The 113,439-nt window shown below is 42.1% G+C and overlaps 1 protein-coding gene across 5 annotated transcripts; it reads right to left on the bottom strand.

The window, feature by feature from the left end:
- Positions 1–6,859: 6,859 nt before the first annotated feature.
- On the bottom strand, positions 6,860–107,318 carry RDX (radixin). 5 transcript variants are annotated; one of them, XM_033949435.1, is made up of 15 exons: positions 107,301–107,318; positions 73,909–73,984; positions 61,198–61,417; positions 57,439–57,522; positions 47,585–47,680; positions 42,698–42,972; positions 40,440–40,523; positions 40,006–40,152; positions 38,197–38,293; positions 29,960–30,123; positions 29,177–29,307; positions 21,524–21,684; positions 21,071–21,163; positions 18,071–18,313; positions 6,860–9,760 (listed from the first exon to the last, which is right to left on the bottom strand). In XM_033949435.1, the coding sequence occupies exons 4-15, from the start codon at positions 57,499–57,501 to the stop codon at positions 9,596–9,598; spliced, it is 1,719 nt and encodes a 572-aa protein (XP_033805326.1). In that variant the 5' UTR covers positions 57,502–57,522; positions 61,198–61,417; positions 73,909–73,984; positions 107,301–107,318; the 3' UTR covers positions 6,860–9,595. The 5 variants fall into 5 exon arrangements, with proteins under 5 accessions (XP_033805326.1, XP_033805324.1, XP_033805325.1 ...); XM_033949433.1 differs by lacking the exon at positions 107,301–107,318 and adding an exon at positions 90,249–90,554; XM_033949434.1 differs by lacking the exon at positions 107,301–107,318 and adding an exon at positions 89,850–90,227.
- Positions 107,319–113,439: the final 6,121 nt, after the last annotated feature.

The following is a 113,439-nucleotide window of genomic DNA, read 5'->3' on the forward strand; positions in this document are numbered from 1 at the left end:
AAAAATATATATATATATGTAGAGTAGTTAAAAGTACAAACACAAATCTGATTGTGAACAATTTGGCATTCTTAAAAGGAAGTATAGTTGACCATTCATTCAGTTAGGAGTGAAATGCCAGACCTGACTGAATCCACTTTTCCAGCTCAGGGTTTGTTTCCTCAGCCTTATATCTATGTATATATCTAGATCCAATAGTTGGTCTTCCACTGGGATATGCAGTCAGTGGCTCTGTTTTCAAATGTCCACTCTAGACCAGCTGCAGTTATGATAACTCACATATCAGAGAGTAGCAGTTGTGTTCATTCTCAATTTTCTAACTAAAGACCTCCAGGACTGTAAACTATTGTATCTGAAAACCTGTTGGCTCCTCTAACTCTCTTTTTGACTGTCGAAGCCAAAGTACATAAATGAATTCCAGGAGTGACCCTGGAGACTATTTCACCAAAGCACTTAAAGTTCCTTTGAACCAAGTCTATTTGCTACCTAGGTTGCATCTTCAGCACTGTGACATAAGAAAAAAAGAACAAAAAAAAAATCTTGCCTGATCAGCTCTATGGGCTATTTCTACATAGTACACGATGGGCAGATAAAAGACCTGCGTGGTCCATCCAATCTGCCCAACAATCTCTCTCTCATTGTCTGAATTAATTATTCATTTTGCTAGCTAAGTTTATTTATTTATTTTAGTATTTATAGTCTAAGTGGGTTACATTCAGATATTCAAGCATATTTCCCTATCTGTCCCGGTGGGCTCACACTCTTCCTAATGTACCTGGGGCAATGGGGGATTAAGTGACTTGCCCAGGGTCACAAAGAGCAGCATGGGATTTGAACCCACAACCTCAGGGTTCTGAGGGTGTAGTTCTAACCACTATGTCATACACTCCCATTCAAGTTCCTTTATAAGATATCCTCCCCCACTCCCGATAAACAAGACCTATACTTGGATGATATGACTGTGATATAAAATATGAATACTTGCTCCTGATCCATTTTGCTATATATAGGACACAGACTGTAGAGGTCTCTCCGGCTTCAGCCACATTGCCCCATTACTGGAGTCACCCTCAAAGCTAACTCCAGCCCATTCCAATCTGTCTTGTCATATACAGGACAAAGACTGTCGAAGTCCATCCAACATCAGCTTCAATTCTACTGCTGAGGCTCCATTTATGCAACCATTCCTGCACATCATGAAACAAAGTTGTAATTGTTGAACTGATGATCTTTTGAGTTTTGTGTTAACACTATCCACAGGGAGGGCATTCCAGACATCTACCACCCTTTCCATAAAAAGTATTTTTTGGCATTATTCTCAAGTCTACTACCCTGCAACTTCTTATGTCTAGTTTTACCACTTTTCCATCTCTGGAAAAGATTTGTAGATTAATACCATTCAAGTATTTAAATGCCTATTATATTTCCTCTAGGGCAGTGTCTCTAGGGCACACTAAACTTAGTGTCCCTCATGTACAAGGGCCCTTCAAACGGGCCTTGAGCCGAGAAGGACCTGCGCTGGAGAGAAGGGCTGGCAGAAAGAAGAGGTGCAAGCGGTGGGAGATTTATTACAGGACGTGCCTCTTCGTGAGAGGCATATCCTGTAGACAGTCATCTGGCATCTCTCTTCCCCAGTGTACCACGGCACACAGTTTACGATACACTGCTCTAAGGTATACATATTGAGGTAGTAAAGCCTCTTATATATCTCAGCACAATCCCAATATCATTTTTGTCACTTTCTGCTGGGCCACTTCAAGTCTTCTCACATCCTTAGCAAGATATGGCCTCCAGAACTAAATACAATATTCTAAGTAGGGCCTCACCAGCAACTTGTACAGGGGCACTAACACCTCTCTTTTTCTGCTGGTGATTCCTCTCTCTGCAGCCCAGCATCCTTTTGGCTAAGGCCACCACTTTATCACATTGTTTCACAGCTTTGAGGTCCTCTGACACTATCACACCATGGTCCCTCTCTCCCAGTTTCTCAACCCCCTAGCATTACAGCTCCTTTGGATTTTTAATTCCCCAAGTGCATCACTCTGTAATTCACATTAAATTTTAACTGCCAAACCTTAGCATTCGCAGATCTCTTTTCATTATAAAGCTGTGGTAGTGATTTCCAGTATGGCAAATGCAGCAAAATTAGGCTTCATCGCATTTGTCACATGGGAATCACTACTGTGGCTTTGTAAAAGAGCCCTATATTTTTTCTGGTTCCTCTCTGCAGTAGAGGAATCTGTTTCTTTTTGATCAGAAAATTTAGTTGGGCTTTAAAATTGGCCTATCAAAATGGGGAGGGAAGAAGTTTTCAAAACTAAATTTGTTCAGGTTACTCATACACTACTCAACAAGCTTCCTGGGAAAAAGGATCATTAGAGTCCTCTGTTATAAAGTTTGGTATAGTATGATTTGTCCTTCCTGTATGCTGCTAGTTTTACAGAGATCTTGTACATATGGTTTTTCCTTCTTGAATCTCCAATATTGCTGTATTCTGTAAGATAACATACTCTTATTAGACAAAATCTGGATCATCTATGCTACTACTAGTTAAGACCGGTCAGTGGTAACTCTCTTGCCTCCCAGGCAGCTTAGATTTTTGCTTGAAATAAGACCATTAATTTTGGTACCCAAGTTGCTACTATTCAAAAATACCTTTGTGTCTTATGTTTCTGGAATTCGTACTAATCAGTTATTTTAAGGTTCCTATTTTTCTTGGCCATCATCAAATGGCACCTTTTTATACATTTGAGCAAGTTCTCTGAGGGTTACATTTCTCATTTTCATTTCCAATACTTCAGCCAACTGTTTTCCCAAACTTTTCTTCAATTGACAACTGTAGTTTGAATTTTACCCAGTGAAACTGGAAGTATTCAGCGGCTAGCTGAGCTAATTCTTCCCTGCCTCTGTGTTGCCAATTATGTACTATTGCTATTTTGCCTTCTAATGTGTTTGAGGACATTGTTTTAACCATTTTCAAAATATATCCAGCTCCATGGTGTTTCAAAGGTGAAGGCCAGGAATGTAGAGATCAGAATTGAGACAGCCAGGTCAGGACCTGCTCAATTCCAACAGTATTTTAGAAAAGGCTCTATCAAAGCAAAGTGTTTGCTAATACCTGCAAGAGTGTGCATATATCTGACACACACAGAGCAGAACCGTACAAGAGATTTTGAGCAGCAGCCAACACACTGAACGCTCAGATAGAGTTCCTATGAGCATTGGAGCAGCGCAGTTTTGTAAAAGGGAGGGTATATGACAATGTGAAAAATCACTGGGTTATACTTTGTTTAAAGCACAGTGATCTACTCACCTGTTTATTTTAATAAAGAAATTTTATATGCAACTGCTTCAATGTTATTTTAGCCTAGAAAAACTCTGCAGTAGCTCCATCCACTTGTTTTACTGCTCAGTCCATGAATCATGTTCCAAATTTCTTTCATGTACTCCTTACGGATACTTTTTTTTACTAATATACTTTAATATACTATACTTAGCCTTTCTGGGTCCACCTGGAATAAGCTGTCATTGGGATAAGATGAGAGGAAGTGTTTGCTCTGTGTTATTTACACGGCCTACTAAAGACACTATTTTTTGCAATGACAAAACTGATTTTCTCAACTATTAAACTACCAAAGATGTCTTTGAATTCTTGAATCTTAAAGTTTTGAATACCCAAAACTGGCTCTGATGCCCAAATCCGGTCCTCGAGATCTACTGGCAGGCCAGGTTTTCTGGCTATCCACAATGAATATGCATGAGAGAGATTTGCCTGCACTGCCTTCTTGGTATGCAAATCTCCCTCATGCATGTTCATTGTGGATAGCCAGAAAACCTGGCCTGCCAGTAGCTCTCGAGGACTGGACGTGGGCAGCCCTGCTTAGTGTATAATATGACTTTTTCTGTTATACCGTTTCATACTGGAGTAACCCACCTTGAAATTTCTTAAACAGGAATATCAAACAGATGCATAATGTAATCTACCTTCCACTTGAAAAGTTATGTCAAAGTGTCTAACTCCTACATCAAATTTAAAAAGGCAGTGAAAAGTAATGACCCTGGTAACAAGGAATAGAAAAATATCAAATACAGTAAAACCTTGGTTTACGAGCATAGAAACATAGAAACATAGAAATAGACGGCAGATAAGGGCCCACGGCCCATCTAGTCTGCCCACCTTAATGTCCCTCCCCTACCTTTGCCCTGTGAATAGATCCCATGTGCCGATCCCATTTGGCCTTAAAATCAGGCACGCTGCTGGCCTCAATCACCTGTAGTGGAAGACTATTCCAGCGATCAACCACTCTTTCAGTGAAAAAGAATTTCCTGGTGTCACCTCGTAGTTTCCCGCCCCTGATTTTCAACGGATGCCCTCTTGTTGTCGTGGGACCCTTGAAAAAGAAGATATCTTCCTCCGCCTCGATGCGGCCCGTAAGATACTTGAACGTCTCGATCATGTCCCCCCTCTCTCTGCGCTCCTCGAGCGAGTATAGCTGTAATTTGTCAAGCCGTTTTTCGTATGGTAGATCCTTGAGTCCCGAGACCATCCGGGTGGCCATTCTTTGCACCGACTCCAGTCTCAGCACATCCTTGCGATAATGCGGCCTCCAGAATTGCACACAGTATTCCAGGTGGGGCCTCACCATGGATCTATACAATGGCATAATGACTTCCGCCTTACGACTGACGAAACCCCTTCGTATGCAGCCCATGATTTGTCTTGCCTTGGACGAAGCCTGCTCCACTTGATTGACAGACTTCATGTCCTCACTGACGATTACCCCCAAGTCTCGTTCTGCTACCGTTTTTGCTAGGATCTCGCCATTAAGGGTATAAGACTTGCATGGATTCTGGCTGCCCAGGTGCATAACTTTGCATTTTTTGGCATTGAAGTTGAGTTGCCATGTCCTAGACCATCGCTCCAGTAGGAGTAGGTCGTGCATCATGTTGTCGGGCACTGAATCTTCGTCTGTTGTGCATTTGCCCACTACATTACTCAGTTTGGCGTCATCGGTGAATAATGTTATTTTACCTCGAAGCCCTTCTGCCAAGTCTCTTATAAAGATGTTGAATAGGATTGGGCCCAAGACTGAGCCCTGTGGTACTCCACTAATCACCTCCGTCATTTCGGAGGGGGTGCCGTTCACCACCACCCTTTGGAGCCTACCTCCAAGCCAGCTCCCAACCCATTTCGTCAATGTGTTACCTAATCCTATAGAACTCATCTTGCTCAGTAACCTGCGGTGTGGTACGCTATCGAATGCTTTGCTAAAGTCCAGGTACACGATGTCCAGGGACTCCCCTATATCCAGCTTTCCCGTTACCCAGTCAAAGAAGCTGATCAGGTTGGATTGGCAGGATCTCCCCTTAGTAAATCCATGTTGTCGGGGATCCCGTAGATTCTCCTCATCCAGGATCTTATCTAATTGGTGTTTGATTAGAGTTTCCATTAGTTTGCTCACTATCGATGTTAGACTCACTGGTCTGTAGTTTGCTGAAAACATGCTTGTAATCCAAAACAGTCATATATCAAAGCAAATTTCCCCATAAGAAATGGAAACTCAGACGATTCGTTCCACAGCCCAAAAACTTTAATACAAAATACTATACGTACTTGTATTGCAAGACCTCGCTCATTTAGAATAGTCACTACATTCCCGCATCATCAGAGAGAGAAGAACCATCAGCTCAGTTGTGATGCGTGTATACTGTATGTACTCGTACTGCAAGACTTTGCTTGTTTAAAACAGTTACTACATTCTTTTAGTGTCAGAGACAGAAGAATCATCGGCTCAGTTGTGATAACGTGACACGTGTATACAGTATGTACTTGTCTTGCAAGACCTTGCTTGTATATCAAGTTAAAATTTAATAAAATGTTTTGCTTGTCTTGCAAACCAAGTTACTTGCAATCCAAGGTTTTACTGTGCCTATCTTCTAGAAACCTTGCTTAATGAGCTTCAGGGATAAAAATTGTTAGATTACCACCAGATCAAGAAAGACTTGTTACATCAAGAATAATATTTCCATGAGAGTTAATCCTCTAAGGCATTCTCTCTCAAACTTTCTCAAGCCGGGGCACACTAAAGGTAGTGGCCACAGCTTAAGGCACCCAGAAGTGCGCGGATGTTGCCGTGATGACATCATGCATATGTGTGACATCACGTTGACATCCGCGCATATGCAGAGGCCCTCCAGATGGGCCCTGAGATGCCAGTAGGGGGTGCCAGCAGGGAAGAGGGCCAGAGAGGAAAGGCACTGGTGCTAGCTGATTGCCTAAAGCAGCGTTTCTCAACTACTTCAAGCTAAGTACCTCCTAAGTCTAACATATCAACTGAGTACCCCAACCACAGACCTCCCTAGGCCCACCCAAGCTCTGCCCCAGATCCCATCCCCTTTACTAATCGTAATGCAAATTTTCCCATTCATTTTTCATATATATACACAGCAGATATAAATTATCTAAACTGACACATTTCAATCACTATATGATTTTATTTTCAATTTTACCTACCAGTGATCCTCTGCAGGCTATTGTAATTAGCTTTAAAGGTGAGACCAGAAGGCCAGGGGGGAAGCCGGAGGACGCTAGAGAGAAGGGGGAAACATGCAGGCCTTCGGCGAATCAGGAAGCAGTGGCACTGTACCGCTTAGGGAAGGCAGCTGGCAGGCACCTCTCTTCCTCCTCAGTGTGCCGCAGCACACTTGGAATCTCAGGAGCCTCAGCACACAGTTTGAGATACACTGCTCTAAGGTTTGCATAAGTGATCAATAAGTAGTTTTTACTTTTCCAAACAGTGTACTGAATTAAAAAAGAAAAACCTCAAAGCATGGATGAAAATGATGATTCTCAAATGAATGAATTGTAATCTTTTATTGTTAACAAATGACATAAAAAATAGTTGCTGTAATTTTATCATCACAAAACATGATAAGTTGGGAAAACACACATGTTAAAAATTACTTTAACAAAATCCTAATTAAGGTCCTCTTTTATGAAGCCGCATTAAGCTTTTTTAGTGCCTCTCTGCGGCAGTATTAGCTCAGATGCTCATAGAAATTCTATGAGCATCAGAACTTTTACTGTTGTAACCAGGGATAAGAAAGCCTAATGTGACTTTATAAAAAGGAGGGGGGGGGATAAATGTTTCCTTAATGTATCTGCACTTATAAGTACTCCCTACTGCTTACAATGGCAGTTACAGACATAACTGCAACTATGAAAATATGCTATAAAATGGTCATTCTGACTTAAGAAAGATAAATTTTACACTTTATAACAAATGGACTAGATCCATCTGAAATCTAATCTCTCTCTATATATGAACAGCAAAAAAAAAAAAAAAAAAAAATTAACGTGTTTTCCAGCACAAAAATACATGTATCAATGCTGGTGGCATCCATTTTAGGAATAGCCTATACTCACACTGGAAGCACAGTATCTCATCTGCTATGGCAAATTGTTCTAACACTGAGGAAAAAGCAATGCTTATGTTTCAATGCCTAAAACCATCTGTTCTCCTGATGTACTGCAAACACAAACAAAATTCCACAGTTTGAGGCCTGCGTACACCAGTATTTTTAAGGCTAACAAGATTAATATTTTAACTAACTTAAATCTTTTCATAAATGTATGACCATGTGTGTCTTTCAAATCAATATAAAATCAAATAGTGTAAGAACTATCAGAAGTAACTTGAATCTACTATGTATGAAAAATAATTAAATGGCAATTTTAATAACAAACAACTTGTATGACTGCATAATACCAAACAGAAGGTAGCTGAACCATCCTCAGAGAAAGTAAGTTTTTTTTTTCCCTTCTAAACAAGGACTATTAAAGAATTAGGAGACATTCAAGGTTAGGTTAATCACAAAAGTCAGTTTGTGAAATTTTTCACACCTTCTAGCTTTTCTTTGTATGAATGGTTCACTGTCCTGTCAATTCAAACTGTAGTTCCTTTTCTTAACTCTTTATTTTAGCCTGTAAGCCACTTGGCTCCTCTTGTTGAGTGAAGCAGTATAGCAAATCTAAATAAAGTTTCTCTTATGTATTATTTGATCCCTAAATTTACTTTGGGTCAATTTCCTTTTCTCAGAGGTTCAAAGAAAAAACTCCACGTACCACACAGCGCTTAAAAAAGATCTGTGCTATAAACCAGTAGAATAGCTTATTGTAGCTTTATATAAAAGGGTCATTTTGGAAATTTGGAAACCAGAAAACCCATTCTTTTGGGGCTAACTATGATCAGAATCTCAATGACCACATCATATCCTTTGCGGTCCACAAGATCAATTGTGTACAAGATCCAGTACCAAAGTGCACAATTCTAAGGAGGCAGATTAAAGAACCTAAAATCTGAAACAAGTATATCATGACTCATTATGTGAGCTTCTAAAATACTGTCATGATTAAAGTGGAGCTTTCTTTCAAACAAACTCAAGAGTTTAACACTATTGATAGAATCACACTGCATTGAACTTCACTGAAAAATGAAGCTACAACCATTCTGTGCGCTAAATTATGGAAACATCTGGCATACACATCATTTATACATTTAACACCCTTCAAACAAAAAAGGCATATCAATAATAATAACAACTATGGATGAGGGTTTATCTATATATATAGGTACACAAAGAGATCTGTACATATCTCTATGCAGATATCTATCTAGAAATCCATACACACATATACATATATCATACTCATTACAATTTAACTCAATAAAAGGCAGTTAGACTGTGTAATATAAAACATGTTAAAGAAAGAAAGTATTAAGTACTCCAATTTCTAAGGTATTGTATCAATGTGTAGTAAAACCTAAGTACTAAGCAGTGTGTCAGGTGTTTGAAAGACCAGTCATCATGTGTACAATATTGAGGTAGCATACTGTCCCCTCCCTGGGACTGATGTTTTCATATGCTCCCTTGCCAGAAAGGTCCAGAATTCAAAAGAACTGAAATAGGTGTGTAACTGTTTCAAATCCTTTCCCACCAATGATATAAACTTCCACATTTCTCCATAAAAGTTTTAAAGTTTACAGATAGTGTTCCACCAATCACAGTGGTGAAACAGCTAGCTGCTAACTAGACCTTTGTGAATAGGTAAGCAAAGAAAACCATCAACAATGACAGGTCACAAAACAAACACCTCTGCTTTAAAGAAACATTTATTTTTTATTTTTGGGGGGGTCAGACTTCTAGATCTGTATCTAAGGCAAAATATTACATCAAAATTCTCTGGAGACAACTTCAGTTTGAAAAAAATATTAATTAAATCCTCCAGTTCTGAGAAATTGTTATTTCCTGTGCATGTGAGCCATAACTATTCATGTCAGTCTAAGACATAATCCAAAACCACATACACAAAAGACCAATATGAGATTGTGAACATGAAACAAGGTTGATATCCCATTGCCTTTTGTAAATCACTTTTTTTTCCATTTTTTTAATTTGTCTTTTCAAATCACCACAGTCAAACTGGTACAAGTGCTTTGGCAAGGTGGGAATGCAAGCCTTTCATTCTGCAAAGGCTTGCTTTTTCTCTGTTGGTGGTTCAGCTTTATGAAGAACATGAAGATGAACAAGCTTCTCACATTGCTTCAAACTCATCAATACGCTGTTTTGTATTGCCTTGTCGGATCTGCCGCAGAGTCTTGTACTTGTCACGGCCTGCTTTCACGTTCTCAGCATGAAGAACATCATTTTGTGTTTTCTTAGATTCATCTCTAGCTTGGGCTAGCTCTGAACTTAGGGCCTGTTGAAAAAAAAAAATACTGTTTAATTCATTTCAATTAGTTATCTAGTCTCTGAAGTACATGTTAACATACACAGCAGTGCATTCTACTTTAGTACTAAAATTCTTTCCCCAGACATTAACTAAAACAAAACAACCAAATATTTTGCTGGTGAGGCCCAGTTCTAAAATTCCACACCAGAGCTTTCACCCAAAATCCATTTAAATCTCAGTCTGCCTGTTTGACATTGTCTCTCCTGAATGTCCCAATACCAACTTAAAGACCTCTATGTCCAGGGACAACAATACCACTGTGTCCTAGTCTCTTTATCTCTTTCCCTTCTCCTCTTTATGCACATTCAAAACAGTGCTAGCACAGACAGTTTTGAGATGACCCTGTGGCTCTATATTTTAACCTTCACTAAGCTTATGTTTTGGGTTCTCTTTTAAAAAGAAAGAGAACTTAGCCTGAGATGTTTAAGAGAGACCTAAAGAACTTCCATTTCAATGATGTATAGAAATTATCTAGTTTGTCTGTCTTAACTAGATTGTAAGTTCTTTCAAGCAGGGATCATCTCTTTCATGTTTTTGGTGTACAGCACTGCGTATGTCTGGTAGCACTACAAAAATGATTAGTAATAGTGAAATTGGATTTGGAAACCTTAATAAAAAACTTACACATCCTATTCCTTCTTAATATGTGTATTTATTCAAATAATCATCTCAAGAGGAGATCATATACCTTTTTTGGCTTATAAATTTGTGAGGGAGATGGGAAAGCCTTTTTTGAACTCAGTCAAGAAATAATTCTTTGTAATAACTAAAGATGTTAGTTCCATCAAAAATGATGTAGAAATGCGCTGAGGTTCAGGTTTGTCCTTTAAAACAGATTCTATTACATCCAACGCTGGGGAATTTTCATATATAGAGAAACAATATCTAATGATACTAGAATTACCTCATCAGGAAGAACTAACTCTTAGATCATCTATAATAATAAAACCCTAGAGCGTGCATGCGCTCTTGAAAATTCATGATTCCTGGCACCGTGAAGTGTGCTTCTGTGGCAGTATTCTATTTGACACCTCACGGCACTTGCAGGGGCTGGAGGCGTGTGCGGTGGCTGAAGGCACGCGACTGTGCTCTCTTCCTGCCCGCGTCCTCGGCGCGTCATCGCCCGCCCTCGCCGCCTGCCCTCACTCACGTGACTGCTCTCTCCCTGCCCGCGTCACCTCCCGCCCTCACTCGCCGCCGCTGCCGCCGCCGATCCTCCTCTTCAGAGTAGCCTGTGATCGTGGCTGGCTTTAAAGAACCTCGCAGGCCGCTCTCCAACCTCAGTAGCACACTCCCTCTGACGCACGGGATCACGTCAGAGGGAACGTGCTACCGAGTTGGAGAGTGGCCTGCTAGGTTCGCTAAAGCCGGCCACCACGATCGCAGGCTGCTTTGAAGAGGAGCAGGCCAGAAGACGCCGGGATGGAGGGAGGGTAAGAAGGGGATCAATACCGGGAGCCAAGGGGAGAGGGAAAGGGAAAGGGGAGGGGTGTACTGGGGGGAGACAGAAGGGGCCATGGATAGGGAGAGGGAAAGGGGGCAGCTTTGGAGGGGAGGTGTGCTGGGGACAGACAGCTTTGCTCTGGGGGGGAAGACAGAAGGGGCCCTGGAGAGACAGGGAGAGGGAAAGGGGGCTGCTTTGGGGGGAGGTGTGATGGGGACAGACAGCTTTGCTCTGGGGGGAAGACAGAAGAGGGCCATGGAGAGACAGTTAGGGAGAGGGAAAGGGGGCTGCTTTGGGGGGGGGAGGTGTGTGCTGGGGGCAGACAGCTTTGCTCGGGGGGGGGAGACAGAAGGATACAGACAGCGGCCAAGGAGAGAGAGAGATAAAGAAACACAGACAGACAGACACATCTATTCTAGCACCCGTTAATGTAACAGGCTTAAAGACTAGTTTATAATAAATACGTTGTATCTTGCAAATAAGATTTCATAAGCTTAAGATGAGGATGTATAAAAAAAAATAAAAATCTATAAATTGAACCAATATTTCCAAAACAGAATTACACATAGATATTAATAATAACTTTATTTTTGTATTCTACAGTACCTTGCAGTTCAGAGCGGTTCACATCAAGAAAAGCTGCGAAATCGCAGCAAAAGTACATCAACATTTTATATAAAAATTATATCATCAAAATAGTTAAACAAATTTATTAAATAAATAAGTTTTTAAAGATTGTTTAAATGTTTATATGAGAGTGAGTTCAAAATCAGAACATTTAAAATCTTGTTCCATTTATCAGCTTGGAAAGATAGTTTTGTCAAGAAATCTTTTAGATATGCATCCTTTCAAAGTTGGAAATGAGAACAGAAGAGTTCTACATGTACGGCGAGCGGTCACTGGTAGAACAAAATGATTTAAAAGATAGGTAGGTGCAAAACCTAGTAATGTTTTATAACAAACAGGCGAATTTGAAAACAATTCTAGCCTCCACCGATAACCAATGCAATTTTTTTATAATACAGTGCGATATGTTCAGACTTTTTCAAACCAAATATTAGACATATAGCTATATTTTGATGGTTTTCTTATAAGATCCCAGATAGATGGTATTACAGTAATCCAAGGTGCTCAAAATCAAAGACTGCATTAATAATCTGAAAGATGCAAAGTCAAAATATGATTTTAGAGTACGTAGTTTCCATAAAATGAAAAAACATTTTTTAACCAAGATATCGGTGTGGACATCAAAGGTTAAATATTGGTCTAAATTGACTCCTAAAATTTTTTGGGTGGTATTAATAGGATAATCCCTCCCATTCAGTTTTAAAGAAGTCTCCTTGATTTTATTGGATGAACTGGCCAAAAAAAACTTGTTTTCTGAGTTTAATTTTAATTTAAAGTCCTTGGCCCATTGTTCTACGAGATCACATAATATTTTGTTTCAAGAGACAGTGAGATAACAGGAACAATGATAGTAATATCATCTGCATAGCTGTACAGTTGTAGTTTCAACTTTGATAGTTCTATTCCCAATGATGCCTATATAGAGATTAAAGAGAAAAGGAGATAGTGGTGTAAAACTAAGTATTGATCAAATTATCTGTAAGATCTTGTTTTGACCAATTACAAGAAAAGATTTCTAAATCTTCAGTGGACTTCATATCTATAATCTGAAATTCAAAATAGTCTCTTAAATTATTGCAATCCCCCCACCTCTTTTTGAGTTTCTGGATAACGGGACAATTTTATAACCATTAGGTAAAATGTCATTAATGATTATATGATTATCTGAAATTACCCAGGTTTCAGTCTGTATTCACAAATGAAGACACGTCCAACATACCGGAACCTGAGCAAGAACGTGCGCTAGTAGGGCTAGTCTCAGTTAGAGTGCTGGTCTTAGACCAGAGGGCCGCTGCGTAAGCGGACTGTTGGGCATGATGGACCACTGGTCTGACTCAGCAGTGGCAATTCTTATGTTCTTATGTAATTCTTCAATGGAAATCAAGCAGAAAAATTAACATCCATGGAAGTGAGCCTTGAAGATGTATGCAGGCAGATAGAAAAACTAAAAACTGTCGAATCCCCGGTTCTGGACGGAATCCATCCAAGGGTTCTGAAGGAATTAAAGGAGGAGATAGCGGAACTACTGCAGCAAATTTGCAATCTATCCCTGAAAACAGGCATGATCCCGGAGGACTGGAAGATAGCCAATGTTACGCCCATCTTTAAAAAGGGATCAAGAGGTGACCCGGGAAACTACAGACCGGCGAGTCTGATCTCGGTTCCGGGGAAAATGGCGGAAGCACTGATAAAAGAAAACATCAATGAACATTTTGAAAGAAACGAACTTCTGATAACCAGCCAACATGGTTTCTGCAAGGGGAGATCATGCCTAACGAACTTATTACACTTCTTCGAAGGAATTAACAAACGGATGGACAAAGGAGACCCCATAGACATCATATATCTAGATTTCCAAAAAGCCTTTGACAAGGTGCCCCATGAACGCCTACTCCGGAAACTGAAGAACCATGGCATGGAAGGAGACATACATAGATTGATCAGAAACTGGTTGGCGGGTAGGAAACAGAGGGTAGGAGTGAAGGGCCACTACTCGGACTGGAGGAGGGTCACGAGTGGGGTCCCGCAGGGCTCGGTGCTCAGGCCACTGCTATTTAATATATTCATAAATGATCTAGAAACAGGGATGAAGTGCGAAATAATAAAATTTGCAGACGACACCAAACTATTTAGTGGAGCTTGGACTAAAGAGGACTGCGAAGAATTGCAAAGGGACTTGAACAAACTAGGGGAATGGGCGACGAGATGGCAGATGAAGTTCAACATTGAGAAATGTAAAGTATTACATGTGGGAAACAGAAACCCAAGGTACAACTATACGATGGGAGGGATGTTATTAAATGAGAGTACCCAAGAAAGGGACTTGGGGGTAATGGTGGACATGACAATGAAACCGACGGCACAGTGCACAGCGGCCGCTAAGAAGGCAAACAGAATGCTAGGCATAATCAAGAAGGGTATTACAACCAGAACGAAAGAAGTTATCCTGCCATTGTATCGGGCGATGGTGCGTCCGCATCTGGAGTACTGCATCCAATATTGGTCACCGTACCTTAAGAAGGACATGGCGTTACTTGAGAGGGTTCAGAGGAGAGCGAAGCGTCTGATAAAGGGGATGGAAAACCTTTCATACGCTGAGAGATTGGAGAAACTGGTCTCTTTTCCCTAGAGAAGAGGAGACTTAGAGGGGATATGATAGAGACTTACAAGATCATGAAGGGCATAGAGAGAGTAGAGAGGGACAGATTCTTCAAACTTTCAAATAATAAAAGAACAAGAGGGCATTCAAAAAAGTTGAAAGGGGACAGATTCAAAACGAATGCTAGGAAGTTCTTCTTTACCCAACGTGTGGTGGACACCTGGAATGCGCTTCCAGAGAGCGTAATAGGGCAGAGTATGGTACTGGGGTTCAAGAAAGGATTGGACAATTTCCTGCTGGAAAAGGGGATAGAGGGGTATAGATAGAGGATTACTGTACAGATCCTAAACCTGTTGGGCCGCCGTGTGAGCGGACTGCTGAGCACGATGGACCTCAGGTCTGACCCAGCAGAGGCATTGATTATGTTCTTAATATATCAAGCTGATCTTCTTCCAGTCAATCTTTTACCAATTGTGCCTTGTTTCTGATAGAGCGTATGTTTAAATATGCACAAGAGGAAGTGTAGTAGTCTGAAGAAATTGGAAACTCTGTAAGGGTCATGTTTTTCAAATAACGTTCCCTTTTGCTAATGATTCTGGGGGAATGATGAGTAGAATTGAGGAATTCTATTGGAAAAGGGCCGGCTTCTGAATAGTCATAGAGAGTACAAAATGGGCGATAAAATCTATCAATTCTAGCGTGTCTGTTAAACAAATATTGAATTGGAATTGGTTCAAAAGCTAGTACATTAAAGGACAATGGGCTAGATTCACTAAGCCCACCTTAACTTTCCGGTCCATGTCCGATCCGTGTCTGGGCTCCCAATTCACAACATGTCCTATACTAATTAGGCTGATCGGAAGAAAGCCCCCAACTGACCATGCGGATCGCAAAAGAGCGATCCTGACACATGCGCAGACCATCTTCTTTGCTTGTAGATGGTCTGCGCATGCGCTTGCCTCAGTAAGTATTTTTTTTTTATCCATTTGCAGTTAGTTGCTCGCCTAGTTCAATAAGCACATATTGCTTGTTGTTAGCGCCTGAAATCCGGAGCCTGCCCTAGCAATTTGTACTAGTGCACTTGAATTTCTGGAAGTAATCACCCCCACAAATGTGGTCAGCTGTTTTCCAAACACGATGTCCAGCAAAAACGAGGCTCTTTACCAAAGTACTCTGCAATTAAAACATGCAGATTCTTACAAGCGGCTCTTGGTGGGAACCAGGAACCAAACGTGCCCCCCCTTTCCCGGCTGCTATTTCCGCTGCTGCTGTCTCCAGCCGCGCTCATCAACCGGCAATGTTACTCCCTATACACGGGAGAAGGCGGTATCCCATGGGTAGTGGTGTCCTCTGTGCTTCGCAGTTGCTTTGGGGGAAGTAGATTTCACGGCTGTAGAGCAGAGAGGCAGCGAGCAGGGCAATATGTGAAGTGATTTCAGGCCTGTAGAACAGTCGGCAAGGACTTGAGCGACTGATCCTCACTAGTCACTTCTTTTGTAATCGGCCAGCCCAGTCGGAGTTCCTTACTTTTTTTTGTGAATCACTGCCTTCCCTACTTTTGGATGTCCCTCCCCTCATTTGCATGCGCCGATCAGATCGAGAAGCAGGTTAGTGAATCCGGGTTGCAAAGGGGTCGCTAAGTGGTTGGGACCTGATCGGTGGGCTTAGTGAATCTAGCCCTAAGTCCTAAAATAAATCAAATATAAAACAAGGAAAGTCAAAAATCCTTTTCTAAGAGAATCCATTTCTAGTTAGAAAGTAACTATATAATGGAGAAAATTAACTAAAAATAGAGATCTTTAAATAAGCAAGAAATTTAAAATACATTAAAATTAAACATGCAATACTTATTCAAATAGGGAATAACTTCCATCTCTTCTCAGTTGCTTCATAAAGGCATGCGCTAAGGTGCATGCCTTTGATGGTGCACCATTAGGCGCTAGACTTTTAAAGGTTGCAGCGCCTGACGTGGTGAAAGGAGGGCGGAGCACACTCCCATGCCCAAGAACAGCTTGCCGCTCAGGTAGCAAATGAAAGATGGTAGTTCTTTCGAAGATTTTTCCCGCTAGACTTTTAAAGGTCCCAGCGCCGATGCAGTGAAAGGAGGGCGGAGCACGGTCCCACGCCCAAGAACAGCTTGCCGCTCAGGTAGCAAATGAGAGATGGCCTTCCAGGTGGTCTATTTACATTCTTATGGATCTTTGGTAAGACATAAATTCTTGGTGTGGATGGATGCGCGGGACACAGAAAAACCTGTTTTTTATGGGTAAGCATTCCTCTTTCACTCGCATCCATGACTATTTCCTTGATCATTTGCTGCAAATGCTCAATTGGATTTTGTGGAAGGAGCCGATATGTAGATCTATCATCCAACTGATGTTCAGCTTCTTGTATATACAACTGTATTAGTTGGACTACAATTGGACAACACTTATCTGCTCTCAAGATGACAGTCTTTATTGTCTCTCAGGTCAATAAATGCTGCATATTGTGATTTAGAGATATTATGTTCTATTTTGTAGTGTTGAGATTCCATCTCTTTAAGATTCTTTAACACTAGTTCTTGAAAGGTTTATATAATAGGATCCATTGTTCCAGGCGGATACCAATGAGAGTGGGGTGCTTTAATTGAGATATCAGCACTGCATGGATTAGACACACACACAAAAAAAAATGCTTCAGTTGACGTTTCCGAATCAGTTGAAACAACGCTATTCTAGCTTTAAAGGCATCAAAACGTACTGTTGGTACAAAATTTAAGCCCAGCTCTAATACATCACATTGATCGTTAGTCAAAGTGATCCCTCCTATAATGTTAAGATTGATCTCTCATTCTCTGGGCTCATGTCTTGTTGTTCTAATCCTATTCTCCGATTGAATCGTCCCCCTTCCTCTTCTCCTCTGATCTAAAAAAGATCTACTCCCATATCAGGTTAAAGTTGAGAGATTGATTTATTGAAGATGTGATATACATGTAATCTTTATTTTTAACTGGTTTTTTTGCTGTAGATTTACCCTGCCCTGATGCAGATAGTGAAACATGCATGTTGGCATTGGGTTCAGCAAATATTTAAGAAGTTAATAGCAAACAGCAATTTAAGATAAGTGCAATATGTAAATTTAAGAAATTAAAAATATAAAAATATAAAAATGATAAAAGTGATTTGATAGATTGAAGCCGATAAAGAAGCTTGAGGCCTAAACGATGATTCTTATTGGGTAATTTTCCCATGAGAAACCCCTTCTGATGGCTGCTAAGTAGTTTGTTATAAAGTAAAAAATAAATCTATCCATGTTACAAGGAATGACTGGATGTATATAGTATTCAGAATTTAATGCATAAGACAAGATAACTGGCGGTGTTTGTTTTGTTGGTTGATTCAGTGCTTCCCCCCAGTATAAATAAACACCCAAATTAAAGGGATTTATAGTATAAACAGCATCTGTTAAGGTAAAATACTTTTGGTGATCTTCACTGAGCATTAATAGCAATGAAGGCCAAAAGAAAGGAGTGGTGTTTTCAATCATATTTATAGTAAAAAAAAACCAAAACAAACATTTCTCTCATATGACATTTCTCTCGATGTCATTAATACAATCTTATTACCTGTAGTTGCTTCTTCACACGTTCATTCTTTTGTGACTCAGTCAGGCGTTCTTCCTCACTTCGATGGTTCAGTACTCCTTCAGAGGACAATTCAGCACTGGCCTCTGCACTGTTTTCATCATGCTCATCATGATCATTGTCTGTTGGAGTAACAACCGATAGTGGGGGAGGGGGAGGAAGTGCAGACATGACAGTTTTCAGTTCTTCTTTGGTCTTTTCCAGGTCTTCCTGGGCTGCGAAGGCCTAAACAGAGGGCAGATTTAACTTTAACATTGTTGCATATGCTATACTGCAAATATCTCAAGTATTTCCCAAAGGCAAAGTATTTATAGTAATACTCTCCAATATACCATCAATCCTTCAATGTGTTACATTAAATAGCATATTTCCAACCCTTCATATTATTTAAAGCAGGATCGTCAAGTACTTCCAACTGGTATTATTTGTACTACTCAGGAGTGCACATTACAGTCATCATAAATCTGTTTTATATTAATTATTTATAATTCAACATTTAAGTCTCCTAACTATTTTATTTCCTTTTAAATTTTAAAGACTTATCTGCTCTTAGAGCTGTCGGGTGGGGACTCTGTCCGACAAGTTTCGCTTAACGACTTTTTCAAGGATGTCCCATAAATACATCCCATTGTCGCATCTCAACATAACAAAAGACTGTTGTAGATATGAAAATCACAGAAGCTGATGGATGCTATGGACTAGGACCAAGAGTCACTGTACTAAACACACAAATAAAATAATCATACTAATGTTACTGTTAACAAGTGTTCTATTAAACACACGAGGAAGATGATATAAATGGATGGTACTGGGATGAACAGCTCTCCCAGAGCTCAGAACTGGCCCTTCCTGCATGTAATGGTTTCTTCAGTACGTTCCATATTTCAGTGTTGGAGAGATTGTGTGCCTGATTAATCCTGCCGTCTACAGAGAACACCTGTTACACAAACAACTTTGCTTTCTCCTTTGACAAGCAGAGCTCTATCGGGCACAAAACTAGGTGCTTCCCAAGCTTATGAAAGCTAAATGAAATCATATCACAAAAATATGTGGGGGTGATAAAATGACCTTTCCATGAATCACCTCCCCCCTCCCCCCAATTCAGTCTGGATTCTCTACAGGATCTGTCAGAAACTCAATATAAACCCCAAAACTCCATCTTGGTATCACAGTCCATAACATAACAGCAATCTTATAGTCAAATAAATTTTATTGAGCTCAACAAAAGCAACAAACAGGAGACAAAACCAAGAACAAGCAAGCTCAGCATTTTAAATAACAGGAACACAACCTCCCAAGAAAATCCTCCCATCCCAACATAACCCTTCCCAAAATAAATAACCCCTCCCCCAAGGGACCTCCTTCCAAGCAATACACGTAACAGCAATCTTATATATCGCTTCAACCTCACAGCTCAGCATGGTTTACAAGAAAGAGAACTGCGCGTACGCAAGGAAATGACAATTCTATATAAAGAATCCAAGAAGAAAAAATGGAAATACAACATTCGTAAAGAGATGAGTTTTTAATAATTTCCTGAAGTTAATGTAAGATTGAGAACTGGAGATCAACTTACCAAAGATCTTATCCCAAAGAGCAGCTTGGTAAGTCAAACTTCGGCTGAAAAATCTTTTAAATCGGCAACCCCTAACCGCAGGAAAAGCAAAAAATCTAATTTCACGAACAAGGCGTCTACCATTACCACTCCCCATACAAAAATAAAATACTCAAATTGTGGTCATCACATCAAATTGTGGTCATCCGTTGATAGACACTTTGCGAAATAACACCAAATCCTGCTAAAAGACACTCAAAACCTATACAGGAACCTTACTACCTACCCTAACCCACCTACAGTACTATGAGATACTGCTGAAATGTTCTCAGCCCAACCAAGAAGAGAATGATGTGAAGCTATGAAACCTACAAGTTATTTCACACTTTTCTTGACTGAGACCCCAAATCTTCTAAGGAGGAAGCATGATGGGAGAGTAGTGGAATCGTATCAGACCCCTCAGGATCCTGCAGCACTAGTGGTTGCCGCAAGACCTCGCTCTGTGGAGGAAACTCCTGTGAGCACTGCTCGGCTGGCTCACAGACTGAGCCAACAATCTTCTGTGCTTTCAATAAACTGCATACCTCAAAGACACAAAATCAGGGTCATAGACCTGACCTGGAACCTCCAAGGCACTCTGTCAGTCTACTATGTCTCCTCTCAGTCGCGGTTTAGAGGCTCTAACTGGGCTTTGTGGCCCAAATCTCAAGCTTTCTACCCTTCCTGATCCTTGGAGTGACCAGAGGGAGCTAAGCCCAGGGCTCACATCTCCCCCCCTCGTATGCCCTACAGCACGCGGAACAAGGACGTTCCTCAGACAATCATCCAGTGTAAACTGGTATGATATGGGCTCCATAACAATAAATTTCCACCAAAATGAGGCAATTGGAAGCAGGAGGGGGCTTTTAAAATAAAATTGGGAAATTTAAGATGGCCGCTGTGGCAGCATTTTGGCGCCCAAAAATGGTCCATAGGAGCAAAACTAAAAATTCAAAATTACTCAAAATAGGATTATTCAGGCGGGGGACCCTTGGGACAACCTCAGAAACCCTTTGTTTTGCCTAGATCAGTGGTTCCAAAACCTGTCCTGGGGGACCCCCAGCCAGTCAGGTTTTCAAGATATTCCTAATGAATATGCATGAGAGAGATTTGCATATAATGGAAGTGACAGGTATGCAAATCTCTCTCATGCATATTCATTAGGGATATCTTGAAAACCTGACTGGCTGGGGGTCCCCCAGGACAGGTTTGGGAACCACTGGCCTAGATCAAACCCACTCTGATTTTCACATACACAGTAATGAGAAGCGGATGCAGGCAGAACACATGGCAGGGCTGTAAGGAATTGTAAACTGTTTGCACAGGAAATGCACTCTTCAAACGACCAGTTCAATGTAATAAAATGACCAGCTAAAGCAGTTTATTACTTTGTGCTGCCATTCTGAAGCTTCTTCTTCCTTTTTTTTCTTGGCCTCCTCAAGCAGTGCAATCTTAGCAGTGAATTCAGCAAGTTCTGCTGCCTAAAAATAGAAAGGGAATTTTAAAAATCAAGCATTAATTTAACGTAATATTAACTACTACCCAGAATACATAGATCAAACTGCTTCTGCAACTCACCTCTTGGGAAAGGGGGGAAAACAGTTCAAATACTCTTAAGACTACAATGTTGCCATAATTAACAAACTATGAAAAACAGTGATACAAATTTTTGCAGTCTCTTAGTGTATCTAGGAACCTAAGGAAGGTTGTGGTAGCCTGTGTGTCATCCTACTGTGACATATGCTAATACACCTAAGTAGCACCTCCCAGAACTGCAGCACTATCAAAATTTAAGCATTTGCAAGAATCCTGTTTTTCTATTTTAAAAAAACCTTCCCTACCAGTTGTTCCTGATTCTTCATCTGGTCAGCTGCTTGTTTTGCCAGGGCCGCTTTTGCTTCCTCTGCAGATCGACGTTCTTTTTCCAAGCGCTCTGCATCCTCCTTTGCTCGCTTTCGCTCTTGATCCAGTTCTAGAGCCCTCCGAGTCTGTTCTTCTAGTTCTGTCCAAGGCACGTTGCAGATACCATTAAACTAATTGTTTTTTATAATTTGCATTTAGTAGAAAAGATTTTAATATCCATAAGCATTTCAACATAATACCAAACTGCCCAAACCAGTAGAATTGAAAAGTTTAAACTGGAGGAAGGCAGGGTAAATGAAAATCTCAATTTGAGATCACTATTAGAAGTTTTGTATGTTACCCACAAGGGCTGAGCTTTGGCAAAAAAACCAACCAATTATGTTATATGGGAAAAAGTCTCAGAAGATAAATAAGGAAATAATCTTCCAAATCCAAAACCTACCACAAAAGCAAAGGAAAAGTGTTACAATATATAAAAGCAAATTTTATATTTAGCTTCACAGTACAAATGTGGTCATTGTGTAAAATGAAAAACACAGTGTTGTGTCCAACTATCACCTTTTAATATGGTCTCAGATCTCACTAAACACAATTTCCACTCCATAGCAACTACTTTGTATGTTTGTGCAAGGATCAAGATACGTAAACTACCATACTCTGAATCAGCAAGAATCACATTCAGCCAGACACCAAAGCACTGGTCAGACCATTTGGATAAAGCAAAGATACTTAACTGTAGTAGATGTTCTCTGATGACAGGTGACATCATCCAAAGAACCCGATATGGACACTGCCAAGTTCACTGTCACTTTAAATCTTTAGGCAGTGCTCATACTGCACACGTGCTGTTGCTTTCCCAACCAACACTGGCTCATGGGACCATCAGTTCAGTGACAAAGCTAAAAAGCCAACTAAGGGAGGTGGGCATGTTGTGAAAATAAATGCTTGCTGTCCTCAGAGAATACCTGCTACAGGTAAGTATCTTTGCTTTTTCCAAGGACAAGCAGACATAATATTCTCACATGTGGGACACCCAATCTGCCTGGATAATATTACATGTGGGACTCCCAAGTTACCAAGATCAAGTGCCTGGAAGAGGTTAAACATTGAATATACAGGAGCCTGGTGAAATCCTATAGGGTAGTACAGAATAGATTTTGCAGAACTGCTTGCCCAAACAGACTGTCTCTTCTGGAGATGTGTTCCAAACAGTAGTGAGAAATAAACATATGGACTGAGGACCATGTATCCGCTTTGCAGATTTCTTCAATAGATGCAGAGCAAAAACTAGGCCACTAAGGTAGCCATAGCCCATACACTGTGGGCTGTCCCATGCCTGAGTATACATAGGATACTTTTTTTTTTATAGCCTATTAAGATCAAAGGCCATCTTTGTGGCTTGATATGGTCCAGGTAGTATGGCAGAGAACGTTTGCAGTCTAAGGTACGAAGGGCTGCTTCTCCAGGATGAAAACCTGGCTTTGGAAAGAACACAAGCAAACCAATGGATTGATTGAGTTTGAATTCTGAAATTACCTTAGGGAGGAATTTTGGATGTGTTCATGATGGAACCTTGTATAAGGAGGATCCGATACAAGGGCTTGAATTTCACTCACCCAGCATGCAGACATAAGGGCTATGAGGAGAACTACCTTTCAAGTAAGATGTTTGTGAGAAAGCAAGATGTAAGTGGTTCAAAGGGAGATTTCATAAGAGTAGAGAGAATAATGTTAAAGATCCCAGATGACAGGAGGAGGTTTGATAAGTGGCTTTATGTGGAATAGGCATTGTATGAAACGGGCTACTAAGGGATGTAGAGAAAGGAGTTTGTTGTTCAGGCAGGAACAAAATCACCAAGATGAACTCTTACCAAATTGGTTTTAGACCAGAATTAGAGAGGTAGAAAAGGTAATCATTGATGGATGCAAGTGGACATGAGACAGGCTCCAGAGAATCCAACACATGCCAGGAAGAAAAATGTATCCACTTGAAGCAATAACAGCACTGAGAGCAAGGTTTCGGAGATGCTTTAATGACAGCAGATACTAAAGCTGAGAAGCAGAAAGCATTTACCTGTTTGGTGAAAGAAACCATGCTGTTAATGCAAACGAGTGGGGGTTGGGATGAAGGAAGGACCCTTCATGCTGTTAGCAATATTGGAAACCATGCAGTTCCCACAATTTGCTAATCAAGAGCTGTAGAAGGTGTGGAAATCAAACCTAGTGTGGCCAAAGGGGTGCTATGAGGATCATGGTGCCCCGATCTTGGCAAAGTTCGAGTAGAATTTTCCCTACAAGAGAGATTGGAGGAAATGAATAGAGGAACTTTGCCCCCAACTGCATTGTGTTGGACACCTTTCTACTTCACTGGGGGGAAGCAAAGAGATCTATGCTTAGCATCCTCCCTTCAAGAGAAAAATGGATGCAAGACTATTGTGCTGAAAGACCATTCCCAAGGCTGAAGAAATCTGCTCAACTTGTCTGCCAACACATTCTGCTTCCCCGCTAAATAAACCACCCTGAGAAGCATCCCATAAGCAATGACCCAATTCCAAATCTGGATTACCTCCATACAAAGATAGTAAGATCCCATACTTCCTTGTTTGTTCAAATAGAACATGGCAACCTGATTATCCGTATGGAAAAGTACTACCCATTGAAGGAAGTGGTCCTGGAATGTCTTGAGAGAATTCTCTATCACTCGTAGCTGAAAAAGATTGATTACGGTGGGGTTGTTCATGTTGAGACCACACTCCCTAAGTGTGGAGACCACCTAGAGGAGATCCCCAGGCTAGCATCGAAGCATCTGTGGTTAGAAGATTTTGGTGGGGAAGGAGCTGGAAGGGAATCGCCGGGTAATATTGTGTTGTACCATACTCCATTGGAAAGAGTGCCATAGATCTGGGGTTACAAACTCAAGAGGGATCCCGTGGCTTGGGCCCATTGTGTTAATAAGGGCCACTGTAGAATTCTGAAGAGGAGTACAAATGGGGTCACATGAATTGTTGATGTCATGTGACCGAGCAGGTGTAATATCTGACAGGTGGAAGGGCACTTGAGGGTGGAGACTGATCGACATACAGTATGTGAATGAGATTGTCAATCCTCTGCTTGGGTAGAAAACCTGACCTTGAATGGTGTTCAAGAGTGCTCCTATGAACTCCAAGGTTTAAGGCTGCTGTAGATGTGACTTTTGGTAGTTGACAGCAAACCCTAGAAATTTGAGGAGATGACTATTGAAGTTATGACATACTGAGCTGCTTGCAATGATGTAGCCTTGATCATCTAAGTAGGGAAACACGTGAAACCCTCCATGAGTGAAGGGTTCCACAACTACTATGAGGCATTTCATGAAGACATGAGGAGCAGAGGCTAGTACGAAGGGCAAGACCTTGTACTGGAAGTGTTAGGGACCAATGCGGAAATGGAGATACTTCCTGTAAGCAGGAAGGATGGATATGCGACTGTAGGCTTCTTTGAGCTCTAGAAAGAAAAGCCAATCTCTTATTCTAGCAGGGATAGAAGGGTTCCCAGAGAGATAATGCAAAACCTCTCCATCAGCAAAAATTTGTTTAAGGCTAAGAAGTCTAAGGCCTCTGGCCTTTTTTGGTATCAAGAAATACTTGGAGTAAAAACCCCGACCCCTCTCTTGCAGAGGAATAGGTTATACTGCATGTAGCTGGAGAAGAGCTGAGAGTTCTTAGTGGAGGGTCTTCTAGAGGGAGTTGAAAAGAGACTTTTAATGAGTGATTTGGAAGCTTTTTGAGTAGATCTAGGCATAGTCCTAAGTAACAACTTGAAGCACCCACTGATCTGTTGTGAGAAACTCCAAAATTGGTGAAAATAGAGCAATCTGCCTCTGACAGGGAGGAAGATGAGGGTAACACTGACAATGCTGTCTAGAAGAGAGAATTGTCAAAAGGATGACTGTTATTTGAACTCAGAATGAGATTGAGACTTGTGTCTTTTGTTATTTTGTACAGGAACGCTGACCAGTAGGCCTAGAGGATAATGAAGATGGCTTACCAAAACAACATTTTGTGTTATAGTAGTAAAAATGTTGAAACCCTCAGCTCAATGTGCATCAGTGGCTAAGAAAGCAAATAGAATGTTAAGAATTATCAGGAAAGTAATGGAAAACAAAGATGAAAATGTTATAATGCCCTTGTATCACTCTATAGTACAGCCGCACCTCGAATACTGTGTGCAGTTCTGGTCGCCATATCTCAAAAAAAGATATAGCAGAATTAGAAAAGATACAGAAAGTTGTGATGAAAATGATACAAGGGATGGGATGACTTCTCTAAGAGGAAAGGCTAAAATGGATAGGGCTCTTCTGCTTGGAGAAGAGAGAGCTCAGGTGTGATATGATAGAGGTCTAAAAAAATACTGAGTGGAATGGAAAGGGTAGATGTGAATAGCTTGATTACTCTTTCCAAAATACTAGGATTAGGGGGCATGCTATGAAGCTACTAAGTAGTAAATTTAAAACAAACCAGAGAAAATATTTCTTCACATAATATGTAATTAAACTCTGGAATTTGTTGCTGGAGAATGTGGTGAAATCAGTTAGCTTAGCAGAGTTTAAAATAATTTGGATAATTTCCTAAAAGAGAAGTCCATAGGCCATTATTGAGATGGCTTGGGGAAAATCCACTGCTTATTCCTAGGATAAGCAGTATAAAATCTGTTTTACTACTTAGGATTTAGCTAGGTACTTGAGACTGGGTTGACCACTGTTGGAAACAGGCTACTGACCTTGAAGGACCTTTGGAATGTCCCAGTATGGCAATTCTTATGTTCTTAGATGGGGCAGAGTATCTTCTAGAAGATGATGAAAGAGGTTCGAGGCTTAGATAAAGCTGACATGGGGGGTCTATGTGTATTTTAATTTTATCAGCCACCTCTTCAATCTCGTCTCCAAATAGATCGCCACCCTTGAAAGGAACATTTGAAAGGCGTTCCTGGACAGACATTTCTAGATCAGAGACTCTTGAGTCAAGATAAATGGCACATAGCAATCGCCACTACTGATGTTCTAGAAGAAACATCAAAGGCATCAAATATGCCTGTAGCTAGGAACTTTCTCACAGTGAACAGGTTCTTGGGTAACTGATGGAATTCTTTAAGTTTGTCCTGAGGCTACTTTGGTAAATTTCAGAAGATTTGGAGGCTATTAGCAGATTTTTGTAATGATTAATAACATTTTCCCATAATTAGATATTTGTTAAATGGGGGTGTGGATGGGTATTATTTTATTTATCTCACAATATGTATGAATTAATTAATAAATTTTAAAGGATTAGGTTAGATTTTCTGAAATAGGTAGGGAGGGACTGGGAGGGGGGGGTTTATTTTATTTATATTGGTCATACATATTAAATGAATTACATATTATTTAGAACATTATAACATATGAATATAAATATGATATGTTGTACTTAAAGTGTTCATGAAGGTAAATCAAGTGTGTATTTATAAGATCATATAAATTTTTCTGATACACTTGTAATATGAAAAAATGAATAAAGAAATTATAAAAAAAAATAAAAAATAGTTTTTCCTGAGGGAGGAATTCCTCATACTCCTAAAGTTGTTGAAGTAAGGATTTTAAATAAATGGAATAGAATTGGTAGTCCATAATTCTGTTTATGAGCATAGATGATTGAAAAACACATGTACCAAAAGAAACTAGAGTATTTGCTTCCCTTTCTGGAGGAACAGAAGCATAAGACAATGACATAGTGACAAAATTTGTTCCTGTCCTCACCCCCACAGATAACTGTGGGAAACCATCCTGCGTCATTCTTTAGTGTCTATCTCAACCTCAGTCCTTCTACACCAGCATTCTTCAATGCAAGGCTTGAGGATCAGTGGCTGTGCCCATTCATATTCTGAATGACACAAAGATGCTTGGATGTATATGTTTTTCGTACCCTTTCCATATTTGGTTTGATAGGTACAACCCCCAAAACAACAAAAGCATGGGACAAAAGTAATCTATACTGCACAACAGGTACAAACAAAAGCATGAAGAAAGTAACCTGTACTGAGCAGCAAGTACCACCTTGGCAACCCTACTGGGCACAGTAGATGAACCATAGGTCTTTATTACTGTCATTCACTATGTTAAAATCACATAGTGGGAACCAAGATGGCCACTTGAAGGGAGCCACAGGTGAGGTGTGCACTCAATAATCCCCTTGCTATGGGGAAGAAATGAAAAAGGAATACACAAAACTTTCCCCTCTGAGTCCCAGGTATCTATGCTGGAGCTATTCACCTACTGGGATGACAACTTGTTGGTCTGTTCCAGGGGCATAGCCATAGGTAGGTCCAGATGGGCAGGAGCCCACCCAGTGGTGATGCACATGGTTAATGTAGCTGGTGAGGATTCTCAGGCCAAACCAGCTGAAGAGTCCTTTCTGGAGTCCTGAGCAGACTCATCCTCCCAATAGTCAGCAATGCATTTCCAGTTTTCCAACAACAATACTCTACTCTCCCTCCTTTGCATGCATTGCATGGAGGATGCCTGTTGAACTGAGCATTTACTGAAGGGGGGGGGGCTGGTGTATGCAGCTAGAAACATACTCCTGACAGCTGGGAAGATGAGTCTGCTCCGAACTCCAGAAAAGGACTGGTGAGGCTTGGGGATCCCCACTAGCCAAAGTATTTATTTTTACTGTTTTGGTGCAGCAGGGTGGAGCAGCTGAACAGAAATGCATGGGCCAGGTCCACCCAATCTACTCAAAAACTGAGGTCTGGCTGTACTTCTGGTCTGTTCCACTCAGTTGATTGAGGTTACAACCCTTAGTAAAGCCAATACAACACCAAAGTTCTGACCAGTGTCAAGCCCCGCCTCCTCATGACTCCTGCAAAAGGGAGCTCTCAGTTGCAGCCACTGTGGAGGAGAAGGTTTCAGCTTCTACTATAATACAAGTGGGAACAACTGTGAGTGCACTTGGCCTGGCTATAGGTAGTCATTTAGATGTTAATTTTGAGAGTTCTGACAATGTTTTGCAAACTTCCAAGTTGAACCTGGAGCCTTTGTTGATTGCTACTCCCCCTTGTTGAACCATGGGCTGTTACCTCAAACTCTTCAGCAGTGTCCTCCTGCTCCTTTAGGTTTCTAATTCAATTGAAGCTGGACTCTGCTGGGCCATAAATTTAACAGCCTTGATTTACAACTGATTTTTTTCCTCAATATCTATCCCAGCTATTGTAGTGATGGTCCTTGACCAGAGGCTACAGTCTACAGTTCCTTTCAGAAATTAGTATGTAGGCACTTAACTCATATTTAACTGGATTTAATGTTGTACAACAGTTGAGACTTCCAATCCTTCCTCCCAAGAGCTGTGAATCCTTAACTCTGTAGAATAGAAACTAGCCTGACAATATCATATGTCTTCCATGTAGCAATGTGTTGCATTGCCACTAAGCCAGTTTCTACTTTTTTTGTTTAAAGACAAAATAAGTTTTTGTGAGATGCTTTAAACAAGCATTTTACTGATGTATTTTTGTGGAAATGTGTTCTGCCACGTAAATCTCATTAAATATATTTCTCATTAAAATCATATTGTCCATGGCATCAGCATAACAAAGCTTCAGTACAACAGCATCTGTTGAGTTTACCTTTCTGAGCCTTCAGTGTCTGCTCTTCAATTTGTCTGAGACGTTCAATCAGTTCATCTTTTTCCCGCTCTATTCTTTCCTTTTCCTTTTCTGCTATTTCCCTTTTCTTTTTCTCATTTTCCAACTGTGCCCTAGGAAAGAGATTTCCCATATACTAAGAATGAATGGATCAAGGGAGGGCGGGTTATTTTATTTATATTTGTCATACATATTAAATGATTTACATATTATCTAAAACATTATAAAAATATGAATATGAATATGATATATTGTACTTAAAGTATTCATGAAGGAAAATCAAGTGTGTGTTTATAAGATTATATGTATTTTTCTGATACACTTGTTGTAATATGAAAAAATGAATAATTAAAAAAAAAAAAAAGAATGAATGGATCAACATTTCAGCAAAAAACATCTGCATAAAAATCCAAAGTCAATGTAATAGACCAGTGATTGTTATTTTTCAAGCAAAAAACAGTTTGTCATGTTCAATATAAAAGCACCAAGACCATTACTGGACAAGTGGTAAACACTCTGTCAATTTCCATCATCCTATCTCCACTCCAATCCCATTCAAGCTGACTCCCTCCCTCCAGTTTTTATCTCCCCCTAACTTTTTTCTGGCGGCTTGTTTATGGCGCCACATTTTGAACAGCTGCTCTGTTTTCTTCTGGCACTATAAAGCATACTGGCCTCAGCTTTGTGAGAATAGACTGATAAGAACGCTAAGTCAGAGCTTTAATAGATCTTTCTAGTAAAGGAGATCTTACAGAAGCTTCATACCTCTCTAGCTGTTTTTGGTGTTTCTCATCTCGGGCCTGTGCCTTCATCTGTTGTACTTCAATTGTGTCGGGTTTTCTTCTCCTCATATAGAGTTCATGGTTTCCCATACATAATGCCAGTATACGCTTATTAATTCTTAGACGAGGTGCATAAAACACAAAATCCTGAACAAAGAAAAATAGAAAATAGTAGCAAAAACTTATTTGTGATTAATAGGAAGTAAATTAGAACAACTACATTTACCACGCCCCCCCCCTTTTTACTAAGCCGCAGTAGAGGTTTCTACCGCAGCCTGCAACACTAAATGTTCATAGAATTCCTATGAGCATCAGAGCAGCTTTGGAGCATTTAATGCTCTGGACTGCAGAAGAAACTTCTACCACAGCTTAGTATAAGACGGCCTTAGTTCGGAAGGGGATTTACTGAGACAAATTCAATGACAACATATTTATATAGAAGCCTAGAGAACTGATGTTGTTTTCAGAAGGACATCACTTATGCTGTGAAATGTTTTTCATACACTGCTGGCTGAAGTTGATTTATTATAATCTACCTTATTTTAAAAGTGAAAAATTAACAGCTTTGCTTCAGAAACTGACTAAGCAGCATAACAAACTTGCAGCACTATTGTTCAATAGTAAAGGGTAAAATGTCATGAACATAAGAACATAAAATTTGCTGCTGCTGGGTCAGACAAGTGGTCCATTGTGCCCAGCAGTCCGCTCACGCGGTGGCCCTTAGGTCAAAGACCAGTGCTCTATTTGGGTCTAGCCTTTACCTGCATATGTTCTGTTCCAGAAGGAACTTCCACCTCCCACCCCCACCACTACCAGATGGATTTTTTAATGCTTTTTCTAATAAAGAAATGGTATTGAATACAGGTGAAATTTTATCAATTTGTAGTAAATCACGGATGTTGGGGATAATTCATTCTAGTTTTTAAGCAACCTGAACTTACAGCACTGTTATAAATATAATCTGTTATCTTCATCTTATCGTAACTTTACGTTGCTATTTATCCCCAACAGGTCCTGTCGGACATTACCTACTAAAATGTACATATTACATTTTCGCTCAGCAAATTGTATTTCTATACTATTGCCTCCTGAGGTCTCTGATCTCTGTATTTTCTCTGAATATCTACTTATTGTATTTCGCTGAATGTCCAGCACTCTTGATTGTAAACCGCCTAGAAGTCGCAAGATTGTGGCGGTATACAAGAATAAAGTTATTATTATTATTATTATTATTATTATCCAACCTTTTCTTGAATCCCTGAAGGGTGCTTTCCCCTATAACAGCCTCTGGAAGAGCATTCCAGATTTCTACCACTCTCTGGGTGAAGAAGAACTTCCTTACATTTGTACGGAATCTATATCTATTCCCCTTTTAACTTTAGCGAGTGCCTCCTGGTTCTCTTCACCTCCAAGAGGGTGAAGAATCTCTCTTTCTCTAAGTCAATTCCCTTCAATATCTTGAATGTTTCGATCATGTCCCCTCTCAGTCTCCTCTTTTCAAGGGAGAAGAGGCCCAGTTTATCTAGCCTCTCATTTTACAGCAACTCCTCCAGTCCCATGGACTTGACATACCACCTTTCTGTCATACAACCAAAGTGGTTTGCATATTCTATGCAGGTCTTTCTCTGTCCCTACTGGATCACAATCTTTTTTTTTTGCACCTGGGGTTAAATGACTTGCCCAAGATCACAAGTAGCTACAGTGGTAACTGAACCCAGTTACAAAGCTTCTCAACCCACTATACTAACCATATTTTGTTAAAGTGTAAGATGACACATTCCCTCCATGAACTTCCCCTTCATCATTTCTTAGGGAGTTGGGGAAGAGGTTGTTTAGCCATCCATCAGTGAAGATCACGCAGGATCTAGTGAGGCCCTTGCTTTTACAATTCAAATCTAAGCCTTCTTTTGAAGTGCCCAATTCCATCTTTCCTGCTGCTGGTTCTATGTGACCCTCCCCCTCCCCACTGTCATCATCTGGACTGAAGGAGGAAAAAGTAAGGCTCTGTGGAGACAGTTCGTGCTGGATTTTTTTTTTTTTTTTTGGGGGGGAAGAAGGAGTTAAGGTGACTCCTCTAGAAGTCCTTTAGGGATCAACTAGAAGATCAGGGATTTTGAAGAAGCCATTATTTTATCTATTTGTAGTTAATTGAGTAAGTATAGTGATATTTGTTCTTACCTTTATTTTCCTCAAGTTCTAATAAACCAATCTAAACCTGGAGACAGACTGGAAGCTTATGACATTAGTATAACAGAGGGTGCAGTCAGAACATTCCAATATACTAGAGTCATATCACACAAGCACTGCTTGTCCCTGAACCAGAGAAAGAAAGTAAAGCAAGATCAGAATAGCAGCTTTTTTTTCCATCCAAATTTATGGACCTCTCAGCCTCCTGGGTAGACCAATGACCATGATCCACCCTGTCTAAACAGTGGGCTCTCCAGCCTCTGAGACACAATCTAATCCAACAGATTCAAAAGAATACCTATCAAGGGGTGGTGTGGAACTGACCACTACTCAAGGTGATGCCAGATCAATGCTAGCAGAGGAGCTGAACCTTAAACCAGCAAGACTAAGCGAACCAGAGAGCTATTAGTGGATCCTTGTCAATGAAACAGCCTCTAGGGTTGCTGCCATGGAACCAAGCAACTACACATAAACCCAAGTTCTTGGAGCTGGGAGACACAAAATCTGGAGCTGGGTCTGAAGCTTGCTCACAAAGAGATCCCAAAAGGGTATCTAATTGTACTTCTAGATACTCAAAACCTGAAACTGGTTCCAAGTGATTCTTAGTTAAAAAAAAAAAAAAAAAGCTAGCCTTCCTGCAGAACCTCAATTGGGTGGAATCAATTCAAGGCATCATCCTCTAGGCCTCTTGTTCCAAAAATAATTGTTGAAGTAAGGATGCACTCTCGTCCCTTCCTTGCAAAGGACCACCACAACCATGACCATTTCCTAGCAAGATCAAAGATTCTCCATCCAGAAAAATAGTAACTTCAAAGTAGTACTGACCCCTTTGAAATACAGATTTGGCCAAATGTCACCTCCCCCCTTCATTCTTGAGGATGTTAAAATAAATTAAATAATGGCCCCAACTACACTCCAATGGCGGCAGCAGTTTCTGGGATCTGGCAAATTACAGGACCGGAGGCAATATGGATTCACTAGAGGTAGGTCTTCTCAGCCAGATCTGATCAATTTCTTTGACTGGGTGACCATAGAATTGGATAGAGGGAGTGCGCTAGATATGGTGTATTTATATTTTAGAAAAGTCTTTGACAGTGTTCCACACAGACATCTAATAAATAAACTGAGTGCCTTTGGCTGGGTCCCAAAGTGACGGGCTGGGTCATGAACTGGTTGAGTGGAAGACAATAGAGGGTAGTGATCAATGAAGATCGCTCTGAGGAAAGGGATATTACCAGTGGTGTGCCTCAAGGTTCTGTTCTTGGGCCTGTTCTTTTTAACCTTTTTATAAATGATAATGCTAAAGGGTTGTCGGATAAGATTTGCCTCTTTGCGGATGGTACCAAAATCTGCAATAGAGTAGACACCCCAAATGGTGTAAATAACATGAAGAAAGACCTAACAAAGCTTGAAGAATGGTCTGAAATTTGACAGCTAAAATTTAATGCTAAGAAATGCAAGGTCATGCATTTGGGCTGCATAAACCGGAAGGAACGTTACAGTTTAGGGGGTGAAGAACTTATGTGCATGACAGAAGAGCGGGTCTTGGGTGTGATTGTATGTTTCCAAGTTTATTCAACAGTTGATATACCGTCCATCAACTAGTACCTAGATGGTTTACAATGCTAAAAAAAAATAAAATTAAAAAAATATTTTATATTATATATTATATATACACACACACGTGTTCAATCGGGTAAGAGAGTCAGACAAACAGAAACAAGCGGATCAAGAGGGAGGCAAGAATAAAATACATAGATATAAAATTTTTTTAAAAAGGTGGTAAGTGGGGAGGGGAAACAATAGTATTAATGCTCCTGTATAAGATTCTGGTGAGACCTTACAATTCTGGAGGCTGCACCTTCAAAAAAATAGAAAAAGAATGGAGTTGGTCCATAGGATGTCTACTAAAATTGTGCATGGTCTTCATCACAAGGCGTATGGGGACAGAATTAAAGATCTCATGGAGGAAAGGCAGGAGAGGGGAGAACTGATAGAGATGTTTAAATACCTACATGGCATAAATGCACATGAGTCGAGTCTCTTTCATTTGAAAGAATGCTCTGGAACGAGAGGGCAAAGGATGAAGTTAAGAGGTGATAGGTTCAGCAGTAATCTAAGGAAATACTTTTTTACACAAAGGGTGGAAGATGCAGGGAACAGTCTCTCTGAAGAGGTGGTGGAGACAGAGACTGTGTCTGAATTCAAGAAAGTGTGGGATAGGCAAATGGGATCTCTTTTTTTTCATATATAAATGTTTATTGAAAAATTTTCCAGATATTGTACAATAACAGCAAAACCACAAGGAACAAATAGTATCAAATACAAGCACAACATAGATAATGCAGTAATAAGATCAATAAAACCAAGCCCCAAAACAAAACCAGTCAACCTCCTCTGGTCTTTCCCTCCCTTCTCATCTCTAACCCAAATTCAAGTTCCCCAACCCAAAATACTCCACAGTCCCCCCCTCCCCATTCACATAGCAGACAACAAAACAACCTATACTAGGAGATCCCCTAAAGTGTGTCCAACAGGGCTTCCAACTTACTCCAAGTGTGGAAGTAAATGATATAGGTGTGGCGCCTCTTGGCCACTGCTATCTCCATCCTCCCCATCGATAACAAGCGGTTTACCCACGTAGTATGAGAGGGAGCCTCTTTATTTTTCCAATGGTTGGCAATAAGGCATTTAGCAGCCGCCAAGCTCCATCTAATAAACTTCGTTTGCCAAGTATGCTCCCTGTTATTATATCTAATCTAATCTAATCTAATCCTTAGGTTTGTATACCTATAAGCCCAGAAGGCAACTCTGAGGAGAAATCACAACACATTCGCCCAGACACGCAGATATAGTGCCAATCACCGCCTTCCAGAAGGATTGAAGGTCCCCGCATTCCCACCAGATATGTAGAAAAAACCCCACATCTCCAACATTGATCAGACACTCCAGGAAACATTCTATGCAGGCGTTCCGGGGTATAATACCACCGTGTGAGAACCTTATAGGTGTTTTCCTGAACCAAAGCACAGGAAGAAGCTTTATATACCTCCCTACAAATTACCTCCCAGTCTTTAGCAGTTAACCGAGATTCTAGGTCCCTCTCCCATTGCTTTTGAAAAGAATAAGTAGCAGGTGAGTATCCCCTCCTATATTGATATAACACCGACAGTGTTATCTGCAATAACAACCACAGATTTTCCAGAGGTTCCTTATCAAGTTGCAATCCGGAACCCCAACCCTGAGCTTACATAAAATGTCGGATTTGAAAATAGGCAAATAGTCACCATCAGGTAAGTCATATTTCTGCTGGAGTGTATGAAATAGAATGAGCCCAAATGTCCCAACTAAGTCTCGAAACACTCGTATCCCCCTTTGAGACCAACGTTGAAAAATCCAATTATCTCGGCCTGCAAGAAATAGAGTTTCAGACTGTATACCAGCCAGGGAGGAAACCAAAGCCCCACCACCCATCTGAGTACGCGCTTGATTCCATATTGGTGCCAAATGTTGCACGATATGCTCTGTATCCATAAGCTCTGTATCCATAAGCGCTGCGACCCAGAAGTCCACAGCTTGTATTTCAAAGACTCCATACCACTGTGGCGCTGTTCTAGCTGTACCCCACTTTTGTGATTCCCTAATTCCCAATCAAGCACCAACTTCAGCTGTGCCGCTTGATAATACCACACCAGATTAGGCAGCCCCCTGCCCACTTCCCTAGGAGCCCACAATAGGGATTGGGAGAGTCGTGGGGATTTACAATGCTAAATAAAAGTACGGATTTCCCTGCCCAGTCTCCGCAATTCCCCCAAAGGAACCGGTATAGGCAATGTCTGAAATAGGAATAGCAACCTAGGAAGTACATTCATTTTAATGATCGCTATCCTGCCCCACCAGGACAGCCACAGTCCATGCCACCGCTGTAAGTCAGCCCTTATACGGCGATAAATAGGCAAATAGTTTTTCTCGTAAATTCTCCTAAGATCCGAGGGAGGCAAATGGGATCTCTTAAAGAGAGGAAGAGATAATGGTTACTGAAAATGGGCAGATTGGATGGGCCATTTGGCATTTATCTGCCATCATGTTTCTATATTGGTTCCTCAGAGTGAGCAGGCCTGCCACACAAGCAGCATCATAAAAGGTCAAACAGGGTTCTGCAAACTCGAGCACATAGTTAAGCTGAACCACTTCCAGGATCCTTTGACAAGAGGAAATGAGGGGCTATTCCTAGTGAAACAAGAGCAGCCCATTTCATATCTGTTCATCACAAGGGGACCTACTGAATCTCACTGGGAGCCTTTGGCATCCCTGGCAGGGTGAGAGCCTGAGCTACCCATTCTTCTTGCCCCCTAAAAGAGCTCCAAGGGATTTAAAAATATCCTCCTTCTTACTGATGTGAAACAGCCCCAGATTCTAGGTCAAATCCTCCCCATAGATGCCCTATAGGACCCCACCCTGTATAGAAGTTGCCGAGACCTAGTTTCCCCAAGTACTTAACCACCTGCTCCAAATCCTTACCAAAGAGCAGATGGCCATGGAAGAGGAGTTTGCTAAGGTATGCTTTAGCAGTGTCATCAACTGAATACAGCAGAGAGAGGGAGAAGCATAGGGAGGTATCAGAAGAGGGGAAATAATGGGCATGGAAAGGAGAATAGGGACAGGGACACAAAGGGAAATGCTGCATGGGAGTAGTACATGGAGAGAGAAGCAATGTCAGACTTGGGAGGGGGTAAACAGACAGAGAAGGAAAATGCTAGTTGTAGGAGAAAACAGGAACACAGGAGATGAGTAATGCAGGACGTAGAGTAGTGATGATAAAAACAGGGATATGGACAAAAGGGAGATGCTAGATGGGGAGGTATAGGGGACTCAGAAAAGGGAAAGATAGGTACACAAAGATGGAAGATGGATAGTGAGCACAGAGAAGAGGAAATGTCAAATGAGCAGGAGACACTGGCAAGTGAGTTAAGAAATGACAGAGGGAAACAGAATCCAGAGCCTGGGACCAACACTGTTGAAAAATAAAATGACCAGACAACAAAAGGTAGAAAAATAATTTTATTTTCTATTTTGTGATTATAATATATGAGAACTGAATTATTTATCCTGCCGGTGCTGGTGTTAAACATGGGTAGGGCCCAGGTCAGAAATTTGGGAGGAGACCTAAAAGCCTATTACTAGGCTGTGCCATCTTTAGCTTCCAGCAGGCTTAGGGCTTTCTTTAGCCAGGGGGCAATTACCCTAATTGCACTCCTTAGCCTAACACCATCCCTGGCATGTGTGATCTTTATATTTTGCCCAGTATAGGAGGAAATGAATCTTTTTATTTCTTTGGTGTTGTACTATATGGAAGATGTGGCTTTTGGTGATTTTGGTTTCATTTATGTTTATCATCTTTGGTCAATTATTATGTATTTGGTATTTGTGTTCTGTGTGTGTGACCAAGGTATTCTGTTAGGATGAACTTTCTATGTAGCATTCAGTTTTCCTGATAGTGGAGGGGATATTGTGAGGGAAGATGGGTTTTGTTGATCCTTTCTCTGTATTTGTAATTTATAAAATGACAGTTGTGCAGCATATTGTTCCTTTAGCATATTGTTCCTTTTTATACTTTAATAAAATGATTTCAATATAAAATAGCTATTCAAGACTTGTACGGATGGGATCAAAGAGTCCACGAGGATGGGGCGGGGACGTGGATAGAGTCCACAGGACTCAGGCGGAGACTGGGACAAATTTTTTCCCCACATCATTCTCTAGTTTTTAGCATTACAGTCATTTGTCTGAACCAGAAGAGAGTCTGGTTGATTTGCCAGTCTCACTATCTTTTTTTTATGTCACAAGGTAAAAGTTCACTGCAAATACAGGAAATAAAGAACAGTAGAACACAGAAGACAAAATGGTAAGAGGTTGAAAATGGAGATGAAGAGAAAGTGGTAGGCAGGAAAAGATAAAGAGGACCAATGACAGAAGTAGATGATACCAGATAACGGGAATTTTGCATCAGAGAGTGATAATTTAATTACTTACAGGAGCCTTTTTGTCAATAGGCTTTATGACAAACTTTTTGTCATTAAATGAAATATTTCTGATTTCACTCCAAGGAAATCCAATCTTGGGTGTCAACCTTAAAAAAACAAAGAAATTTCAATGTTTAAAATGTGTGTGCCTCAAAGATCACAAATTCTTGAATGAGAGAATTCAGTTTTCTTTGCTCCTTTCTGTTGAGTGTACAGTAAACTCTTTGTCGTGGTATACAATCCAGAGCTGAAAAAAACCCCTAGAAAAATCATATAAAACATATAGCAACTTCTCCAGGAAGATATAATACTAAAAAAGAAATTCTCTGCTCTGCTAATACTGGCGAACAATTCCCCAATCTAGTAAACTAGTAAAAAGCTTCTTAACAGAAACTCAAACAGAAAAGAGTGGCAAGTCACTTGCCATATATCACACTAATATTACAGGACTCCAGTTACCTACATAGGAAAAGATATTGAACATAAGGGGGATCCTAGTTTTGAACTTCCTCTCAAGTAGTATATATTATTTAATGCAGAAAATATGAAGAATGCTATGTTGAGGAGACAGATCAGATATTAAAGACCAGGCTCAAATTCATACAGACATCACATAGCAGACCAAGTTGATATCTTTGTGGGAAGGGGATGGGAAGCACTTTTTTAGGATCAGAGCACTGCATCAATGACTATGATCAAGAAACTTAAAAGGGAACTTTAAAACATTTTTAAACATTAAACTAATCAGATACTTTAAAAATAAAGAACTTTAGGATCTGGGCATTCGAATGCATTATGTTTCACTAAGCCCACCGATCATGTCCCGACAACTTAGCGACCCCAACCCGATTCACTAACCTTCCTCCTGAGCATATTCGCACCCGATCTACGCATGCAAATTTAGGCAGGCAGCGATTCACTAAAAAAAAAAAAAGAACACTAACTGGGCTGGCCGATCCAAAACTAAGCAACTGCTGGGGACCAGTCGCTCACATCCCTGCTGACTTTCCTGCCCCTCAGAAGCACTATGCAGATGCCAAACTCTTGACGCTGCAACTGTCCTGCTCTGCCGCCATTCCTCCCCAAAGCGTGGCTGCATTTTGCGTGTTCTGTTCCAGAACACGCCGCAGTGCAGCCCCGCAGTAAACCCGCCACCAATGTCTGTAGGTCTGCAGAGCCTTCAGGCACTTCTCCTTTGCTAACTCCCACTCTTGAGTCTCCCAACTCCAACCTACACATGCAGCAGCCCCCAAAGCAGCCTGCAACATCCTGCAACAACAGAAGCAAGCAGGAGCAGAGACATTTTTCTCCAGCCCCGATTCTCCTGCTTGCCGCCCCGCTCTCTCTGCCCCGACTCTTGCTGGACACCCGCTCCCTGACTCTCCTGCTTGCCGCCCTTTCCTGCAGTGCAAGCCCATGGTTTTAACCCACAGGTTAAAACCACGGGCTCGCGAATAAAAAAGTAAAAAAAAAGGACCTGACTCCGATTGCCCCCATTTGCATGAGGACGCGTCATGAATTGGGCGGCTGGCAACCTTACGGATCGGATCCGTGAGGTTAGTGAATCTAGCCCTAAGTATCTGTATATTTGGCTATGTTCTATGTGACAGCAACAGGTGGGAAAGTACATGTATGTATAATGCTATGCTTTTAAAAGTTGTAGTTTACAAGCTGGTAAGCACAGCCACATGTGCTCCAGATGACATCACCCAATTGTAAAAATATGCTATCCTGCTTGTCTTCTGAGAATAAAATGTCTTGTTAGATAGTATCAAATGTTTTCTACTCATGCCAATGTGAATGCAGAAATAGAACTTACTTATCAGCATGTTCATATATATTAAGACCTAATGCATCAACACCGAGCCATAATTCTGTTCCCTTTTTATTCTTTATTTCAAAATAGTTGACACCATACATTTCCAGATCTTGTGCAATTTTCAAATATTCCATCATAGAATCTTCCCTGTGGAAAACAAAGTGAAGATATCAATAACACTATTTAGTTTTGGGGTTTGTTTTTTTTTTAATGCTCATAGGATTTTGCTTTATTCCATTTTATCTTTGGAGCCATTAAAATTTTACATTATCAAACATTTGAGGCTAATATATTTACAATAACTCTCATATAATTGATTTCAGCCTCATATACCCAGTTTTCAGGAGTCTTGGGAGGTGAGGTGCTGAAAGTAGGTAGAAAACAAAAACTAAGCAAGAAAACAGAAATTTGCATCTGCTGCAGAAATTAAGTACCTTAACATGGCTCTGTGTTCCTCATGCCAGGTTTGTATTCGTTCTTCCCATTGCTCTTTTGTCAGTTTATGTTGTTCCAGTACACTAAGACAGACAGGAATAAAATGAACTCCCACAGAAACTTAGCCATGTCTCATACGAATGCATACTAGAAAATGACTTGGTTATATCGATTGGGACATAAAGAGAATCTAAACTCTTATCTAGAACAGATGCTTTCAGAAGCTGGATTTGAACCCAGGCTTCCCTGGTTCTCAGTCTGCTGCTCTAACCATTTGGAGTATATATTATCCGTACCTAACATGTTTGGGAACTCAACAGTAAACTAAAGGCCATCAGAGCTGAAGCCTGTGGCCATTTGACAACCTACCAAAGATATTGATTGGTAATCATTTTATGGTTGCTAGTAACCTCAGGATTTTTGTTATAGTGCTGCTGAACATCACTGTTCACATGGCGAACATGAGTTAGGGCTGATTGGGAGCCACGTGTTAAAGTACCTGCATACTGCAAATACTACTCAGTTTAATATATTGCATTATTTTGATTTTTTTGGTACATAATTCTTTACAGTGTACATAATACTATCAATACAAGATACTGGGGAAGCAGCTGGTAGACAGTGAAGGAGTCTTTCCCTGCTACATTCAAAGTGCCTCTACGCCCCCCCCCCTTAAAAGATACTTATAGAAGGGATGAACAATGTTCCCTCCCAGCTGCATTAAACATTCAGAGAAATATTCTCTAATGTTCATGGTAAAATCTGAAAGGCGACTATCACGGCCACTATTGTAACGATTTCAAAAAGGCAAATCATTCTTATAAAACTGCGCACAAAAATGAGGTTTGAGAAGGGTCACTAAATTTACATGTGCTGACTGCCGGTGATAGCGATCGGCACATGCGCAGATTACACCCACAAATTTAAAAAAAAGACCCCAAATTGAAGATCGGCAGGAGGGCTGCCGGACTGGAGGTGGGACTTCTCTACAACATTCCTGTAGGTCTCCTCTATGTACCTCTCTGTCCCTCTCAGCTTCTCAAAGTCTGCAACTCTAGCCTCAAGGGAACAGACTTGTTCTTTGAAAGCCAGGAGCTCTTTGCAATGAGCACATATATATAATTTCTCACCAACTGAGAGATAATCATACATGTGACACTGGGTATAAAAGACTGGATAGCTCCCCTTTTGCTACTAGCCTAATGTCTGCATCTTATTATTGAGCTGCTTAATTAAATCCTATTAAGGTACTAGGAATGTTAAGACTAGTTTGTTTCAGGTTTGTGGAGATTGTCCTTGTTAAGATCATCTGGGGAGCTGTGGAGGGTAATTTAAGAGTAGTATAAGAGTAATTTGAGCCTAGGGCAGAGCCAGACAGCAGTTCAGAGGTTGCTGTGAAAACTATCTTTAATGCTGAGCCTCTACAACCTCTCTCTCAGAATCAGGCTTACTGAGGGTTAAGCACTAGGCCAGCATTCTTCCCCTCAAGAGTCACCTGTGGAGTCTGATCTCCAAGAAAGTCCTCAGAGTTCAGATTTGGTACTGGATTAGCTACCGCCACAGTTAGCCCATGTCCTTGCCCCGTCAGACCGGCAGCTAGCGTTCCCTCCCTCCCTCCGAACATGCAAGAGTAACCCTCCCCCTAAGTCTACTGTGATTTCCTGGTGGAAGTCTGACCAGTCACTTTTACCACAGAGAAAGAATGGGCAGGAGTAAGTGGGAGTCACTCCTGCCCTAACGCGCTACTAGACCACCAGAAAATCACAACAGGCCTGGGAGAGGGGTTACTCTTGCTTTTTCGAGAAGGAGGGAACACTAGCTGCCAGTCCAGTGGGGGAGCGGGCACACGCTGACTGCAGCAGCAGAAGTCTGCTGGTTTGCAAGGGGGGCTTGCGGCAGTGGAGGGGGAGACTACCAGGAAGAAGGTTGGAAGGAGACCACAGGGAAGGTAAGGGGAGGAATGGTAGAATATAAACCCTCAGTTTTTATTCAAGTTTACCATTTTTCTCTAAAAAGGGAGGCAAAAATGATCTTGATTTATATTCAAGTCTATATGGTACATGTTTTAGTGGGGAATAATAAGTGCTTCTAACTCCATTAATTTCTTTATACAGTAAAATCTCTCAAGCTACCTCTAATATTTTATATCTTTATTTATCAAATACAAAATCTGGGATTCTTAACAACATTTTTCCCCATAGACTGAGTAAAAGAAAAAAATGCTTCAGCAGTCAAGGTCTTTCCCTTTTTCACTTACCGTTGAGGTAGAAGTCTATCATTAGCTAAATAGCCTGGTTTGTGAACCTCCTTGCTGTTATCTCCATATTTGGCTTGGACAGCATAAGATGCCAATAGCACTGCAGTTTCTGGTGGACAATATATTTCATCATTTAAAATTGCTTCTTTAACTTGCAGGAAGAACAGTCTCTGGGTTATTTCCTGAATTAATTCATCAGACACATCTTCAGGAAAAAATTTAGCTCTAAATTTGAACTGCAAAGGATTTTCTTTTCTGACATCTTGCTGAGTTACCTTAAAATAAACAAAGACAATTCAAATAAGCCCATTACCTACAATTTCCATAAAAACAAAACCCACTGAAACCTATTAGCTATTATACTATTTTTCTTAACCACAATAAAGCAGAAATGGGTACAGCCAAGTTGTTAGAAAGCAGGACTACAAAAAATTGGATATCCAAATAATGATGGAACACTTCAGAATGTGATATCTAGTATTTTAGAAATGTTCATCATGCACAATATGGCAACAATACCAAAAAACAAAATAGAAAGCATACAGCATATCAAACTTAGCACAGCAAACAGATACAAAAACTGCTAATACAGGCTATGCATTGCTTATACAAAATACCCCCCAAACCTCCCTCCCCATCCTGAAGCATATGTGTAACCATACGATGTCCAGAAATGAACCTCAGCAAATTCAAAGCAGTAGTATATCAAAAGTCCAGCATTCATGCTTCCCTCCAAGCAGTATAAACGTCCCAGATCCTATGATATATTTTAATGTATTATGGCCGCACTGTCAGCTTAGACATAAGTTGCAAATAATCTAATTAGATGGAGAGAATCCCAGAATTGGAGGGAAATCATTGCCTCCACTTCATAGCCAGGGTCATATGGGCTGCCGTAAAAATATACGCAGCTAGCTTTTGTTCTGAAGCAGTATAATCTGGCAGTGAGGCATTAAGCAGGCAACAATTATGTGACAAGGAGCAATGTTTGCAAGTGAGGCGTACCACAAATTGGCCCACCATTTGCCAATAGGGTTTAATACAAGGGCAAAACCACCACATATGCATAAAATCCCCTCTATAGCCACAATGCTGCCAACAGAGATCTGTACCCATCCCAGTGAACTGGTGAATTCTAGAAGGAATGTAATGCCAGCAGTAATAAATTTTATAGCCATTTTCCTTCAGAATCAAGGAAACAGACAATTTAAATAAGCATCTATAAATTAAGTGCCATGTGCGTTCTGAATAGGAATAACCCAGTTATTGTCCCTCCTTGTACTCAAGAGACTCTGTCTAAATTCCACATTCCCGCTTCCCCACTCTCACATCACTAACATAGATGTTTAGCAGATTCGAACCTTAGGACACAGAACCAACAGCCCATGCACTCTTTAGAAACTAAAGGGAGTGATCGCATGCTAATTCGTGCCCCTTCTATACTTCGGAAGAAGTTCCTGGACAAACAAGCTACATGAGACCAGCCTCCCTGTTCATTCACTTCATTGGCTAGCTCTTATTTGTTGAAAAGTTTTATGTCTTGGCAAATCTTCTTGTTGGCTTCCGAGTGACATGTGGAAAATAGGACAGAAAAGACATGATCAACCATTGATGCTGGCTTACTCTCGCACTTTCCTTCCCTCAACCCCCCACCAAGGTGCTTTTAATTTTACCTTGCCAGTGCTGCCCGACAGCTATTCAAATAGGCCTGCTCCAGGGCCTTTTATCGGCTGCATCCCACCCTGCTGATGCAACTTCCTGTTTACTCAGGGCGGGATGCGGCTGGCAGAAGGCCCCAGAGCTGGCCTCTTTGAAATCGCTGTCAGGCAACACTAGCAAGGTAAAATTAAAAGCGCCGAGGGGGGATTGAGGGAGAGCGCCAATGACGGACCTGTGGTGGCATGGGGAGGGAGGATGAATGAGTCAGAAGTAATGCATTAACAGGATTAATGTGTTAAAATTGACAAGTGTTAAAATTTTAACACGTTAATCATGCTAAAAATGTGTTAAATATGGAGCCCTCGATTTTAGGTATTTTTGGGAAGGCTCCTAACAGTGCATTGCAGTAATCAAAGTGAGCTGAGATAGTGTTTCTGACTATGAATCTGAAGTTCTCTTCGGATAGTATTCTCTTCAGGGGTATGACTATTTTCAGCTTGTGAAAAGTTTTCCTCAGGGTAGTCTTTCATCTTTAGGGCTGGGTCGAGGAGACCTCCTAGAGATTTTAAGCTTTTTGATAACTTGCTGCACTTCTTTGAGGGAGTAAACAGGCAGATAGACAAGGGCGAACTGGTCGACAATGTATATCTGGATTTTCAGAAGGCGTTTGACAAGGTTCCACATGAATGACTACTTCGGAAAATTACGAGCCATGGAATCGAGGGTGAAATACTCACGTGGATTAAAAACTGGCTGTAGCATAGGAAATAGAGACTGAAGGTAAATGGACAATACTCGGACTGGAAGAGCGTCACCAGCGGGGTGCCGCAGGGCTCGGTGCTTGGACCCGCGCTCTTCAACATCTTCAAAAAACGATCTGGACATAGGTACAGCAAGCGAGGTGATAAAATTTGTGGACGATATGAAGTTATTCAGAGTAGTGAAGACACAGGGGGATTGCAAAGATCTACAACGTGACATAATCAGGCTCGAGGAATGGGCTGCGACATGGCAGATGAGGTTCAACGTGGACAAGTGATGCGTGGTAAAGTGATGCATGTTGGTAACAAAAATCTCATGCACAAATACAGGATGTCCGGGGCGGTACTTGGAGAGACCTCCCAGGAAGGGACTTGGGAGTTCTGATCGACAAGTCGATGAAGCTGTCTGCGCAGTGTGCGGCAGCGGCGAAAAGGGCAAACAGAATGCTAGGAATAATAAAGAAGGGGATCACAAACAGATCGGAGAAGGTTATCATGCCGCTGTACCGGGTCATAGTGCGCCCTCACCTGGAGTACTGCGTCCAGCACTGGTCACCGTACATGAAGAAGGACACAGTACTACTCGAAAGAGTCCAGAAAAGAGCAACTAAGATGGTTAAGGGGTTGGAGGAGCTGCCATACAGCGAAATATAAGAGTGGGCCTCTTCTCCCTCGAACAGAGGAGATTGAGAGGGGACATGATATAAACATTCAAGGTACTGAAGGGGATAGACTTAGTAGATAAGGATAGGTTGTTCACCCTCTCCAAAGTAGGGCACTCTCTAAAGTTGAAAGGGGATAGATTTCGTACAAACATAAGGAAGTTCTCTTCACCCAGAGAGTGAACGGAACGCTCTTCCGGAGTCTGTCATAGGGGAAAAACCCTCCAGGGATTCAAGATAAAGTTAGACAAGTTCCTGCTAAACAAGGACGTACGCTGATAGGGCTAAGTGTCAGTTAGGGCACTGGTCTTTGACCAGAGGGCCGTCGCATGAGCGGGCTGCTAAGCATGATGGACCACTGGTCTGACCCAGCAGCGGCAATTCTTATGTTCTTATGTACTCAGTAACTTCATTGCCAATGACTATACCTTTGGTTGGTTTCCTGACCCCGGCCCCTCCCCCTGGTGTAATTCTGCCTTCTTTTGACCTTGTGTGGCAATGGGAGCAGAAAACTCGTTCTTTCAGATTTACACTGGAAGCCACAACCATTTGGACTCTCCAAAACTTGGCTGGGGACCCACAGTGGATTGAAGACAGCCTTCTGTGTTCTGCTCCATTAGTGCTGCAGCTGTTGCTGGCACTTGATCTCTTAGAAGCAACCACCAACTTCCCTCCTCTGTTTCTACCACCACTCTTAACTATTGTGATTCCATCAACCAACAGACACCGGGGACTTCTTTGTTTTGTTGACTGATGGGATGGAGGTGTCACTAGACAGCAGTCTGAAAGATCAGTACTGTATTTGAACTCTTTCACCCCCACACATATATAAAAGGATGGTGTTTGGACAAATTGTTTGCTCTAACAAAATTCATTAAAACCTCTTCTTTTTTTTTGTTTCTGGTGACTTTAATAGTCACTCACCGTTTCCCAGAGATGATCACATTTGGATTCATATTCATGTATTCAACAAAAGATTAACTACCGTATTTGCCGGCGTATAAGACGACTTTTTAGTACCTTAAAATCATCCCCAAAGTCGGGGGTCGTCTTATACGCCGGGTACAGTTTACATGCCCTTACTTGCGGGGCTGGATGTACTCAGTCGCGCGGCTCTTCTTCTCCCTACCTTCTCTGCTTGCAGCACAGAGCCGAACGGAAGTCTTCCCGACGTCAGCGCTGACGTCGGAGGGGAGGGAGGGCTTAAACAAAGCCCTCCCTCCCTCCGACGTCAGCGCTGACGTCGGGAAGACTTCCGTTCGGCTCTGTGCTGCAGGCATGGCAGGTAAGGAGGAGAGTAGCCTCGCGGTTCGAGGGGCGGCCGCCCCGCCCCGGTTGCAGCACAGCCGGCCAGGTTCCCTTACTTTTTTGGCACTTCCCCGACCGACTGATAACAGCCCGGGTCCGACAATCCTCCCTGCCCTGTAGCCGCGAATCTAAATACCTTCTTACAGCAGCTGTAAGAAGGTAATTTAGATTCGCGGTTAAGGGCAGGGAGGTTTGTCGGACCGGGGCTGTTGTCGGTCGGTCGGGGAAGTGCCACAAAAGTAAGGGAACCTGGCCGGCTGTGCTGCACCCGGGGCGGTAGAGAAGGTGTGCGGAAGAAGGGGTCGTCTTATACGGCGAGTATAACACAAAACTCTATTTTTTAACTGAAAGTTGGGGGGTCGTCTTATACGCCCAGTCGTCCTATACGCCGGCAAATACGGTACTTTCAATGTCTTATGATTATGGATACAGCAGAGAAAAATGATAGGATATACACCAAGCAAGGAATGGTATAGCAGAGAAAATAAATGTGTTACCTTTTTATTTAATTTCAGCCATGTTGAATACCCCTTACTATCCACATACTGAAGGCCAAAGAACCAGACTTCACGTAGTCCCACTGTTTTTACCACCTCCAAAAGAAAAAAAAAACCCAGTTGCTACAAATGAATTTCACAAATACATGTATTATGCATTTTAGAATTTGGTCATCTCTTTCGGGAGATTAAGTTCCCCTTTTCATATATTTAAAGGAAATAAAATGAGGGAACAAAAGGACATTAATGCAGCCACAATTTTTTCCAACTTTCTATATCCCCAATTTCTCTATTCAATTTGTTTAAATATTTTTCCTGTTTATACTGTATATTTTGCCTGCAAACGTGCAAAATAGCGCCAGCCTTTAGCCTCATGAATGACACTCTCAAAAGTTTGGTTTTGAAGGAAATATGCTCCTGTCCTAAAACCAACCTTTACTTTTAAGAAACGATTAAATTTACTCATACCTGTTAATTTCCATTCCTTGTTCCTGCCACACCAGTCCAGACATTCAGATTACATCCCTTCTTGACCAACAGATGGAGGTAGAGAACTGAGTCAAACCAGTGATATCACCAGTGTAGCCTAGTAAAACCAGAAATGACCCTTGTCCCAAAGCAACCACCGCAGAATTCCACTACTGTCAAATGAACTCAACTCCTGAAGTGTAGAGAGGAAGATAATCTCAGGGATCTCACAGCCACAGTCTTCCAGGATGGGCCCTGGACTGGTTTGGCCAGAGAAGTGAGGAATCTACAGGCTTTCAGAAATCTGGAAACAAACAGTGCCACTATTTAGCAGCCACCTCCTCTGAAGTACCAGGCCATAAGCCATAACAGATCCAGATCTTCCATAACTACCACTTCCTTGCTATTACTATCAAAAAGAACGTGTAGATGGCTGCCCTGCACAGGGCTCCAAGATGAATTAAGAAGGAAACACAGAGTGGCTCCCAACAGGTCCACAGCTGAACTAAGGTGCTGATTCCTGCCAGTGGCATGTAGCGACATTTATAGCAGGGGATTCAGTAGATGAGCTAAGTCATGGGTGACCAACCCCAGCCCTCGCCAAGTCATGCCTTCAGGATTTCCACAATGAATATGCAAGAGATCTATCTATATACAATGGAGGCAGAGCACTCAAATAATGTCATACATATTCATTGGAGAAATCCTGAAAGCCCAACTAGATTGAGCTTCTTGAGGTCCGAGGTCACGTCTTGGTCTCTTTCTGTGAGTCACGTTTAATCTAATCTATCTAATCTTCCATTTGTGAGTCGCACAAACCTATACAAGCTCAAGGCAACTGATCAGAGAAGAAGAGGGAAAAGAAAGAGAAAGGGTAAAGGGGGCGAGGAAATATAAAAGGAGGGGCCTAGGTGGCGGGAGATGAGATAGACAGAAGTTAAAACAGTTAGTTGTCAAAGAGGTGAGTCTTCAGGTTTTTCCTGAATGAGGTGTAGTTTGTCTCCTTCCTGATTGCTTCTGGGAGATCAAACCAGGTTTTTACACCCAGATAAATTAGCATGGAGTGGAAGATTTGCTTGTAGTGGAGGTACTTTGTGGATGGCAGGTTTAGTTGAATTCTGTTTAGGATTCTTCTGGATGTTGACCAAGCTGTAGAGAATAGATGGATGAGGGGAGCAGCTGAGTTTCCGTACATTATGTGGTGTAAGATGCATGAGATTTTGAAGTTTATCTGGGATGATATTGGGAGCCAGTGTAGTTGTTTGATGAAGGTTGAGATTGAATCATATTTCTTTAATTTGAAGATTAGTCTGACGGCTGTGTTCAGTATGAGCTGCAATATTTACTACTTCTCCTTTTGACTTCTGTATTGATGTGAAGAAACTAATCAATAACACCTTTTGAACGCTATTCTTCAGATATACAGACTGACAAACCTAAAGTCTTTTTTGTTCAAAGATGCATTTGACTTATAACTCATGACAGCCAGATCCTCGTATCTTCTGCCACAGACATAATTCCCCCTTCCTACTTGTGTTAGCCTTCTACGTCTTCCTATCTTATTTAAAATTGTATTAGTTCATAATGTCCATGTGCACATCTACATTGTCTTTGTTAATGACCAATGTTTGTATATCCCCCATTTTATAATTTTATTATTGTAAAACCGCTTAGAAATCTGATAAGCGGGATATCAAATTATAAATAAAACTTGGAAACATTATATGGTGTAGAACTGCAGATTCCATCAAAAAAATACTATGAGCAATACAGACTTTGTGATATTTTGAGGCTGAAACAGCAAGTTATTGTGGTCAGACAAACAAAAGGCAAAAGCAGAGAGCAGAAGTCACATGATCTCCAGGGTGCATGCAGTAAATATATGGGGCTAATTTTGCCCACAGCTGACAAGATTTAAAAAATGCTGACCACTGGGAGCTGAATATTACCTCCAAAGTTGTTGGGTTTTTGTGGTTTTTGGTTTTTTCCACCTATTTTTCCTGTGGATAAACTGTACATGCAGCGGTTATCTCCAGGCATTCTTTTAACCATAGAAAGGAAGGGAATGGGAGGGAGGAGAATGTCGGACACTATTTAAAACAGGATTTATACTGAGATTTAACATAGTTCCACATAGTCAACTGATAAATAAACTGAGTACCCTCAAAATGGGTCCAAAGGAACAGACTGGATTAGAAACTAGTTAAGTGAAAGAAGAGAGAGTAGTGATAAAATGGAGTTCACTCTGAGGAAAAGGATGTTATCAGTGGTTTGCTACAGAGATTGGTCATTGGACTGGCTCTTTTTAACATCTTTGTAAGTGATATTGTGGAAGGTCTGTCTTGAAAGGTTTGTCTCTTCGTAGATAGTTACCACCAAATTCTGTAGTAGGGTAAATTCTCCAGAGTGTGGACAGCATGAGGATCAGAAGTTCTGCCCAACATCCAATCAAATTAAAACAAAACAAAAAAAAGAAAGCCTTTAAGATTCACTAAAGGCTCAGAATCCCAACAGCATGATGCACTCCAGTGCTCCAAGCCAGGAAGATGCTACAGCCATCCAGCGCAAACCTGGCATGATATAGGGGTAGGAAAATATGAGGGGTCTATCCCTGTCAATTTTAAGTAAAACTGAGGGGTTTTGAAGCAGATGGAAGCTTAAAAAAAAATCATTTAAAATCCGGGATGGCTGCAGCCACCAAAATCATGCCAAATTTCAAAAATTGCAGGGAAAGGGGTTTTAGAGGTGGACCTTAGCTCTGGCTGCAGAAATCTTTAAATTTAACTTTTGAGGAACCCCCCCCCCCTCCCATAGGCTATAATAGCTTTACTCACTGTGCATGTGCCTGCCTGCTTCAGCTTAGGAATGCAGCAGGAACAATTGGAGAAGAACTCTGCCTCACAGATTTGACGGACGAATTTGGTATTTAAGCTGCCAGTTGAACTGAGGTTGGACTGAGCCTCAACCTACAAAAAAAACCTCACGCCAAAGGGGAAGAGGACCACGCAGCTAGTCTATTAAGGCCGGCCAAGCCGGGAAGGAGCCAACAGCCTGTGCTCAAGTTCCTGATAAATTAGGGATGCAAGCAGCTAAGCGAGCGCAAAAAATGCAAAAACAGGCTGGCTAGCTAGGTGTCCCTGAGGGCTGATCCTGCTAGCTGCAGACTTCTGCAGTGCAAGTCTGCATCGTCTCACAGGCAGAGGTCTCAATAAATGGGAACCTCTGGGCACCGAGCCTTCAACCAAACACTTAGAAAAAAATACCTGAAAATAATAAAATCGCAGAACAGAGCAGAAACACTTCTGAGCAACTTGCTTGCAGAAAAAAAACTGAGGGGGCAGGAGCAGCTCTCTAGGAAGGAGGTGAGTTCAAAAGATGATTGACAACATTCTGAAAGCAACTTGCAGGTTCAGCTGCATAACCCCAGCATTCAGAACCACTAGACACATTGAACTAGAAAAGGAAATTTAACACTGCTAGCATAGTTGCAAAGTTCAAAGTCCTTTTCACCCATGGAGTCTGCATCGGTTTTCAAAGTGAAAGTACATGTATGCTCATTCAAAACTGCTTAGGAAAAAGTACCTGCAGATACAAGCACTACCTTTTCTGCAATTGTTTTCCAATTAAAACACATGTAGTTTTGATAATGCAGAAACTACATGCACGCTTACCCTCCCCCCAGGACAACCTCTGCTCATTTACCCAGGTAAGGAAAAATTATGTTCTTACCTGTTAATTTTCTTTCCCTTAGACGCAGCAGATGAATCCAGAGACCAATGGGATAGCTCACATCTACCAGCAGGCGGAGATAGAGAAACTGATTAACAGGTGGTCCTATTGGCTGGCACTCCTCCTGTCTCATCAGTATAGCTCCTTGCCCAAGCACATTTAACCATCAATAGGCATAGCATGTAAAAAACTTATTTCCCAGAACAAATCGCAAAAGGCAACGATACAGAATACAACCATCAACAACAACCAAGCACGAAAGTCGCACATGAAAAAACCGACAACCAAATACCAGAAAGGGTGGGGCTCTGGATTCATCTGCTGCGTCTAAGGGGAAGAAAATTAACAGGTAAGAACATAATTTTTCCTTCCCTAGCAACAGCAGCAGATGAATCCAGAGACCAATGGGATGTAACAAAGCAATCCTCAATCTGGGTGGGAAGCAAACGCCGCCTCCGCAACAACCGAAGCACCAAAACACCCATATCGCATGTGCCCGCACATCCATGCAGAAACGCGGAGAGAAGGCAATCTCGGAAGACGAATTAGCCGCGAGACAAATCTCCTCCAAGGAAAAAACCTCTGGGCCGAGCCCAAGAAGTAGCCATCGCTCCAGCGGAATGGTCATGAAGTTCAATTGCCACCCGCTTCCCTGCCAGCAGGCAAGCATAAAGAATGTCCTCCTGGACCCATTGAGCGAGGTAGGCATCGGATGCCGCCATACGCATGAGGCGTCCCTTGAAGAATACAAAAAGGAGATATAAACAACTAAAAGTTGTTAGAAACTGAGCTCGCGGAGAACGCTACATACGTATCAAAAAATGCAGTGAATAAAAGCACTGCTCCCAATTTCTCCTCCCAGGAAGAAGGAAGGAAAAGCGAGCATGACGTAAAAGAAAGGATGACACCCCCCTAGAAAGAAATAGTGGTACCACCCGAACTGATACCCTATATGACGGAAATCAGAAATAGGAATCCCCGTTGAACAAGGCCTGCAACATAGCAACTGCAGAGCTGAAGCCATGGCCACAAGGAACCCCATGTTCAACGGCACAGCTCTTTAGAGTCCCAAAAGACAAGGCTAAAATGAAGCCTTCGGTAAACTTAGAAGAAGTACGTGAAGATTGTACTCCAAACCGGGCTTTCTAAGAGGCGCATGAATATACCGCACTCTGTTTAGGAACTGAACTACAGGAAGCTGAGAAGTCAGCGAAGAGCCATATACCTAGCCCTTGTAACAAGCCAAGAATGGCACCAGAAGCTGAAGGGAATTGAACGCTAAGCCCTCGGCAATATACTTGTGCCAAAAAGGAACTCTGGAGTGGTTCAAACGTGAAGAAGCACCCAAGAAAGGAAAACCCTCCAAAAGGAAGCAGAAGCCACAGGAGAAGATGTCCGTAGCACCTGGATAAGAGAAGAAACAACCTTCTTCGCATAACCCGTACACGTCAGCCAAGATTATCCAAAAAAAACTAGGTCGTAATACTAAAGTAGTACAAATATCCATGTGGATCGGATCCTAGGCGGGCAAAGCCGGAGACGCCAGGAAACTTCTTAGTCCAGCTGTCGAAAGACTCATCAAATCCGCATAGGAAGGAAGGCGCCGTCAATCCAGGGATTCTACACACACTGTGCCCGGAAGGCGAGCTCGAGATGGCAAATCCAAGCCATCATCAGCCAGCGGAAAACACTGAAAAAGAGAAGGCAGAGGCGAGAAAGGAGCCATGCAGCAACCCCCTCTAACTCCCACTCCCTGGGCCCGCCGAAGAAGCTAGGAAGAGTAGAATTGAGAGACGGGGCCATGAGGTCCATGTCAAGGAGATCTCGCTTTCCTAAAAGGAGCTAGAACGCCTGAGCCACAAATCACAATACCCAGGATGCAGAAGATTATACTAGTACTAAAATGCACACTTTCAAGAGCGTACACAGCGCTGTACACAGTAACATCCAAGAAATGGGCCATGCTCAGATTCCGCGGAGAGAAAGTCTATCCACACTCTTATCCTCATCCAAAAAAGGATCTGCCAACAGAAGACGAAGACGAGAGTCCACCCAGTGAAGCAGACCAACTTCACCTGCCAACTGAGTACAACACCTACTGCCCAAGCTGTAGAGAAAGACCCCCATCCTAATACTGACCAAAAGGACCCTCAGCGGCAATCCGGAAGAATGATCTGAAGCTCCAGAAAGGTAGCCTGACCCTGCTCAAGAGTAGAAGAATGAACAGGTACTGAGTCGCCTCCGAAGACCAGACTCCTGGAGCTGAGGATGGAAGCCACCAAGCCCCCCAACCCGACAGCCCTGGATGGTCGTTGGTCATGAGCTAGACTAGCAAAGATCGAGGCATACCGTGAAAAGAGAACCGCGCTGAGCCATCAAATCATACAGTCAAAACAAAATGTGCAGGGGTAACTCTTGCACAATGAAGGTTACTATTGAGTGACTAAAGAAATCGGTAGCACAAAAAGTATGTGGTGACTTTACTTTTTGTGCTATCAAATCATACAGAGCAATGCACGAGGAGCATACCAAATAATTGGAGCCCTGAGATACCGGGAACCACCGGAACAAAAGTGACTGCTGAAGCATAAGAAGGGGAAAGCAAGCCGAAGGTCCCAGTGGAGTCAGCAATATGGATCCCAGAAACCGTACAGAATCCTATACTCTTGGTCATGGTAAGCGAAGAAGAGTACCAATCTGAGACCGAGACCCCATGCCTAAGTCTCCGGAAAGAAACACATGTCTCTCCTATATGAAGAAAAACATTACCCCAATATACCAATAAATAGTACAGGAGAAAAGAGCGCTGTGCAAATTCGAAGATGCACGTGTAAAGAACCAAGGAAAAGATACCACCCTTTTCTCGTCAGTCAAATGGCCCGACTGGAAGTCGTCCGAATCAAGCAGGCAGCCAAGAAATTAGATGAATTGCCCGGTAGCGCCAAAACGGTACCACCGCCCACATCACCTAAAACGTTTGTGAAGCCTTGGGTAGGCGAAATGGCATGTGCCAAAACCGGAAGCGCCGCTCCAAGAGAGGCAGGCAAACCAAGTGCCGATTCGGAGTCCCTAGAGAAAATGTAAATATACTCCCAGGTTGTCTGCAAAAATGTGTAACCCCGAGAAACTAATTCAGCAGAATGGGATCCAGCCTGCCCAATGCCCCCGTCTCGGGCACCATGCAGGAAGTGGAACAACGTCCCTTAGTTCCCAAAGAACTACAAGAACTGTCCTGAGGACCAGTAACACTGAAAAGGGAAACACAAAACATAGAGACTCCAAGAACGAACTGGAAACTGGAGGAGGATGCAAAGATGCAAGCATCCGGAAAAATCCTTACAGCCCACTGACCTGACATTAGAGTCTTCCCCCTCATGAGAAAGCCTGAAGAGTTATTGGAAGAAGTCAAGATCCCCTCAGAATGAAGTGCAGAAGGTCAGGGAACGGCAGGAGGAGACGGTAGGATCTGCAAGAAGATTCTCCTAGGAAAAATCAAGTTTCCCAATGTAAAGAGGAATATACTGTAACCATGAAAACAGTACCAACTCCATGCCACGGGGGCGAAATACGTAAGGCTTAGAAAGGGAATACGCACTAGCTGCAAGCAAGAAGCTATACTTACCGCCCTTTGACAACCACAGCAACTTAACAGGTATCAGACAACAGCGTCGTGACCTGCCCATATGACTGCTCCCTGTCCATGAGAAAGCCGAAAGAGCTGACAGCGTGTGTGCAGTTCCATGTGGCCCAGGGAAGGCAAATGATGGGACACCCCGGCCGTAGACTCTGGAACGCTATACAGAAAAGATTGTTACGCCCGATGGAACTCGGAAATAGCCAATATGTCCCTAAACAGCTTGAAAGGGTAGGAAGCAGTACAACAGTGCCACCAGACACCGTCCGCGCAACAACAATGGCACCAATAATAAGGAACTGCCAAACGTACATAGTGTCACCAAGGTGAGACCTCGAGAGAGATGAAGAGATCCCCAAAAGAAAAAAAAAACTGGGAACTCTCCTGCGACTGGCTCAAGTTGTACCATGAGACACGGCTTCTACCAACCCAGGATGGAGGGAAGCCGAAACTGGGTGGTGAAGAACAGAGCCAAACCGCACTCTAATGGGCCTGCAGCAAACCCACAGGAGATAACGCCAGCGCGGCAAATTAATGAACTCGGGAGACCTCCACACACCGGGCCCCAATATCTCATGAAAGCAGGAGAAAACTGCAAGCAACTTCCTTCGCATTTGACCAAGAGGCCTAGAAGCCACGGAAGAGCCCATAGAAGCCAGCTACTAGGGAAACCGCTGAACGCCCCCCCCCCCCCCCCCCAGTGCAGGAGCGCTTTTTTTTTTTAAGACCATTGTTCACTGAAAGACCGCGGCTCTCAGCCGGGGAAGCAAACACAGCCGCGGCAAGCAGGAAACTCAAGCCACACTGTGACGCGCTCAGCCGAGCAAGAGAACAAGCCTGAGCCTGTTTCGCTGGCTCTATGCAACTGGGAGGGAAAAACAGGGAGACCGGAAGGCGCAGAGAGAAGGAAGCCGCTGAAACAGACCACAAGAACGCCGCAGCGCGTCTGTCAGCGTCGGAGCACCAGTGCAATCCACCAGCCCGCGGAAAGGCACGGGCTCCATAAACAGCGTACACCCAGTAACGTCCGACCACAGCCGCGGTACAAGCCGAGCGAAGGGCAGCCTCAGCGAAACCCGCTGTAAATGCAAGTACTCACCCCTGCCCCCACAGTAAAACACCATGCATCTCCCGCGCGCGGGAAAGCAGAGGCTCCTCATAATCGAGCCCAAACTATAATGCAGGGGCTCTCTTCACGCAAACATATGCAAAAAAGAAAATGAGCCTCCACTAATTGTAAAATATGTACCGCTCACCAAAACTTAGCTGATGAGAAACAAAGTAAACATCAGGCAAACCACTCGACCGCACAGCCACCGTGTCCCCCGAAGAACCGAACACAACACTAACCACCAGAAAATAGAACTTGCAACTGCAAGGCAAAAAAGGCATACTCACAACCCGGCTCACAGGGCTGTTAGACGCCGGCAGGAACAAGTTGAGCACCACTGAGAGTACCCAATCAGGGAAAGCAGATGCAGTCTCTCTCTCTTTTTTTTTTTTTTTTTTTCAGGGAAAGAAGATAAAATAGAGACCTAAATAGACCCTCTATCATAGGAGGGAGGGTGAGGCAGGGACCTGGGGGGGCCCAGGTGTAACCCCTAAAGCCGGCACCGTTCAGCCGGACACCCCTGTCTCACTGAAGAGAAAAATCTCAACAGGAGAAATAGAATTAATTGTAAGCTCACTGAAGAGAAAATCTCAACAGGAGGGATAGAATCGTAAGCTCACTGAAGAGAAAATCTCAACAGGAGAAAATAAGTTTCCAGCCACAGCCAGAATCCAGGAGCTAGGTGAATAGCGACCTTGTCCTGCTGGGAGATAGAGAATACTGATGAGACAGGAGGAGTGCCAGCCAATAGGACCACCTGTTAATCAGTTTCTCTATCTCCGCCTGCTGGTAGATGTGAGCTATCCCATTGGTCTCTGGATTCATCTGCTGCTGTTGCTAGGGAAATAAGCTTTTGGAAACTGTTGTCTTAATTTTCCCTTTATAATGAACTTCCTTATACTAAAAGATTACCTGGTCAAAGAGTTGTTTGCCAGTTGTGTTGGGCTGGATAGCAAACTCCAGTTCTGCATCCATTGTGGTAACTCTAACATTAATCTATGAAAGCAAAACCAAACAAAATTGTTGTACTCAGATCATGTACATTAAAGGTTTGTATACATTTATCATGCTAAACCAATATTGTGGAAATGGATTTAGGTAAAAGTGAATATAGGTATCAGTTTTATCCTAGATCCCTACTGTACTAGCATCCTATTTAGTTCCCATCTGTCAAAGAAGCCTATTCACTCTTCCAACTTATCTAAAAATATTAAGTCTTCTACAGTATACTTTCTCTTAGAAAGCTAGGCTAACATCCTTTCTTTTGTTCTTTAAAAACAGTAATTTCTCCTCTTTGGCCCTGATTCACTAAAGTCAGCGATAGTCGCTAAACCTGTTTTCACAGGTTTAGCGATGATCACTACTAACCGACCCGATTCACAAAATGACCCACTGTATGTTTTTCCCCTCGATCGCCCATTTTCTGATCTGGCCATGCAAATTTGTAAAACCCCATGCAAAATAGCCAAGCGACTAATTCACTAACATTTGCTTGGCTATTTTGCATCAGGATTTACGATCCCAAAACCCGACTGCTGCAGACCTGTTTACTTTTTATGGCACAGATATTTTGCGTGAATTACACACGCAAAATATCTGTCCCATTAAAAAAAAAAATTTTTTTAACTCTCACCGCCACCAACGGCCCTCCCTAATGACCCACCAACAATCGCACAACACCACATGCTCCCCTCCCATTGCCACAACACCATTGTCCGCCCCCCCCCCCCCATGCGAATGTGGCAGGAGGGATGTCCAGTCCCTCCTGCCATCGATCGCCCCCTCTTCCCGGTCAGGTCGGGTTGCCCCTCCCTGTACCTTTAAGTCTGGAGGAGGGGTGCTCAGACCCTCCTACTCCTCTGCCAATTGCCATCAGCAATGCGAGCCTTAGGCCCTGCCCCGGTGCATCATGTGAAAATCGGCCAGAGAATCGACCAACAGCGACTGAATCGCTATCTTTAGTGAATCTGGGCCTTTATCCCTAATGCTTCCATCCTTTACACCCCCCTCTACATTTCTAAGACAAGCTGCTTATCAGTCATCAAATCTTTCTATTTTCTAAATCACATCTTGCATCCACTTCAGTATAGTTGTCCAATTAGACACTTTACTGAATCTGCTACTGTACTTCTGTCCTTAATACTGGGTTATCCGCTATCACAATATTCTTAGAACTTGCAATGATATTTCAACACCATGGATCCCAAGCTCTCTTCTTTATCACCTCCCTTGTCATCCTAGGCAAGCACTGTAAATCAATTCCCTGACAGAAAAAGTTATGTCATTTTTATTGCCTCTTTTTATGAATAATTCCTATGAATAGCTCCACTCTTAGCTTTAGAATATAATCCCACCTTTATAAAAGGGTCCAGGTAAAAAGGCTTGTGGGAGAGCTGTGTGCAGATGTCTGAACATGTAGCTTCTAACGTGAGCATAAATACCATACCATGCAGAAAGCTAACTGCATACAAATCATCACTAATAGGGAAAAGTGGAGGGACGCATGCTAGATACATATGTGTGGCTTTTTTGAGCATGTCCAAACAAAACAAAGTATCTCAACACACATCTGAGCCTGTTCTTCTGTGACTAAATATGAGCCTTACAAAAACGTGAAATTTTTACAAGGTTCACAATGTATTTAGCTGGAGAAAAACAGTTGCCAATACGTGCTTTCAATTTGTTCAGACGTTATCTCCTATCTACCTCAGAAACTTTAGGGGCTTCCTTCTGCTTGCAAAACAAGCCAAAATCTTCTCTGCAAACCCTTCTATGTTGTCCCAGACCTGGCAAAAATGTTTCTTGCATTGTGGGCATGTCAAAAGCTTTCTGCATTACACAGACTACTCAGCACTGTACAGAATACTTACTACATATACTTGACTATAAGTCAAGACATTTAAGCTGAAAAATGTTTTAAAAAATTACTTGGAAAATCTGTAGAAGCTAAGGAATTAGTGTCAATTTCCTCCCCCCCCACCCCCCGAAAACCCACCAGCAGCAGGAGAATCCAGCCTCGCAATCCGCATCCTTTCCCCTCAATACCTTCAACTCTCTCCTATTTAGCAGTACATCATCTAAGGTCTGCTCCCTGGATCACACCCTGTGACCTGTCCTGCCCATGCAGAAACAAGAAACTAAGGTCGAGGAGGCACAGACATCAGGCGGTGTACCGCTGCAGGGCTGATGCTGTACGAGAAACTCCTGAGAAAATTAAAAAAGTAATGGGATAGGAAACAATGATCTTTTGTGCATTACAAATTGGTTAATGGACAGAAACAGAGGGGTAGGGTTAATAAATGACCATTTTTCTCAATGGAAGTGGATAATTGAATGACGCAGGGTTCTGTATTGGGATCCGTGCTATTTAACACTTATACGTGGGTTGATTCATGAGTCATGGCAACTATTTTTTTTTCTCTTCCAAATGTGCAAACACCGGAAATCTAATATACCAGGCATCTCTGGTAGGGGAGAAGCAAAAAAAAAAAAAAAAACATTTGAAATCATCATTTTATTATGGCATACAGTATAGAAATTGTTTAACTGTTAACATCCTTCAAAGTTATATGTGTGTTATCTTTGGACTAGTGCCATGTAATTTGACTAATCTGATAAAAGGTTTCTTGTGGCAAGAAAAATTCTTGAATGACTGATAAAAGCATGAAAACATCACAATTACTTAATAGTATATGTGTTAAAAAATGTTTAAAGGGCCCTTCTCCTTCAAGATTTATTATATGAAAAGCCATCTTATCTGTTTTTTCAAAAGCACTTGAAAGTCTACTTATTTCAGAAACATTTAGTTTGCAAGTTAATTTGATATTTCTATGTAGGTTATTTTAACTATTATACACATATGATTTTGTGTACTGTATGCTGCTTTGGACAACTTCTGATTTGTACCTCTGTATAATTCTTTGGCGAGACCACTTTGGAGAACTATAAACTGTATATGCACAAGTGTTTAAGCCCGTCACATTAACGGGTGCTAATAAAGCTCCTTCCCTCACATGTCCCCTATTTTCAGCCCCAGCTCTAAACCCCTTTTTAGCCCCCCCCCCCCCAGCCTCCTTCTCCCATCTTTTTCCTTTCAGCTTCCAGCCCCCTTTTCACATGAGGATCAGATAAAAATTAGCATTTATATTCACTATACAGCCTGGTACTGTTGACTTTTCTCGCAGATTATGAGAGAGTAGACGTAGTAGTAGTAATAGTAGTAGAAAACATAGTAGTAGATCTGTTAGAATTTGCACAAGAGGACTGTAGTTCTTAATTATGAGTGGTCATTACTTTTTGCATAAAAAGGAGTGCTTTTTTTAGATTGTTTACTTTACAGTTTAATAATACTTTGTGTATATCATATATGTATGAGACGATCACATTTCGATAAATAAAGTACATTTTATTCATTGCGTGCAAAGCTGGGGAAGGGGGTCCATAGCTTTCATCAGATTCTTAAAGGGGTCTGTGACTCAAAAAAGGTTAAGAATCACTAGATTAGAGCATAAGGGGAGGTACTGAAATGCATTCAGATTCAACAGAAAAGTTGCTGCTAACCTGTAATAAAGTATTCTCTGAATATAGCATATCACAGGTATCACAATGAAGTGAACTTAATGAGTTTTCTGGAGAAGAACTAAAGTATTTTATGAGAAAGCGTGGCAGTACCTGACAGTAGAAGCCCCACAGCTGCCTTCATTTCCAGTTAGTAAAGCTAAGTAACAGGAGAGAACAATTCCCAGTGGAAGGAGGGTATCTTTGTATAACTGCTGATCAAGCACCTTCAGAGAAGATTCACTACCGGTAAACAACTTTGCTTTCTTTTTAGATAAATGTATCACTGATGCTAGTCACACACACAGTCTCCTTAACTAGGAGCTGTGTTCACCTAAAAAAGAAAATTTAAAAAAAGGGTGGGTGAGTGGGAATAAATGAGACATTGATCAACTCCAAAAAGTCTTGATTATATGGGAAAACTATTTTATTTTTCAAAAGAACATAAATAGGGAAGATAAACTGACACCATATAGTCTAGGTCCCCAAGGATAAGACTCAGGTTCTCTCTCAAAAAGGCCTCAAAGGACAGTCAGTCTAAACTTTAGCATCCTGCACAAAGCCATCTGTAAACATCTATTTCTTTTCAGTCTGTATTGAGACACTAATCATCAGTTTTAGCTTGCATTTATTCTTCTATTGCACTTTTTTGTTGAAATGCAGTTAATCCTATGCAACTTGTGCTCAAAGTGCACAAACATGAAGCATGCACTAACTGCCATGAAAACATACATTAGACATGTATTAGCAGTAGAATCAATATTTTTTTGCAGATATTGTACTGGGAATTAGAAGAGAAAATTGTGAGGATCTGGAAAGAACATTTCGTGTGAAAGATATTACTCCTGGATACATTCTGCATAAAAAAGATTCATAATTTTGCCTATTTGTAATTTGTTTGCAGAATTCCCCCAACATAAAACATATTTCCCCTCTCCTCTTGCTCCAAATCCACTTTGCAAGCCACAAAGATATAGCCTAACGCATGATTAATTTCCTAAGGAGTCTTGCATTGAGGACATTATCAAATACCTTCTGAAAATCCAAACACCATATCAACTGGTTAACCATTATCCACTTAAAATCTAAAAAAATTGCTAAGGCAAAGACTTGCCTTTGCTGGCTCATTCCTATTAAGCCATGTTTATCTACATGCTATTTGCTTGAAGCTATGTTTAAAAACATTTTACCTAGTGTTGATATCAGGCTTACTGGTCTTTAGTTTTCCAATCACCCTTTTTAGCCTCTTAACAGAAAGGGCCCTGATTCTGCCACAGCTATAACAAGTATTCCTCATAACGTGATTGCCTGAAGCCAATCAAGCATATATCGTGACCTTCTTTTATGCCTATTTCCTTATTACATGTAGGATACCTTTTAAAATCCAGCTTTTCCTTAGACATACGATGTTTGTTCAAAAAGTTCCAGGACAGTTTGAATTGCGCGCCAACGGGAAGTTCTTTTGAAATGTGCTAGGGGATGCTGAGTAGCTTGAAACCTCACAAGTAACCTCCTTTTTCTGTTTGTTGATATCTGTTTTTGTCTCTGAGCTACAGCAATTTTTGTGAAAGTGTGTTTTCATGATCGGCTATTTTTCGTCATGTGCGCCCTCAATGAGCAGCGCTACAGTGGGAAGTTCTGTTTTAAATTGGATAAGACCGCTACAGAAACTTATGATATGTTGAAAGTGACATATAGGGAACATGTCAAGTCGTGGAAGGTGTTTTGAATGGTATTCACGCTTCAAAAGTGGTTGTGAATCAGTGGAAGACAATTCACGAACTGGAAGACCATCAACTTCAGCTGATGATGATCATGTTGATTAAGTGAGGGTTCTTGTGCACACTAATCAGCGATTAACTGTTAGAGAATTGGCAGAGGAATGCAACATCTTCATTGGTTCATGCCACAATATTATAACATAGAAATTGGGGATGTCTCCCATTGCAGCAAATTTTGTTCCATGTTTGATGACCAGAAGAATAACTGCGTCATGATCTATCAGAATCTTCTAGAGCAGGCAAATGAAGACAAAACATTTCTTGATAAAGTGATAACTGGTGATGAGACATGGGTCTACGGTTATGATGTGGAAATCAAAGCTCAATCATCTCAATGGAGAACCAAAACATCACCAAGACTGAAAAAAGCTTAGCAAGTTTGGTCAAACATCAAAGTGATGTTAACAGTTTTGTGTGTGTGTGTGGGGGGGGGGGTTTACAGTAGCGGCATTATTCACTATAAATTTCTGCCACAAGGACAAACTGTCAACCAAAATTACTATCTGAAAGTGTTGCAATGACTCCATAAGAAAATCAGGAAGAAGCGGCCTGAACTTTGGAGGGAGCAGTCATGGCTCCTGCATCATGATGTGCCCGCTCACACCGCCGTCAAAATTTGTGAGTTAGTTCTGTGCACAAAACGCAATGACAGTTCTTCCCCAGCCACCTTACTTTTCTTACTTGGCCCCTAATGACTTCTTGTTTCCTAAACTTAAATCCATGCTGAAAGAAAAGCAATTCAACACCATTAAAGACATAAAGCAAAATTTGATGCAGCAACTTTTGGCGATTCCTGAAGATGCGTTTAAGGACTGTTTCCAAAAGTGGAAATGACATTGGGAAAAGTGTATACGTAGGGAAGGGGAGTACTTTGAAGGGGACCAAATGGAATAAGTTGTAAGATTATTTAATAAATTTTTATAAAATCAGTCCTGAAACTTTTTGAACAGACCTCGTATCAAAAAGAAAAACTAAGTGATTCAGATACAAAAAAAAAAAAAAAGGAGGGGGGAGAGGACTTTTTTTTTTTTTTTTTTTTTAATAGAAGATAAGGAACATGAGGGGGAAAAATTTATACCTGGCATGTCGCAGACATGATGTGATTTAAGTTAATGCCACTCTTTGTAAAACATTAAGAGATTTACATAACTCGAATAAATTACAGTTGTGTGAAAAGTTGTGGGCACCCTTGGTCAAATTGCATGTTTCTATGAATCCCTAAGCGAACAGAAACCAAAACAAGCTCTAAATGGTAGAACATTAGACACTATAATAAAAGAGTGGCACAGATAAAACCACAACAAAAAAGCAGGCTAATTACCATCCCAAAGTAAAACTGGAATTTGAGGCATACCATTATATACTTTAAAATTATTCAAAAAGATCATCTTGATTAACATGTATAACTCACAGTATGTGAAACAAGAGTCTCATTTATTAAAAAAAAAAAAACATGCTAGGTGAAATAATGGTCAGGTTTCCAATGTAACAGACAGCTAGAGTCTTTTATATTAATAAAGATCGTCTTTTTACATGATGGAAGTTTCTGTATTTTTGAGGGCAACAAATGTTATAAAGGGGATGGACCATTTCACTTAAAAAAAAAAAATCTGAAAAAGGTTAGCGTAAAGGTGATCAAACTATGGTCTAGGAACTAGAATAGCCCGCCACTTACCAGAAAATAAAACAAAATAGCCTATGAACCCATCCAACTGGAACACTGCTGATGCAGATCCTATTGCAGTCATCTTCCTATCACTTTGAACTGGCTGGTCTGCCTTTAATCTCAATGACCCAAGTGTAGTGAAAATCCATCAAATAGCAACAAATAATTCTTTCACCTAACAGTGCAAGGTACCACTGATCTTTCTGGGGAGATAAGTTGTGTTTTCTCTCTCGACATTACCATTTATTAATATTGAACCGCCCAGCGCTTTTTCCAATAACAGAGGAGGTTTTTTATGCCGATGAGGTTATTACCCTGTACACCTTGAGCCACATGTGTGGGGAGGTAAAGGTTGGGTTCTGAGATTTTTTCCTCCTTAATTTTTGTTTGAGCCTGTGTGGGTGCATAACATTTGTTTAGTACTTTGCACTGTTAGGTGAAAGAGTTATCTGTTGGTCTGCCTTTAATGACACATTCCTAGAATGTCATGTTAAAGAGGGTCTCACCGATTAAGAAGGGGATCACAAACAGATCGTAGGTGGTTATCATGCCACTGTAACGGGCCATGGTACGGCTTCACCTGGAATACTGCGTCCAGCACTGGTCGCCGTACATGAAGAAGGACACGGTACTACTCGAAAGGGTTCAGAGAAGAGCGAATAAAATGGTTAATGGGCTGGAGGAGTTGCCGTATAGTGAGCGATTAGAGAAACTGGGCCTCTTCTCCCTTGAAAAGAGGAGACTGAGAGGGGACATGATCGAAACATTCAAGATAAAGAAGGGAATAGACTTAGTAGATAAAGACAGGTTGTTCACCCTGTCCAAGGTAGAGAACGAGAGGGCACTCTCTAAAGTTAAAAGGGGATAGATTCCGTACAAACGTAAGGAAGTTCTTCTTCACCCAGAGTGTGGTAGAAATTTGGAATGCTCTTCCAGAGGCTGTTATAGGGGAAAACACCCTCCAGGGATTCAAGATAAAGTTAGACAAGTTCCTGCTGAACCGGAACGTACGCAGGTAAGGCTAGACTTAATTAGGGCACTGGTCTTTGACCTAAGGGCCGCCGTGGGAGTGGACTACTGGGCACGATGAACCACTGGCCTAGCAGCGGCAATTCTTATGTTCTTCTGGTTCAAAGTGATGATGGTTAATAGTGGAGAACTCAGCATAGGCAACTTTGCAAACTGCTTCATGAGCACTTGCCTAAAGATTTATTTGGTATCTTCAAAAGTTTTATCAGATTATATATAAGGCCCCCAATAACAATATCAACACAATGCTGAGTTTAATAGGGCTCTGGTCTGGCAACAAACAACTCTTTCACCTAACAGTGTAGTAACTCGTATAACTTATGTTTTTTTTCTGTGATGCATCATTTCCAATTTGATTTTTTTTTTCTTTTTGTCAAGCCATGACAAACTGGACCAGCTGGAATGAGAGAACCCAGATAAGGGAGAAAGGAGATTCTCTCCCATAATGATGAAGAGGAGAATCATGCATGGATAGGAAAACACAAGCATTTTCTTTTTTTATGTATATAGTAAGTAAAGTATTGTGGTTGCTGAAATAGCATACAGTATAAGAGGGCTGATTAAAAAAGACCAGTCTCATTACTTTTCATTCAGAATCAGATGACTTCCACAGGATCTGAATATTTTTCTTCTTCAAGTAGTCCTTCAAATTCAATACGTTTTGAAGCATTTCAAAAATGATTCAAAAGACATGCAGCAGACTGTTTTACAACATCACTGTTTTGTGGTAGATGTCCTCCCAGAACACGCTTCATCAGTCACTCGCATATTACTCTCTTTGATGTGCTTCCACCACCGTATGTTTGACGTAACATTTCTAGAGTTTAATTACTGATCTTTCCGAGTTTAACACAAAATTCAATCACACATTGCTGGCGTACTCTCACAAACACGCCTTCCTCATCTGCTGTGATGAAACATACAAAATTCTTCCTCTTGCTGTGACAACTACAGCAGTCCAACTGCAGGTTTAGAAATGTTGATGTACGAGTTTCACAAGAACAAGCAAGTGCTGCCATGTCTACTTCTTGGAAAAACAGAAGCAGTCACATTGCTTTTCAAATTACTAGAGACTTGCCATAGATCTGCTTAGGATCCATATCCTCTTTGGGCCACCTTCGAAAATTACACCAATCCAGTCAACAACCATACAAACAATAACTCAAGAATTTACAGGGAAACCATTACACTTCGATGCTAGGAAGAAATACTTTACCCTGCAAACATGAATCTCCTTCTGATTTTACTGATTTGTCTGGTAATTAAGAACATAAGAACATAAGAAGTTGCCTCCGCTAAGGCAGACCAGAGGTCCATCTTGCCCAGCGGTCCGGACCCGCGGCGGCCCATCAGGCCTAATTGCCTGAACAGTGTCCCTTACTAATTATGTAACTGCCTCTAATCTAATCCTATCCCTATAGCCTACCTCTACTCCTATCTGTACCCCTCAATCCCTTTGTCCTCCAGGTACCTATCCAATCCTTCTTTGAAGCCCTGCAGCGTGCTCCTGCATATCACATCCTCCGGTAGCGCGTTCCATGTATCCACCACCCTCTGGGTGAAAAAGAACTTCCTGGCGTTTGTTCTAAACCTTCCCCCTTTCAATTTCTCTGAGTGCCCTCTTGTACTTGTGGTTCCCCATAATTTAAAAAATCTGTCCCTGTCTACTCTTTCTATGCCCTTCATGATCTTGAAGGTTTCTATCATGTCCCCTCTAAGTCTCCGCTTTTCCAGGGAGAAAAGCCCCAGCTTCTTCAGTCTATCAGTATACGAGAGGTCCTCCATACCCTTTATTAGCTTAGTTGCTCTTCTCTGGACTCTCTCAAGTACCGCTATGTCCTTCTTGAGGTACAGTAACCAGTACTGGACACAGTACTCCAGGTGCGGGCGCACCATTGCACGGTACAGTGGCAGGATGATTTCCTTCGTCCTGGACGTGATACCCTTCTTAATGATGCCCAACATTTTTTTTGCCTTCCTTGAGGCTGTGGCGCACTGCGCCGACGCCTTCAATGATGTGTCTACCATCACTCCCAGGTCTCTTTCAAGGTTACTCACCCCTAGCGGTGATCCCTCCATTTTGTATGTGAACATCGGGTTCTTTTTCCCTACATGCATGACCTTGCATTTCCCTATGTTGAAGCTCATTTGCCACTTTTTGGCCCACTCTTCCAGCGCTGTCAGGTCTTTTTGGAGATCTTCGCAGTCCTCCGTGTTTGCAACCCTGCTGTATAGTTTGGTGTCATCCGCAAATTTGATAACCTCACATTTTGTTCCTGCCTCCAGGTCGTTAATAAATATATTGAACAGGAGCGGTCCCAGCACCGACCCCTGCGGAACTCCGCTCGTGACCCATTGCCAGTCTGAGTAATGGCCCTTTACTCCAACCCTCTGTTTCCTATCCGCCAGCCAGTTTTTGATCCATCGGTGGACCTCCCCTTGCACCCCGTGGTTCCATAACTTCCTTAGAAAGTGCAGAGGCGAGCCACGAAACTTGTCAAAGGAATGGAGCATTTGAGCTACAAAGATCAACTCAGGAAACTGGGACTGTTTACCCTCGAGAAGAGAAGACTGAGAGGGGATTTGATAAGAGACTTTTAAAATATTAAAGGGATTTGATAAAATAGACCAAGAAGCAGCATTACTAACATTTTCAGATGTGACACGGACAAGAGGACATGGCCTGAAACTGGGTGGCAGCAGGGTCAGGACAAGTGTCGGGAAGTTCTGTTTCACACAGCGCGTGGTGGGTGCTTGGAATGTACTCCCGGAGGAGGTTGTAGAGGAGACTACTGTACTGGGATTCAAGCGCAAGTTGGATGCACACCTTCTTGCATATCATATTGAGGGATACAGTAAATCCGGGTTTCTAAATAGGAGTACCTAAATGGGCCGCCGCGTGTGCGGATCACCGGACTGGATGGACCTCGGTCTGATCTGGTGAAGGCGTTTCTTATGTTCTTACCTTGTCGAAGGCTTTTTGGAAGTCAAGGTAAATGATGTCTATAGATTCCCCTTTATCCACCTGGCTGTTTACCCCCTCAAAGAAGTATAATAAGTTTGTGAGGCATGACCTTACAGAAGCCATGCTGGCTCGGCTTTAGCTGCCCAGTGTTTTCGATGTGTTCCCAGATGCTGTCCTTAATCAGTGCTTCCATCATCTTTCCCGGGACCGAGGTCAAGCTCACCGGCCTGTAGTTTCCTGGGTCTCCTCTTGAGCCTTTCTTGAAGATGGGCGTGACATTTGCTATTTTCCAGTCTTCCGGAATCTCTCCAGTTTTTAAGGATAGGTTTGCAAATTTGTCGAAGTGGCTCAGCTATTTCGTTCCTTAGTTCCTTGAGTACCCTTGGGTGAATGCCGTCCGGACCCGGCAATTTGTCGCTCTTTAGCCTGTCTATCTGCCTGAGGACATCCACCTTGCTCACCTCTAGTTGGACCAGATTTTCATCCTGATCTCCTTTTATGATCTCTTCTGGTTCCGGAATGTTGGTTATGTCCTCCCTCGTGAAAACTGGGAGAACTCGTTTAACCTGTCAGCTATCTCCTTTTCCTCTTTTACCACTCCCTTTCTGTCTCCATCATCCAAGGGTCCCACTTCCTCCCTTGCTGATTGCTTCCCCTTGACGTACCTGAAGAATGATTTGAAGTTTGTTGCTTCCCCCGCTAATCTCTCTTCATATTCTCTTTTTGCTTTCCCAACCACTCGGTGACACTCCTTTTGGTTTTTTTGTGCTCCTTTTGGTTGTCCTCTGATTTGTCTTTTTTCCATTTTTTGAATGATGCCTTCTTGTCGCTTATCGCCTTCTTCACTGCATTTGTTATCCACATTGGGTTTTTTGCTCTATTTTGTTTTGCACCCTTTCCTGAACTTGGGGACGCACAGGTTTTGTGCTTCATGAACCGTGCCCTTGAGTAAGGTCCAGGCTTTTTCTACGGACTCCATATTCCATCTGGTGTCGTTGAGTTTCTTCCCCACCATTATCCTCATGGCGTCATAATTCCCTTTTTTGAAGTTCAGTGCTGTCGTTGTAGTTCTTTTCACCTTTGATGGTCCAATTTCTATCCACCCACAATTACAATCAATCAACTACCCGGATCTGTCAATTTTACACATCTCTGATCCACAAGAAAACATAACAAATCACATTACTACTATCTCAAATAAAAGAAGGCACCAACGAATCCTTAAAAAAAGAATAAGGCAAGTAAAACCCATCAAAACCACTACTGCTACCAAACCCACATCTGTCCCCTGTGCATACCTTAATACTAGATCTGTCAGGAATAAAGCCTTCCTACTTAAAGATTGGATCATTAACAAGCAAATAGCCTGCCTTTTACTAACTGAAACATGGTTACTATCAGATGATCCAATAATAATTGATCTCCTACCAGACAATTTTAAAATCCTTACGCTAAACTGCGTGGGAAAAAAAGGAGGAGGTTTAGCAATTATTTTTAAAGAAGGATTTGAGTTCGAACTACTTGATTCCAAAATGACTGACCAACTAGAAATTTTAGCCTGTAAAATTGGTAACTGTCATCTAGCAGAATCCCTATCCTGCATATTATTCTACGTCCCACCAAAAAGCTGGCCAAAAGCCAAAGAAGACTTCTGTGCATTTGTCCTAAACAATTCAATCGGTCCTTCTTACAATATCATCGCAGGAGACATAAACATACACCTAGATGAAGAGGACAACACAAACGTGAAAGAATTTAAAAACTTTCTCTCCCTACTCAATTACAACCTCCCTCCACCCACACAAACACATGAAAAAGGCCAATCAGTTAGATGTGGTAGCCATGTCCACAAAGGACATCCCAGACCCTGCCATCTCTATACATAAAGGCACCTGGTGTCATGATATCTGGTCTGACCATTTTACTTATTATTTCCAGCTAATCTGGTCTTATCATAAATCTAAAACACGCCCAATAATAAAAAGAGAACATCACACAAGAGGCTATATTAACCCAATAGAATACTGGTCACAATACGAACTGCAATCATAGATAGAAGAAGGAATCGATTTCTGGGATCACTGGATGACAACCAGCACATCCATTTTAGACAAAATCGCCCCTATACGTAATAGCAAAAGCTATGCAAATAAATATAACAAATGGTTTGACACCGAACTTCTAAAAATGAAACAACTAGCTAGACGACTGGAAAGAACTTGGAAAAAAACAGGAGAACTAGCTGACCGTAACAAATGGAGAGCTAACATAAAAATCTACAAACAAATGATAAAAAAACAAACGTAAAGCATTCTACTCAATTAAAATCAACTCATCTTGTAATGGCTCACAAGGAATCAATACAAAAGAGCTATTCAACCTGATCACAAATTTATGACACCGCTCGCTACACCACATCCACAAACAACACTAAGTTACCCTCTGCAAATGACTTAGCACTGTACTTCGATTCAAAAATTAAAAACCTTAGAATCCATCGTTCAACTAACGACCCTAGTGATCATCAAATAGCTCTCACCCAAGGAAATGATATACCGGCAGACATGATCTGGAGCTCCTTTCAAGATTTAGAGTGGAATAATTACACCCGACTATATAACAAATACTCTAAATCCTATTGCGTTCTGGATTCATGCCCCCCAGAAATCATGAAAGCGGCACCTTTAAAATTTAAACTATTGCTGATGCAATACTTGGCTCACAACCTAAAAACTGGGAAGTTTATCTCTAATAATGGTCACATAATAATAACCCCAATTCTAAAAAATCGAAAAGAATCTTCAGCCCTAATATTCAACTACAGACCAGTAGCATCCATTCCGTTTATTGTAAAAATAATGGAGGGATTGGTACACATCCAACTGATGGATTATCTTGATCAGTTCTCTCTCCTACATGAAACTCAATCCAGTTTTAGACCGTTATTCAGTACTGAGACAGTAATTGCGGCTATGTTAGACAATCTGCGCCTACTGTTTAGTAAGGGCCTTAATGCCCTGGTTATGCAATTCGATACAAGTTCTGCCTTTGATCTAGTAGACCACGAGAAACTGCTGCAATGCCTAGACGCCATTGGTATCAGGGATGAAGTGCTGAACTGGTTCTGTGGCTTCCTTATATCCCGCACTTATCAGGTACGTTTTAATTATGAGCTTTCAAACACCTGGAGCAATCCATCCGGTGTGCCACAAGGGTCTCCACTATCTCCATTGCTCTTCAACTTCTATATGTCCTCACTGGGCACGCAGCTAACCCAGCTGGGAATAAAACTATTTAGTTATGCAGATGACTTTACGATTATCATCCCATTTGCTAATTCTGTCTCTGAAACTATTCCCAAAGCTTCAGAAGCCATAAACATGATGGAGCACTGGATAACAAACTTTAGGCTCAAACTTAATTCAGAAAAAACAACTTTCTTCGTTGCTTCGCCACATCCGCTTGACACCAAATCACCACTATGTATCAATAAACTTAATTACCCTATCCAGCCCACCATTAAGATACTAGGTGTAACTTTGGATCAATACCTAACCATGAAAGACCAGGTAGACTCCTTAATCAGAAAGGGATTCTTTATTCTCTGGAAGCTCAGATCCATTAACGCTTACTTTGATACATCGGCATTCAGAAGCCTAGTCCAATCCCTCGTACTAAGTCTACTTGACTACTGTAACATCGCATATTTAGCAATTTCCCAAAAGAATATGCAACATTTACAATTGATGCAAAATGCAGCAGTCAGACTGATCTTTGGGCTGAGGAAGTTTGACCACGTGATACCCTACTACCGGCAGCTGCATTGGCTGCCAATGGCGGCGCGCGTAAAGTTTAAATTTGCCTGCTTTAAAGCACTACACGGACTTGCCCCTAAATACATAACTGACCTTTTCTTCTTCTCAGCCAACAGACACAAGAGAAGCTCACATTCCAATTTTGTTTCCCCCCCCAGTTCGAGGTTGTAAACTGAAAAAACACCATGAACACCTTCTCTCACACCAAGCAGCATCATGGGGTAAAGACCTAGAACAATTGCTTTCGCCCACTATTTATGGGGAATTTAGGAAACGTCTAAAAACACACTTGTTCCTAAAGCATCTAGACAACTGATCCTCTCTTCTCTCTCCCCTCTATAGCGATTAACTTGTCCTTTTGTTCACTCTCTCCTCAACAATGAATTTCCTGTCCTATTAATTCTCTTTCTTCCTCCCCTCTTAAAGTCAATTCAATTTGTTACCTTTGCTTAATCTTCTGTAAACCGCATAGAACTTCACGGTATTGCGGTATATAAGCTGTTATTATTATTATTATATTGGACTAATGAAGACATTGGTTCTCTCTTGCCCATTAATCAAGCACATTATAAGTCCTAAGGGGTCTCATCTGTTTTCCTTGTACAGCTGAAATGTAGCTATAGAGCCCTATGTGATAAGTGCTTGGAATAAGTCCAGTTTCCCTCAAGCTCACTCCCTCACAAGGTCACTTAATAGAAGCATTGCTAGTCTGCTTAGCCAAAGAGTTAAAACCATATAGAGAAGACACAGGACAGCAAGGCCCAGAACAGGAAGAAATGGTCCTCTAGGAGAGATTTTCCTAGCCTTTGGCTGAGGATGGGCTAAGGTAGGAAAACTATATTATGCAAACTGAATGTTTGGTCTGCTAAAAGCTGGTCATAAGTATGTATACAATTGAGTTTAAACAAAGTTGTACTTTGTCAGGCTGCCCAAAGCCCAGTTCATTTTGTTGTGTGAAGCTGAACTTCCATATGATTGCTGTCTATATTTGATCACCAGATTTGTGACAACAGATCTTTGGTGCATTTTGTTTAATAAAGGATTTTGCTTCGGTTACCCTGCCTGCTGTCCATCTGTGAAGGCTCTGTGCCCTGCTGCCACAACCACACTACTATACTCTATTACAGTGGCCTCAAACTCAAACCCTTTGCAGGGCCACATTTTGGATTTGTAGGTACTTGGAGGGCCGCAGAAAAAAGTTAATGTCTTATTAAAGAAATGACAATTTTGCTTGCGGTAGAACTCTTTATAGTTTATAAATCTTTCCTTTTGGCCAAGTCTTAATAATAATATTGTCATTTATAGCAAAAGAGACATATGATCAAGAAACTGTTTTATTTTACTTTTGTGATTATGATAAACATACCGAGGGCCTCAAAATAGTACCTGGCGGGCCGCAAGTTTGAGACCACTGCTCTATTAGTAAGAATACAATTTGCTCGGGTGGAAGAGGAAGCTAAATAATTGAACATGATAAAACTGAATTACAAAACAAAGCAATATTATTAGGTTGATACTTATTATCCATTGTCAGTCTTAGCTGCAGCAAAATTGTTAACATCCACTCACTGGTTTCGGCATTTTCCTTTTTTCTTTCTTTCAGGTCTGTGATGGTTAATTATTACTACTGCAAAATCCTCTCCTTCTGTTGAAATAAAAAAACACAGTCAGTTTATTATCATAGTAGAATTATATACAAATTAAAGTACCATGTTGAACTAATTTTATCTCACAAAAGCATCTTTAACATAGTAGCATAACAAATGACAACAAAAAACAAACCAGGAATCCCAGCCCACACCAAAAAAATGTATTCTAACTGAAAGCCATAGTCTAACTACTTGTAATATAACTGTACTGAATAAAAAGGAATTTATCAACCTCGTTTGTACTCCTCTATTTTTAAGTAGACAAATGCTCAAGATCCACTAACTAGATCACATCCAGCATGGCTCCCTTCCTTCCTTTGTAATCTAAAAATCTTAATACCAGTATGGCTGTTGCCTGAACATGTGCATACATGAAGTACAGGACCCCTACTTCCTTAAATATACCAGCTGAAAGTGTAGGTATGTTCAGTGGTGTACCAAGGTGGAGGGGGGGGAGAAGGGTAGTCTGCCCCAGGTCCAGCTCATAGAGGGGTGCACTGGTCCCTTTTCTAAGCTGCAGCCTTCAATCTTTGGGCCACTGGCAGTATCAGTCAGCTGAACACAATGCCTTCAGCAGTACAGAAGCTTTCCTTCTGCTTCAACTTCCTGTCCCTGCATAGGCAGGATGCTGCAGAAGGAACGCTTCTAGGCCACCGAAGGCAACATGTTCAGCTGACTGACGTTGCTGGCAGCCCAAAGATTGCAAGTGGCAGCCTGGAGAAGAAAGAGAGAGAAGGGTACCTATCCCACAGAGGGAGAGGGGAGATAAATGTCACCAAACTGGGAAGGGAAGAGAGGGAGGAAAGAAGGAAGACCGGGGAAGGAAAGGGAGAGGAGAGAGAGAGAGAGATACCAGACCACAGGGAAGGGAAACAGAGGAGATGCCAAATCACAGGGGAAGGGGAGAGAGAGATGGAAGGAAAGGAGACAGGTGCCAGACCATGGGGTGGGGAGGGAAAGGAAGGAAGGAAAGCAGGAGGAGAGAGATGCCAGGGTGGGTGGGGAGGAGGGAGAGATGGAAGGGAAGGAGACAGATGCCAGACCATGAGATGGGGAAGTGACATAGCAAGGGCAGATACTGGATGGAAGGGGTAGAAAGAGAAAGGGCAGATGCTGCATGGAAAGGAGAGAGGAAGAGGTTACAGTTTTTTGTGTGGTAAAATTGCTCCGTTGGCCATGAGTGATATTTTGAAATAACAATACATCTAGTACTGGATTCTGAATTAATGTCACACTTAAGAAAATAAAAATTGCCATACTGGAACAGACCAAAAGTCCATCAAGCCCAGCATCCTGTTTCCAACGGTGGCCAGCCCAGGTCCCAAGTAACTAGTTAGATCCCAAGTAGTAAAACAGATTTTATGCTGCTTATCCTAGGAATAAGCAGTGGATTTCCCCAAGCCATCTCAATAATGGCCTATGTACTTCTCTTTTAGGAAATTATCCAAACCTTTTTTAAACCCTGCTAAGCTAACTGATTTCACCATATTCTTTGGCAACGAATTCCAGAGTTTAATTACATGTTGTGTGAAGAAATATTTTCTCCGGTTTTTTTTAAATCTACTACTTAGTAAATTCATCACATGCCCCCTAGTCCTAGTATTTTTTGAAAGAGTGAACAAGTGATTTATATCTACCCTTTCCACTCCATTCATTATTTTATAGACCTCTATTATACCCCCCTGAGCTTATACAATCAAATATTTGGATCTAGCTCAAGAAAATTATCGAGAATAAACTGAATTATCACACACAAATCAGTACTGTAGTTAGAAGCTGTTTCCATAAACTCAGAATGATCAGATATTTGGCAAATATACTAGAACCATCATCTCTGAACATACTGATTCATTCACTTGTAATATCAAAAATTGACTGTTGCAACTCCTTAAACAAAGGAATACCTCAGAAAGAAAGACGCTTGCAATTAATTCAAGGCACTGCTATTAAGATCATTACTAATTAAAAAAAAAAATACAACCATGTTACGCCGCTTTTAAAAAATGCCCATTGGTTACCAATCCCATATAGAATATCATATAAAATTGCCATTTTAGTATTCAAATCCCATAAAGTTAAACAACCAGCCTTCATAAATAAACTCCTCATACCACATGACCCTCTAAGAACATTAAGATCTGCTACTCAGCATCTTTTCGTGGTACCTTCACTAAAGATAATTGGTACCCACCGTGCCAACTACCTTCTCCATAACTGCCCCTACAATCTGGAACTCTCTGCCCATTCATGTCAGAAAGGAGCAAAATTTAGATAAATTTAAAGGAGCATTAAAGTGCTTTCTTTATAAAGATACTTTCAAATAAAGATTTTTCCTTTTTTGCTTCTCCAAGATGTCCCCCTACCCTCTTCCTATTGTTTATCCCTTGAATGTTTCGTTTTTCTTTGTTATATTGTAGTTCTCCCCTCATCCATTTTGTTTAACTGTATATCAAATCCGCGTATCATGTTTGTTCGTGCCTATAAATTTTAAATTTGTAACCCTTTTTTATTAAAGTAAAACACCTAGAGGCTCATAATTGAAAGAGAAAAATGTCCAAAAACCGGCCTAAGTCGGCACTTGGACAAACATTTCTCAAAAACGTCCAAGCGCCGAAAATAAAAACATGTAAAACATGGTCTAAGTCACAAAAATCCACCTAAACTCACCAGATAAACACTGCAAATACATAACACAGACCCCCACACACTACCTCAGTGATCACCGACCCCCCCCCCATAAAAATTTTATTCACAACTTTAAATTTCAACCTCCAGACCATCATCACCTGGCCGCCTGGCATAGGAAAGCCTAGTCGTCCAACCCAGAGGCAGCTTAAGTCGTCTTGGGGGTGGGTTAGGGGCCCATAGAGAGACGAACCCATGCCCATAAGCCCCCGTAATCACTGCATTGATACTTAAACATGTTCACTGCCCTATACATCCCCAAAACCCTTTTTTACTGGCATATAAGTGGCTCCTGCAGCCATAAGGGCTATTGGAGTGGTAGATAAGTGGGTCTAGGGGATTCTGGAGGTGGTTTGGGGGGCTCACCATCACCTATAAGGGAGCTGTAGTGAGGAGAAGCCATGGCACCCTTTTTGTGAAGTTCACAGCAGTGCCCTGTAAGGTACCCCACTATTTAGGTGGCATGTCTGGGTGTGCAGTCCATCACTTTGCAGACCCCTCCCACGTCCAACAGGGCTTGTTCTAGGCGTTTTGGACTTGGACGGAAAGTTGGAAGGAAATGTGGTATAAAGATGGACGATTTAGTGACTTGGACGATCAGATCAGCAGGATGTATAATTAGACGATTTTCGAAAGTAAAAAAAAAGTTGGACGTATCTTTCGAAAATGTGTCTTAGGCTCTTTTTAACTTTGGACGACTTGCGAGATGGATGTAAACGGACTTAGACGTCCCTTTCGATTATGCCCCTCCTAGAATTCAAGCTAGGTGTTTAATCAACTTGTAAACTTGTATTTTAAAATATTTCTAGCGATTGCTTCCTCTCCGACGTCAGAATTGACGTCGGGTGGCGAAGGTTGGTAGGCCCGGCGCTTCAGCGTCCTCTTTACGGGGCACCCCTGCTCTAGACAAGCCACGAGCTGCACTCAAGTGGCTAAAGAGCCGCATGCGGCTCGCAAGCCACGGTTTGCTGACCACTGAGCTATGGGAACTAAGGTTTCTAGCATTGGAATTTTTCCCCACAAGGATACTTAAAAGTGTGGGCAGTGTTCGGTGTGCCAACATTCATCGACACCATCATCCTTTACAGACCCCCAGACAAAAAGTATTTAGACTGTTCCATGTCAGACTGTAACTCTATATATAGTGTATGTATGTGCCCGTAATCTCACACATAGGAAAAACTAAACATTTGTTCAAATATGTGAACAAAGGCATTAAATTAATAGGCAAATTGCTTCTGCACATATTGTGTCATGTTGGACTAAACAAACACCACTCGATCAAAGACTTGCAGTTTTTTTTGTGCTTAAGGTAATATCAATCAAACAGAGACAAAAGCTTTGCTTAGGATTTATTTTTTGAACGATTTATTTTTTGAACTTAAAACATAAATTTATTTATTCAATTTTCTATACCGTTCTCTCAGGAGAGCTCAGAACAGTTTCCATGAGATAATTCAGGTACTCAAGCATTTTTCCTTAACTGAGCCTTCATATTTGTGAAGTGAAGGAATAAAGATCATCGTTTGGACATGTTGCTTGGTTCCTTTCATACCTCAATCTTTGTGCTTACCAGCAAGGACCCAAAAAGAGCACTCGAAGATATGACTGATAATAGAACCACACTGGTTAATCTAATATCTCCCAACCTTGTCAGAAGTAAGAATTGTTGGATAGTCTTCTCAGTTTGGCCACAAAAGGTAAATTTGTTATGGGGTGCAGTGCTCTCCCCAGGGCCTTACTGCCGGGCGCTGCGCCCGGCTGATTTAGATGACCGCCCAGCTAATCCTGCTGCCGCCGCCGATGCTCCTTCCCAGGCTGACTAGCCGCCGAAAATTTTGTTTGACGCCTGCCTTTTTTTTTTTTTTGCCAGCATGCTTTTACTTGCTTCGGGCCTTCCTCGTTGCCGGATCCTGCCTACTTTCTGTTTCCGCGAAGGCAGGACCCGGCAGCGAGGAAGGCCCGAAGCAAGTAAAAGCAGCAAGTTGTAAGCTTCCCTCCGGGGCTCTATCGTGTGCGTGCTGGCTTCCCTTCTCTTCCCCTCCCCGGGATGCTACTTCCGGTTTCGGAGGGAAGAGAAGGGAAGCCGGCACGCACACGATAAAAGCCCCGGAGGGAAGCTTACAACTTGCTGCTTTTACTTGCTTCGGGCCTTCCTCGCTGCCGGGTCCTGCCTTCGCGGAAACAGAAAGTAGGCAGGACCCGGCAACAAGGAAGACCCGAAGCAGGTAAAAGCAGCAAGTTGTAAGCTGGAAGGTGTGTGAGCTGGGAGGGATGGGAAGAGAAATGCTGCTGCTGCACCGAATGGGGACGGGGAGGGGGAATAGAAATGTTCTGTTGCTGCACCCATTTTTTTTGGGGAGAGGGGAAAGGGAAGAGAAATGTTGCTGCTGCTGTACCCGATTTTTAGAGGGGGAGGGGGAAGAGAAAAGCTGGTGCACCCAATTGGGGGGAAGAGAAAAGCTACTGCTGCATCCAATTTAGGAGGGGAAGAGAAGTGCTGCTGCAGCAGCAGCACCCAATTGGGGAGAGAGAGGGGAGAAGTAAGTCCAGGGAAGGGAGAGGAGAGGTATGAGATGCCATGGGAGGGAGGGAGGGAAAGAAGCTACCAGACCATGGTGAGGGGAGAGATGTCGGCACATATGGGGGAAGGGGAGGAGGGAGATGCCAGGGCATGGGGGGAGAGAAGTGAAAGAGATAGAGATGCCAGATCATGGGGTGGAGTGGGAAGGAAGGAAGGAAAGGAGAAGAGAGAGATGCGAGAGCATTGGGGAGGGGTGAAGCTGAAATGAATCATGTACAAAGGAGAGAAAGGGCACAGGGTATACAGTTTATTGAAGGGACATATGGAACAGAGAGAGGGTGGACACTGGATGCAAGGGGCAGAGAGAGGGTGGACAGTAGATGGAAGGGGTATAGAGAGAGAGAGAGGGCAGAGGCTGGGTGGAAGGGACAAAGAGAGGACAGATGTTGCTTGGAAGGGAGCGAGGACAAACGCTGAATAGAAAGAAGAGAGTGAAGAGAAGATGATTAAAGCAGAAATGACAAAAGGTAGAAAAAAAATTGTTTTGTTGCTTTACGTAGAATCAAGTAGTATTGTAACTGTATTGATTAAAGTTTATAAATAGGAAATGGAAATAAGGCAGTTTTTTAGGGACTAAACCCCTTTCCTCATGTCAGGACAGGATACCATAACAGCAGGGGTGCCCAAATGATCGATCGTGATCGACCAGATCGCAAAGGCAATGTGAGTCGATCGCATTGCCTTTCCATTCTTTTTCTTCCTGCCTCCCTGACCAGGCCAGGCACGTACAAGCACTGGACTCACAAGACTTCACCTCCGACGTTAATTCTGATGTTGGAGAGGAAGTTCTGGGCCAGCCAATCGCTGCCTGGCTGGCCTGAAACTTCCTGTCCGACGTTAGAATTGATGTCAGAGGTGAAGTCTTGTGAGTCCGGCGCTTGTATGTGTCTGGCCTGCCTTGGGGAGCCAGCAGAGAGAAATCGGCATGGTGGCTTAGGGGGTAGGGAAAGAATCGGGGAAGTGGAGAAATCGGTGCGATGGCTTGGGGGGGTAGGGGGAGAGAGAAAGAAAGAAAGCAGGCAGGGGGAGAGAGAGAGAAAGAAAGGCAGAAATAAAGAGGGGGGACAGGGGAGAGAGAAAGACAGGCAAGCAGGGGGGAGAGAGAAAGAAAGAGACAGAAAGAAAAGGGGAGGGACAGAAAGAAAGACATATTGGATTTACAGTCAGAAGAAGGAAATGCAACCAGAGACTGATGAAATCATCAGACAAAAAGGTAGGAAAAATGATTTTATTTTCAATTTAGTGGTTTTGAGAATTTATATCTGCTGTCTATATTTTGCACTATGGCCCCTTTTTATTAAACCACAATAGCGGTTTTTATCGCAGGGAGCCTATGAGCATCGAGAGCAGCGCAGGGCATTCAACGCATTTCCCTGTGCTAAAAATCGCTATTGCGATTTAGCAAAAAGGGAGAGGTATATTTGTCTGTTTTTGTATAGTTGTTCCTAAGGTGACATTGCATAAAGTCATCTGCCTTGACCTCTTTGAAAACTCGCATAATATAAATAATAATTAACATTTTCTCTGTGTACAGTATGCTTTGTATTTTTTTAAAATTTTATTGTTGGTAGATCATTTTGACTTGGTCATTTTAAAAGGAAGTCATATTGAGCATTGGAAAATAATAATAATAATTAACTAATAAAAATAGTACACATTTAGGGCTCCTTTTACTAAGTTGCGATAGTGGTTTTAGCGTGCGCTTAGCACGCGCGCTAGACCCCAATGCCAGCATTGAGCTGGCGTTAGTTTTCCCGCATAGTGCAGGGGTTTGCGTGCTCTAAAAACGCTAGCGCGCCTTAGTAAAAGAGGGGGTTAATTTTCCCCACCACCAAATTTCCCCATCCCACCCCACCCGGCTACTTTTTCATGCCACCCGGCTAGAAAACATTTCTGGGGAGAACACTGGGGTGAAAATTATATAAAAGTAGAAGGATAAAGATTAGACTTCCTCCAACTCTAGATATTAAATCAACTACTTCCAGCCTACTGGCACTGTATCTCAATTTACACTAGAACTAATTATATCCTGTAATGGGTCAATAAAACAGAACATAGGCCCACAGGGAAAGAAGCAAATTTCACAGCAGAAAGAGAAAAATCTAGAAAGAGCTACTCTTGGAATACTGCACACAAATTTAAAATTCTGTGCCAATGTAATTCTGTACATGGTATTTTAAAATTTTGCTAACCTATCCACATCAAAGCCATCATGTCACAGAAGCTGGATTTTCTTTAATGCCAAATTAAACTTTAAAGTAAGTGACACTAAGGGCAGAATTCATCAATGGGCACTGATTTAACATATGCTAAATGCTAAGATGCCCATAGGAATATAATGGGTGTCTTAGTATTTAGCGTGCGATCATTAGCACATGCTAAGTAGCTTAGAACCTGTTGATGAATTTACTCCCTAAATGTGCAATTTTATTTTTTGATAAAGATTTTTAAAAGGTTGTTATAGTGCCAAAACCAAAGACATAAAACAGTTAGCCCTTTGCCTGCATTTTCTAGCTATTGCCACAAGCCATTTCAAACACATCTTAATATTTAAAATTACAGCTGGCCTTTACTGACTATAATTCTTACAATGCCAAAATTCACAAACAAATGATCACCAATTGTAGCATAAATGGATTTGTATTGCATGGTTAATTAATGTCATGTTTTCTATTTAAGCTTTGTTGTTTACGTATAACTAGTTACACAGCAAGCTTTGGGAACTGCTCCACATTTGGCAACTGAATAATTGCTTACTTGGCAGCTGTTTATACTAAATGACAGTAACAAAAGAACGCAAACAAATTTTATCAGATCTGTTTTCATTTCTGTAAATAGGGGCTGTATTTGCAAAGCTCTATTCAGCAGTGTTTCATAAGGCTGTTATGCAGCTGTTTGTGTATATAAAATTAGGTGTAAACTCCTACACAGAGCTAACCAGAGCTATTCTTCAGTCTGATCAGATCTGCATGATATGAGTGTCCTGTTCTTGCTCTTGGTTGCAGAAGGGTGGATCAGATCGCTCCATGAGCTATTACTCAGATGATGGGGAGGAGATGGGTTTTCTTTGTTTTTGTCTTTTGTTAATCCCCAGCATTTTGGCCTTCTTGAAACAGTAAGCTTATACATGCTGGAATGCTTTGTGTATGAATTGCTATATTCAAATGAAACTGCACTACTGATCACATGTGTTATTTGGTCCCCCTGAAGCAATATCTCACCTCAGTAATATTGCTACATTACAATAGAATCTAACCGAGAATGGCAATGGTTAATTGTCCTGCATATCTATTCAATATATGCAGACTAAGCCTCACAGTTATTATTCTCTATTGAACTGCTTTGTTACCAACACTTGCTTCCTTCAACCTGCAATTTATTCTACACTCAATTTTACCATGTTGCACAATGCAACCCTTTTTTACATGCTTCAAATCAGTGTTTCTCAACCTCTTCAAGCTAAATACCCCCTAACAAATATCAACTGATTACCCCCGCCCAAGCTCTGCCACAGACCTGCCCAAACTCTGCCCACCCCTACAATAATAGTACTAATTGTAATACAATTTCTTCCATTCATTTTTCATATACACACAAATATAATCTTTTAATACAAAATGGTAACAACAAAATAAAAAAAAACCAACACAAAGCACACTGTACGCAGAGACAGGACCGTAGCAGAGAGAACATGCCGCTGAGGACGACGAGCAGCTGCAGGGATCGCTATAGCACTAGCGATCCTGCAGGCTGCCGTATTAGCCTTAAGGTAAGAGCAGGGAAGCAGGGGGAAGATACAGGCTTGGGGGGGGGAGCAGGCCAAAGAGTGCCTTCACGGCAGGGGGGCAGGTCGAAGAGTGCTTTCACGGCAGCGGGGACAGACCTTTGCAGGGAGAGCAGGTCTTCGTGGCAGGGAGGCAGGCCTGTGCAGAGGGAGGAGGAACGAGTAGGGGAAGGGAAATGCCAGACCTGGGGTGAAGTGAAGGGAAGAGAGAGACCAAACCAAAAAGAGGAGGAGGAAAGCAAAGGAGAGGTGCTGGACTAAAGGAAAGGAGAGAGGGAGAAGAAATGCAAGACCACAAGGAGAAGGGGACAAGAGGGACAGATACTGCCCCAAAATAGGTGGGCAGGGTGCAGGATGGCAGAAGAAATAGTAGGAGAAAGCCTGTACCTGGGGAAGGGGATACTGACTTACTAATTAAGTTACTTATATAGACAATACTATGCCTTGAAGCATCAAAATATACCCAACCTGAAAGACACGTAATGAAGATTGTCCCTGTATGCAAATTGCTTTTATATAGCCTTTTCAGGCAGAATCCATCAAACCCATGTACAAGCATGCCGAAACTGCATCATTTCCATGGACGCTGTGCAACCTGTCCTAAATGTATGCCTGGACATGCCCACACTATATCCAGCAAGGTATAATGTGAGCAATAGGCCAATAATAAATTTAATTACCCTGAAAGTATAACTAGAAATTGTAAAAATGTACTTTTTTTGTTAAAACAGCATGATATATAATATTAACATGACTTTCATGATCAGCAGCCAAAAATTTGTGAGATGCACCTGAAAGCGTTGAAGAAGCAAAAACTTTGTTGTCCATTGAACTGCTTTCCTCCCAAAAACACAGCATGTTTTTAATGTTTGGCTTTAATAATGCTGGGCTTGAAGATTGTTGTGTTCTAAATAAATATATCCTTTTTCTTGCATCATTCACCCATTACCCCTCTCAGTTTCAGTCTAAGCGTAAAGTGTTCAGTAAATATTAATCAGCACTTCAATTAGACCTATTATATTACAGTTAAGTAAATCAGGACAACAATCACTTTTTATGAAGAAAATCGAGAAGATTATCACCACACGCAACGTAACAGAAGATAAAACATAATTGCTCTAACCCAGTATATTACGAGGTACACGTTCAGAATTACTAAAAATTTCAGGAACTTCAGCTTTTTAAAAGCTGCATTCCTTCTGTTTCAAAGCTTCAAGACAAATTGCTATCACTCACTTTCTCTCCTCCATCTAGATAGAACCCACCACTCTTACTCTCCCAAAAACCTGCACCCAACCTACCCTAGCCTAAGCTGATTAGCTCCTAATCTGTAGGCCATGACCCCAAATAGTCACATAATACAAATTGGGGGGGTTAAAAACAGAAAGCAGTGCCACTGGCACACACACACAGTCTGATGGGACACTAATGTGGTATGCATAAAAACTCAAAACAGGAGACAAGGATTTCAGCATCATTATCCATCGACACTATAAACTCAGCTCAGATCACAGGCAAGGAACAAAACATAAAAACAGTCATATATATACCCACTACAATGGAATGTCCCAACCAAAATAGATTTGAGAAGCATAGCACCAGAATGAACTCTCTCATACCAATTACTCACACTATTTCTCACACAAGGACAGGAATTTCGTTTATTTAGTATTTGATATACAACCTTACTGGCAAAATCACAATAAAATATCACGGGGAAAAAAAGGAACTACTTAAATCTAGACAGGGCAGAGGATATACAAGAAGAATAAAACAAACACACCTTTGTTTATTCTTGCAAACTGCACACTATCAGTGTGACCATCTTGTCTTCTAAATATCTGAAAGGCTAGGGTAAATTTTAGACAGGCTTTTATGAAGGCCCTAAAGCATGCTTAAGACCGTTCAGTACAAAGTTCAATAGAAGTGAATTCTATAAAGCAGGGGTAGTACAAAAAGAACACTGAATGTCAAATGGACTCAAGGCAAGAACTGTGAATTGGAGGAAGTGACGCACGATAGACCAAGAATAGATGTAAAACCTGAGATGGAGCGTAAGGACTATTGAGAGAAAAAAAAAAAGATAAGGAATTCCAGTATAGAGTAGCTTATGTGTTAGGGTGAGGATCTTGAAGTGGACACGAAATGGAATGGGAAGCCAGTGGTGCTACGTTAGGAGGGGGCGTGATAATCAGATCTATGGACATGTGAAAGTAACACAATTGAAGAATTTTTAACTGTCTGGAAATTACAGTAATCAAGATGGGAAGAAAACAAATGAGCAGAGAGCGGTGTAACACAGGAATTATCATCCATTAACTGCACATAGAACAAATATGACAAAAGGAATAGAAACAAGATTTAATAACTGAAGAAATGTGCAAGTCAAGGATCGCATCCAGATGTTTCAGATCAACTGTGAGTTCTGAAAAAGAGGGAACCAGGGAGGAGAATGAACAGATTTAGAACAGTTTAACACAAGAGACAGAGGAATGTAGAATAGATAGAGATTTTAAGGGTCCTGGGAGGAGACCAGAAATATGTCATCTGCATAAATATTTAAAAAAAACAACAACTTAGAGCCCATTCCCTCCTGCCAATTTTTACTGACAAGGGTTGATTTTGTGTTTTGTTTTTTTTTGCAGTGGCCGGAGGGAAGCCCATTCCCTCCTGCCCCCTTGCACCAGGTGCCCCCCCCCCCCGAACAATCCCTTATCCTCCCCTGCCCCCCCCAAAAGGCAGGAGGGATGCCCACTCCCTCATGCCACCAGAAGCTCCCACAAACTTCCCCATACGAACCCCCCTAATCTTTGCCCAAAGTTGAGAGGCAAGAAGCCGGTCCCTCCTGCTCTGAGGCACACCAGTCCAAAATGATGGGCCTTCCCCTCCCCAGAGCATCATGTGATGCACAGGAAGGGGTCTTAGGCATTTGAGCCAATCAAAGCCTTAGGCTCCTCCCTCTGTATCCCCTGCCTCTCAGCTGTTCAGGCTTCCCCTGCCGGCTCTGCACATGTGTGAGTCGCTCTCACAGCAATCCATCAAACAGGAGAGATGGGGATTATGGCGAACCTCTGCGCAAATCATTTGCATGCAAACTTGTTTGTGCATCAATCACTCTTTTGGAATCAGCCAAAAATCGGATCATAGCAGACCCATACGGTATTGCTGACCCTTTTTAGTGCATCTAGCTCTTAGTACTTAGTTTTAAGGAGCAAAGGTTTGCTCACTTTTCTGTGGCTAGTATTAATGAGGATTTTGTACCAGCATTAAAAAAGAGCACATAATTTAAATTAAGAGAAGAGGTAGATAATCCAGCAAATGAAATGAAAAAAGTGGATGAGGGAAGAGCAGCAAATGTGATACGACCAATTAGGGTGTTAAAAGTTATAGCTGTGAAATGATGTGATGTGTTAAATTGCAAAACCTTATGCATATCACACCAATCACCATTAACAATTGTTTTTTGTTCTTGGGTGATCTGTGGCATAGGCAATTAAGAACACTTAAGTATAGAAAATGGCCACCGTTCCCCTCAAACTTTGCTTTTGTAACCAGACATCGATACTTTGAAATTTACCTTTCAGACAGAACATTTCAGATTGATTACAAGCTGAATAAACTTAGGAGCCCTTTTGACAACTAGGTTCAGGCAGTGGAACTTGTTGGATGAAAGTGTACAAGTCACAGATCGGAAGTGTCACCAAGCTATTTCCACCTTCATCACCCATCAAGATGGGCTCTGCTTCTGACACAATATGACCAGTCTGTTTGAGGCAACTGAATAGCCTGGAACCTGAAAGAGTGGCTTCTCTTCATTGACAGCTCATCTAGGAGCATCAAAGCCCTGCTGCTCTATAAATGGGAGCAAGTACCTGTCTCTTCCACTGGTTCACTCAGTGCATCTCAAAGAGGATTACAATAGCATCAAGACTTTACAAGGCACATTGAAGTATGATGAGTATGGCTGGGAGGTCATCAGAAATTTCAAAATAGTGGTATTCCTAATGGGTCTCTAAGGCGGTTTTACCAAGTTTTCCTACTATCTCTGCCTTTGGGACAGCAGGGATAGAAAATGCACTACTGACAGCAGGACTGGACACAGCAGACCGGGTTCTCTGTGGGGAGAAACAACGTCAAATGGGAACCACTGGTGAACACCCAGAAAGTGCCAATACCATCAAATTGGGCCTAATGCAACAATTTGTCAGAGCTCTACATAAGGAGTCAGCAGTCTTCAAGTACCTTCAAGACATTATCCCTAATGACAGGAGTCTCAAAAGTCTCTCCTTGAGGGCCAAAATCCAGTCGGATTTTCAGGATTTCCCCAATGAATATGCATGAGATCTATGTGCATGCACTGCTTTCAATGCATATTTATTGGGGAAATCCTGAAAACCCAACTGGATTGTGGCCCTCAAGGAGGGACTTTGAGATCCCTGACTAATGAGTTTGAGGCAAATGTCAAAGCTGGTATCTTCATCAGACCACAGATAAAGAGGATCCTGAAGTGCAAGGAATTTCCCAAGAAGCTAACTAGAAGGAGAAAATGGCTTGGGACAGCTTTGTCACAGTAGTTTGGGGCTTCTTGGGCAAACACAAGGCTGAAAACTACGTGGAATTGGTTGAGAATCTGTTGAAGAATTATAGTAAAATGACCTATAGGATTTCTCTCTCAAAGTCCATGTCCTTGATACTCATCTTTACAGTGTATGGCCCAAAAAGCCAAATTACAGTAATTTAATCATGAATTTATAATGTGTGCAACTAATAGACAGATTGGATGGACCTTCAGGTCTTTATCTGCTGTCAATTATTATGTTAATTTGTTAAGACATTCAAGAACATGGTGTTGTACCTAGGGCCCGGGGGTAAATGAACTCAGCATACTACATGACATGTCTCCTCAAGTCTACTTATCTAACCTCCTTAACCTTAGTGTTACCTTGACAACATCAAAGGGATAGTAAAGACAGATGGTAAACCAGTCTCTGTAACACCTCCTGGATAACATCAAAGTCTGCTTCTCTGACTTCCTTTTGCCTGCGTGTCGCCCGATAGCATCAAAGGGACAGTGAACTGAAACACCTCCTTGTTTCCTGACTTCCTTTGCCTGCGTGTCACCCACAATAACATCAAAAGGACAATAAAGCCAGATGGGCCGGTCTCTGCCACACCTCCTTGACCTAGGTGTTGTCAAAACAAGGAACAAAAGAGCAGGACTAATCGTAATAGCAGGACCAGCTGTTTATGCTTTTACTATGAACTCCGCAGTTTGCATCCTATATAAGACCGGAATTCTGACCCTGACATCAGAATCCATGACGTCTGGAGGGAGAATCTAATACGTCTAAAGGGACAGTCCTTTGGTCCACCCATCTATCAATTGCAAGGATTCCCAATTGTGAAGATGGTCGTTGTATGGGGTCAAGGTGATGCTATTTTATATTTAATTCTTATATATGTATAATTCTTATATATGTATAAGTGTTATTGTTTATGCTTTATATTGTCTGTGTGCTTTTCTGAGTGTCACTGATCATCCCATTTGACAGAAATAAGTGGCGGAACACATGGGAGCATTCTCAGAGGAAAAAGATGAATGTTCCCACCAGGATATATTGGACTCTGAATGCCGCTGCCAAGGACAATGTAGCAAGAACATGATGGATGACTACATTCGGTGGCTGATTTGTGAAAGTGACTTACAATATAAATCTCAAAAAACTACTCACTTCTAAATATTCTGTGGTCATCTCTAATTAACTTAAATATAAGTACATATTAACTGTGATTCATATGTTGCTTTTTATGACTTTATAATCATGAAAAGATGAAAATTTGGTGTTTTCACATTTTAAGACACATTTCAAAATTTGACTATTCTGGCCACAAAAACAAAGTTTTCTAGAAAAAGACATTTTCAAAACTTTTTAGTCATGAGAGATTAGGAAATTTCAGTTACTGCCCAGAACAAAAATCCTGTTATATAGTGTAACATTTATGTGCAGAATACACATTCCAGACATGCACATCTAATATGCATAACCTGATATTCAACTAAAGCAGCCTAGGCACTGCAATGTTCCTCCAGGTTCTAGTATAATCTCTGCATAAAATATCAATTCTTCTGCCAATGCATGCTTTAGTGCACTAGAACATACCTATATTTCCATGGCAATTAGTTCAGTATCAATACATATTTTTTGCATATGAATTATTTACTGCATCAAACATCAATTTAATGTTTGTCTTACACTGCATTAGGAAAACACTGTGCTGAACTTCAGCACACAAGCTCTACTGCATGGCTTATCATACTGGTCCTTCAGAATCAGCTATTTCCCAAGGATAAGGAAATGTCCTTCAAAATCTGTTCCAATGTAAAGTTTAATAAAATCAAGTCCTCTTTTTTTTCCATGTAAAGACCCATTTCAGATCAAGACCTATTAATTCTAAGAAATAGGGGTGTTACAGCCTGAGGCTGTTAGTGCAAATGGTAAACTGCGCCTAATTGTGCGAAGTAACTTTCTTAACAGCCCTCATCTAATTTTGCAGCTAAGGATATTTTCTTGCAGTAATATAGACATTATTTTGAAATTGGGAGGGGGGGGACGGGACACTGCTCCCTTCTTAAGAAGCGTTTTATTTATCGTCGTTTATACATATCTAATAGGAGACGTATACTGTACTTTACCGATATAATGGACAGTTTCAATCTCACATCCTTAACAACTAGCAGGGTCCCATTTTTTTTTAACCCTCTCCTACCGGTCAAGAAACAGCAAAATACTTTTCCACAAACTCTTACATAAAATAAAATGCATTGGAAACCTTCCCCGCTTCACTCGACTGAAACAGCAAAACCGTTACACGTAGTCTCTCATTTCACTTCCAGCCAACCCGCGGGCCGCAAATCCCTAGTTTCCAAAAGGATCTCCACGCTGCGGGGGAGAAGAATCAACAGGCAGGCCGAGGCATCCCCCAAACAGGGTCAGTGAATTCTCCCTGGGGGATGGGAGGGGGCGCGACTCCACCTTCTTCACGCAGGAGATAAGGGCTGAGCTCAGGCCGGTGCCACGTCCAGCCCCAAGTTGGGCTATAGCGCGCCGAAGCCTTCAGCCCTCCCCAACCCCTACTCTCACAGCACACACGCTCCGGCCACGCGGGGCAGGGGGAGGTGAGACAGCGCGCGCGGCCTCAGCTTTACCTGCCACAAAATAAGGGACAGCCGCGGCCGGCCGAGGATCCGTTAGAGCGGGAGCTCTACGTCAGCAGCGGCGGCAGCGCCGCCCTCTTCTCCTCCTCTTCCCTGGGATGTAAGTGCGCTCGGCCCCCCCGTTCTCCCAATGCTAGAAGCTACTTCCCTCCACCTAGGGACCGCCGCCAGCCAGCCCTGACAGCTGCACAATATGGCGGCAAGGAGGAGGGACGAAAGGCGTGGGCACTGCGCTGACCCGTTCACAGCCGGCCGGGGAGGCTGAGGAGGAGCGGGATTGTAGGATAACGGTCCCGTGATAGACTGGAATTTGCGCGACCCAGCAATACCCATCAGGGGTTATCGAGTAATTTGATGTAAAAAAAAAAAAAAAAAAAAAGTTGACTGATGAGGGAGAGAGAAACTGGGGCGGGGACAGAAGAAAAAGGTAGTGGAAGGATACTGATTATTAGGGCGACAAAGCTTCTTCTCTGCGAAGTGCTCTGTAATGGTGATCAAGAACTTACACAATTGATGCACCGCGAGCATGAATGAACAAGTACAGAGGGGCGCGTGATTAGACTTGGCACGAGCCCCAGAACGTAGGCTCAGCACCTACAGATTAGAATACATATTGAGATATATATATATATATTTTATTTTTTAGCCCAGCGCTGCAAATGATTCTCGAGGCAACGTACTGCATTATTATAAAGCAGCAGTAACTGCTCCTAAGAACTTACAATCTAAGTTGGTACCTGGTTACAAGACATAAATGACACCCAGGGTCATAATGGCTGTCAGACTGGGATTAGAATTCCGGTCCTCAATAAAACAGGTGCATTTTTATAGGAGAAAATCACTAGTTTGAGTATGATTGTGCACCTGCTGTATCTGATATACAGTTTTGGATAACTCTTCTAGAGGTATGGAGGTGCTTAATGCCCTAACTTAAAATTCAAGATGTTATATTTTCAGTACAGAGTGCCAAACATAGAGTTACATTTACTAATTTGCCGAGGAGCTGAGTTAACAACGTAGGCTATCGAGACGTGATAAACTTAACACAACAAATCCAATTCCTCTGCTCAAAATTTGTAATAAAACACACACTTCTGAACACATTTCAACTGCGATATTTAAAGTCTTCATCACCTTTCATTGTATTCTTTCACATTGACGGTTGTAGTTGCTTATAATTTGTTCACCATATAGAAATTGTCACTGTTAAAAAACATAGGAACCCCCCATTTTCACAGTGGTTTACTCAAAGATTTTCCCAGGTTGCAGTGCAGGCAGAGCTCTTTAAAATAATACTTCTCTGCACAGTGCTAGCTCCAGGTCAAGAAATAATCACTCGGGCAGAGAGAGGAATGGGGGAATGCATGCAGGGAGCCCCCTAGCTATGACAATATGTAGATTTTTGTCATGCCCAAGGCACACCCAGACCATGCCTCATCACACTCTCTCAAAATCTCTACTTGATGTGAATCTCAACATGCAAATAGCACTTTCTGGAATTGCCATTTACACATGTATGCAATATGCACATGTAAATGCTTCTAAAATAACCCCTTTAATCACACATTCCCTACAAAATTCCAAATAACTGTTCCATAAAGCTTGAGCCTGGGGCCTAAACTGAAGAAGCTCTCTACTTTAAAATATTTATTGTTTCATTCATGTTAATTCTTTTATTTCCCCCCCTCCCTTTTGATATGAAGGGAAGAAATATTCCAGATATTCAGAAGATATTGGTGAGAATTGTTGACCCCCTTCAGCATGTTTCTTCAAATGAAATATAAGTATCTATTATTACCACTTTCTTCCTTGTATTCTAAAAGACTCTCTAAGCTTACTCTTTGTAGCAGGGTAACATTAATCCACTTGATTGACATACATATTTAGAGCTGTAATAATGGATACAGACAGGCTTTCCAAAACAAAGTGTACCATATATACTCTAATATAAACTGAGATATTTAGGGGACCTCAGTTTATATGCAGGTCAACACCCACCTGCCCCCCTCCCAGGCCTGCCGTAAGCCCTGGTGGTCCAGCGGTGGGCTGGTAAGGGAGGGATTCCTCCCACCTCCTGTCCTAGCTGACACATCCCACCTCCCAGACTTTTAAAACACCTACCTTTAAAGCCCTGCTAGTCCAGCGATGAACCGGGACTGGAGTGATCTTCCTACACTCCTACCCCATACAGAGCCGCTATCTGAATGGCTGCCATGAGTTCTCATAGCAAACTCGCAAATTCTCACAGCCTCGCAAGTTGCCATGAGAACTCACGGCAGCCATTCAGATAGTGACTCTGCACAGGGCAAGAGCGTAGGATGATCACTCATGTCCCAGTTCACTACTCAACTACCAGGGCTTTAAAGGTAAGTTTTTTTTGTAAAGTCTGGGAGGCAGGAGGAATGTGGGATGTGTCAGAGTCGGCCGGAACAGGAGGGTGCCCTCCCCTCATGGCCCACTGCTGGACCACCAGGGCTTATGGCAGGCTCAGTGGAGGCCTTTAAAGCATCAGGGGATGGAGGGAGGGGGGTACAAGCTCTGCACCCAGCCCCCCTCCTTCCCCTGCCCTGCCAGGCTGTACCCAGCCCTCCTCCCCTGCCCGGTTCTGCATCCTGTAGGCCGGCAAAATGCTGGCCTACATTTAAGGTGTCCGTTCAGTGATGTAGACGCGATTCTTTTTAGGATTAACACGTGATCGGCAGCTGCCTCTTAGGTGTCTGCCGAAATTGGCGTCCTATAGAGAATAAGACCCTAAGTTCAAGTAGATCTCTTACATTTTCCATAAAGACCAAATCAAAGAATTCATTCAGTATCTCCGCTATGGCCTTATCCTCCCTGAGTGCTACTTTTGCTCCTTGATGATCCAACGGATTCCCTCACAGGTTTTCTGCTTCTGATGTACCTGAAAAAGCTGTTACTATGAGGTTTTGTCTCTTTGGCAAGTTTCTCTTTATATTCTTTTTTAGCTGTCTTTATCAATGTTCTGCATCTAATTTGACAATGCTTAATGTTGGTTCTTATTTTCTTCATTTGGATCCTTTTTCTAGTCTTTAAAGGATGGGTTTTTTTGGCTCTAATAGCCTCTTTCACTTCACCTGCCAGCTTTGTTGATATATGGAATACATCTGGTTTGGGCTTCCAAAATGGTATTTTTAAATAATATCCACACCGAGTTTACAGTTCTAACCTTTGTAACTGATCCTTTTAGCTTCTTTTTAACCATTTTCTCATAGTCACCCTTTCAAAAATTAAATGCTGCCACAGTACATTTCTTTAGTAATGTCACTCCAAATATCAGCTCAGATTTGATCATGTTATGATCACTGTTTCCTAGTGGATCCACCACTGTTACCTCTTGTACTATGCCCTGCATTCTACTAAGAGCTAAATCTAAAACAGCTCCCCCTCTTGTCAGTTCCCAGACCAGTTGCTCCAATAAGCAGTCATTTATTACATCTAGGTATTTTACCTTCCTAGCACTCCTGATGTACATAAGAACAGCCTTACTGGGTCAGACCAATGGTCCATCAAGCCGTTCTCACGGTGGCCAATCCAGGTCACGAGTACCTGACCAAAACCCAAAGAGTATCAACTTTCCATGCTACTGATCCAAGGCAAGCAGAGACTTCCCCCATGCCTTAATAACAGACTATGAACTTTCCGTCCAGAAATTTGTCCAAACCTTTCTTAAAACCAGCTACACTATCCACCTTTACCACAACCTCTGGCAGCGCATTCCAGAGCTTAACTATTCTCTGAGTGAAAAAATATTTCCTCCTATTGGTTTTAAAGGTATTTCCCTGTAATTTCATTGAGTGTCCCTTAGTCTATGTAATTTCTGATGGAGCGAATAATCAGTCCACTTGTACCCATTCTACTCCACTCAGGACTTTGTAGACTTCAATTATATCTCTCCTCAGCCTTCTCTCTTCCAAGCTGAAGGGCCCTAACCTTTTTAGTCTTTCCTCATACGAGAGAAGTTCCATTTCCTTTATCATCTTCGTTGCTCTTCTTTGAACCTTTTCTAGCACCGCTATATCTTTCTTGAGATAAGGAGATCAGAATTGAATGCAATACTCCAGGTGAGGGTGCACCATGGAGCAATGCAGAGACATTATAATATCCTTAGTCTTGTTAATCATCTCTTTTTTAATAATTACTAGCATCTTATTTGCTCTTTTGGCCGCTGCCGCACATTGGGCAGAAGGTTTCATTGTATGGTCTACAATGACACCCAGATCCCTTTCTTGGGCGCTAATTCCCAAGGTGGACCCTAGCATCCGGTAACTGTGATTTGGGTTATTCTTCCCAATATGCATCACTTTACATTTGTCCACATTAAATTTCAGCTGCCACTTAGATGCCCAGTCTTCCAATTTCCTAAGGTCTGCCTGCAATGTTTCACAATCCGCATGTGTTTTAACAACTTTCCAGTCAGTGTCATCTGCAAATTTAATCACCTCATTCGTCATTCCAATTTCAAGATCATTTATAAATAAGTTAAACAGCACCGGTCGCAGTACAGATCCCTGCGGCACTCCACTGTTTACTCTCCTTCATTGAGAAAAATTACCATTTAACCCTACCCTGTTTTCTATCCAATAACCAATTCCTAATCCACAGGGTTACCGTTCAGTCTGCAGTCAGGCTCCCGGGTGTAAGTGTGTGAAGGAAGGCTGGTTCCCGGGAATCTGACTGCAATCTGAACAGTAATGCTGTGGAGCCTGAAGTTGAAGGAGTTGGGAGTCTTCAGAGAAGAATATCTAGCAAAGTCACTTCTGCATACAGGGCTGGATCGGGACCTAAGTTGGTTTATCTGCATGCTCAGTTGGTGGTGTGGAACTGTGACATTACGTATTCCTGTGAGGTTTGGGTGAAGCTGAAGATTCTTGTTACTAACTGAAGACATAAGTTGTGAATTGTGATGGAAGAACTGTGGAGTGTTATTTTTTTAAGATCTATGAAGCTGAACTGAGATCTTTTTTTCTCCACATTTAAATTGCAGTCTTTCTCGCTTGTGAATGGTGGGTGTGGTTTAAACATGAATTGAAATCACCCATTATTATACTGTTGCCCAATTTGTTATCTTTCTTAATCTCATTATGTTCTAGGCACTGCTCGGCACAGTTGTCAATCAACCGCTAGGCACCATTTATAGGCAGGCCTAGCCATACATAAGTGGCCTTAAGCATCACTAGGCATCCTAGACATAGGTGCAGCTCCAATAAGCCAGCTTTTCACTCACCTAATTTGACGAACTGTGTTGGACACCTAACGATGCCTAACTCAACCACGCCTATTCTCCACTATAACCATGCCTACTTTTTCAGATAGGCATTCTTAGGCCTGGGAGGGTGCCTCCACTTAGGCGTTGCTAGGTGTTCTAAGTTCAAGCGCTGAACTCTTAAATTATTTCATTAATCTTTTTGTTTGATTGGCTAAAAACCCATGCAGTCAATTATAACACTGACTAGTTTTTTAGCCCGTTACATTAACGGGTGCTAGAATAGATGTGTAGACTTAGGCATTTCTTTCTTTCTCTTTCTTTCTCCCTGACCCCATCTATCTGTCTTTCTTCCTTTCTGTCTCTCCCCCATGTCCAGCAGCACCCCTTCCCTGCTCTCCCTTTCTTTTACCACCAATCACACCCCTCCCCCCCAAGGAAAGCAAGATTGCTCCCTGGGCCCCTTTCCCAGCACCCCCCCCCCACACACACACACTCTGTCCTTTACCTAAATCAATGCACAATAGTTAACAGCTTCCCCAGTACACACCCTTCACCCAAAACAAAATGCAAGTATGTTTTTCCTGCCCAGCAAACTGCTTTTTTTAAAAAACAACAAACAACCTTTTCTTCAATGTCGGTGCCTTCGGCAGCAACCGTTGAATGCGCATGCTATTACCACGGAGGTGTTCCAGCTGTAAGGGTATTTTGCTCGTTAGAGTACTGCAAGATCTTTGAATTAAGTGAGAGCGGGTATGTGGTGCAGTAGCGGTATTTCCCTCCCCCTCCATGTCATCCCTTACCAGATTTTTTTTTGTGTGTGTAAAAGTGCCCAGCGGCTTCTCTCAGGATCCCTGCCTGCCTCCCTTAGTCCCTTGCCGCCCCCTTCCCGCGGTCCCGACAAACGTCCTTACTCCAGCAGGGGCCGCAGCACTCTAAACACGCTGCTTCGCGGCCTTCTACTGGCCTGATTTGCTCTGCCATGTCGGGCAGAGCAAATCAGGGCAGTAGCAGGCTGCGAAGCAGCGTGTTTAGAGTGCTGCGGCCCCTGCTGGAGTAAGAACGTTTGTCGGGACCGCAGGGCGAGAAGCGGAGCGGCGGCAAGGGACTAAGGGAGCCGAAGGTAGGGTCGGATGAGAGGCTGAACGGGGGTTCGGGTGTGCCGGGAAGAGGAGCGAAGACGACGCCGACAACCGGCCAGAGAGAGAGATTCGCGCGCATGCGCACTCCTACCTGAGGTGCCCTACAGCTCACGGAAAACCGGCGCACGCAGGTGGGAATGCGCATGCGCGGCTAGAACTTTATTATATTAGATAAAGCCAATTTTTTAAAAAAATTGTGTGCATCCCGAACTTAGGCATCGCTAGGTGGCCACAATTATGGTGCTTAATGTAGGGCTCCCATTCTAATCATGTGCAAATCAGTATGAGGTATACTAACTGATCAGTGCTGGCATCTCCACTCTACGCACACACACACACACACACTCCTGCCATAAAAATGAAAATATTTTTTGTGCGCAATTTGTGCATGATAATTTCAGACTTATCGCAGGACCTCCCATGATAAGCCCTTTTAAGCTGCTTTATGCATGCATTAGTTTTACTACTGCAAGGACCCCTTTTCTGTTTATTTTGTCATTCTTATTTTCTTTCTTTTTGATTTGTGATCAGCTTTTCTATACAAGTTGTATATCTGAAAAACTTGCAAAAATTAAAATTGAATGTATTGATACAGTACTATGCTTCCTATACTGTAAATTTATGATTTAATACAATGCTTAAGATAGGTCTATTAATATGAGTTTGCTTATTTAAGCAAAAAAAAATTTATCTGTGGCATTTTATCTTTTAAGACGGCTTGTTAACTAGAGCTTATCAAACAACAACTATGATATAGCAAATAAAATAAAATGTGTTGCAGAGTAAATTATTTATAAATGCAGGTAAGAGGCATGCATAGCATTGAGGCACCTGGCAACTACAGTAGAAAAATTTCTAATTACATTAGGTAACAGGAATGCTTTAAAGAAAGTTAAAAAAAAAAAAAATCCCACTACTGTGTGAAGTCAGGGAGTAAAAACCTCACTATGAATAAATATGATAAGTGTATAATGTTGACTCTTTGTTTACCCAGCCATTGTAAATTGCCCTTGATTAATTAGAGCACTTTTATAAATGAATAAATCCACAAAAGGCTGTCAGAGCTCTGCTATCTTTCAAGCACACAGTGAACTGTAGAACACCAATTATCAGCTGCAACCTTTTAGTTCCAAAATGGAGTGCTGTAGAACTTCCCTACTTGAGACAGGATACTTTTGTAGCAAATAAGTTTTGCTTGATTTCACTTAGCGCCAGATAGACTTAAAGATCTCAATATGTGTACTTTTGAGGAAAGGGGAGATATGATAGAGACATTTAAATACCTATGTGGCATAAATACATGAAGCAAGTCTCATTCAATTGAAAGGAAACTCCAGTGAGAGGGCATAGAATGAGGTTAAAAGGTGACAGGCTCAGGAGTAATCAAAGGAAAGATCTTTTTTTTTTTTTTTTTACAGAAAAGGTGATAGATGTGTAGAATAATCTCCCAGTAGAGGTAGTGGAGACAAAGAGTGTATCTGCATTCAAGAAAGCAGAGGACAGGCACATGGGATCTCTTACGGAAAGGAGGAGGTAGGGGATGCTGTGGATGGGCAGATTGAATGAGCTGTTTGGCCTTTATCTGCCATCATGTTTTTAGGTTTCACATACATAGGGTTGCCTGGTCACACCCCGTTCCGCCCAAGCCCTGCCCCATTCTTCCTCCAGCTCTGTCCAGTTTGCCCCAGCCCCGCCCCCACATAAACCTCCCTGAGCTTGGGACCACATCAATATGTGCATGCGTATGATGTCATTGCATCAATGTCTGCCCATGCGCAGATGCCCTCCAGACACGGCCCTGAGGTCGGGGACTTCCAAAACCTGGACAAACTGCTGGGTTTTGGAAATTCCTCCAGGAACCTGCACAGTCCTCAAAAAAAGTGGACGTGTCCAGGTTTTCCCATACATCTGGTAACCCTACACATCCAAGTTTATTAATTTCTTGTTATACCATCTATCCCAAGGACCTAAATGGTTTACAATAGGTACGTAAATACAATAAAAGTTTTAAAAGAATATATACCTCCTCTTCTATTAAACCACGCTAGTGGTTTTAGCGCAGAGAGCCGCACTGAATGGCCTGCGCTGTTCCTGACGGGGTTTAATAGAAGAGGCCCATAGTCTAAAACATTAGAGGGGAGATAAACAAACGACTAACAAGAGACCTAGGGAAGCTGGGGAAGGAAAAAAAGTTACAATAAAATTAAGGGAGAAAGAGACACCAAGAGGGTGAGTACAATAGGGGAGGAAATCTCTTCTGTATTTCTTCATTAAGTAGAAAAGTATTAACCCATAATGAAAGCATCTTGAAATAGGAAGGTTTTAAGTTTGGATTTGAATACCGATAATGATGATTCTTGTCTGAGTTCGTTGGGCATTGCGTTCCATAGTGTCAGACCCATAATGGAAAAAATTGATTTACACTTAGTGTCGTAGATTTCATGAATGGAGGGGATTACAAGAAGATTTTGAGAATTGGATCTTAAAGTTCTAGAAGAGGAATAAGGAATTATAAGTTTGTCAATGAAAACAGAAGTTTGCGGGGCTGGTTTTAAAAGGAGCAGTTTGTAGGTGATCCGATGGGAGATGGGTAGCCAGTGTGCTTTTCAGAGTAGAGGGGTTACATGATCATATTTTTTTTTTTTTGCTTTATGGTAGACTGAACATATTTTTGAAAATACTGGTGCATGAATGCTGAACATTGAGCACCTCAGTTACTAATTTGGAGATTGTTGAGAGCAGTGTCTCTCAACTCAAGTCAGGTTTTCAGGATATCCACAATGAATATGCAAGAAAGAAATTTGTATATAATGGAGGAATTATATGCAAATTAAGTTTATGCATATTCATTGTGGATATCCTGAAAATCTGACTGGCAAGAGGGTACTCCAGGACTGAGTTGAGAAACACTGGTTTAGAGCAGGATTGCTCAATCTCAATCCTCATGGGCCACAATCCAATTTGGTTTTCAGAATTTCACCAATGAATATGCATGACAATTCTTTGTATGCTCTGCCTCCATTGTATGCAAATAGATATCATGTATATTCCATTTTGGGAAATCCTTCCACACAATAATGTTTCAAGATATTGTCCATATCTTCTCACAAATCAACAACTCCTACTGTGTTCTCGATATCTGCTCTCCTGCAATAATAAAAGCCCTGAAAGATCTTTCTGTCCCTTTCTTTGCTGAGACTATCAACAAATCTCTTCTAGATGGAAACGTCCCCAAAGGACTTAAAGTTAGCAGCTGTGAGGCCATCATGTTTCTATGTTTCACTTGATCCCAACATAGTGGATAATTACAGACCTCTATTCTCTTTACTTTTCCTAGCAAAAAAGTTCTTGAAAAAGTAGTATTTGAATTGATTTTTTGCATACTAACTCTATTCTTGACCTCTATCAATTTGGTTTCTACTCATGTCATGACACTGAGAACCATCTTCTCTCATTCTTGAACTTTATTTGTCTTGAGTTTAGTCAAGGTGAACACTTCTTCCTGGTAAGCCTAGACATCTCTACTGCATTCGATACTATCCATCATCAAGCCTTCCTTTCTAATAGATTCTGTTCTGTATTTCTTTCTCAAAGTAGGTCTAAGGAAACCCATATTACCAGTGGTGTTCTGCAACGTTATGTTCTCTCAACCGTTCTATTCAATATCTTTCTTCTGCCAATTTGTAAACTTCTTATGAACCTTACCATTGTCTATCATCTCTATGTTGACGACATCCAATTCTTGGTTAAAGTCAAACACAACATGGATGAGACAATTACTGAGTTGCATTTGCACTTGAAATCGATAAAACATTGGCTGCATGATGGCTTTATGAAACTTAATCTAAACAGTATCTTTCTTTTATCTGATCTCCTTTCTCCCGATATACCTAAATCTTAGGATTGACAATTTCAATATTGCAATAGTGGATAAACTGTGTAATCTGAGAGTGATTTTAGATTCCAACCTTTCCATAAAATACCATATTTCATAAGCTTAAGGTTGTCAGGCATTTACGTGATGTCTTGTCCTTTTCCAATTTTTGATCTGTTGTTCAGGCCCTCATAGTTCCTTGCTTTGATTATAGTAACTGCCTTTTAATGGGAAATTCAAAACACAATCTGAGAGCTTTGCAAGTTGCTCAGAATGCCACCACTAGAATGATCACCAATGCTACCAAATACACTCATATAACCCCAGCTCTAATTTCGCTCCATTGGCTTCCAATAGAACAGAGAATCATCTTCAAACTTCTTTGTTTGACCTACAAAGCTCTTCACAACTTCCCACACCTATTTCTTCACTCTTTCAGCAAAACCAGCCTACTAAATCACTTCTTTTCTCCGATGATCTTCTAGTTGTCCTTTCCTCTCAATTTTGTAGGTCTCATTTTATGTACGTTCATTCGTAATCCGCCTAATTGATAGGTGGAATAAAAAAATTTTTAAATAAATAAATAAATTATTATGACTAGAAACTTACAGATTTCTCTTCAGCATCATGGAACCGAAACTGTGGAATGCCATGCTCTCTACTCGTCATACAATGCCCAACTTTGGATCTTTTAAAAAGGCTTAAAACCATTCTTTTCTTATGTTCCAATAGGGTCTCCTTTAATGTATCCTCCTTCTAATCATTTGGGACCTATTTTCATTGCAACTTGTCCTTGACTGTTCATTGTCTATTGTTTCAATTTAATACTTTGTGTGTTTGTTGCAATCTGCCTAGAACTTTGGATAGTGCAGAATATAAATAAATAAATAAATTAAATAAAGCAGCCAATATTATAATGATAAGGCTCTTATTTTGAAAAGGAAAATTTGAACATTTTTGTCACAATAACAAACATTTTGTACATTGAAAATCCAGTTTATGACTTATATTTCCAGATATCTTTGTTCCATAAGTCTTGTATGCCATCTAGAGGCTTTTTGGTAAACCTGGTGTATGAGTAGCAATGTTGTTAGATAGCAATGATTTCTTTCTGTTTATCCTTTCATGAACATCATTCCTATGTATTTTCCTAATAGTTGATGCATAAACCACCATGAGAGAGGCATGCAGGCCTAGATGCACTAAAATCAGCAATCTGCAAATGATCTTCGCTAAACCAGTTTTGATTGGTTTAGCAAAGATTAGCTTTGCCAACCCAATGCAGAAAACGGCTCACCACGTAGTTTTCTGCAGGATTGCTCATTCTCCATGCAAATAAGGTCATTAATATTAAAATGCCATGTAAATTAACAGAGCGATAAATGCCCTAACATGACTTCCTGATGCACATAAAAAAGTGATCGCTTTTAGCGATCCAAAAAAGCGACTGGTCAAGACCAGTCACTTAACTGTCCCACTGATACAAAAATATTTATAAGATGCCAATTCCTTTTCTTTTAATGAGCACAGAAGTTGTGTGGGTGTTACACATGCACAATATCTGCCCCATTTAAAAAAAAAAAAAAAAAGAAAGAAAGTCTCTCCCTCTGATGATAGCCCTCCCCAACGAACTGGCACTGGGCATCGATCTTCCCCGTGACAGTGAAAATCAGCAGCAGGGATGCCCACTCCCTCTGGCTATGCTAACCCCCCCTCCCGCATGAGAAAAAATTAGCAAGAGGGATGCCTCCCCGGCGCAAGGCACCACCCCAAAACCATCCCCTACCTTCCCCTCCCCCCCAAATAAAGGCAGGAGGGATGCCAATCCAACATGGCGGACCTTCCCCGTCTCAGTGCATCATGTGATGCACAGGGAGGGGCCTAAGGCCTTGATTGGCTCAGATACCTAAGGCCCCTCCCTCTGTATCCCATGTGTGAGAGTCACTCTCACAGCGATCAATCGGACAGGAGAGACGGGGATTATAATGAACTTCTGCACAAATCATTTGCATGCAATTTTTTTTGTGCATCAATAGCTCTTTTATAATCAGCCAAAAATTGGATCAGAAAGGACCCACGTAGTCTTTTCGATCCTGTTTAGTGCATCTAGCCCCTAGCATGCAGATCTTTCGATGTTAATCTGGGGCTCTTTGTGATTTCACAGATAATTTTCTGGCTTGCTCATAGGATGATCTTGCAAGACAAATGCTCTCGGTTAGAGGCACCATAGTCTTCAACTTCTCGTTTGTAGATTATCAGCCTAATAATGGATAAATATAATTTCATATATTTACATACAGTGGTATAACGAGGGTGAGAGGTGCCTGGGGCGTGATGCCCATCCCTGCCCTCTTCTCCGCCCCTACCTCCAAAAGCTCCTTCCCCGCTCCCTCCTGCCACACACACACTGCTTCCCTTTCCCCATACCTCTGTAACGTTCCTGGGATGAGCAGCAATCCCCAAGCTGCAGTTGCACCAGCGTCTGCTCTTCCTCTGATGTCACTTCCTAGGCACAGGTTCAGGAAGTGACATCAGAGGAAAAGCTGATGCTGGCACAACAGCAGCTTGGGGGTTGCTGCTCGCACCAGGAACGTTACAGATGTACAAGGGAAGGGAAGTGGCGCACATTCGCAGCAGTGGGGGGGCAGGGAAGGAGCGAGGAGGTGGCAAGGAGGATGGGTGCCTGCACCATCACCAAAACGGTATCTGGGGTAGACTGCCCCCTGCCCTCCCTTACTATGCTACTGTTTACAAAAGGTATTACAACCACATCCAGACACATGCGTACCAACTATTCCTTTTCATATGTCCTCTAACATTTATTTTGATTATGGAGTTCCAACTAACTGTTACTGTGAAGACAAAATGCAAAAACCTTTTGAACCTTTATATAGGGAAAGATGCCCAAATTCAGTTGTGCAGTTCTTTAAGTGAAATCTTCTAATGAATTAATTTAATGTAATAAGAAAATTAGGGATTCTCTTACTATTTCAAACATGGATTCTGACAATCTTGTTACTACTTTAGCCATTATTGTGTCTTAAGAAAACTAAAAAATTTAATTTATGCTCTTCAATTAAATAAAAGTATCATATTAAGAACTTTTGATTTCTCTTTAGCAATCTTTCTCAGTGCTGTAAATCTGGATGCCAACAGCCATGTTTCACTATGGTTAAAGAATAGGCTCCCCTTCCACAAATAGTTGCCTAGTTTCTAGCAAATCTGAAGCCTTCTTCCCATCATCTACTCCACATTAAGAAGGGTGGTCGGGATGTCAGGATGGATTGGGCATCCCTCCTGCCATTTCCGGTGCTGTGAGGGGAGGGGATTGGTCTCTGTGTTGGTCTTCGGGGAAGGCCTTGGGGAGGGTCATTGGGGGGGGGGGCTTTTTTTAATGGGACAATGAATGTGTAACATACACAGCATCTGTGCCCATTAAAAAAAAATTCGGTATACAGGTAAGACCAGTCACTTTTTTTGGATCGCTAAAACCTTGGGGGGGTGCATAGTCAAGTGGTGATAGTGCATCAATTGCTTAGCTAGTTTGCATGGCTGGATCAGAAAATAGACGATCGATGGGATAAACACACCATGAGCCATTTGTGCATCGGGTCAGCAAATGCAATTGTTGCTTAAGCTGTCAAAACAGGTTTAGCGACGATCGCTGGCTTTAGTGTATCTAGCCCCTAGTCCTTCACCATAGTGCATTTTATTTCCTTGCCCCAGCAACCTGGAACCACTTGCCCCTCTCCTGTCCTAAATCCTCTCTTCTACTTTCTCTTTTTCCCTTCCCTTAATTTCCTCCTTTCTGAGCAATGGCAGTTATCCTTTTTCTATCCACCCTCAAATCTCCATTTCCTTTATCCCAGAAATTTCTTTGTCATCTAACTTTCCTATTCTCTTCCCAATCTCCGTAGCATGATTGACATTGTCCTATTTTAACTGGAGTTCTTTTCTTCCTTTGTTTTTAAAAAATTGTACACCGCTATGTTCTGCATGTCAATAATTAGCTATACAGAAGTCTTAAGCTGTAAACTGTATTTTATGTTAATTTAAAATGATTAGGAAAAGGATTGCAATTAAGCTATTGGTAAAGTTTGGGTTACTCTCTTGTTGATGAGAATTCCTAACCTACTTTTGTGAAAAATTTCCCTTCTAACCTCTTAATCAGGAAAATGGTGTACAGTGTTCCCCCGCGAGTTCGCAAATCTGCTTCGACTGCCTCTTCCTGTAGTAAAGTTGGGCTACACCAATCAGGAGCTGCTTGTCAAAGCAGCTCCTGATTGGTGTAGCCCAACTTTACTACAGGAAGAGGCGGTAGGAGCAGACCACAAGTGATTTTCTTCACCCACCGGCGCTCCAGCTGCCCTCTCCTGCCTCTCCAACTGCCCTCCTCCTGCTTTTTGACAGGCAAAAAACCGCATTTGTGGTTTTTAAAAATTCACGGGGGTTCCTAGAACAGAACCCCCACAAATTTGGGGGGAGTACTGTGTGTGTGTGTGTGTGTGTATATATATATATATATATATTCACCATGTCAAATAATGACATGGTGAATGTGAGATGAAGTATGTGGAAATCAAGCACTTCTATTCACTACCTTTTTTTAAGGAATACTCAAAGAAAGAAAAGGGTAGCTGGGGTTTAGAGGGGAGGGCAGGAGAGGAAGGATGGGGGAAAGGAGAAGAGCCTAATCGTATTAGCAAAGCAGGTGTCCACAGAAATCTTAGTCGTACTATGCTAGGACAGGTGCCTATAAGAATTGTCAAACAGTAGAGTTTTCAGTTTCTTCCGGAATAGGGCGTGGTTGGCTTCTCATGCATTTTTTTACTCTTGGCTTATCTTGCATTTTCTCACAACAAGAACAATATTCTTCTGGCAACTCTTTCCTTCAAACACTATTTCATCTAGGAAACATGTTGTCACTCTATATATACTGATTTATTCCCACTAGCTTTCTGATTCTTATAGCTCAAACAGAATTACATTTTCTTTCTAGCTTTCTATCATTTGTCAGCTATAACACACACAATTTCTCAGCAAACCAATACTCAAAAATCCTTCTCACCCATCTTCAAAGCAGCTTCTGCTATCAGCATTCATTCAGGATTAAGAGTTGCTAAGCTCCCACCTTTCTATATGATTCTACTTCTAAAGGACAATCTAATATAATAAAACCCTAAGCCACACATGCGCACTCCCACCTGCGTGAGCCCGTTTTCCGTGAGCTGTAGGGACCCACAGGTAGGAGTGCGCATGCGCGCGGCGGCGCAGAGCCTGTCGGCCGCGGCGGCTCTTGCCATCGGAAAGAAGGAAGGAGGAAACGGGATGCGATCCCCACCTGCGTCGGAAGTCCGATGCAGTCGGGGATCTTGAGAGGAGCCGCCGCTGCGTCTTTAGAGAGACAGCCGGGACCAAAGGAGCCAACGGCAGAAATTGTAGCTCGGGGAGCCACAGCTCCGCCTCTTCCGACCCCACCGCTCCTCCTCGGGCAGCAGCAGCGTTTAAAATTCGCAGCTGTTGCCGGCTTCAGGCCTTCCTCTCTGGTGGGTCCTGCCTACTACATGTTTTCATGAAGACAGGACCCGCCAGAGAGGAAGACCTGAAGCTGGCAACAGCAATTAATTGTAAATGCTGCTGCTGCTGCCCGATGAAGTTCAAGGAGGAAAGGGAGCAGAGGGGGAGAGAATGGTAGGGCATGGAGGTAAGGAGGAAGGTATGGGGAGGGGGAGGAAAATTCTGCACAGGGAAGTGGGGTGGGAGGGAAATGTTGCAGTACAGGGAAATGGAGGGGCAGAAAAAGGAAGGGAGGCATACTGCTGGACAGGGGGAGCAGGAAAAAGGGATTGATGACAGGGGAAGAGGTGCTGATGGACCGGGGGGGGGGCAGAAAAAGGAAGGGAGGCGTACTGCTGGACAGGGGGAGCAGGAAAAAGGGGTTGATGGACAGGGGAAGAGGTGCTGATGGACAGGGGGGGCAGAAAAATGAAGTGAGGCCTACTGCTGGATAGGGGGAGCAGGAAGGAGGTGATGATGGACAGGAGGGAGGTAAAACAAAGGGAGAAGGGTTGCTGCTGGATAAGGTGAGCAATGATGGGTTGGTGGAGGACACAGGGGAGGTAAAAGGAAGGGAGAATGAAAAGGGGGAGCAGGCAAGGGGTGGTGGTGGACAGCCAAGGAAAAAAAAAAAAAGAATGACAGAAATACAGAAAGCGGCTAAGGAGAGAGAAAAAGAAATAAAGACAGACACACACACACATATATTCTAGCACCCGTTAATGTAACGGGCTATTAAGACTAGTTATTTTTAATAAACTCTTTCGATGATTCACACTGCAAATGGTCATAGATTCCTTGGCTGAAGTGTGGGTGGCCACTATGGTAGGGAACTAAGGCTTGGATGCTGGCAATTGCCCAAGTTAATTTGTACCTCTATTGATGCAATAAATAAATAAATAAATAAAGGAATGTCAAAAAGAAATGGACACATAAGGAACAAAAATCCAAGGAACAGGACAAGCTGCAATAATCCTGAGGCACCAATAAACAAAACAAAGTAGGAACTGAAATTGAACCTCAGAAACAAGATGGCTGGACAAGACAAGAACTCTCAGGATAGGATACCCTAAAGGAACAATTAACTAACAGGGAACAAACCCAGATGCGGTACAGAAATAGTCAAGTCAAATCTTAGCTTGTTCTCACTGAGCTAATCAAAATAAAGGAATTTTTATTAAAAGAAATGCAAGATATATCTAAAAAGAGTGGGCTGACTGGAAACAACTCCCCCAGAGGCAAAATACCTTCTTTTAGGAAACCAATGCTTTCAGACCCTTATGGCACTGGTTTGATGCCAGTCCATCCTTAAATATCTTCCTCCACACAGAGGGCTTCCAGATGCTCTGAGATTTCAGAATGGGCACTTGGGGGCTCAACCCACTGTAGGCATAAATTCAGACCTGAAAAAGGAATCAGAGTCAATCAAGTTATATTGTTCTTGAAAAACAAACAAACCTCAAATCACTCAACAAAAGTGGATTACAGGACTGGAGGCAACATGGATGCACTAGAGGTAGGTCTTAGATTCAGATAGGGACTGGTTACTAAAAATGCAGTGGCGTACCTAGGGGGGGGGCGGGGGGGGCGGGCCGCCCCGGGTACCAGCCCTAAGGGGGTGTTCCCGGCCTTGCCGTTCAGTCCCCCGCCACCCCCGAAGGACCGCTCGCCCCCCTGGCCTCCCCGCACCACCTATGAACAACCGCAGCAGGATCGCGAAGTCAGCGTCAGCATCCCTGCGCTGCTTCCTACGACGCGATCCCGCCCCTCCTCTGACGTCAGAGGAGGGGCGGGACCGTGGCGCAGGAAGCAGCAGGGATCGCTGACGCTGACTTCGCGATCCTGCTGCGGCTGTTCATAGGTGGTGCGGGGAGGCCAGGGGGGCGAGCGGTCCTTCGGGGGTGGCGGGGGACTGAACGGCAAGGCCGGGAACACCCCCTTAGGGCTGGTACCCGACGCTGACTTCGCGATCCTGCTGCGGCTGTTCATAGGTGGTGCGGGGAGGCCAGGGGGGCGAGCGGTCCTTCGGGGTGGGTCGGGGCATCAGGCCTTCAGGGTGGGGCGGGCGGGCAGGCTTTCAAGGGGGAGGGGGTGACAGGCAGGCAGGCAGGCCTTCAAGGGGGGACAGGCCTTCGGGGGGGGGGTGCAGACATTCAAGGGGTGCAGGCCTTCAAGGGGGGCAGGCAGGCCTTCAGGGGGGTGCAGACCTTCGGGGGGGGGGTGTAGGCCTTTGGGGGGGTGCAGACCTTCAAGGGGGTGCAGGCCTTCAAGGGGGGAAAGGCAGGCAGGCCTTCAAGGGGGGGACAGGCCTACAAGGGGGGGGGGCCAGGCCTACAAGGGGGGGGGGCAGGCCTTCAAGGGGGGGGTGCAGGCCTTCAAGGGGGGAAAGGCAGGCAGGCCTTCAAGGGGGGGGACAGGCCTACAAGGGGGGGGACAGGCCTACAAGGGGGGGTGCAGGCCTTCAAGGGGGGGTGCAGGCCTTCAAGGGGGGTGCAGGCCTTCAAGGGGGAGACAGGCCTTCAAGGGGGGGGAAAGGCAGGCAGGCAGGCCTTAAAGGGGGGACAGGCCTACAAGGGGGTGGGACAGGCCTTCAAGGGGGGGACAGGCCTTCGGGGGGGTGCAGACCTTCAAGGGAGTGCAGGCCTTCGGGGGGGGGTGCAGTCCTTCAGGGGTGGGGTTTAGGCCTTCAGAGGGGGACAGACCTTCGGGTGGGAGGTAAAGTCCTTCGGGGGGTGCAGGTCTTCAGGGGTGGGGTGTAGCCCTTCGGAGGGGGGACAGACCTTCGGGGGAGGGGGGTCCTGGTGTAAAAGTACACAGAGGGAGAGAGGGAAGGGGGGGTTCAAAGATACATGCATATGCCAGACTTTGGGGGTTAGAAATAATGGGTCTAAAAACAGAGGAGTGGGAGAGAGATGGTGCATAATGGGATTTAGGGAGGGAAGGAACAGAAAGGGAGAGAACTTGGAAACAGGGGATGGTGTGGAGGGGGGATAGAGATACTGGATAGGAGGATAGTTGGGAACAGAAAGGGAGAGATGGTGGATCCTGGGGTGGTGGGGAGTTGAGAAAAGGTGAATCTGTGGATGGAGACAAAAAAAAGGAAAGATGCCAGATCTCCGGGAGAGGGAAGGGAAACGGAAGGGGAGAACAGAGATGGCAGACGGATGGTTAGCACGGAGAAAGGAGACCCTGGCAAGCAAGACAACAAGAGCCTGGGACCAACAAGATTTGAATATTGATCAGAGAACAAAAGGTAGAAAAAATAATTTTATTTTCTGTTTTGTGATTACAATATGTTAGATTTGAAAAGTGTACATGAGACAGCTTGAAATGGGAACTTTTCTATTTTTGTGAATGGCAAGGCTGAGTTCAGTTAAAATATATGCTTTATAAGAAAATATAATAATGTGTTTTATAAAGTTTATAAGCATTGCTGGCATACTCGGTGAGGTGTTCCTAGTGTTGGTGGTGGTGGTAGCATGTCAGTGTGTTGAGAGGAAGAGGTAGTCTGGGAAATTCTGCTGAGCAAACTCTGGGCCCATTTCCACCCCCAGTTAGTCCACTCCACTCAACTGGTTCACACACTGAGTGGGTCTTTGGGTGTTATTTCTGGGTAGTTGTTTTAGAATCTCTTCCAGTGGTTTGTCAGTATCTCCTTCTGGTCCAAGGAAGGAAACTTTGTCAACCTTAGCATTGACCTTCAGAATATGTTTGTAACAGCGCTGCTTGTGTGGCATTAGGCTATGTAGTGATCGAAAGAAAAAAACAGACCTTTGCACATTTTTGCACTATATGGTGGGTGTATGAGGAGATTCATTTCCTGCACAGTTAAGTCCATTTTTTCTACTGAATAATAGTATAGGTACAATGAAAGTAAATAGCAAAAATGTTTGAGTAGATAATTAAGGAAATCTTTTTCATATTGCTTGCTTATGGACTGGGAAAAAAGACTGTTCAAGCAAATGTCTCCAGAACTGCTTTAATGGAAAAATGTGATTTTTTTTTTTTTAAGTACTTTGTGAAATTTATTGTTGTTGTGAAATTTATTGTTATACTTTGTTTAAACTTAAAAAGCGGTGTCATTAACAGTGAATCTAATCGAAAAATCGATTCAACAGGGTGAATCGGATCGAATGAAATATTTTTCTCTGAATCGGGCAGCACTATTGGCTACCATGAGAATGGGCTACTGGGCATGATGGACCATTGGTGTGACCCAGTTAGGCTATTCTTATGTTATGTTCTCATCTGTAGGGGCCTTTGTTTTCACTTCTTATTTTAATGTATTTTTTTCCTGGGAACTTATCAGTGTTTTTTTATAATGGGAACAAAAATGGAAGAGAATTAATGTGTGTGGAATGGGGGGGGGGGTAACTAATTTCTTCAGCTAAATAATTCAATCCACTTCAAACAGACATAGGAGAACTCACGCACCATTCACACACCCTCCAACCAAAAACGTCAAAAGAAAAAAACTGTTCGACAACCTCCTAGCCATTCGAGCTGCAACACTTGACCCCCAACTCTACAACCTATTGACCTCGACCACAAACTACAAAACCTTAAAAAAAGAAATAAAAACCCTTCTATTAAAAAAACACATAAAACCAAACTAACATAATCAGAACTGTCCCAAGCATCACCTGCAACTACTCCATATGTACTTCTGATGTCATGACAATTCAGACATAATTTATGTTATGTTATGTTTGGAATAATGGTTACATAAATGAGGTTCAATAAAAGAAAATTTTCTGTGGGAGCATTTGTTGGAACTTCTGTTATCCTGATTTCTTCTATCTGTGGGCTTTCTTTAGCTAACCTACTTATCTGGGGCTTTCCACTTCTGCAGCTGCCCTTTTCACGGTCCACTTTGCGCTTGCACTCTCTGGGGAGGGGGGGTTGGGTCTGGGCTTGGTGGGGTAGGTGTGTCTGGTAGTTTTGTCTGGGTGGTGGCTGGGTGTTTCTTGGGTGCTTGTTGTGCGGATTGGTGTGTCTGGTGAGCGGTCTGGGTGTTGTTGCTTGTGGGGGTTTTTTTCATTATAAAATATGGCTGAGGGTCTAGTCCGGCTTATTATTCTTGTGGGTTCTGGGGTGGGATTTGTTTGCTTGCCCCAAGTTTTGGCCTTTTGTTGTGTATTGCTATGCCTCTCATTGGCAATTTTCTCTTGGGAGAGGCTTGTTCATGCTTGTTGTTGCTGTTACTCTCATTCTGTGTTCTTTTTGATAATGTATAAGTTTCTGTACAGACCATGGTTGCTTGTCTGGACCTTTTGCCATTCTCAATAAAAATACTTTGGAAAAAAAAAAAAAAAAAAAAAAGAAAATTTTCACTGCCTGTTTCTATTCTGACCATTTATTCCATTTCATGGTTATTGCAAAAAAAAAAAAAAAAAAAATTTTACATGAGGGGGGGGGGTGTCAAAAAATGATGGGCCCCGGGTGCCACATACCCTAGGTACGCCACTGTAAAAATGTTTTTTAAAATATAAAGATAAACTATTCCTGAATCAAAAGATAAGAATGTATCCTGATGTAGCTAGAATAACCCAAAAGAAAAGGAAGCAATTTCTAATTTTGCGGCCCCAGGTTATAAAACTGGGTGCTACCTTTATACTTAGATTTCCTTGCAAATGTCTTGTTAATTACAAAGGAATTAGATATTCCTTTTTTGAATCCTCCCAGTTATCTATTTATTTCAGGTGAAGAAGTGATTACTGCTAGCACCCCAGTTGAGGAACAAGAAGTATGCTCGCAGTTAGTAAATTAGGTTTGACTCAGGCGCTTATTGGTTTACTTTAAGGGGTCCTTTTACAAAGGTGCAGTAGCGGTTTAATGCTGCGCTGGTACCTAACGCCTCCATTGACGAAGCATTAGGTTTTAGGCTGCCGCGGGGGATAGCGCATGATGAAATGTTCAATGCGCTAACCCCCGTAGCGTGTCTTGATAAAAGGAACCCTAAATAATGTTGTAATTATAATGTAATCCAATTGTTTCTTTGACTTTCTCCCCATAAATAGTGGACTGAAATAACAGAACAAAAGGGGAATACTTGCATTATTTAATTTCTGATTGTATAAAATTATTATGTTTGTTTCTGTTTAAACTGAATGATTTTGTGATCATGGAAAATGAAACTTCAATAAAAAAAAAAAATAATCAATCTCTAGATACTTTATCTCTGAGGTGAGCTTTTGGCTGAATTTGAATAGGAGCACTGAAGTATGACATTTCATATTGACTCTAGACATTTATTCTAGCCCTAAGGCGCAACTCATTAAGTAGTTTACAATAGTAGTAGAGCTGCCAAGTTCTCGTATCCAGTTCCAGCAAGGAGATTCAAGACTAGTTCCAGATTTCTGACAACTCCATCCCCTGAATTATGGATCAACAGCACTGATCTCAATTAGTAAAATCAGAGACTTTAAATATTACACAGCCAGTGGCAGACCTAGCGTATGTGACATCAGGGGACAATCATTTTTTTTTAACACACCCACCCTCATAAAAATAATATTTTTAGTAATTTTATTTTTTTATAGCTCGTCCTCCCCAGAGAGCTCAGAATGGGTTACAGTTAACATTCACCGTGGTACTATATATCATTACATAGGGTTTAGAAAGAAAACAAAAATGCCTTTTCATTCAGGGGCTATGTAGAGGACTTCGTAGCATAAGACAAGAAAATACTGACTTGAACACTCAGTGCCATCAGCTGTCCAAAGACAGGCAACCTGGTCTCTCTCTCTCTCTCTCTACATTCAGTACAGGCAACATGGTTTCTCTCTCATTTTCTATCTCTTATTTGGATCACACTGGATTACAGCTGCTAAATGATATCTGGACTCTTTTCAAGCCGGTTTATCCCTCCCTGTATGCAAAGACATCATTTCATCTCAAGGGTGAACACCACTAGTTTCCAGTGACTGACAAATCCTGTGCAAACATCATTTCATCCCAAGTGTGCATCTCACCAGTTTAAAGAGACTGCCGGTTCCTGCTGGACTAATTCAGCTTCCAGATACCTGTCCGCAAAGATCTCCTACTCCTCTACTTCTTCACACACGTTGTACTACCTTGGAGCTGGACATTTTTGTTTTCACCTATTCTTTCCACAAAACGTTTCCTGTTTGTTGGATCTATGGATTCATGATAGCCACCTTCCTATGAACGCTTTGCTGTACAGTTCAACCTATTTACTGAATAATACCTGGTGTAGTCATTCACCTCTGTCCTCCATCACCATTAATGGGACAACCTACTCCACACCTCTGGTAACTAATGATTCTATGGACATTCCAGACTTTATTTCATATGCTGTGCATCCACTACCTCTTGGTATGTGGAATGAGACATTTATCACTTTTGAAAATGGACACATTGCAT

This window comes from Geotrypetes seraphini, chromosome 6 (assembly GCF_902459505.1).
Source record: "Geotrypetes seraphini chromosome 6, aGeoSer1.1, whole genome shotgun sequence".
NCBI lineage: Eukaryota > Metazoa > Chordata > Amphibia > Gymnophiona > Dermophiidae > Geotrypetes > Geotrypetes seraphini.

Bases quoted from the DNA above. Each gene is read 5' to 3' on its own strand.
- RDX (XM_033949431.1), bottom strand. The intron at 40,153-40,439 runs GTACTTAATTTC...TGTTTTCCACAG, and splicing joins GAACACAGAGCCATGTTAAG to GGAAGATTCTATGATGGAAT. The intron at 21,685-29,176 runs GTAAACTCAACA...TGCCTTGGACAG, and splicing joins GACACTGAAGGCTCAGAAAG to AACTAGAAGAACAGACTCGG.